Source organism: Callorhinchus milii, unplaced genomic scaffold (genome assembly GCF_018977255.1).
Source record: "Callorhinchus milii isolate IMCB2004 unplaced genomic scaffold, IMCB_Cmil_1.0 Scaffold2, whole genome shotgun sequence".
In the NCBI taxonomy this organism is placed as follows: Eukaryota; Metazoa; Chordata; class Chondrichthyes; order Chimaeriformes; family Callorhinchidae; genus Callorhinchus; species Callorhinchus milii.
In genome coordinates, this window is record NW_024704743.1 from 116,297,055 (window position 1) to 116,431,484 (window position 134,430).

The following is a 134,430-nucleotide window of genomic DNA, read 5'->3' on the forward strand; positions in this document are numbered from 1 at the left end:
CCTTACCTGATAATAATCCCTCAAGAAAAAAAACAATAATAAATTGGTCACTTCATTCTATGACTGTTTGTGGGACACTGCTGTGCACTATTGGCTGCCGCATTTCACCCACAAATATAGTCAATTCACATTACAGTCTATTCTGTGAAGAGCTTTGAGACGTCTAGAAGACGTGAAAAGTGCTATATCAAATGCAAGAATTATTATTATTATAATCAAGTAACTGAGTTCATGATCACTTTGAGAAATGTATTATTCGTTGTAGCGAATAAATAGATGTAATAGCAACTTACATTTGTATAGCACCCTTCACTGGTGATGGTGATAGGAGGTAGGAACGATGGCTGTGGAAAGCGTACATTGGTGGTGGTGGTGTGGGGTTGATTATTATTATTATGGGGTCTACATTGAGGGGAGGTGGTGTCAGAGGGTATGTAGACTGGTTGTCCTCCAGCCATCCTCCCCTTCTGACCCCCAACACCCAGCTCAGGTCCAAAATGCCCGATTGTCCAGCTCCCTGAGAGATCTTTCCGATATGAAGGGTCCTATACAAGTGTAATTTGATGTTGTTGTCCTCTCCCGCACCAGGCTCCGTGACCCTGTCAACCCCATCATCGCCCGACTCCACTGGCTTCCCATCACACAGAGAATATAGTTCAAGATTCGGGTCTTCACCTTCAAAGCCCTCCATGGTCTTGTTCCCCCCTTACCTCTGTGACCCCCTAAGCCCCTACCATCCTGCCCGCTCCCTCTGCTCAGCGGGCTCCGGCCTGCTTCACGTCCCCCCCACCCTCACCCAACTTCCCTACCTCCACCCTCTGGAACTCCACCCCGCAGTCCCTCCGCCTCACCCCCTCCCTCGCCTCCTTCAAAACCCATCTCAAGACCTTCCTCCTCAACCGTGCTTTCAATCTCCCTGCTTCCCCTCCCCCCAACCCCCCCCCCCCACTCCCCTGCCCTCCACCCTCCCCGACGCCGACCCCCAGCTCGGGTCCCCAAGCTGTCGGTCCAGCGCCTCGGGATGTCCCCCCCCCCGACGTGAAAGGCGATAACACAGCGGTAATTTTGTCGTCGCTGCCGCTGTCGTGGGCACTTGGAACTGAATCCGATTGCGAGCGCTTCTCAATGGCACTGTCGGCGCTCCTTCCACCTGTCCGAAACACAATAATTTGGTGACTTCCGCCCGCGGCCGTTGGTTTGTGGGGCCGTCGCTGTGCGCCATCGGCTGCCGCGGTCCTCCCCACGGAAACACAGTCACTGCGCCTCGCGGCGTATCCCGTGAAGCGCTCCGAGGCGTCTCCGAAGACGTGATACGGCGCTGCATCGAACGCAAGGATTATTATTACGATTATTACTCTCGTTATGTTTCTGTTTGTGGGTCAGTGCACTGCGGGTGGAGGCGGGAAACGCACACGTGGGGGGAGTAACAGGACTTTGTGGACACCCTTCACAAAGTGGGTGGGGGAGGGGAGGGAGGGAGGGAGGGTACGCTGGGGCCGCGGTGCAGTGTGGGCTGCTGGAGGACTAGCTGGGAGGACTGGCTGCCCAGTGCTGCCCAGTGGCGGAGCTGAGATTGCGGACAGTGCGATCAGATTCCCACCGATGGATCCCGCGGCCATGTCGAGGGGCAGAAGCGGCGGCGGCCTGAGGGCCCCGAGCGGCGGCTCCAGGGCCTCCCAGACCCCGAGTCCCGCCAACTCCCGGCGCCGGAGGCAACCGCCGCGACCGGCCGACTACAAGCTGCAGGTCATCATCATCGGCAGCCGCGGCGTCGGCAAGACCAGCCTCATGGAGCGCTTCACGGACGACACGTTCAGCGAGGCCTGCAAGTCCACGGTCGGTAAGTCAGGGGGAGCCCCGGGATGGGTGGGTGGGTGTGTGTGTGGGGGGAGGGGGCTGGAGGGTGGGGGGGGGAATGGAGGTTCGGGCCCCTCCCTGTCAGGGTCGGGTGGGTTGTACAACAACCACAACAACAACAACAACCTGCATTTAAATAGTGCCTCTCACGCGGGGGAGGGGGGAGGGGGGGGGTGGGCGACCCGGAGCGCTTGACGGTGGCGGAGTCTGACCCCCGGGCCGGAGGGCGGGGGAGAGGGAGGTGACCGTACGCGCGATCGGAAGGGGGGAGGTCCTCAGGCGGGATTTGAAAGTGGGGAGGGGGGGGGCAAGGCAGAGGGATCGAGGGGGAGGGGTCCCAGAGCTTCAGGGCGTAGTGACTGAAGGTGCGGTCGCTGTCGTGGGCGGGGTTGCCGATGATGTCGCGCTTCTCGCCTTTTACGTCAGAGGGTTGTGGGTACGAGCACCCGCCCCCCCCCCCCCCACACACACTTCGGACCCGAGACCCTCGTCCACTCCTTCGTCACCTCCCACCTCGAACTACTCCAGCGCAATCCTCGCCGGTCTCCCCAGCTCCACAATCCACAAAATCCAGTTAATCGAGAACTCAGCGGCTCGTATCCCCCCCCCCCCCCCCCCCCTCTAAACCCCATCACACCAGTCCTCATGGACTCCACTGACTCCCTATCGCAGAACGGACCAACTTCAAGATCTTCACACTCGTCTACAAATCACTTTATGCCCTGGCACCTCGCTACCACTCTGACCTGCTTACCTCTCCACCACCTGCCCACGGCCTCTGCTCGACTGGCTTGTCCCCCGGCCCCTCCGCTCCACTACCGGCGGCCGTGCTTTCAGCGGTTACGCCCTGAATCTTTGGACCTCTTTCCCTCAATCCCTCCTCCTTGCCCCTTTTTCAAATCGCGCCTTCCTCTTCGACAGTGGTTACGGTCACCTCCTCCCTCCCCTCGGCTCGGCGGCAGACTCCGCCACTGTTAAGTGCTCCAAGACACTATGTAAATTGAAGATGTTGTTGTGCAATTCACAGTTTAGGCTGATACTGCAATGCTGCATTGTCAGAGGTGCCGTCCTTTACATTAGATCATTAGATGTTAAACCGAGGTCCCGTCTGTCTGTTCAGGTGGACATTAAAGATCGCATGGCACTATTTGAAAAGAGAAGGGAGTTTCTCATGGGGCCCAACCCAACAATCCATCAAATAAAAAAATTGGCCATTCACTTTATGACTAATTATAGAGCATTGCTATTTGCAAATTGGCTGCTGCGTATGCCTACAAAATACAGTCACTTGACAGCAACTTTTATAAAATGCTTTCCAATGTTCTTGATGTAGATGCTATATCAGTTGATCTATAATTGACTGTTCTATTTGAGGGGTGGGGCTGTGGAAGGTACCTTGGAGTTGAGCCTGGAATCGAGTCAACCCTCTATGGCGGTCATCATAATCCGAAGTTTGTTCCTGAGACGGGCAGATCTACAGCGCTCCAAGGCTGATAACAAACCAGTCAGCCTGGCTCATTGGTAGAACTTGGAGGTGCAGACCAGTCGTGGGAGTAGGAATTCTTCCCACTGGGAGGACAGGAAAGTCACAAAGTTTGAGAGGTCAGAACTAGTTTGAGTGTAACGTCAGAGATTTTATTATTATTTTAGCAATTAATGATGGGGGTGGGGGTGTAATGTTTTTACTGTGACCTGTAGGTGAAAGTTTGTTTATCTGCAGATGTAAATAAAATAAGACTGATGATTGACAGGACAGCTGACTGTTCGGGAGTTGACCCTCTTCATAATAACGAACAGAAGGAGGAGTGAGTTGCAATGAGTTGGCACGTAAGCTGATAGAGACAGCCGGGTGTTTGAAACAGCTGGGAGAGTTACTGCGCTGTACACTGGGTACCGGAAGCTACGGTGCAGCAACTGTTTATTCCACACAAGTGCTTGTGCATTCATAAGCTAAATGCAGGATAGAAGATTGCTGTGGGATACCACAGCACTAGATTTGTGGGAATCGTTCTTGGCAATGTCAGTTTGAGAATAACACTTTTTTAATATACTTTTTATGTAAATACATCTTAAAACAATACCTTTCTCTCATTGGGTCCTTTTTAAAAAGGGACATTCTGCATGTAGTTTGTGTGTTTTCTTAATTCAAAAAATAAAAACACTTTTTCGTAGAATTGTAGAGCCCATCGTGCCCATGCCGGCTCTTTGACAGAGCTACCCAAATTAATCCCACTCCCCCGCTCGCTCCCCATAGCATTGCAAATTTGTGCTCCCTAAATATTTATCCAATATCTTTGTGGAGTATATTTTCTTAAATTTGGAAGCCACGTACAGTCCTATACATAATAAACAATTTCTGTATTTTATTGTAGATAATAACAACAACAAAATTACACATATATAGCACCTTTCACGTCTGGAGGATGTTCCAAGGCACTGGACAATCCGTATTTCGGACCCGAGCTGGGGGTCGGGATCAGGGAGGGTGGAGGGCAGGGGGAAAGAAGGGTGACCAAAGGCACAGTAGAAGAGGAGCGTCTTGAGATGGGTCTTGAAGGAGCAAGGGAGGCGGCAAAGCAGAAGGACTGCAGGATGGAGTTTCAGAGGGTGGAGGCAGCGTGGCTGAAGGCCCGCCCGCCAATGGTGGGGCGGGCGAGGCCGGGGACGTTAAGCAGGCTGGAGCCCAATGAGCGGAGGGAGCGGGCAGGTTGGTAAGGAGTTAGGAGGTCTCAAAAGTGGGGGGGTGGGAGCAAGTCCATGGAGGACTTTGAAAGTGAGGACCAGTATCTTGAACACTGTGTAATGGGAAGCCAGTGGAGTGGGCCAAGGATGGGGGTGATGGGTTACGGAGCCTGGTGCGGGAGAGGACACAGGCTGCAGAGGGTTGAAATAAAAATAATTCAGATGATCCTCAGAGTTGTACAGAGGAAAGTTGAGGTTGATATCAGCCTGTACATAGCTTCCAAAGTAGAGATAACTGCTGATATCTCCACCCTTGTCATGTTTGGAATTGTGTTTTAAGTGGGTGGTACAGTTGAGTGACACATGGGAGCGAGAAATTTATAACCTTGGTCTGTCTGAGTGAGGGATTTTCTAACCTTGGGTCTGCCTCGCTTGTGGAGATATTATCGCTCGTGGTTGTTGACGGTGTCACTGATATTTGCCAGTGTTTTGGACTGAGTGTCTGGGTTTGGGGCAGCCGTGGGCTGGAGAGGATCAAGTCAAACAAGAAAGCAGAAACCATTGGAGGTGGCTGCAGCTGCAAAGCCGTGACGTTTAAGGGATGTGCCTGGAAAATGAATAGTTGTGTTCTGGGTGTTAACGTTTCTTCAGAGGGATGCAGGAATGTTGGACATAATGTGCACCATTTTGTACTCGGAAATGAATGCTTGACCAGGGTTACAAAAGAGTGGTGCAATAATCAATCATTTGTAGTGACCTGGTGTTGACTGTATTTTCACAAATCGCTCACCTGTCTGGTCCGGTTGTACTCATTTGTCCTGTTGGTATAGTTTCAAATGCTCCGTGGTTTTAGCTGGTTAAACTCTAGCAGTACCCTAGTGCACACTCTGGGGTCCCCCAAGCTTTGACTCTATCCAACCTACGCTTAATAGTTTTTGGAATTGGATAAACAGGATACAACCTCTGAGAAGAGACTGCACATTCTATTTCCATGCTTACACGGCGTGTGTACGTGGAACTCTTGTCTAGTTCAGATACCCTTAACCTTGGTCATGGGTTTCCGCTTGTGTCAAAAAACCTGGCTAACCAAAAAAAAAAGACCTCGTAGTTTCAAACCAATCACCGCGGGGCAGAAAGGTCAAGAGGCTTGAAGGAGACACTGGTGCTGATGGCAGAAGTGCAGTGAAGATGGTCAGTTCAGTACTGAGCTTCACACGCCACTGATGTGCAGTTTTGCTTGTTCCAAAGCTGATCCTGTCTGGGTGAGCTGCCAGCATGACTTGTCTGTACTTTACTGTGTTGGCATTTTCACTAATTGTAATATAATTGTAACGTTTCCAAGGTTAGGGTTAGGTTTTGGGCAAAGCACCCTCCCTGTGAGGGACTTTGTTCTGTTTGCCTTGTACTTTTCCTTTTCGCAGTTTAATTTCCTGCCCGCTTTGTTTTTTTTTGGTTCATTTCTTCTCAGCATTTTTCTTGATTTTTTTTTGTAAATTAGCAAATAAAATCCATTACTTCCATTACCTCTGCAGATTGATGCAAAAAAACAATCCATTCCCAACCAATAAACAGAGAGTGCTTCCCAGAGAGATACTGCTCTCTAAGCTGCAGAGTGATTTGAACTCTTGTTGAAAATAACACAGATGATCTTTGCCAACATTCACATGAAACTGAATCTCAATCAGTGGTGATTCCTGGAGTTATGTGTGGTTGCTCATAACATATCCGGCTCAGTCTGTATAATGGTTCTAATGAGAGCTGTGCTGATTATAATAACCGCTGAGGGAACATGCAGTCGTACATGAAAAATGTTACAAAGAGATGTTAAACCAAGGTCCCGGACATTAATGTTCAACATTCCTCCAGATCACTTGCTCATTCACCTCGTGACTGTGATATTGAGCTGCCATTTTTGCATCTAGAATTGGCTGCCACAATGGACTGTAATTAACAGAGAGCTCTCTGAGATGTTTTATCATGATGAGGCATTATTAAACATAACGCAACTTCTTCATTCTTGCAATATTGTATTGCAACAGCTTAAAATACATAAGTCAGATTTATCAGTGCTTTGTTCACAAAAACAGAGAGTACTACAGGCAAGCAAGCACACAGTATACATGGAAATGATGATACATTTTTCTTAAACTGTTGGGTGGCCAGTCTGTTTTCTCCCTTCCGCTCTGCTGAGCAAGCACCCAGAGATGGGTGTGGTCCCTTTTAAATGGTATGTTTCCCTTTTTTGTTGCTTCTTGTTTTTATTCCACCTTGGTTTTGCTTTTGCTTCTTATTCCTCCTTTTTCTTTTACTGTATTTTGTTTATAGGTGTTGATTTTAAAATCAAAACAGTAGAGCTAAGAGGAAAGAAAATTAGATTACAAATCTGGTAAGTAATGTACACGTTTTCGGCTCTCAGCTTCCACTTAACACTCGCCTGTGTCGTTCGTCACTTCTGACTGATGAAAAGCTCCCTTTGCAATCTAACTCTTGGCACGGACTGATTTTACTCTGCACCTGTGCTACTGTACTGTGTGATAGTATATATTCAGCAGAAAACTAAAGCAGTTTGCAAATAAGTTGAGGTATTGAGCTGCCCAAATCCTGAACTAAGTGGGTTCAGTTTGGAAATCGTTCCACTGATCATTTCTTACCAATTGTGCTCACCATCTCTCCTAAAGGAGTTTGCTTCTACTGGAGTGCAGTTCAGCAGTTTAGTTCTCAAAGATGGTAATTTACTGGGTGTCATTGCAAAATCCAATCCTGGCCTAGCAGGACCTCATATGGATAATATTTAGGGGTCGAAACACTTTCCCCCCAACCTTTCCGCTCCACCTCAAGCACTGGGCTATTGCAGCACCCCAGTTGAGATCAGCCAGCTCAGTGTAGACTGGATACTCAATACACTGGACGCTCAGTATGGCTGGTCTATTCATTGCATAAACTTACAGAGTGATGGATCTCATTTTAATGCATTAGTTTGTATGGACTTTACACTAATTTTAGACATGGTGCAATTTTTTTCAAAATTTGTATGCATTTTTTATGGTGTTCCCTCCCACCCCCCACCAGATTGAGAGTGCATTTTAATCACAAATTAAAAGGAAGAAGAAAATGTAGGGTATGTTTTCTTGATTACACATCTGTTAGGAGAGATTCCATACATGTACATATATGCATTTGAATGCCACTTGTACCCAAATATGGTATGTGTTCATTCTGTGATCCTGATATGTAATTTCCTAACTTCCACTTGATGTATTTAAAAGGAAGAATTTTCATACCAATTGACCCCCAAAAATTGGTTACTCAATCCACAACTGTTTGATGGACACTGCTGTGCACAATTGCTGCCACATTTTGCCCACAACATACAAAGTCAGTCCACTTTACAGTAAGTTAAGTGCTTTGAGACGTCTCAACGACGTGATAAGGTGCTATGTCAACTGCAAAGATTATTATCATTATACCACAGGAGAGGGGGTATGTACATTGTTCAACTCAGCAGAGCATAAACCACCAGTGCCAATGCTTATTGCATCCGTGAGCTTTTCTGGGCCTTATTTTAAAACGATTTACTTTTAACAGCCTGTATGTAGTGCTGCTGCTGTGTATACTAATATATGTGGCACATAGGATTCTAGTATTTCTTGCTATTAGCTGTCTGTACTTGGTGTGATAGAGTTGTGAAACACATGGTCTTGTTTTCATACACCAGAGTGTATACAGTTATAAGAACCTGACTAACAATTTCCTCCCCTCCTTTCCTCCACACTTCCCAGCAGGGATATTGGCTTCAGTTTGCTGCACCAAATTAGGATTCCTTACTCATCCATAGTCTCCAGTTAACGATAGTCTAATCTCTAACTGTCTTGTGTATTCTCATCCCTCATCTGTGTGACTCTTAAGATATGGCTGCAAGAGGCTGGCAAATAATAGCACTGTACCTGCAGGAGCTGATTAAGGTAACAATGTACTTCTGCATTCCAGCTGTGTTGCATGTTAAGTGATCACTAATGTTAACCCTTTCCTCCCGCAGAGGACCAAATAAAGTTACTCGACACGGCAGATGGTGGTGTTTTTACCTGCCTGATTCAAGCTGATAATTGCAGATATGTTAGTCCTTTCTGTTGTTGCTGGGTGTTGTGTTGTCCAAAGGAAGTTTCTAATATTCTCCGGCAACATTTAGCCAAGATTATTTTACTATCAAACGTGGGGTGGGGTGGGGAAGGGAGGGTTTTTCTGCAGCGATATCTGGGCTGGTATTGGATTGATGACAGGGCCACCGAATCCCACTTGAGGGAGGGAAGGTGGAGAATAAACCTGGATAAGAAGGGTTGAACTTTGCGGGCGTAGTTCAGACAGTAGTCTTGTAGTCCCAGCTCAGTGTGTCACTGGTGAAGTGAGCTTTTGTACCTAATTGTTCCTCAGGGATACTGCAGGGCAGGAGAGATTCAACAGCATTACTTCAGCTTACTACAGGAGTGCCAAGGGAATCGTCCTGGTCTACGATATCACCAAACAAGAAACATTTGAAGATGTCCCCAAGTGGATGAAAATGATCGACAAGGCAAGTTTCCATTTAAGTCCCCTAGTGGAGTCCTGTAGCATAGTAGATTGCACCCTCGCCTTGCAAGCGAGACGACCGGGTTCGATTCCCTGGCAGGGCAAAACCTTAGGCAAATTTCCTTACTCCACACGTCTGTTTACCTAGCAGTCAGTAGGAGCCCGTTTGATAGTTGATTGGCGGGGGTAATAATCCCTTCAAAAAAAATAATTTGGTGACTCAATCCGCGATTGTTTGTGGGACACAGTTGTGCACAATTGGCTGCCAAATTTCGCCCACAAAAATAGTCAATCCACTTTATAATATATTCTGTGAAGCACTTTGAGATGTGTCAACAATGCGATAAGGCGCTCTATCAAATGCAAGGATTATTATTATTAGGTCAACACTGTTGATTCCTCTTTGAAAATATTGAGGACAATTTTGGGGTATTGCTTAACAGATTTCTTATTTAAGCCTGAGTGGTGTGTGACTTCAGATTCCCACTCAGATGTTTTAATTTAATTCACTTCTTTATTACTACCATAAATTGATCCTGTAATTTTTTCAAGGTGCCTGATTAAAAAGCCTTTCGACATTGTAAAAAAGATTTATAGGGCCGATGTGTTTTATTGTGTGAATAGAGTAAAAAAAAAACTAGGTCACGGATTTATCGCCAGTCAAAATAGCACTGACCCAAGACAGAAAATGTTCCTTGTGTCTGGGGGCTTAACACTGTAGAATCCAGCGCTTAGGATACGCCATCAAGCAGTTCTGTCTGACCTACAGAGGTCACTTCTACACTGCTTTATAAATGCAGGTTGCTGTTGTAAATAACCTTGCCTTTGTCCCCTATTAAATGTCTTCCTTTGGGTTGTTTTCTGATGTGCAGTATGCGTCAGAAGATGCAGAGCTTCTGTTAGTGGGAAATAAACTGGACTGTGAAACCGACCGAGCTGTCTCTCGTCAGAAAGGGGAAAAGGTGAGAGCTGGCCCTATAGTACATTTCACACCTTAGCCTCATGGCGGTCCAGGGTCAGTCAGTGCAGGAATTCTTCTGGGATTGTTAGCAGGAATTTTAAGGGAATGTTTAGAAGGAATGTCTTCACACTTGGCCTCCGCCTGCGACTGTAGTCCCATACTTGATCACACAATGAAGTCTTGCAGGTGCAGGATCTCGTAGAGCAAAGTCACACGTAACTTGTCAAACTCCTTAGAACTCCTTCAATGAAACAGTTACATTCTGATTCCCACAACAAGCATTCTTGATTTTGACCTCCACCTCGAAATTTGGATTTATCTTTGTAAAATACATTAGAATACATTAGCATATACAGCACAGAAACAGGCCATTCTGCCCAACTGGTCAGTGTTTATACTCCACATGAGCCTTCTGCCCTTCCTCAACTAAGCCTTCAAGCATAACCTTCTATTTCTTTCTCCCTCATGTACTTATCCCTAGCTTCCCCTTAATTACATCTATGCTACTTGCCTCAACAACGCCTTGTGGTAGCATGTTCCACATTCCCACTACTCTCTGTATGAAGAAATTTCTTCTAACTCCCCTATTTGATTCATTTGTGACTATTTTATATTGATGGCCCCTGGTTTTGGTCTCCCTCACAAGTGGAAACACCCCTCAGTATGTCTACCCTATCAAATCATTTCATAATTTTAAAGACCTCTATCAGGTCACCCCTTACCCTCTTTTCAAGAGAAAAAGAGTCCAAGCATGTTCAGCCTGTTCATACAATTAAAACTATCAAACATTTTGCTCCCTCCCTTGATGGTTGAATTGGTAAAGCTAGTAAAAATTCTGCTATTTAGGTGTCAGCCTGGCGCAGTTGGTAGTACTCTCACCTCTGGCTCAGAAGATTGTGGGTTCAGGCATCACATTCGGTTTTTGAGCTCACAGCCTAGGCTGACACTCAGTGCAGTGCTGGGGAGTGCTGCAGTGTCAGAGGTGCCATCTTTCGAATGAAATGTTAAGCTAAGGTCCCTTCTGCCTGTTCAAGTGGATGTTAAAGATCCCATGGCATTATTAAAAAGAGAAAGGAGTTTCTCCCAGTGTCCTGGCCAATAATCCTCAGATAAAATTGATCATTTTGTCTTCAAATTGGCATAGGAATTTACAGAAACTTTTAAGTTCTCTCAATCTTATAGGTTATTGCAATATTTATTTTATAAGTTGAGTGTAGATAAGTTCATTCTGCCTCTTCTGTTTTCTCTTCCTCTTTGTTGTATTTTGTTCTTTTTTAAAAAAAAGCAAACTGCTGCAGGTACAGTATTCTGTTTTCACTAAACAATATATTTTAATCTTTTATTCAGTTTGCTATGCAGATAGCTGGCATGCGTTTCTGTGAAGCCAGTGCGAAGGACAACTATAACGTGAATGAGATATTTTTGAAGCTTGTGGATGACATCTTAAATAAGGTGTGGTCTTGTATATCATCAATACTGTTATTCAAACGCCATCACGCATGATATTTTGCAGCACACCATGATATAGATTTGCTCCATCTGCCGATAGGTTCAAGATATTGTCATTGCACTTTGGCAGTAGTCTGTATACGCGAGTATCTTCAAACTATTTCTCTTCCCTATGTGAGGAAATCAGAAATTCTTCGAGATCCAGTGTCGAGGGTCTCCTGTTTACTTAAAGGATAAGTTATTAGTTTAGAAGTAGATGTTTTTGAGATTTATGTGTTTGTGAGTTGAATGTCATGTGATATTTGGAGAGATGTCAATTAAGTATCAGTTATGACCATGGTCACTGTCTTGCAGTACAATGGTCTGATAAGATTCAAGGTTAGAACTTGCTCCACTGAGAGTTTGGATTTATTGGTTTGATGATGAATCAGGTGACCTGGTCAACTATTAAAACATTTGTTGCCTGGCTTCATTAGGTACCTCTCAGAGCCAGGTCAACTGCAGGGAGACGCTGTTTATCTCAAAAGGATGAAAGACTAATGAACCATGCAAGTGTATAGGACATGGCAATTTAGCGATAATGGCATTGGACCAGCAAACCTGGGTTTGAACTTGATATGAAAGCGGTATAATTTACATTCACTAGAGGGCTCACATTTCGTACAAGAGAGCAGTCTATGATATCAGCTCCACCCAAAGTGGAAAAATCAGAACTTTGAAATCTGAGCTTGGTTGCCCTCAAGACTAACTTGGATCTTCTCGTTCATTGATTATTATTGCCTAGTTATGCAAATGCTTCAATGGGATTCATGGCCAATGTTACTTAGTTTTTTTGAGAAAGACCTGCTCAAGCCTGGTCGCTCTCCCTGTTGGGATATTCCACTTGTATCGCTGCCTGGTTTGAACCACGGGATTCCAGGCAACTCAGCTCCCTGCTGGGAGTGGCTATCTTATAGGATCTCAATCGACCTTCCAGCAATTCATTGATACCACAGCAACGGTCAAGCATTGAGGAAGATACGATTCTAGGGTCTATGCTGGTTTTTACAAAGGCCTCCAGCATAATTCTGCTCAGACTAATATTTTTGTTACAAATTTGTCAGCAGGAGTACTTTGAGCAATTCAAACCATTACGAGTCCAGGGGACCGGGTTTGACCCACTGAGCTAGTTGGCACTGCAGTTTTGTGTTTGAATTGTGCTTTGAGTCTTTGGAATGTAGAGTCCTATAGCATATCGGTTGGAGCACTCACCTCTCAAGCTGGAGGACCTGGTTTTGATTCCCGGGCAGGATGAAGCGTTAGGCAAGTTTTCTTTGGTCAGTCAATCCACAACTGTTTGTGGGGCTGCCGTGTTTCGCCCACAAAATATACGGTCAATTCACTTTACAGTACATTCTGCGAAGCGCTTTAAAACGTTTATATATATACATGTACATATATTATATATATACATGTATATATATTAGTTATATATTTGATATAAGCTGCTATATCAAATGCAAGGATTATTATTATTGGAACAGATATAGTTGCAATCAAAGTTGTGTTTGATTTTGAAACTGCGCTAAAGAATTTCTTGTTTCTTTCCCCTTGTGTGTGTGTGTGTGTGTGTGTGTGTGTGTGCGTCCTTTCTTCCCCCACATGTTTCACAGATGCCGGATATCCACAGACACGAACTATCAAACAGTATCCTGTCCTTGCAGCCGGAGCCTGAGATCCCACCAGAGCTCCCGCCTCCTCGACCCAACCTGCGCTGTTGCTGACCAGCCAGCGTGCTGCGCTGGCCTGTGTGGGGGTTTGTACACTGCTGCACTACAATCAGCCGACCGTCGGCGTTGCACTTTGTAGAAACGATCAAACAAAGGAGTTCAGACCAGCTTTGTATACGTGTGAGATTTTAAAATGGTTTCCGACCGAATCACCAACCGTTGCTCGGGAATAACTGCACACGTTTTATTTTTAAATATCCTTTTCTGATCTCCATCTCTGAACTCTCTCTTTGGTAGCAAAGTGGTATTTTCTACTCCAGTACTGTATTTATTGTTAACTCGCAGTACCGTTTGGTGGTGTGGATCTCATAACTTTTTAAAGGGAAAAGAATCGAACAAGAAATCTCAGTGCTCACTGGCAGGTAAATAGGCCAACTGGGGTTTGGGAGGGAGGGAGAGGGGTGCGGGGACGTGGGGCGTCTGAAAATTAGTGCAGCAATGCGATTGTCAGGAATGTCATCGAGCAGATATCTTGGGCATTGTTTTCCACAAATGGGTAAATATGGGTTTGTACGATTTTATTTTCCCCCTTCCCCTCACCCCCAGTATAATGGTGCATTATTTTGAAGTCCCAGTGATTATCTCAACCTTGTTACTCAGCCTAAATTGTGCGAGTATAGGATTAGCTACAAACTGAGGGGAAAACTGAGACGTCTGAAAAGTCCAACTAGTGTAAGAATACACTCTCGATGTTTTTGTTTTATTCCTCCGAAGGATTTGGCCGTGAGGGTTAGAAACTTTGAGTAATGGGGCATTGTTGCGGCTAATGTAACGGGACTGGGCTCTTTCTTCCTCGCTTGTTTTTGAATGCTAGCTTGTTCGTGAAGCTCTTCGGTGATAATTCCGCACACCTTGGAAAGCTCCCGGGAAAATGAGGGCAGTCTCAAAACGTCCATCAGCTGGGTTTAGTCCCAAGCCCTCGCACGTATGTTGCTGTGGCTGCTGAAGTTGCTCATCCTTTGCATTTTGGTCAGGAGGGAGCAGGAGGAATATAACCATGGAATTTTGAGAACTGAAAGACAACACTGAATGTCCAGCATCAGTTGGGAATATGTATGGGTCAGAGCTGTCAGAGGAGCCCTAATACGCAGGATTCAGAGCACACAAACTTAAGCTGCATTAATTGTCCATACATCGTGCTGGTAAGCATCTTTATCAGCCACCCAGTATAGAAAGGGTAAATTTCAATGCAACTTTTTTTTTAACGACAGTACTTTAAAATGATAACGCTGTTAGAGGAAAAAACAAATCCCATTTCTGCTTCAGTAATTTTTGAAAATGGAATGCATTTTTTTTGGAGGTGCGGAGAAGGAAATGGATTAAGATGCATTTCAAGTGGTATTTTATCAATGGTGCCTTGTAAGATAGATAAAACAGTTGTTACGATGGGGCTACAGCCGTTACAGATCACGTTGTGATGGGAACGTGCGGTGGGCATTTGGACAGTGAGCTGCTCTCACTTGGAGCACTGGGTTGAGTTTCAGATGCGGGTTGATTTACAGCAATGATGACTCCACCACAACCCTGTCAGCCTTGTCCCAGAACCTGAGCAGAGAGGAATATACGGATACTGTAGAAATCTATGAAATAAGAGTATCTGATCACGTGTTTATATTAATGATAAAGGAAGTAATTTTGATAAGTTAAAAGAACATTGTGTGTTCGGAAACCCTCACGATGGGCCATACATTCAGTGTGTCTCTGGACAACTTTTTTTATTTCAGACAGTGAGGGAAGGCATTGTGTGTATAGAGTGAAGAGCTTTAGATCGCAAAACCCATTAATGCATGTGACGTTATTTAAAACGTGGGGTGGGTCACTGCCAGTGTAACTGAATTTTTTTGGGGTAGTTTTAAATGTTAAGCATATTATGTAAAGAGAAGTGTATTAAAAGTATACATAAACTATATATCCATAATCACTGGGCTGTGCTTTTTGATCGAAAGTTTTAAAATGTAATGTTATAAATGATTCAATACAGATAAATATTTACTCCTGACCAGGTGGAAAGCTCCCTGACTGACGAGAGTATTTTTTGACATAGTAATTTTTCAAAAAAATAAATAAATAAATGTCAGTATCTGTCAAAACTGACAACCGAATGGATGGAGAAATGAGATTCAAAGATATGCCAGAGTGTAATAAAATAGCATCTTCCTGTTCCCATGTTACAAAATATACACAAGAGTCAAGAATTTCATTACCATTCGACGGTATTTATTGATTCAATCATTGCATTGTAAGAGGAATGACTTGTTCTGTGCAGGGGGTGGGGGGGGCGGTGTGCAAAATGAAGAGGAATCACCCACACAAACTGATGGGGAGAGTTCGCTAACAAAGGGAGAGTGTAGTTCACATGGGGTCTGCACGTACATGGTCAGAGGCCGGAGGAAAGTTTTGAAGGAATTGAGGCTCGGAACAAGACACCAATGTTCCGTATAAGGCTCTGATTTAAAAGGAAAACCCAAGAGGGCAAAACAATCAGGAAGCCCTCCCTTGTGGGAGCTGAAAGGATAGCTCAGTTCCATCGGCATTGAGCAATATATGGCTCGTCGAGGACTTGATGTCTGTCAGAAGAGCATTTGTCTTGGAGTGGAGTGCAAAGGCAGAAAGGTAGGTTAAATGTAACCTTGGGGAAGTGGACCCTATGCCTCAGCAATGATATAATAATAATAATCCTTGCATTTGATATAACGCCTTATCACGTCTTTGAGACGTCTCAAAGTGCTTCACAGAATATACTGTAAAGTAAATTGCCTGTATATTTTGTGGGAGATAATAATAATAATAATAATCCTTGCATTTGATATAGCGCTTTTCACGTTGGGAGGACGTCCCAAAGCGCTTCACAGAATAGACTGTAAAGTGAATTGACTGTATATTTGTGGGCGAACGCGGCAGCCAATTGCGCACAGCAATGTCCCACAAACAGTCGTAGATTGAAAATGACCAATTTTTATTATTGTTTTTGTTTTTTTGGAGGGATTATTATTAGGCGTGTGGAGTAAGGAAACTTGCCCAAGGTTTCGCCCTGCCTGGAATTGAACTCAGGTCTCTCACTTGCAAAGCGAGTGCTCTAACCACTGAGCTACAGGACTCCACACCAAAGAGATGTCACCAAAGCAGAACATGTGGATAATGAAAAGGAGAGGGCTGAGGGTAGAGCCCTGCGGAATTTAGTACGTGAGCACGTGCCGATAAGAAACAAGTGGAAAATGTGGCTTGTGATGAGTTACAAACTAGGAACTCATGATGAAATGCCCCAAACTTTACCGCTAGGATTCCTTGGGACGTTCTCCCAACGTGAAAGGCGCTACACAAATGTAATCTCGTGGTGGTTGTAGGATTCAAACCAAAATATGAATTGCTTGCACAGACAAGGAAATGTTACCATTGAGCTGGAAAGACAGCATGGCCTCAGGGTGGCACTATGGGACCTATAACACATCTCTGCTGATTGACTGACGGGCAGCAGAAACCGTTTGGAAAATGTGACTTGCGATCATCACACAAGACACAAAAAAATACAGAGGGAATCCATAGTTATCTCTGGCTGTGGGGTTAACAGCCCCAATCCACACGCGCACACAACTTCGGGACAATGATTGGGTCCTTTGCTGACTCCCTGGAACATCTCCGATCTCCCCAGTCCACCACCCAACGCCTTCACTCGACTGACACTGGCCTGCTATCCCCTCACGCCCTCCACTCCACCAATAGAGGTTACACATTCAGCCACCACGCCCCAAAACTCCGGAACACTCCCTCAATCCCTCCACCTTGTCTCCTCGCCCCTTTTTCAAGTCCCGCCTGAAAACCTTTCAACCATGCTCACGGTCACCTGAGCAACCACTCCCCACGCCCCAGGAGTCAGGCTCCATCACTGTTGATGCTACCCTGCATGGATGGCGTTATATGAGTGCAAGTTGTTGTTGATGTGTTCTAACAAGGGCAACTCTGTGCACACTGTATATCTGGCTCAGTTGGAAATGCCCAACTCTTGAGTCGGAAGGTTGTGGGTTCAAGTTCCACACAGTTTAGGCTGACGCCAAACCTACAAAAAATGCTGAAGGGAAACTACAATTGCCAAAGAAACCCAGAAGAGGGCAATGTCATTCACATTGGAATCAGAGCTGCAGGGTTTCAGCTGAGGGAGGGAGCAGCAGGTGAGATATTTGGAAGTGATTTTTAATCTAGTCGATATTGTATTTATGGTTGGTGGAGCAATAATTAATTTTATAATGTGATCCTCAAGATATGCAGTGAAATTGAACATGTTTCCAAAAAGCACCTTAAGTGTCATTCGATTCTGGGTATGCTTCCACCACAACCGCACTCGAAAGGCAAATTACAAACCAATTATCCCCATTAGGTTTTGTTTCATCATTAATTTTGTTTCTTCCTCCTCTGCCCAAACCCACAACGAGGAGATTACATTGCTGTGCGCAATTGGCTGCCGCGTTCACCCACAAATATACAGTCAATTCACTTTACAGTGTGTTCTGTGAAGCGCTTTGGGATGTCCTCCCGACGTGAAAAGCACTATATCAAATGCAAGGGTTATTATTATTATTGTTCTTGCATTTGATCGAGCGCCTTATAATATCAGAAAGTGCTTTACAGGGAATTTCTGGCAAATGTAGTGACTGCATATTTGTTAACAGCAAACAACAAATTTACAGTATATCTTGTGAAGTGGTGACATCCTCTTGATGTGAAAGGTGCTATACCAAATCCATTATTATAATAATATTGTAACTGCTGGTCAGTACTGGATTATCTAATTTCAGCCAGTGACAAAAGTCCTTGATCACCATTCAGTACCGTGCATAGATGTCAGAGTCCTGTTATCTCCTGGTTTTAGCCTCAAGACCCTTTGTATTAAAGCTTAAAGTTATGCTGAAATTTAGAAATCCTTAAATTTGGTCTTTATTTGGGAGGTGTATTTTTACACAAAGAAAATAAACACTGAATTCCAGAATTTTACAAAAATTCTGCATGATCTACCCACAGTCGATCCACTTTACAATATATTCTGTAAAGCACTTTGAGACGTCTCAACAGAATGATAAGGTGCTACATCCAATGTAAGGATCATTATACACTATATCGTTAATATTATTAATTGATGGAATTTCTAAATGCAAGTTGTTGTATTATATCTGCAAAATTATCGCTAACTGCAAAAGCAAATAAATATCAGGAGTGCAGGATCAGGCTCCCATTCAACTAACCTCAAGCAATCTGATTCTACATTATGTGAAGGGCACTATATAAATGCAAATTGTTATTGTTTCACGCAGTGACAAATAGCCACTGGTGCAAGGTGCCAGATGCGAGTAAACACCAACTTTACTCCAACATCATCTTGGAAGCTAAACACAACCCTAAAATCCTTTTTTCCACCACCCACTACCTCCTCCATGCCCCCCTTCAGGCCTCCTCAATCTTCATATCAAATGCCAATTGCGAGGAGGTCATGGACTTCTTTTGATCTGAAATACATAACATCCGCCAGGCAGCCTCATCCATCAGCTTCTTGTCACCCAACACCATGCTCTCTCTGTCCCCCTCACCCTCCCCATCACCTGCTCCTACCACCACCGCCATCCTACATTCCTTCCTCCCCATCTCTCCCTCTCACCTACCATCACCTCCATGAAAGCCACCACCTGCTGCCTCGACCCACTCCCACCAACTTACTGTCACCCAGCTCCCCCTCCTCTGCCCACTACTGGCTGACGTCATCAACCAGTCTCACTCCTCTGGATCAGTCCCTGCCTCCCTCAAAACTGCTGCCATCACCCCCCTCCTGAAAAAACCCTCCCTAGATCCCTCAAACCCCAGCCACTATCATCCTATATCTAACCTACCCTTCCTCGCAAAAGTCCTAGAACGCGTTGTTGTCAATCAACTTCCCCACACCTCTCCTCCCACTCCCTCTTCGAACCCCTCCAGTCCGGTACAGAGACTGCGGTTGTGAAAGTCACAAACGACATCCTCTCTATCTGTGACCAGGGCTCCCTCTGCCTCCTTGTCCTCCTGGACTCTCCGCGGTGTTCGACACAGTCGATCAGGCCAATCTCCTCCACCGCCTTTCCTCCGTCATCCACCTCAGTGGGTCCGCACTCGCCTGGTTCGAGTCCTACCTCACAAACTGCCAGCAGTACATCTGCACAAACGGCTTCTCCTCCCGCTCTCACCCGGTCACCTGCGGGTACCCCAAGGATCCATCCTTGGCCCCCTCCTCTTTCTGATCTACATGCTCCCTCTTGGGGATGTCATCCGCAAACATGAGGTACATTTCCACACGTACGCGGATGACACCCAACTCTATTTTCCCACCTCTCTTTGCGACCCCCAGTCCCCTGATGTTCTGTCAACCTGCCTGTCAGACCTCAGGGGCTGGATGAGCGCAAATTTCCTTCAGCTGAACGTTGACAAAACGGACGCCATACTCTTTGGCTCTCATCAACGTCTAATTTCTCTCAGCTCTCACCTCCTCCACCTACCCGACCTCCCCTTAAAACTCTCCGAATCCGTACGCATCCTAGGCATCAAGTTCCTCCCCCACATCTGGTCTCTCACCAGCACTGCTTTCTTCCACCTCCAACGCATCGCCCCTCACTGCCAATACCTCTCTCTGAAAGCCACTGATACCCTGGTCCATGCGTTTGTCACCTCTCGGCTGGAGAACTTTAACGCCCTCCTCGCCGGTCTCCTCTCCACTACCATCCATAAAATCCAGATTATGCAAAACTCTGCCGCCCACATTCTCACCCACACCAAACTCCGCTCTCCGATTACCCCAGTCCTTGCCAGACTGCACTGGCTGCCTGTCCCAGAGAGGATCGACTTCAAGATCCTCAACCTTGTCTTCAAATCCCTCCACTCCTCTGCACCCCCCTACCTCTCTGACCTCTCTCCTCCAAACAATGCCTGTTGCCTTCATTCCTCCGGGTCTGGCCTCCTCCTTGTCCCCCGAGTCCTCTGCTCCACCCTCGGCGGTCGTGCCTTCAGCTACTACACCCCGAGGCTCTTGAACTCCCTTCCTCACTCCCTTCGCCTCGCTCCCTCCTTTCCCATTTTCAGGTCTCTGCTTTCTTTTCGACCGCATCTTTGGTCACCTTCCTCCCCCTCCCCCTGGCTCGGCCCCAGGATCCGTTACTGTAAAGCGCTCTGAGACACCATCCGGTGCGGAGGGCGCTATATAAATCCGAGTTGAGAGGAGGGAAGAAAACTGGAGAGAGGGCACTAATCGTAATAATAATTTCATTTGATATAGTGCCTTGTTGAGATATCTCAAAAAGCTTCACAGGGTTTTACTGTAAACGCAAACCTGGCAGCTGATTTTGCACAGCTTTTTACGTGCACAATGGCACATCCGCACATAATATAGCAGGGTCACTAATAACACCGATCAGATTGATCTTTCAATGCATCCTAGCAATCAGATCAGCTCCTGCATGTAAGTAATGGAGCCATAATATATTGTAAGTATCGATGAAAAGTCAACAACTAACCAGCCTGCATCTGGAAACATTACCACCATGAGAATGTGAGAATGGACTGCAGATGTGTCGGTCATTATCAGCCCATCAAATTCTGCATCTGGAATTTGCAGATCTATTTTAGTAAATTGGAGATTTGCAGCACAGTACAGCAATGCTACTGGAAACAAAAGGCCACCAAACTGAAGGGCTGACATCACTGTACCTTCATCCCGCACTCCACTGTGTAGATTACAAACTGGACTCTCCAATGGGGGGTAGGCTTTCAGGGAACATTGTATTCTCCGCTGCTTTGGATGCAGGCCGCACAACCTTTCCTGCTACATCTTTAATCCATCGAGGGTTGTAAATTCACTGGCTTAAGAGTATCCAAACCAAAGTGAGAGTTCAACAAAGGTGTGCAAATTCCCCTAATGTCTAGAATGGAATGCGCTGTCTCTACCCGGATGGACGCACCCTACACATATAATCCTGGAAAGTGTTAGGTTCAGGTTAGGCAAGAGCCAAGGTTTGGAGTTACGAAGGGGTGCAATATTGAACAGGAAGCCATGGGATTGTCAATTGCAGTCTCTCTGACCGAGACAGCCTCCCTGTTGCTGACTGTTCCTCTGTACTGTTGTAAAGAACGGCTCCAGTTGACAGCACATATACCCACAAGGACAACTGTTTTATTTTCAATTATTAGGCAAACACTTTATCCTGAAGGAATGGTGAAAACGATTAAGCCATTTTTATTGAGTCAATGTTTCGGGTCCACGACCTTTCAGTAGAACTGGGGCATATTGGGAGGGGGCCGAAAGGTCATGGACCCGAAACTTTTCCTTTCTCCATAGATGCTGCCTGACCTGCTGAGTGTTTCCAGTGACTTCTGTTTGTGTTTCAGATTTCCAGCATCTACTGCATTTTGTGTTTTTAAGCCATTTTTATTGTTGGTTCCGACTGAAAAAAAGCTCTGCTGTGAATTGGACTCCATCAATTTATTAATGACTTCCACAGAATCCTTTATTCTTCAATCTCTCACTTTATCACTTCCAATCAATAGGGCTTTGTATGGACCATGGAGAGAGATGTAGAGCTATGAGGAAATCGATGGCTTGCATTCCACAGTAGATCATCTAGACGGCTGCAAGAAAGCACCATTTATTCTTTCAACCTTCATGTTCTCAACTGGGATAAAGTCAACCCCTTTCTTTTCCAGTGAGTGTGAGTGAAGAATCGGTTTATTGTAGCCTATTGTCAATGGCGTCTATGGATACTATGACAATATGCAAAAGATTATTAACAACAACAACTTGGACTTATATAGCGTCCTCCATGCCTGACGGCATCTCAGGTTATAGACTTAGTTTATAGATTAGTTTATAGCCTATTTGAAAAGAGAGGGGAGCAACAACTACTGTTGTGTTTGTCGCGTTCCTCATGGCTCTGTCCTTAGCCCCCTCCTCTTCAATATCTATATGCTTCCTCTTGGTGATATCATCCGCAGGCATGGGGTCAATTTCCACATGTATGCGGATGACACTCAACTCTACCTCGATTCCCCACCACTGTCCTGGATGAAAGCTAACTTTCCACAGTTGAATATCAGCAAGACTGAGGCCCTCCTGATTGGCTCCCATCAGCTCTTCCACACCTCAGGCACTGGCAGCATCAGGATCCACGGATGCACACTCTACCTTGTTAAGTAAGTCCGGAATCTTGGCATCTTGTTTGACCCTCAACTATCCTTTCTACCCCACATCTGCGCCTTGACCGCTCTGCCTTCCCCCACCTCCACAACATCACCCAACTCCGCCACTGCCTCACTCCTCAGGCTGCCGAATCCTTAATATATACCTTCATTACATCCAGGCTTGACTATGCAAACTCTCTGCTTGTCGACCTCCCCAGCTCCTCCCTCCACAGGCTGCAGATCATCCAGAACTCTGCAGCCCGTGCCCTCTCCCACTCCAGGCTCCATGACCCTATCAGCCCCATCCTTGCTTGACTCCGTTGGCTTCCCATCACACAGAGGATACAGTTCAAGATCCTGGTCCTCACTTTCAAAGCCCTCTATGGCCTTGCTCCCCTCTACCTCTGGAACCTCCCAACCCACTACCAACCTGCCCGCTCGCTCCGCTCAGCGGGATCTGGCCTGCTCCATGTCCCCCGCCTCACCCGCCCCACCATTGGTGGGCGAGCCTTCAGCCACTCTGCCCTAACCCTCTGGAACTCAATCCCACAGTCCCTCTGCCTCGCTCCTCCCTTGCCTCCTTTAAGACCCGTCTCAAGACCCTCTTCTTCAGCCATGCCTTCGACCGCCCTCCTTCCCCCGCTGCCCTCTACACTCCACTATCACGACCCCCAACTCAGGTCCGAAATATTGATTGTCCAGCGCCTTGGGATGTCCTCCAGATGTGAAAGGGACTATACAAATATTGTTTTGTTGTTGCCTTCATTATACTTTATAATAAATCCTACAAAGTGCTGTCAAATTATATTTGTTGACTGCATTGCGCTGCTTTGGGACAAATAAATTGACAACAGGGTCCAGTTTATTTCTCCTGGAATAACTCCTATAAAGGAAGGCAACTACTGTTGTGTTTGTCATCTAATTTCCATCTGCTGTCTGAAAATCATAGCACTTGCTGGGAATATAAAAGAGAAATTGGTAAGTGTGTCGGGAAGAATAAAATGATCAGGCACAGTGAATGCAAGATTCATAAAGGACAATTTGTGTTTGCCTAATTTAATTTAATATTTTTTAGCGCATAGATGCATTATATGCTTCACTTTGAGATTAACATTAAACCTTTTTAAAAGCAGATTCAAAACTCTGTTTTGTCCACCAATTTACAAATACTTTTGCAAATAAATGTTGCAAGTTAGAGCCAAAGGTACAGATGAGTGAGGTATGTATGATAGAAAACAGGTTCATCAGCTTTCCATCACATGTTGTGCAATTGAATCAGGAAACTGGGTGGGACGTCCTCCCGACGTGAAAGGCGCTCTATAAATGCAATCTTGTTGTTGTTGTTGTTGAAAAGAGAGTGGCTGCATTGCTGCCTTGGGTGGTTCCAAGATCCAAAACAAGAGGTAGTGTTCTCAGTATCTCCAGAGACAGCAACATACTGTGGTAATAATAATCCTTAATAATCCTTGCATTTGATGCAGTATGCTTTTTTGCTCAAAGGAAATCTCAAAGTGCTTTGCAGGATATACTGCACAGTGTTGTGAGCGCGTATTTTGGATGTGAACGCTCCTTCCAATCTGCTCCCAGCAATAACCTACAAACAACAAGATTACATTTGTATAGCGCCTTTCACGTCGGGAGGACATCCCAAGGGGGTGGTCGATGGCATAGTCGAAGAGGAGGGTCTTGAGTCTTGAAGGAGGCTAAGGAGTAGGCGAGGCAGAATAATTTGGGGATGGAATTCCAGAGGTTGGGGGTAGAGTGGCTGAAGGCTCTCCCGCCAATGGTGGGGTGGGTGGGTCGAGGGATGTGGAACAGGCCGGAGCCGGCTGAGCGGAGGGAGCGGGTGGGTTGGTAGGGGGTTAGGAGGTCGCAGAAATAGGGTGCAGCGAGGCCATGGAGGGCTTTGTAGGTGAGGACCAGGATCTTGAACTGGATCCTCTGAAGGATAATGGAGTCGGGCGAGAGTGGGGGAGATGGGGTCACAGAGTTTGGTGCGGGAGAGGACACGGGCTGCAGAGTTCTGGATTATCTGCAGCCTGTGGAGGGAGGAGTTGAGAAGGTCGACAAGCAGGGCGTTTGCATAGTCGAGCCTGGAGGTGATGAAGGCATGAACAAGAGTTTCAGCGGCCTGAGGAGTGAGGTAGTGGCGGAGTCAGGCGATATTACGGAGGTGAGGGAAGACAGAGCGGGTCACGGCTTGGATGTGGGGAAGAAAATACAGTTGAGGGTCGAACAAGACACCTAGGTTCCTGACTGGCTGGTGAGTTGTAGTGAGCAACCATGGAGGTTGATGCTGCCAGAGCCTGAGGTGCTGAGGCGATGGCGTGAGCCAATCAGGAGGGCCTCAGTCTTGTTCACATTCAACTTTAGGAAATTTGCCCTCATCCAGGACTTGATGTCCGACAGGCAGTCTGTCAGGACAGCAGTTTGGAGTTGTCCTGGAGTTGAGGGTGGAGGCAGAAAGATAGAGTTGGGTGTCATCCGCATACATATGGAAGTTGACCCCATGTCTGCGGATGATGTCACCAAGGGGGAGCGTGTAGATATTAAAGAGGAGAGGGCCAAGGACAGAGCCCTGGGTACCACCAGATGTGACAGTGCGGGGGCTGGAGGAGAAAGCATTAGAGGCAACGAAGTGGAGACGGTGAGAGAGATAAGAATCAAACCGGGCAAGGGCAGATCCATGAAGATTGAGTAAAGCAGAGAGGCGGTGTATGAGGATGGAGTGGTCGACAGGGTCGAAGGCAGCAGAGAGGTCGAGGAGGACAAGGAGGCAGAGGGAGCCCTGATCACAGATGTTCAGAATGTCATTAGTGACTTTGACCAGGGCTGTTTCCGTGATGTGGGCAGCGCAGAAGCCAGATTGGTGGGGTTCAAAGAGGGAATGGCGAGAAAGAAAGGAGCGGAGCTGGGACACGATGACTCGTTCCAGGACCTTGGAGAGGAATGGGAGGTTAGAGATGGGGCGGTAGCTGGAGAGGAGGGATGGGTCCAGGGAAGGTTTTTTTTTCAAGATGTGGGTGATGACGGCTGTTTTTAGGGGGTTTGGAACTGAACCGGTGGACAAGGAGAGGTTGATGACGTCGGACAGGAATGGGCCAAAAGGTAGAGCTGGGAGATGAGGAGAAAGGTGGGGATGGGATCGAGGGAGCAGGTGGTGGGTTTGGGTTTGTGGCTGTGAAGTGAATGGTCAGGAGGTGCTGGATGTTGACACAAGGTGACAGAGATGCAAACAGTCTCAGGACTGCCTATCACCCACTAGAAAGTGCAAAATCTACTAAAAAAAATTGTTTCGAATAAAACTCACAGAGCAATGGCAAAGAACAGCCGAGTGTCATTATGAATCATACGATTTCTGTCACCTGGCTTTCCTGGAATTCAACCACAAACTACATAGTGCCTCAGTGTTAAAAGATAGCCAACACTACTGCTTTTTCAGCCAAAGATGGGCAATACACACTGGCCTTGCCAGCCTCGCCCACAACCTGAAACAGAGTGGGAAAAAAATACACAATGTACATTGTACTGTACACTTAAAGCATGTGTACGTACAAAAGAGTTTCTGGACACACTTAGCATTGCTGCTTCCAATATTGTCACCTACCATCCTTTAAGGGACAACCAGCATCCAATGATAATGATCCTGCCATTTGATATTTGTGTATGTAATAATATAATTTGTCCACAAATCAACCAGTCACTCCATTTTACAGTAAATCCTGTCAAGCGCTTTGCGATGTCCTCTTCCTGAGACCAAGACGCAGGTACGAGCGTTCCTTGGAACGACTGACTATTACAGGAATTATATTCTCAATTATAGCCAGATAGCCACTCTATTGACCGACCGATCACACCAGCCTCAAGCTTTCGGACCGGGGTTAAATGGACTGACGCATGCAAGGAGGCCTTCAGGCGCTTGAAGCAGGCGCTGCAGAACTAGTGTTGGCCAATCCTGATTATATGCGGGAATTTATAGTTCAGACCGACGTGTCTGACGGAGGATTTGGTACAGTGCTGAGTCAGGTGAATGATGCAGGGGTGGAGCAACCTGTCCTTTACCTCAACACACAAGCTATTACCCCAAGAAATGCTCCTATTCTGTAACAGAAATAATGTGTGGCTGTCATATTGCCCTTACATTGTTTGTAAGTACAGTATACTTGTTTGGAGCTAAATTGACAGCAATGACAAGCCACAATCCCTCGTAATGGTTGGATCAAATGCATGAGAAAGATCCAAGTTTACTGAGATTATCAACAACAACAATTTATTTAGCGCCCTTCACACGGGATAGTGTCCCCGAGCGCTTCACAGTGACGGAGTCTGACAACGAGCCAAGGGGAGAGGGAGTTGGGAGGTGACCCTAAACATGATCAAAAAGGAAGTTCTTTAGGCAGGATATGAAGGTGGAGAGGGATGGGGCAACTCAGAGGGATTGAGGGAGAGAGTTCCAGAGATTCGGAGCACAGTGGCTGAAGGCACGGCCACCGATGGACACGAGGAGGACAAGGAGGACACGAGGAGGACAAGGAGGGCACGAGAGATAATTAGGAGGCCGGAGCCAACCGAACGGAAGCAGCGAGTGGTGGGTACGCAGGTCGGCTAAGTAGGGAGGTGTGAGGGAATTAAGTGATTTGAAAACGAGTGAGAGAATCTTGAAGTCAATCCGTTCGGTGATTGAGAGCCAGTGGAGCCTGGCAAGGATTGGTGTGATGAAAATCACAGTATTAGTTTCAGTGGCAAAACAGCCCCCAATTAATAGCTCTAACTGAGCTTCCTCACAGACCAGACGCCTCTCTGCCTAACAAAGAGGAAAGCAGCAGAAACCACCTTTGTTATCTCTGACCCAAAGTCCTAGTCCCAGGTGCTGCTCTCCAGTAATCAACATTAAATCCTTATCAATGTCCTGTCTTTATTGTGTTATTCACACTCCTGGTTAGTGTCAGTGGGGGGTAGTGTCTGATAGGGGAGAGTTCTCAAAATAAAGGAGTATGCGGACTGGAACTGCTTAGTGAGTCTGCTCTGGGAACTAAGAGAGGCTCCAAACCTTTCAAAGTGTAACAGTGAACAAAGAACTAAAGTAATAATGATAATAATAATCCTTGCATTTGATATAGCGCCCTATGATGCTGTTGAGATGTCTCAAAGTGCTTCACAGGATATATTGTACTCGATTGACTGTGTTTTTGTGGGCAAAATAACACCTCTGCCTGTAACAGTTATTCTTTTTCATTCAAGCAGTTATATCAAGACGCTCTGAAATCTATCATCTTTGTGGGCTCTGTTAATTCAAATTCAGTGGAAAACCACTGACCGATTCAGTCTACATAATTACAACAGCCTCAGAATTAAACTGGAACTGAGACCTCTGTGTGAGATGGTACTCAATCCTGTTGCGTTGATATCATCCACACAGGGGCCCGAACTGAGCAAGACAATCGGGTAGAGCTCGTCCACACTCAGGGGTCTGAGTTTGAACATATTTGTGATAAACCTTTTAAGGTTGTGATATTTCGACAGTGATAATACATTTGGTACATTTGGTACAGCACCTTTCCATCAGGAGGATGTCTCGAAGCGCTTCACAGGGTTTGCTGTAAAGGACAGTGGCTATATTTTGTAGAAGAACACGACAGAACAAGAAAAACTATTTTAGGGGGGCGCGGCAGCAATGAAACAGGAATCTGACACACCAAGGGAGAGACCCATCACCATACTTAAAGCCTTCAAACCAAACTAATAATATTAGCCCCCGGAAAGCAATCCACTAATCGACTAGCAGTCGGGGTTCCTACTTATTAATGGGCAAACAGAGGCGTGCGGAGTGAAGAAATTTGCCCAAGATTTCGCCCCGTAAGCTACTGAGAACTCTGCACAACAGTGTGGAGGGGAAAGTTAAGCTCGTCCGACAAGAAGCAAAGGCAGGTGTTTTTCCTTAAACTCCCTCTACACTCTCTCTCTCTCTCTCACACACATTTACTACACAGCTCACTTGACTGGACTGTCTTCACACAAGGGCTGAGCCCCAGTGCACACGCATGCGTTGCAAAGAGAGAGGCAGATTTATTTCTCTGTGTGGCAGTCAGTTCAGGGGAGAAGGAGGAGATGGAGTGAGAGAAGGGAATTACAGCAGAGCAGAGCAGAGCAAACACAGACAGACACACACACAGACACACAGACAGACAGACAGCGAGAGAGAGAGAGATAGAGAGAAAGCAATGGGACTGGAGTAAAATACACCCCTTTCCAAAGGGGGTGACACAAAATTCCGCATCGTCCTGAGGATCATTGCAATCAGTAACACACACACACACACACACACAGAGAGAGAGAGAGAGGGAGAGAAAAGACTGGAGGATTGAAATAACCAGACGTTATTTTTTTTTGTGTGTGTGGTCCTTAAGCACATACACTGTGTGTGTGTGTGTGTGTGTGTGTTGCATCTTAAATCTGCCTCAGACCTTTTCTCTGTGAGAGAGGGAGGGGGTGTGTGTTGCATTGGAAATTCTGAGTTGCATCTGCAGATTTTTTTGGGGGGGGAGAGGGTTTGGTGGTGCGATTGGGGTAAGAGATTTGAATTTATAGCCTCTACATATCACTCACACACACACACACGAGAGAGAGAGAGAAGAAAAAAACACAGACAGAGGGATAGAGAGAGAGAGAGAGAGAGAAAGAAAAGCCATAGCAAAGCAGAAGTGATGCACAGAAGAAAAAGAAAGGGGTAAAGCAGAGACTGGGAGCCAGTGATGGTGCTGTCGATCATTTAAATTCTGAATTATTTTTTTGTTGGTGTTTGGGGTGAGAGGTTTTGAATTTATAACATCTACTACACGTATACACACACACACACACACACACAAAGAAGAGAAGAAGCCACAGGGAGAGAGAGAGAGAGAGAGAGGAGGAGAGGGGGGGGAGAGAGGGAGGGGAGGGGGGGGAGAAGAGAGAGAGAGGGAGGGGGGGCAGAAGAGAGGGAGGGAGGGGGGGGAGAAGAGAGAGAGGAGGGAGGGAGGGGAGAAGAGAGAGAGGGAGGAGAAGAGAGAGGGAGAGAAGGAGAAGACGAGAGAGGGAAGAAGAGAGAGAGGGGGGAGAAGAGAGAGGGGGAGAAGAGAGAGGGAGGGAGGGAGGGGGAGGGGGAGAAGAGAGGGAGGGGGTGAGGGGGGAGAAGAGAGAGGGAGGGGGGGAGAAGAGAGGGAGGGGGAGAAGAGAGGAGGGAGGGAGGGGGGGGGGAGAAGAGAGAGAGGGGGGGAGGGGGGGAGAAGAGAGAGGGAGGGAGGGAGGAAGAGAAGAGAGAGAGAGAGAGGGAGGGAGGGGGAGAGAAGAGAGAAGAGAGGGGGAGAGGGAGAGCAGAAGTGATGCACAGAGAAAAGGTGAAGCAGATCCCGGGAGCGAGTGCGGGTGTGAGTTGTGGGGTCGCGGTTGGGGACTGCGGACCGGTGGCGAGAGGAGGAGAGAGAGAGAGAGAGAGGAGAGAGGAGGGGGACCGGAGAGGTCGGGGGGATGGAGACAGTGAACGGGGGCTGTGAGGCGCCGCCGCCGCCCCCACAACAACAACAACAACAGCAACAGCCGCCGCCGCAACAACAACAACAACAACCGCCGCCGCCGCCGCCGCAATACCCCGAGAAGAAGCGCGTGCACCGAGCGCCCTCCCCCGCCAGACCCCTGAGGGAGCTGCACGGTCGGGGGGTCGCGATCGGGGGCAAAGCCTCGCTCTGTGGCAAACCGGGCGGCCTCTCCCCCTCCTCCCCGTCCCCCTCCTCCCCGTCCCCGGTCACCGGGGCGGCGGCTCCGAGCCGACAGCCTCCGCCGCTGCTGTCGCCGCAGAGCCGCGCGTCCCGGCGGTCGGCGGCCGCTCTGAGCCCCCGGGAGCGGGAGCGGGAGCGGGAGAAGCCCGGGGCGGCCGGTACCCGGGGCGGGGCGGCGCCCGGCGGCAGGTCCTCGCTCGGCGGCGGCGGCGGCGGCTCCTCGCACTTCAGCCGCCGGGTGTCCAGCGCCGGGAAAGGGCCGGAGAGAGGCGGCGGCGGCGGCGGCAGACGGACTGCACCCGGACCCGGACTCGGACTCGGCTCCGGACTCGGCTCCGACCGTAAGAGGAAAGGGAAGAAGCGATGCGCGGCGGCGGCGCCGGTGTCGGTGTCGGTACCCGCGGCCAAGGGCACCGCCGGCACCGACAGCAGCTCCGAGCTGTCAGACTGCGGCTCCGAGCCCCCGGGGGAGGGGGAGGGGGCGGGGGAGGGGGGGGAAGGGGCTCCCGGTACCGGCATCACCGGCAAGAAGACCGGGAGCTTCATCCGCCTGAGCCCGGCCGGGGATGGGGAGAGCGGCCCCGGGGTGTCCGGGAAGGACCGGGAGGAGGTGGCGATGCTGATGATGAGAGGGGGCGGCGGCTGCTGTGCCCCCGGGGCTGAGGTGCCTCACAGCGGCAGAGCCCCCGCACCGGACCGGTCACCGCCTCTGCAGCAGCAGCAACAACAACAACAGCAGCAACAACAACAACAACAACAACAGCAACTGCTGGACGAGGAGGAGGAGGAGGAGGAGGTGATGATGAGGGAGATGGAGGAGCTGAGATCAGAGAACGACTATCTGAAGGTACAGAGAGAGAGAGTCTGCAACTCAACCCCTGGTCCACACATACGTGTGTGTGTGTGTATATGCAACATGCCACACGCGAGCGCGTGCACACGCACGGGACCTACACGCACACCCATACAGCGTGCGCACACGGTACACGCGCGCGCGCGCACGCACGCACACCCCCGTCACAGAAATACGCACAGATATCCGTGCGCGCGTGCGTGCAACCTACATACAGAACATACTACGTGCACGCACGATGCACGCACGCCACAGACGTCGCATGCACGCGGGCAACGCACCCGGCCGCCACGCGCACACGTTAGAACACCGCGAACCACACGATCACATGCAGAGGCTACGCGAAACGTACTTCACGACATGTATGCAACACACAAACATGCCACGCTCACAGCAACGTACACTCCTCCCCCCCCCCCCCGCCCCCACACACACGCACAGAACATGCATCACTACGTGCATACAATGCCACAAAACACGCACTGACACATGTGCAGAAAACACAACATACAAACACACGTGCAGTACATGGATGCTTGGGTACGTACATACACTCACAGTAAACAACACGCAACACACAAAAGCGTTTAAGGTATTTAGCTCCAGATTTCCTCTGATGTAGTACCTTTAGAGCACCAGAATTTGGCAAATTGTTGCTTTCAGTTCTTAATATCAAAGCCTCTTTCCTGCCCTTAGCTCCTGAAAGAGTTTACATTTAAAAAAAAGGATCAAAATCAAGGCTGCAATTAAGAATTTGCCAATTTCCTAACACTCTGAAACGCTATGTAAAAGCCCGTTTTGACCGCGACGATATTTCACCCGTCGGGAGTGGGTGGGGGTTGAGGGAGATAGAATGGCAGCGGCTCCACCTGACTCAGGTTGACTCCATTGATGTGGCATTTCAGAGCAACCGGAGAATTTGGTAAATTCTTAAACACAGTCGCAACATTGAAGTTGAATGTCCTGCAATACGAGAAAAAAATTCCAGGTCAAATCTGAATTCAACAAGATGCCAAGTTCTGCACGTCAAAAAAATGGAGCAAATCTCGACCCAGGTTGAACGTCTCTCCAACAAGTCGTGGAGTCCTGTAGCTCAGTGGTTAGAGCACTCGCTTTGCAAGCGAGAGACCTGAGTTCAATTCCAGGCAGAGGGCAAAACCTTGGGCAAGTTTCCTTACTCCACACAGAGCCTAATAATAATCCCTCCAAAACCAAAAACAATAATAAATTGGTCATTTTCAATCCACGACTGTTTGTGGGACATTGCTGTGCGCAATTGGCTGCCGCGTTCGCCCACAAATATACAGTCAATTCACTTTACAGTGTGTTCTGTGAAGCGCTTTGGGACGTCCTCCCGACGTGAAAAGCGCTATAGCAAATGCAAGGATTATTATTATTATTATTATTTTATAACTGATTGCACCCAATGTATTGGAATTCTCAGTTTGGTTTGGATACTCTTAAGCATCGTGATGGGTTTCCGCTTTAACTGTATAGAAACTGATGGAGTAACTTCTCTCCCCAGTAAGTAAGTAAGTGGGTGGGTGTCAGATTAATATTTTTATCTTTATTTTTAAATAAAAGACTCTTCCTGGCGTGCGAGCTGGATTGTGCGTTGCACAGGATGCTCTCTCTGTCCGGAACTAAATAACCCAGGAGGAGAAGAAGCGAGATTCATTTCAATCAAACTGTTTGGTAGTACAGTATTATGGAATGTGTGTCCCGGGCCAAGCAAAGTCTGTGTCCGGGACTTGTCCAGGTGTCAGCCAGGCTCAGTTGGTAGCACTATCACTTCTGAGTCAGAAGATCGTGGGTTCAAGCCGGGACATTGAGCTCACATTGCCTTGGCTGATGTTCCCATGCAGTGCGAGGGGAGCTCCGCTGTATTGTCAGAGGTGCCGTCCTTTGGGGATGAAGCGTTAAACTGAGGTCTCGTCTGCCTGATCAGGTGGACGTTAAAGATCCCGTGACACGATTCGAAAAGCAAAGAGAGTTTCTCCCGGTGTCCTGGCCAACAGTCCCAACTTCACGGTTGTTGGTGGGACATTTCTGTGCATAAATTGGTTGCTGTGATCGCCGGTAAATACAGTCACTACACTTTACAGTGAATCCTGTTATGTGCTTTTTCAGCAACATGATAAGGCCTTATATCAAGTGTAAGGATTATTATTATTACAGTTTATTTTTAAGGATGGATCCTATTTCAAACAGATTCAAATTCAAAAATCAGCCAACAGGAGATGCCTTAAGCAAGAGGGGGAGGAGGAGGAGGAGGAGGAGGGGGCGGCGATTTTGGGACAGACGTCAGCGAGTGCTGGTTGGATAATTGGACTTTGTTTTAAATCTAAGCAGCTGTAATTGGGAGGTTTGCTTTACACATCAGAGTTTTTATATTTTAAAAAAATCCCGTTTAGTTTTGTGCCACGAGCATTTTTTGAATTTTGGAATAATTTCTGTGGACAACCAAACAAGTACTTGCCCTCACCCCGCACCACCCCCCACTCTCCCTCCACATGCACAAAAACACACATGAAGATAAACGCACAGACAAATTTACAGACACACAGATGAACCAACCTGCACCTGAACAAACGAGCACACACAAGCAAAGACATGTACAGTGTCTTGCATGTACTTGTGAATGTACTTGCACAAGTACATGCAAAGATACACCATCAGAGGTCGGACCTTTAGTCTTTCTTCCCCCACCCTCAGGAACTCCATCTTGGAGCCCCTAACCCCCTTCTCTTGCCGTCTTCAAGGTTCATCTCAAGAGTTTCCTCTTCGACCGAGCATTCAGCCATCCTCCTAACTCTGCCCTCCACCCCTCCTGCTTGGGTGCAAACATTTGACTGTCCAGAGTCTTGGGATGTCCTCCCGACGTGAAAGACTCTATATAATTTGTTGTTGTTGCACAGACACATTTAAATTTTCCTGCACAATAACCTTGGTCTGCACACAGGAGCAACAAGGAACAATTAAAATGGAGAAGGGGAAGAGAATGGGGGTTTTAGGAAAATGCATGTCACTGTGGACAGAAGTGACAGCCCTTCAGTTTTTAATTACAAGTCAGTTACCGTCCATGATCCAGGGACTCATTAGCCAGCTGGGCCGTGGTAATAGCATTGCCATTGCCAGATAATGAACGACAATGGTTTATTTGTATATATTGCCATACAATACACTGAGTCGGGCCGGGGAGAGGTGGGGTGGGGTGGCTTTCAGACTATTCTAATAGATCTGACCAGATGACTGATCCACTCACTTACAACAAAAGCGTGTTCACATTTTCCCTGGGATCATTTGCATACTCTTTGTCGCACATAAACTGGGGACAGAATTGCTCCCCATTTTATTTATCGGATCAGAAGCATTAAGCATTTGTTTACAATCCGCGCGGGATAGACGCAATTTTTCTCCCCTCCCCCCCCCCCCCCCCACACACCCAGTGCAACAAAGCATGTGTGTGGTTGTCCACAGTGATTATTCCAAAATTCAAAAAATGCTCATTGCACAAAAGGTTTCGGGCTTGCAATCCGCTTGTCGAGCTCCGAATTACTTGTCGGGTCACACACAAAAAAGCTGAGTTCAAAAAGATTGAGCAGTTTTTTTAAAAAAAAATTGCACCCCGACTGTTTTTGTTCTGTAGTGTGGATGTGGATTCATAGTACTGTAGTACAATGTTAAGCAGACTGTGACACAGTAACAACATCAGACAGGAGAAGACCATTGATCCCTCTGGCCGTTCATTCAGTAATCGAAGTGTAACTTAATTAGAGACGACCAATATTTCAAAAGCTAATTTTAAAATGAAACCTTTTTTTTAAAACTGGCATCTGCTTCACTGGCCCCTTTCCAGGTATTGCTGGAGTGGATCCCAGGAAATATAGTTCTCTAGTGTGTTCTCCAGTGTATGTGGGTCTTGTGCCTCGTGTTCAGCAGTGCTGCAGACAGACACCCATGTGTCTCCACTGTACATGTACAAAAAAAGTCTGTATAATAATGCTTACGTTTGACATAGCGCCTTAGTACATCGAAATATCTCAAAACGCGTCACAGAGGTTTACTGTAAAGTGTTGAGACTGCGTATTTCTGGGTGAACATGGCAGCCAATTTGAGCACGACAATGTCCGACAAACAGCACAAAGTGAATGATCAATTTTATCCAGGGGATTGTTGGCCAGGACGTCAGGAGAAACTCCCTTCTCTTTTTGAATTGTGCCATGGGATCTTTAACATCACCTGAACAGGGTTTCATGTCTCATTTGAAGGACAGCACCTCCGACAGCGCAGTGCTCTCCCAGTACTGCGTTGGAGTGTCAGCCTATGAGCTCAAAGGCCCAAAGAGGGGCTTGAACCCACAACCTTCTGACTTGTTGGTGAGAGTAATCTTCGTGTCTATATTTAATAAGTAGGCGTCAGCTTAGCTCAAGTGATAGCACTCCTGCCGCTGCAGTGGAAGTTTTTTGGTTCAAGACCCACTTTGAGACTTGAGCTCACACACCAAGCTGATGTTCCAATATAGTATAGGGGAAGTACTGCACTGTTATACATGCCAGCCTTGATGGATGAGACATTAAACTGAGGTGCTATCCCATGACTCCATTTCAAAAGAAAAGGAAGCTTAATTTCCGGTGTCCTGGCCAACAAACCTTCATATTAATCAATCATTCACCTCTTGGCTATTTGTAGGTCATTGCTATACTTAAAATGTCTTGACAATAATTATTTTGAAGTATTATGAGATGTTTCAACACTAATAATACTTCCGATACTATAAAATTTCAAGTTCTTTCTTCATTTAATATGCATACACCTACCAGTTTACATTACAATTTAGTATCCATACAATATCAATTTACATTATATAGGGCCTTTCCCATCGGGAGGACGTCCCAAAGCATTGGCTTGGCACCTGAGTTAGGGATGGGAATCAAGGAGGATGGGGAGGGAAAAGATGGTTGAAGGCACCGTCAAAGAGGTCTTGAGATGGGCCTTGGTGAGGGAGGGAGTAGGTTGGAGGGACTCCAGGATGGAGTGCAAAGATTGGGGGCTGAAAGCCTGAGCACCTATGGTGGATCCTGTATATATACCAATTTAATATCCATCTACACACTGGATATATAATCATTTAATATCCGTACACATTACAGTTTAATTTGAAGTGATCCCCTATCCTTACTGCGACAGGAACCATTAAAAAGTTTCAATTATGAGAATTGGGGAAGTTCTTGAAAATATTTAGTATTCAAGACTGTGAGATGGTGCGATTGATGTGCTGAAGAATTTTTTGTGGGGGTGGGGGGGACTTGGAGCAATTTGTCCGTTCCTGCCGGAAATTGCCCCAACATCTGAACAGGGCACAACACTTAGTCCATTTACTTTGATTATTTTTCCATTTGTCTGAAACAGTAAACATTGGGGTAGACCTTGTGGTATTATTAAAGCATTCTTTGTGTCAAATAAGAGTTCAATAACTGCCAATATGGGGAGCACTCCAATCTTAAGCGTTCTAGGACGTCTTTCAAACGTGAAGGTTGCCACACAGGTGTAATTTGTTGTTGTTGTTCAGTGAATTCCCGAGGCCTTGTCTGACTGTTCAGGTGGACGTTAAAAGATCCCACAGCATTATTTGAAAAGAGAAGGGAGTTTCTCCCGGTGTTCTGGCCAACAGTCCTCCAGATAGAATTAAACATTCACCTCGTGACTGCGTGTAGGACTGTGCTGTGTGCTAAATGACTGCCTCTCCTGCCCACAAAATTACCCCAGTTGCCACAGTTGAAGGTAATTACCCGTGAAGCACTTTGAGATGTTTTGACATTGAAAACACTATAATATGCAAATGTTTATCAAATCCAAGCATCACAAACTGCTTCATAGCAATTACTGTGCACAGGAAACTCCCCCAACCCCCCCCCCCCCCACCCCAAAAGAAACGACTATGAAGCCACGAATGAGCAATTTTATCAGGCCAATTATTCTCCCAGGACCCTGGGAGGAACTCCCTTTTCTTTTCGAAAAGTGGCACAGCATTTATAACATCCACCTGAAGAACAGGCAGAGAGGACCTCAGTTTAACGTCTCATCCAAAAGACAGCACCTCTGGCAATGCAAATCCCCCAACCCCATGTACTGCACCGGACTGCCAGCCTAGAGTGTGAGTGTGAGTCCCAATGTGGGGCTTGAACTCACCACCTTTTGACCCAGAGGCAAGAAAGCTCTCACACCAGAGCTAGGTTGAGTTTGTGAGGTAAACTCCCTGGTCACTCCTCCCTGGTCTATCACTAACCATCAGGATGAGCTGGAGGAGTTGCGAGCAGAGATGGAGGAGTTGCGGGACAGCTACCTGGAAGAAGACGTGTACCAGGTGCAGGAGCTGCGGAGAGAGCTGGACCGCGCCAACAAAAATTGCCGCATCCTGCAGTACCGGCTCAGGAAGACTGAGCAGAAGAGCCTGAAGGTCGCCCAGACCGGGCAGGTGGACGGGGAGCTGATCCGTAACCTCGAACAAGATCTGAAGGTAAGGAAACTTTCACAGCATCATTGATTGGAGCCTCGTTGCTCAGGGTCTCGTTGCTCAGGGTCTCGTTGCTCAGCCTCTTGTTGCTCTTCAGTCTCACATTACTCAGTGTCTCCTTGCTCAGGGTCCCATTATTTAGGCTCTCAATGCCTCAGTGTTCCGTGTGACCTTGTCCCGGATACTGTCGAACAAAACCAGGCCACTACGTGCCATCAGATCCCTACTGCAACTAAATATCCAGGGAAAAGCAACCCGTCACCTAAATATAAGTCTCCTCATGTCCATATGGTATCTGTTCAACATCGCAACTAGTGGCACAAACCGGGACAGATTAATTTCTAGTCACCGCTCCATTCCTCAGGTTTACTAACAACCACTCTCAATGGTTCCCGCAGAGTCACACAGTCTCATTCATTGATGTATGACTCATTCACAAAGAGTACAATATTTATTCCCATAAATATGGGTGCTCGTCTCTGCACCCGAATATTCAGATGCAGTATATGTGGGTTTCAAACTCTGCATTGAAACATTCACCCCAAGTGATCACTTGGTTTCACACCATTGAGTAAAACATTATGGATAGGGATGTGTGTGGGTGGGTGGGTATTTGGGGGTGAAGGAGAGAGGGAGGGAGGGAATTTCTACCTAGGTCTGGACCCACGCTGTTTTCTTAGCATTTCTGGAGCACACAGAATTTGGCAAATTCTTAAACGTAGCCTTAATGTTGAAGCCGATTTCCCGTAGTTGTCAAAAGAATGTCACGCTGCAAACGAATGTTGTGTCGATTGAAGGAAGTCACCTTGTCTGGCCTCCCATCTCTGCGAGGATTGTGAGCTGGTGACCTGTTTTCATTCGGTCTTTACAGCGGGAAACAAATAACAAACTGATTGCTCGTGTTAGCGATTGGTGTGTGACACCCAGTTGTGCAATGTGCTTCAAGACGTTTTGGTGGAAGGCACCAGATTTAATGTTAATGATCATTGCAATTACGATTATTGATTTATTATTGAATATGATCAATAGATTGAGCGTTATTTTTTATGATTTTTGTATCATTGATTATTATCCAATACGATCATTATTTGATATGAATTATTATTTCAAAATCTTTTATTACGATCATTTATTTCATTATTCATTATTTAGAATGGTACATTAATGTGATTTTAATCCAATTATTAACGTGCATGCGATTTATAACTTAGTACAATTACTCTGACTATTATTTCAATGATTTTTTTTAGAGATTATTTGGTATTATGTTTGGATTGATTATGATTATGACCCGTAGTATTATAATTATTGATTATTGGCCCACTGAGGGATGGATTTTGAAAGGAAAGTAGTGTTTGGCACATTGCCAGCGATGGTGAGTGCGGTGCGGGTGGGGGTGGGATTGATGGACAGTCTGAAGCAGTCCGTTTTGATCTGTCTGCCACTGTTTGCAGGTTGCCAAAGATGTATCTGTCCGGCTGCACCACGAGCTGGAGAGTGTGGAGGAGAAGCGGGTGAGCGCGGAGGACGAGAACGAATCCCTGCGACAGAGGCTGATCGAAGTGGAGATCTCGAAGCAGACACTGCAGAACGAGCTCGACAGGATCCGAGAGGTAAGCCCTCTTCCCACCGACACTGCCTGGGGCTCAGCTGCGGTGTTCCCGGTGCAGCGGAACTCCCTGGTACAGGTAATGTGCATTCCAACCATCCATTCCCGGCAGATCATCGACGCTGGCAATCCTGTCATGCATGAGTGTAGGTCATGGTTGTTTGTGAATTCCATAGTGATTATTTAATACATGCGTTGCAAGTTATGCTCTACAGCAGTGGCAGAGAGCGAGGGTCGAGGTTGCTCACGACCCCCTTCCCCCCTCCACCCATACTTTTGAGCTCAGCCAAGGTCAGGCCAAACTGTCTCACTTACCTGTACTGAGTAGAGCCAGGGTGGGATTTGTTTGCCTCCGTCAAACAACTGGGACAAAATCCAAGAAAGTTTTTACAAAGCTCCCACGCAGCGAAGCTGTGGGGCGGACCATTTACCTTAACATTCAGGCCCCACAAATTAAAACGGAGACTAGGAAGAATTCCTAATCATCGAGAGAGTGATAGGAATTCTGGATCAAATCAGAGAGCAAGAGATGAAGAATGAGTTGAGGGAGAGAGATGGATCGACACTTGGGAAACAAACAGGACCGGATGCAATCGGGTTTAGGTTTGAGGGGCCTTCCTTACTAACACTTAATGTCCTTGTTGTAGAGATAAATTTGGTTTAGTTCATTTGTAGTTTGAGTTTGGTTATTGAATTGGTTTGGTCATGGTTTGCATTGTTGAATTTGTTTGGTTGTAGCATTGTTTGCTGGTTGACTTGGTTGTAGTATTGATTTGGTTGTTCAAGTAGCTGTCATGTTGCTATGGATTTGGTTTGGTTGCAGTTTTGGTTTGGTTCAAGTGCTCTGAGACGCCGTCCGGTGTGAAGGGCGCTATTTAAATGCAAGTTGGTTGTAGTATGGGTCTGCCTGTGCAAGTGGATGAATCAGTCATTCACATTATAGCTGTTTGTGGGACATTGCTGTGCACAAATTGTAGTGTTGGGGTAGTATGACAGATGGCGCAGGGTGGGGCAGTGAGGGAATAAGATCCACAAGCCCATCATTCTCTGTGGGTAGTTACTGTGCTCTGTACATACTGGAGTCCAGTTGTCCAAAATCCACACTCTGCCAAGTGTCAGGCGTGCTTAGGGTTACAGGCTGCTCAATGGGCCAGTGACTGTGCCACAGGGATCCAACAGAGCTGGAGATGGGTCAAATTATTGTGAGTTACATTCATACACTTTCCTTGATCTCTTTATCTAACTCAAAGCAAACCGCGATTGCTCCCGTATATTAGTGGGCCAGAGCCGTCACTGGGAGCAGGAATTCTCCACACTCAGTTCCTGTTAACCCAGCAAGCCACAGCTCCGACACATAGCGTGGTCCACACAGGACAAGGCTGCAGGATGTTTGCTAGAAATAGCAAGCTGTGTGGCTTTAGCTGGGTAAACCCCAGCAGTTATCCCAATACACACTCTGGGGACACTAAGCTTTGTTTCTTGCATGGGTTTCCACATGTGTCTGGCTGACCAAAAGAAAGGCATGACAAGTGATGAATGAATAGTCAAGATGATTCAACATGTACTGTAATCATAATAATCCTTAGATTTGATGCAGCGCCTTTCAAATCAGGAGGATTTACTGTAAAATGTATGACCGTGTGTTTTTGGGGGTGAATGCGGCAACCAATTTGTTCACAGTCATGTGCCACAAACTGCCATGATAAAGTGACTGACTAATTTAATCTGTGGGATTGTTGGCCAGGTCACTGGGAGAAACTCTCTGCTCTTTGCAGCATCTTTAACATACACCTGAACAGGCAAATGAGACCTCTGTTTAACCTCGGTCTCGTCCAAAGGACAGCACCTCTGACAATGTGGTGATTCCCAATCCCTGCACTGGAGTGTCGGTCTGGACTGTAAGATCAAAGTCTGATTCATCCTACAGGGTGCTCACAAAGTCCTGTTACCCCCATGTTGTTTTTCTTCTATAGTCCACTGATCAACAACTGAAACACGTGGAAGAATAATGATAATTGTATTTAGATATACTTCAATTGCATTCAGTACAAGTGTTTAGCTGTATTTAGGCGTCCAGAGGATCAGTGAGCGCCACCGTTTTCACGGCGGATAATATCAGTTGCCATGATCGGTGCGACATCTTCCGTAACGTGGATGGAGTTAGGAGGAAGTAACTGGTATCAGAGATGGACAGACTCGACTCATCTGCAACCGAAAACAAACATTAATTGTAAGACAAAGAAACGGGGTAACATGACTCTGTAAACACCCTATAGATGAAAGGCACTGTATAACTGCATATTGTTGTTGATGTACCACTCCCAACACAATCGTGTTTAGGGAGTTCTGCCTGTGTCACAAGAGCGCTGTGGAGCAGGTTTTAGGAGTGAACGCTGACACACGGTGGCCCCGGATCTGCCAGAGACGCCCCTGAGCTCTTCGGTGACTGAGCACCAGGGTCTGTGTGTGTGAGTGTGTGTGTGTGTGCTGTGCGTCTCGAAGCTCTCATTCCCATGTAAACAGGATCCAGATTGAATGGAGACCTTCCTGCGATTGTGGTCCTCTCAAGTGTGTAGCCATGTCCTTCTCACATTGCACAGAAACCTGAAATCCACTCCTTGTAAGATGGGGAACTGGTTGGAGATTTCAGTGTGATAGGGTTTCTATATTGAGAATGTAAAAGTCACAATTAGTCCAAATCCTCCACTTCTTTTCTGGTTGTTGCTTTCTGCGAGGGAGGGAGAGAGGTGGGGAGATGGTGGACGGTGGAGAGATGGTTGATCACTGGCTGCCCTCCAGTGCATTACCAACTCAATTCAAGGCCCATATCAGAACTTGGACTGATGGTCCATGTTGGCTTTCCAGTGCTTTATGGGGTGAGACCGCAGCATTGTCAGAGGTGCCGTGCTTGAGATGACACGTTAAACCAAGGTCCCTTGTCTGCCTGTTCAGGTGGATGCTAAAATCCGATGGAACTATTTAAGAAGAGAAAATGTTTACTCCCAGTGTCCTGACCAACAATACCCACTAAAATTAGTCACTCACTTTGAGGATATTGCAGTGCGCAAATTGGCTGCCCCAGGTTTTGAAATGTGCAAGTCTCTGGGAACAGACTGCTCTGTGTGCACAGAACTATACTATACCAATCGACTAACAACTGGGTTCATACTGACTGCTAGGTAAACAGAGGCGTGTGGAGTAAGGAAACTTGCCGACGGTTTTGCCCGTGTTGGAGGGTTTGTTGAGACAGCAAGTTCAGTCCAGGTCGCCGAGCTTCAGGAGCTAAGCTGAAGTGTTTTTTTGTATAATTTCAATAAAAGAAAACCGTTGTGATATACGGTCAGGAGAGGGGCTGAGGTTACCTTGTCTGCAGACTTAGACAGGGCCAAGTAATATGATTCAGTTTCACACATGGGAGTAAAGAGGGGATTATTCAACCTTTACAAAGGAAAATTGCTGTGGTTATTGAGAGCAGTACTAAGTTTTTCCCATTTCTCTGCTAACTCCACATGTGTCTTTCTCTCCTCCTACCGCCTACCCCCTTCCTCCCTTCCCCCCAGCCCCGGCTCTCTATTGCAGCCCGGAATTCCACTTAGTCTTAACATGTAAAACCACTTTGCCTTCAGTCAGCAATCTTGCAGATAAACTGATCAGTCACTTCATGTGGGAAGTCGCTGTGCACAAATTGGCTGCTATATTTGCCCACGAAATACACAATCACTGCAGTTCACAATAATTACAGTAAAATACAAATTTATATAAAGTCTTTCATGTCAGGATGACATCCCAAGATGCTGGACAGTCTAAGGTTTGCACCTGAGCTGGGAGTGGGGGCCAAAGAAGTGGGAGGCAAAGGTGCGGGTTGGGGGAGAAAGATGCTGAAAGCGCAGTCCAAGAGGAAAGTCTTGAGACAGAATTTGAAGGAGGCGAGGGAAGAGGTACGAAGAAGGGACTTGAGGATAGAGATTCAGAGAGTGGGGTGGTGCTGCTGAAATCCTGACTGTGTATGGTGGTGGTGGTGGGAGTGTAATTACCTGTGAAGCACTTTGACATGTTTCATTTTTACAAATTCTCCAATTGTTACAAAACACAACAAATACTAACGATCCTTGTATTTGATATAACACCTTTCACATCGGGAGGATGTCTTAATGTACTTCACAATATTTACTGTAAATGTAGTGAGGGTGTGCTTTGTAGGCGAGCATGGCAGCCAATTTGCACACAGCAATGTCCCGCAAGCAGCCATGCCGTGAATGCCCAATTTTATTTGGGGGATTGTTGGCCTGGATGCCGAGTGCAACTCATCTTTTCAAATATGGCCATGGGATTTTTAACGTCCACCTGAACAGGCAGACGGACCTTGGTTTAACATCCCATCCGAATGACGGTACTTCTAACAGGGCATCACATCTCCAGCAACTACACTGAAGTGTTATCCTAGAGTATGTGAGCTCAAAGTGTTGATGTGGATACAGTGCCTGAGGTTATAACAATGATTCAGCCTCAGTACTGAGGTAACAATAAACCATTCATGGTTTTGATCCGGTGGTTTATGACCCCATCCCCCATCTGGCATCTGAAGTGCTTGATTGTATCACAGTCTAGTAATTTGCAGAGTGCCATCCAGTATGCTTGATATTGAACGAAGCTGATTTATTGTTTAATAAATAGTGTTATGGATTGGGCCCTGGTGGACCCTCAAGCTGCCTTGAGGAGGAATAGGGCTGGAATTAGAAGCAGTTTGAGATGAAGTCCCGTCTGCCTGGAGACATCAGGAGAAACTCTTCTCTTTTCGAATAGTGCCATGGGATCTATAATGTCCACTTGAACAGGCAGACGGCACCTCAGTTTAACATCACATCCAAAGGACAGCACCTCCAACAATGCAACATATCTCCAGCACTGCATTGGAGTGTCAGCTTAAACTAAGTGAGTTAGAGTCCTGGTGTGGGGCTTGAACATTCAGAGATGAGAGTGTTGTTACTGATACACATAAGTGTACGTCTCTAATCCCGAAACTTCCCTCCGAGTTATCTTCCAAAATGAAATAGTATTGGGCCACGTATCAGGATGTAGACTTACCATTACCATTGCCAGAACAGAGAGATTCATACTCACTCAGAAAGTACCCCAGCAACTAAAAGACTGACTTTGACTGAGATGGGGAAAGTCTCAAATAACTGGGAATCCAAACAACCATCCAATTGAATGTTTTTTAATAAGAAGAAATGTTCATGCTCAGTCCGAACAACTGTTTTTTTGATCAGCCTGGTGTCTGACGCTTTCATTATCAAGCACATAACTTGATCCACTATCTCCCCCCTCCCACTGCACACCATCATCACCACCACTACCAAGGAGGATGGGCCAATCCCCAGAGTGATCAATAATCCTTTGTGTTAAACAGAGAGCGTTAGAGGCTGGCAGATACCTATGTGACCCGCAGTGACTCTACCACTGTTAAGCGCTCCGGGACGCTACCCGGCATGAAAGGCGCAAAATAAATGCAAGTTGTTGTTGATGTGACCCACAGTTATAAGCAAATGCGAGGGCCCTTTAAACAGATTTGTATGTTGCTTTTTTCCTCTGAAAGCTTGCCAAGCCTCAATGTTATTCTTGAAGGGAAGAAATGAGCCAGGGTTTTCCAACTTTAAATAAACAGCACTTACGACCCCTCAGTGTTTATCTCTGAGACTCAGTGCAAATAGCTGATGATAGTGTGGACTGGACACACGACAAGCACCACCTGCCCTGTGTCTTGTGGGAACGGATGTTGGACGAGATAGCCCACACCTCTGATCAGTTCCTCATCAGGAAATGTCCACACTTCACCTGTACCCCAACCCACATTAACACAATCTGAGGACTCGATTCATTTGATTTTGGCTAATGGGTGTCTAATACAGACTGAGACCATCACCGTGCTTAGGTATCTTGGCTCAGTATTCTTGCCTCTTAGTCAAAAGGTTGTGAGTTCGAGCCCATCGTCTGAACTTGAGCTTGTCGTCTAAGCTGACTCCAATAAAGTTGCTGGGGTGTGTGCTGCATTCGTAGGAGCCATTTTTCGGAAGAGACATGAAACCTGAAGTCCCGTTTGCCTTTCAGGTGGATAGACCATAAGACGTAGGAGCAGGAGTAGACCATTCGGCCCCTCGAGCCTGCTCCGCCATTTCATAAAATCATGGCCGATCTTCTAACCTAATTCCATTTACCCACCCTATTTCCATATCCCTTAATCCCTCCATCCTTTAGAAATCCTTTAGAAAGGATGTTAAAGATCCCACAACACTAATCGAAAGGAGAAGGGAATTTCTCCCAGTGTACTGGCTAACAATCCACTAGATAAAATCGTTCATTCACTCGTTCACTTCATGGCTATTTGTGGGACATTGTGATCCTACACTTTACAGTAAAATCTCATGACTTGTTTTGTGATGTCCTCCCGACCTGAAAAGCTGTAGTAAGGATCTGAAAATCAGATGTAAGGATGGTCATTTATTGTTTTTGATATTGGTTTTAGCGTCTTATTTAGCTGTGAGGTGAATTTCAGCCCTCACACAATTATGTCTGGCTTGGAAAAAAAACGTGCCCAGAAATACAATCCAATTCATACTCCAATTTGAAACCAAGTATTTTGAGAACGCTCAAACACTTTAATCCTTGAGTTTGAAAGGCACAGTGATTGATGGTCCTCGTACTGTGGGCTTTGTTGCCCATATTAAGGCACAGAGAATGACTATAGCTCTGACTGTTTACAATAATTCTGATTTATGCATGGAACGTTTGCCAAGAAAGCTCCACATAAATTTGCAATTTCATTTATTTTGCATGGAATCATAGTTTTCAAAAAAGAACACCCACTACAGAACAAGGTCTGAGCGGTCATGTTTTTGAAGCCACCGTATTACATCCCAGGATCACAGGATACAATCAGATCAAATGTTCCTTTGGTCCAGTTGATCTCATTATTCCACAAGGTTGTTGTCTTCCCATCTACCATCCAACGCTTCCTCTGCAAATGTTTATCTAATTCCCTTTCGCGAGAACTTTAATATTCTTCATATTCTTCTGCTTGTTCTAATACTACAATTACACCATTCTCCTCCAATGTCTGTCCACCATCATCCACCTCAGTGGGACCGCACTCGCTTTGTTTGAATCCTACCTTACAAACCACCAGTACTACATTTCTGCAAATGGCTTTTCTTCGCGCTTCCACCCGGTCATCTGCGGGGTACCACAAGGATCCATCCTTGACCCCTTTCTCTTCCTCATCTTATATGCGGCCTCTTGGTGATGTCATTCGCAGACACGGGGTTAACTTCCACATGTATGTGGATGACACTCAACTCTACTTTTCCACCTCCAGCTGCGACTCCCAGTCCCCTGATGTTCTATCAGCTTGTCTGTTGGGCATCAGGAGCTGGATGAGTGCAAATTTCCTGCAGTTAAACATCAACAAGACGGAAGTCATACTCCTTGGCTCCCGCCAATGTCTTCTGTCCCACAGATCTGACCTCCTCAACCTATCTGATCTGTTCTTAAAACTCTCTGAACCCGTGCGCAACTTAGGCATCAGGTTTGATCCCCAGTTATCCTTCCTCCCCCACATCCGGAGACCCTGCCCGGAGTGGAGGGCGCTATAAAAGTGCAAGTTGTTGTTACAGCTTGCAAGTCTAGACACTATGGTGCGTGTGTTATGGTATGCATCAGTGTGTGTGTGCTTGTCTTTTGACTATCTGTGTGTGTGTGTGCAATGTCAGTTGTGTATGTGAACATGTCTGTGTTATAGTATGTGTCAGTGTGTGTGCAATGTCAGTTGTGAATGTAGGTCTGTGTGTCGTAGTGTGTGTGTCCGTGTCTCAATGAGTGTTAGTGTGTGAGTTTTTTTTGGTGAGGTAGATGAGTGCCGCAAGAGCAGCCCCGTTCAGGTGAAGATCAGAGAATGGTGACACTTTAGCAATACGGCAAACATCGCCATGTTCCCGACTGAGTCTAATTTGCGCTGTTTCTCAAACATCAACTCCTCCCCGACCCAGTCATTGTTTTAGAAATTCCATAATTACACGTTTCCTGTGAAGACAATCTGGTACAGAACGTCTCAGACCAGAGGCTGTGTGGTTTAGACCTGAGGGGCTGTTATCAGTGCCCAGGCAGGGGTCCGGCAAGCAGTTGAACCCGTACTGAGGTTCACTTGAAGGAGCCTCGACAGGGGGTGGGAGGGGAGGAGGAGGGAATTCCTTACATGGGAGCTGCCTCTGCTTTGTGAACACTGCGCTGTTTTTCGCAGCAGTTTTCGGCTTCTTAAAACAAGCCGTGGCCTCCCTGGTTCTGTCCAGAGTCCAGCTATTGCTGCTAATAAATCTGCAGAACTGTAAATGTCTACAGTGGAATTTCCTAACCAGGAAAAAGTGCCCCCGAAAGGCATCCCCTCTCCCCTTCCCTCCTTGGGTCAGAGTTTTGTTGTGAAGGGAGTGAGATACCCCAAGTGATCAGGATTAGCCTTGTGCATTGAAACACACAGCCTTTTTCCTGTTCTCACTGTTCATGTGACTGAAGGTCTGTTTTACTGGGTGTGGACCTACTGTTAAGAACAGAAATTGGTGATTGATACTTTGAGCTGTAAATCTGATGTGAATTGTGCACAGGGTTAACTGAATAGATTTCCCGTTTTAATTACCATTGCTGATTCTGTTTACTACACTGTAGAAGAAATTCGATAACAACAATTTACAGTGCCTTTCAAGTCGGGGTAGATATCTCAAAGCCCTTCACACAAGTAATTAGGAGCCCCAGTTGACGGGGGGAGGGGGCGATTGAAGTGACAGAACCTAGAATGTGCGCTTCACAGGAACCTGGAGCTTCACTGGAAATTGTTGTGGAGTGACTTTATATTTTTAACAAACGATGCAGCCATTTCGCACACAGCAGTGTTCCACGACCAGCCAGGAAGCGAATGATTCATTTCAATTTGGGGGATTTTCAGCCAGGACAACCCTAAACTTCTGTTTTCAGATAGCACCATGAGATCTTCAGTGTCCATCTGAACAGACAGACGGGACCTCGGGTTTAACATATCTTGTGAAGGATGATACCTCCTGACAATACGGCACTTTTCCTAGTGAGCCTGGACTAAGAAATTATTTTGCGCTGATGGTTTAAGGAATATGGAGCTGAAAGGAAAGAATGAAATGTTAATAGGGTGGTGTGGGGGTGGGAGAGAGAGACAAGGGGATCAAAGGTTTGGAGGTTGGGGAGAGGGCAATAAGGGGCATGGAGGCTCACAAGGAGTATAAACACCAGAGTGAATTAGTTATAATAATAATAATCCTTGCATTTGATACAGCACCTTATCACATCTTCGAGATGTCTCAAAGCGCTTGTTGTGTTGAGTGGATTGTGTAATTCTGCTGTGATTTCTGAGTATTTGAAGGGCAGTGTCGTCCAGCTGTCACGTGACTGCTCGGCCTCGTCACCAAGGCTGCAGTGTAAAGATCCTGAGCTCATCCATCCTGTTCTCTTGTTTAATTGCACCCAATCTTGCGCTGCGCTCTAATACTGCCTCATTAACCGAGCAGGATCAAAGTGGACGTGGCCGTCTGCTCCACAGAGAGAACGTGTTCCGCTCCAATTTACCTCTCTTCAACTTAACAGCATGTTGTGCATCAGCTTGGCTCGGTTGGGGGCACTCTCACCTCTGGGTCAAAAGGTTGTGAGTTCAAGTACCACGTCAGGACTTTGAACTCACAGCATAGGCTGTGACTCCCAGTGCAGCGCTGGAGGTGTGCTGCATTGTTGGGGGTGTCGTTCTTTGGATGAGACTTTAAACCGAGGTCACATCTGCCTGTTTGGGTGGACATTAAAGATCCCACAACTCTTTGGAAAGAGAAGGAAGTTTCTCCTGGTGTCCTAGCCAAGAATCCCCCAAATGAAATTGGTCATTCGCTTCACGGATATTTGTGGGATATTGGCTGTGTGCAAATTAGCTGCTGCATTCGCCTATAAAATACATCACACCATGGTAAATCCTGAGAAGCGCTTTGAGCCTTTTGGACAATGATATTTTAAAAAATCCTTGCATTTGATATATTTTGTTTCATCCACAAAATATAGTCAATTCACTTTACAGTATATTCTGTGAAGCACTATGAGACGTCTCGAAGACGTGATAAGGCGCTATATCAAATGCAAGGATTATTATTACTATATAGCAACATCAAAGGATTTGCAGTGATTTATCGACAAATTACTATTATTAGGATGTACATTGAGACATTGCAATGTGTTGATGCCCTTTATAAAAGCTAGTTCTCTTCTTCCACGTGCCCCTCCATTTTCCATTCCCACCTAGTAAGTGTGACTGGTCTCCTCTGTTCCTAGTCTCCCAGCAAAGGGGAGGGAGACTCCCATCAAGGGACAATGGATAGTGTGTGGAAGCTTGTGATGTCCGGTTTGGGATCCAGGCAGACGACAGAAGCTTCGCTCTGACCTGTCAAAGAAAGAGATTTATTCTTCGTCCAATAAATGACCCCTGGCAGTTGATAGACAGATACATTGCACAGCATGGCAGGTAATTGTGTCTGTTCCTGACATGAGATTAAATTGAGGCCAGATTGGCATCCCCCTCAGGGACCCCTCCCAAACACACACACATCGTCTGCCGCCTTGCCCTTGCCCTTGGCCTCTCACTGCAGGCTGTCTGGCCGTCCCAGAGAAGTTAAACATTTGTGAGTGAGTTAACATCATTAACATCCATACAACCGTAGAAACGTACACAGAACAAAAGGCCGTTCGGCCAAAACTCTGGAACACTCTCCCTCAATCATTGCCTCGCCCCCTCTCTCCCCTCTTTCAAGTCCCACCTGAAAACTTTCCTCTTCGACCGTGCTGATGGCCATCTCCCCACTCTCCCCTCCCCGGGCTCGGCGTCAGGCTCCACCACTGTTAAGCACTCTGAGATGCTTCCCTGCGAGGAGGGCGCTATATAAGTGCAAGTTGTTGTTGTAGTTTCCTTGCTGCTGCATTTTGCGCACAAAATATAGTCAATCCACTTTACGGTATCCTGTGAAGCCCTTTGAGACGTCTGAAGGACGTGGTAAGGCGCTATATGAAATGCAAAGATTATTATTATATTCCCTGGAGTGCAGATTGTGAAGAAAATTCGCCTCAGTGGTGCACTGGAACTCTCCCGAAATCCCTCATACCCAACCCCGCCATTCTGGTTTTGAAACCCATCTAACAAATTCATACCTTCAGTGAACTCCCTCCTCACTCCACTTCTATTTCCCACCTTGCCTGGCTTTCCACTCTACTCTGTCTATGACGTGAGCTCTAAGACATCACCCTGTGAGAAGGGAGCTTGTGTAAGTGCCAGCTGTTGTTCTTGAAAGGGAGATTGGAATGACACTGATGCTTATTTTCCCAGCCTTTGTCCCTCCAGACTCCAAACGTGCTGAGACTGACTGAGGCTGAGGCAGTAGGAACGAAGAGAGACAGCGACAGAGGCTGAAGCGTTGAGGCAACAACAACCGATGTGCTTGACTGAGGCATTAGTTGTACGAGTGTTAACCATAGGTGACCTAAGCGTTGGCTGCTTTGAAACACAGTCAAGGCTGGTGGGTCAACAGGGCTTTTGTAGATTTTGTTATTTGAGACATCGCGCACTCACTCTCCCGGTGGCCTGCCCTTTGTTCCACTGGACTATAGCTGCAGAGTTTCAGAAATAAGACTTCGAAACCCCGAATTCCAACTAGTCTTAGCCCGCCAAACCGTTTTGTCTTGAAGCTTAATTAAGATTGCTCAGATCAGTGGAAAATTCAGACTTTTAATAAAAACGAACCCCTCAGCCTTAATTTGGAAACAGGATCTGCGGGAAACCCGCTTCTAATTTAGTACGAATTCAATGAATCTTTTAATAATCTAAGAGAAAATAGCCTGACAGGCTAAGACAAAGTGGAAATTTGGGCTATTTTGGCTTAAAGTGGAAGATGGCCTGAATTGTGCTAAATTCTTAAATTCAGCTTCAATTTGGAAGCGTTTTCGCCGTAGCTCTTAAGTAAGGGGCCAGCTTCCAAATTGAGACTGGATTTATTGTGTTTCCCACAGTCGGGCCCCATTCTCAAATTGTAAAGGAAAATCCACGAGGATTTTCGGGCCTCAGGTCTCTTGTTATGACCCATTTGCATCGGATGGCTGGAGGAGCAGAGTTCATCTCGGCTGATCGAACAAGAGCCAGAACAGAGCAACCTGGAATGTGTGGTGCTTCCATATCACTCCTGTGTCCGTGTTAAAATGTTCTTTTCTGTCCCACATTCTTTTTGGGGGCTAGGGGTGAAGTAAGTGGATTCTTTTTGGGGCTGAAATGGTTCCAAGGTGATGCACCTGGAAATGGGATATCGGAATCAAGCCAACCCTCTGTGGCGGTGGCAGTAGTCTCGTTCCTGAGCCAGGCAGGACCACAGTACTCTGTTTCTCACAGGCTGGGGAACTGGGGGACAAGGCAGAGGGGTTGAGGGAGAGATTTCCAAAGTTTCAGGTCGTAGTGGCTGAAAGCATAGACGCTGATGGTGGAGCGCAGGGCACGAGGGACAAGAGGAGGGTGGAGCCAGTCAAGTGGAGGCAGCAGGTGGTGGAATGGGGAATAAGCAGGTCAGAGAGGTAGGGAGGTGCTAGGGCGTGAAGGGATTTGTAGACAAGAATGAGGATCTTGAAATCAAGATTACAGTGGCCTCTGTAGAGCCTGCCTTGATATACTGCAACTTTGGATGTGGGCAGAGATAAGTTGCCTCCTTCCCTCTGCTATAGTCTTGATGAATTGTACAGTATCTCCTGCAAGTGCCATTGTTTATGGCTCTCACTGTCAGACGAAGTTAATGACACAGCAAACCCCTCCATCACTCACTGATAAGCCAGACGTGAAGCAATGCAATGACTCAATGTATCTATAAATTACAGATGGGCCTAACACATGCTAGAATACAACGACTCCCGTGTTGAGCTCCTGGCTTTCATTCGATGAAATGAGTGTTTATGGTAGATAACTTGATTGAGATGAAGGCCGCTTCAGGGAGTGCCCTGGGATTTACCGGGGAGTTGTGATAATTCCGCTTTCCAGGAACATAATGGTTTAATAATAATAATAATAATAATAATCCTTGCATTTGATATAGCGCTTTTCACGTCGGGAGGACGTCCCAAAGCGCTTCACAGAACACACTGTAAAGTGAATTGACTGTATATTTGTGGGCGAATCTGGTGGTGAGCTTCATGCTGGGATGTGATCATAGAACCTGGGCTGATGCTTCAGCCCGGTGCCTTGTTGAAAATCCCATCCAGACATTTATGGTTCACATAAATGCCAGTTGTTGTTATTGTCAGGAGTTACGATGAAGCACTTCGAGACCTATGTTCTTGATAAGCGTGCTAGAAAAACACGCTTTCTTCACCATCCGTCCAAAAGTAACCACAAGTTGGGAGAGTTTCTGTAGCAAACGGGAGAGGGAGGAATGAGATGGGCTTACTATAATAATAATAATAATCCTTGCATTTGATATAGCGCCTTATCACATCGTTCAGACGTCACAAAGCGCTTCACAGAATATATTGTAAAGTGGATTGGCTGTGTAATTTGTGGGCAAAACTACATAGACTATAGAGAGGCTGATGGAGGGAGTGGGCGTTTTTCTGAAATGAAGCACTGTGAAGATCTAATGAAAAGAATGAGTGGGGGGGTGCGGGGTGAGTGGAATTGACTGTGCTGGGTAAGGTTGCCTCCTACGCTCATTAACGATCACACAGCCGCGAGGAATGTGGCCTTACTTCTCCCAGCTCAGGCTAACAGTGCTTAGCTCCCACACTCTCTCTGGCAACGTGAGCGCCTAGCATCATTCCGGGCTGTGACCTTGACCTCCTCCCTGCGGAATTATGGCCTCCATCTGTGAGGATGAAACTTCTCATGATGACTGTTTTGACTTTTAATATATTTAACCGTTTATATATAACCTTCAAAAAAACACTCAATCCACAACTGTTTGTGGGACACTGCTGTGCTGCAGATCATCCAGAACTCTGCAGCCTGTGTCCTCTCCTGAACCAGGCTCAGTGACCCGATCATCCTCATCTTTGCCCGACCCCATTGGCTTCCCATCACTCAGAGGATACAGTTCAAGATCCTGGTCCTCACCTTCAAAGCCTTCCATGGCCTTATTCCCCCCTACCTCTGGAACCTCCTAACCCCCCTACCATCCTGCCTGCTTCCTCCGCTCAGCGGGCTCCAGCCTGCTTCATGTCCCCCACCTTGCCCACCCCACTATTGGCAGGCGGACCTACTGCCACTCTGCCCCTACCCTCTGGAATTCCATCCCTCAGTCCCTCCGCCTCGCCCCCCCTCCCTTGCCTCCTTCAAGACCCATCTCAAGTCCTTCCTCTTCAACCATGCTTTCGATCACCGTGCTCCCCCCCCGCCCTCCACCCTCCTCAATCCCGACCCCCAGCTCGGGTCCAAAACACTGACTAACAGGGCCCGTAAAGAGTTCTGCTTAAAAAAAATCAAGAGCCCTAAATATTTACTTCCAATCTATACCTATCTATTTCGATTCGTCACGACAAGCTGTACAAGTCTAAACATTTCAGAGTTTGCTGGCGTCATTGTCTCTGTGTGGCACGCTGAGGAAAGCCTTGCACCCAGTAACCGTTAACTCCTGCTATCCTACCTTTTGATCCCTCAGAAAAACATTGGTCTTTCGCCTCGTGGCTGTTTTGGGACGTTGCTGGCCGCAAATGGGCTGTCGCATTCACTTACAAAATACAGTCACTGCAAATCATAGTAAATGCAGTGAAGCACTTTGAGACATCCTCCTGGCGTGAAAGGCACTATAGTAAAACTCGCATAAGTCTTATCTTTGTAAATAAAGATCCCATTGTATAAATAACATTTATTTATTTTATTTATTTATAAATAAAGATCCCATCACCTAAGTCATACATTTACCCGAGTCGTATTCAGTTTCCTATCAAAACCACTTAGATTTCTTCACACTAATCTTATTAATCACCTCCTAACTTGCAGCTCCCCTACCTTCCATTACTCTCACAATTACCGGCTGCATTGAATCACGGAAATTACGTACTCACCCATCCACGTACGCACACTGACTGATATGATTTATGTGAGTTTTACTGCATATCAAAATATAGGGATTATTGTTGTTGTTATAGTGTGATGAGTATTAAAGTATTATTATTGTTGTTGTTCACTCCTTCAAAGAAAGGAAGCAGCTGAGCAAGGACCTTTGTTGGTTTTGATGCTTCTGGGGCCCGGGGAGAGAGAAAACCCTGACCGCGAATGGAAAGAGGTCAAGGATCCTTGGAGGATCCTAAATCATTGTGATCAGACAGAGCACTGCTGGAGCTCGCTGTGGAGAGGGAAGCAGTATTCCTGTTAACTGAGAAACTGTGGAAAGTCGAGATCTCATTTCCAGCACAGGATAATGAAGACAATTGAACGTAGCCTATTTAAGCCTCAGTGAAGGGTGGGTATCTCCTTGGTCATCTAGGTGTCTGATACATATGGAAACCCGTGAAAATTGGCAGGCTGCAATCTGCATGCCACCCATCACATGGAAATTTCCACGTCTGGAATGGAATTCCCACGCTTTCCCCGGAGGTACGCGCCCTGCTTAACTAATTCCGGAGAGCATCAGGCCAGATTGGCAAGGACCAAGACTTGGGGGGACCCAGAATGTGCTTTGGGTACTCATAGCGGGGTACTCCCAGAGTTTAACTAGCGGAAACCGCAGAGCACTTTCTGGCAAGCTTCCCTTCTTTTTTCAAACAGTACAGTGGGATCTTTAACATCCATCTGAATAGGCAGACGTCAGTTTATTATCTCATTCGAAGCACGGCAATGCAACACACCCCCAGCACTGCGTTGGAGTCTGAGCCTACACTATATGAGTTGCTTGAACCCACATCCTTCTCACTCAGAGGCGTGAGCACTTCCAAGTAAGCCAGGCTGAAACGCAATTACTAGCACATGCAGTGACTTGCTTAAGGTAAACACAAAGGTTATTTGCACAGTAAATCCTGTGCTTTCAGACATTTCAAAATGTCACTAAAGCACTATATCAAATCCAAGGATCATTATTATTATTTTCCCACAAACATCCATGAGGTGAATGACAGGAGGATTGTTGGCCAGGATAGTGGAAGAAACTGCCTTCTCTTTTCACATTTTTTTCTTTTTCTCACAGAGCGTTTATCCAAACATTGAATGCTTTGCTGCACATGCCAATTGAATTATAACATTTAACAGGGAATTGGGTAAATGTTTAAACAGGAACAACATAAAATGCCGCAGAGTATTGGGATTTGAGTTCATTGCTCCAGTCAAGCAGAGACTTGATAGAATGAATGAGCGCTATCTGTGCTGTAATTTCTAACAAAGCTATGACCCGATCCAAGAAATATTCCTTGTTAGAATGATTAAAAGTTCTGAAAGAGAGAAAGAAAAAAGGAGGGTGAAAAAGAAACACAGAGAGCAACACAGAGTGAAAAAGACAGAGAAGGAAAAAAGGGAGAGTGAAATGAATTCAGGGCAAGAGAAAGCAGTGAGAGGAGAAAGACAGACATAGTAGTGGCTGGCACAGGAGAGGCTGCCTGGTGAAGAATGAGTGGACTCGACACAAAGGTCGTCTGAGCATTGTGGCCTTATTATTGGCCTCTCCGCAGCCAGACTGAAGAAGCACTCCAGACTGTTCAAACCGCAGCATTGAGCTCAAAACCTTTTGACAGACGTGTCACGGGCAGAGCTGTGAAGGGCTCCTTGTGCTCAGAGAGTTTCCCGGCGTGAATATCATTCTTGATATGTGGCTAAAAGGCTGCGGTAATGTGGTGAGGATTAACCCGCCATTGTTGGGTGATGGAATCCGGTCCTATTCATGAACAAAAGCGCCCAGCACTGGACACAGCGGAGCTAATGGATTGCGAGTTTGGTTTACTTGGCGTCAAAGGCTGACGTAATCTGTTGAGGGTTTTTTTTTGTTTTAAGTGATGCTCTTTGGTTTTTCTGTGGTCTTTCAGAGCTCTTTGAAGAGAAGAGGGAGCCGAGAACTTCACAAAGACAAGAAGAGTGCTACTCAGGTAAGGAGAGCCCTGCTCTCTGGAGTTACTTTAATAGGGGAGGGGCGAAGGGAGCACAGACAAGTGGATGCCAACACTCTAGGTATGATGCCAGCTTCATCCAGCCACAGGGCATGCAGTCTTGGGTTGAAAGAGCGCCCATCAGTAACTAAAGAAAGGCTTGAGGCGCTGGAAGTTTTTATCAGTGGGGACACATTGTTTTGTTACTAATCTGCTCTGGGTGGTGTTTGGAAGGCTTATGCTATCCGCACAGCTAAGTGTGCAGTTTGCTGTGGCTTAACAAAAGGAGGGAGAGACACAGTGTAATGTAAGGATAATGTAAAACTGAAGATTGGACTGTGTGAGGGCAGCGAAGTGTGACCACAGCCCGGCCTTTTGCAAACTCCTGCCAGGAAGTGTCAGCAGTTCAGAGAGAAGATTGCTATGTGTGTGTCTCTCTCCGTCTGTGTCATCGCTGGGCTTACTCATTTGGTGGGAGCCATCAGGTTAGACACGGTAGATTACTTCTCAGAATGAAGTAAAAAGACATTATTTAAACTAAAAAAAATCTCTAAAAAGAAAGCAACAAAGGAACTCAAAGACACTTGTCTGAGAGTGTGGGGGAAGAGAGTGGGGTAATTGAAAAGAATACTGATCTCTCCATCTATCGATGCATTCAAGGGGAAGCTAGATGAGGCAGTGGGAAATAGAAAGGTTTGGAGGGAGTAAAGGTAAATGCCTCATATGGATTATAAGCACCAACACGGACCGGTTGGGCCGAGTGGCCCATTTCCGTGCTGTACATTGTTTGAAAATCTTTAATAGTGAGCTTCCAGCTTTGAACCTCAGTCTGTGCTACTTTACCAGGGCTAAAATTGGCCTCTGTGTCTCCCGTCCCACATACCCACACAAACACACACGATCAACGAGAGGTTCAATCGGTTAAAGCTGTGAAGCACTTTGAGATGTCTCAATGGCCTGATAAGGAGCTATATCAAATACAAGGATTATTATTACTAAATGTCTCTCCGTTGCATGGCAGGAAGACAACGCTGACCTCAAATGCCAGCTGCAGTTTGCAAAGGAGGAAGGGTCCCTGATGCGGAAGAAAATGGCCAAGTTGGGGAGGGAGAAAGACGATCTGGATCACGAGCTGCAGAAGTACAGGTCCATCTACGGCGACGTGGACAGCCCCCTGCCCACCGGCGAGGCGGGGGGCCCCCCCAGCACACGAGAGGCCGAGCTCAAGCTGCGTCTCAAGCTGGTGGAGGAGGAAGCCAACATCCTGGGCCGTAAGATCGTGGAGCTGGAGGTGGAGAACAGGGGGCTGAAGGCGGAGATGGAGGACGTGAGGTGCCAGTACGAGAGGGACCTGCAGAGCCGGGAACTGCCCTCCAGCCTGCCCGCCTCGCCCTACGCCGAGTCCCTGGAGTCCTGCGGGGAGCTGCGGCGACACCTGCAGTTCGTGGAGGAGGAGGCCGAGCTGCTACGGCGGTCGATCGGGGAGGTCGAGGAGCACAACAAGCAGCTGTCCAGCGAGCTGGACCGCTTCAAGTGCGGAGAGGGTGGGGGTCCTGAGGTGGGCTGGCGGGAAGATGGGGGAGGGGGGCTCAAGGCCAACGGGTCGCTACAGGAGGAGTTGAAGGCGGCCAGGCTGCAGGTTAACGAGCTGAGTGGCAAAGTCATGAAGCTACAGTACGAAAACAGGGTCCTCATCTCCAACGTGCAGCGCTACGACCTGGCCTCAAACCTGGGGCCACGCGGGGCTGGAGGCCGGGACACCGGGGAGGCCGAGAGCCCCGAGGGCAGGAAGGAGAGCGAGGGTGGGGGAGGCGGGTGTGGCGGAGAGGTGGGAGTGGGGGAGGAGGAGGAGGGGTTGGAGGAGGGTGTGGAGTCAGGCCACCTCCACACCCCACACACTCCCCCATCCCCTCCCCCTCCGCCACCACCTCACCCGAAACGAGAGGGTCCGGTGGGAGGAGAGAGCGACTCGGAGGAGATATTCGAGAAGACGTCGGGCCTGGGGAGCAGCGGGAAGCCTTCGGACTCCAGCGACACGTGCTCGGCCGAGCTGTTGCGCAAACGGGAGGACTCGGAGTCTCTGGTGAGCATCAAGCGGGAGGCGGAGCGGTTGGGTCGCACCGTGGAAAGGCTGATCACAGACACCGACAGCCTGATCTACGATGCCCGGCTGCTGGCCCTGCAGAGGGCCCTGGAGCAGGACAGCGTCGGGAGCGACAACGAGCCTGAGCTCCTGGACTCCATCAACAGCAGGATGAAGGCTTTCCGCTCGGAGCTGCGCTGCTTCATGGAGAAGGTGGACCACCTGGGGGAGGGGCTGCGGGAACAAATAGACGATCTGTCGCCCATGCCCAACCTGACCGAGTCGCCCAGCTTCCTCTCCTCCGTCACCTCCATGTCCCGAGACTCACCCATAGGCACTCTGGGGAAGGAGCTCATCACTGACTTCCAGGTAAGCAGCCGGTAATCTGCTTAGAGACCACCAGCTGCTGCCGCTGTTGCTGTTGCTGTTACTGTTGCTGCTGTCGCAACTATTGCTGCTGCTGCTATTTGCTGCTCTTGCTGCTATTTGCCACTATTGCTGTCGCCACTATTGCTGCTCCTGCTGCTGCTGCTCTGAAGCTAATTAACACTGAAACTCGAGGCTTCTTATGCATAAACCAAACCGCACTTAAAATAAAACAAAAACGGCCATTTACTTTACTAAATTGCCCGGGCTTCGACTTGAAGCTTCGAGCTTTAAAATATTCGTCTTTTCAAAAGTTCTCCCCTTCCCTCCCTCCCTCCCTCCCTCCATCCCTCACCACACACATTTACGCATACCCATATGCCAGGGTCTATCACCAGTGAAACTTTCACTCGCTCACACACACACACAGATACATTCACTCATACATACATACAAACACTCACTCTCTCACACACACGCGCATACATACATACACTCACTCACATACACATACGCACACCTACATACATACACTCACATACACTCACTCACACCCTCATACATACACTCACAAACACACACATGCACATGAGAAAAGCTGAGAAAGTAGATTTGTTTGGGAACAACCGGACACAGGGTTCAGGATAAAGGATCTGGAATTTGAGGTTATTTGAATTTTAAAAAAAATCCTACTAGCAGAAGGAATCGTAGTAAAACATTGTGGTTTGGAGGAGGGGAGGGTTGTGGTGATGGTGGGGGTGGTGGGGCAGAGGGAAGAAAGGGTGAACCTATGCAGGTCAGCTTGACTCATTTGGAAGATTTCTTCCTGTTGGTCTCTCAGGAACATTGTTCATGAGCGGTTAATGTTGACCCCATGGCTGAAAACAAAATTAGTTCTCTGATGGCTCAGTGTTCAAATGGTCCGTGTTTGAGAACCAAGACTTGCAGACTCACGGGCAGACATTCCACCAGGGTCTATCACCAGTGAAACTTTCACTATTTCCTTAGCTTGCAGTATTTGCAGAAGGTGTCAGCCTGGCTCAGTTGGTAGCACTCTCTCCTCTGAGGCAAGCCCCACAGTCGGGACTTTGAACTCGTACAGTCTAGGCTGACACTTTAGTCCATTGCTAGGGGAACACGGCATTGTCAGAGATGCCATCCTGCAGATGTGACGTTAAACCGAGGTCTTGTCCTCTTCAGGTGGAGGTTAAAGAACCCTGTGGCACGATTCGAAAAGAGAAGGGGTTTCTCCCTGTGCTCTAATCATCAAGCCTCCAAATAAAATTCATTCAGCCCCTTGAGCCTGTTTCACCAGTCTATAAAATCATAGCTGATCTGTACCTCAAGTCATTTACCCCCCTTGACCCGTATCCCTTAATATCCTGATCTAATAAATAACTATCCACCTCAGTCTTGAAGATGTGAATGGATCCAGCATTCACAGCCTTTTTGGGGAGAGAGTTCCAGATTTCCACTATCCTTTGGGTGGAAAAACTGCCTCCTGATTTTGCTCCTAAATAGCCTAGCTCGAATTTTAAGATTATGCCCCCTGTTCTGGATTCCCACACCAGAGGAAATATTGATTTTCCAAATTTTCCACGCTCTTAAAAAAAGCTCAAGTAAAATAGTGGAATCCTAAAGGCAGATGGAATTTCTCTCCCTTTCCCTCACTCCCACTCGCCTTGTCTTGGAAGATCCCAGATTGGATGATCGTTCCGTGCAGTGGCAGGAGTGTTGGGAGAGGATGAAGGGAGTGGATGTAAGACTGAGGGGGGAGGATGGGTAAAGCAGCGATGATGCCTCCCCTAAGACAACTAACCATTAACCCTCCCTCCCTTGGCGGCAAAATGTTTGAACGTGGAGATCCAGTGAGGTCACAGTCAGGTGCTCGAGCCCACGTTCAATTTGACCTGGTGACCTCACTGGCCATCCTCGTGTGTGGAGCCTCATCACTTGAGGCCAGTAGGGTCATGAGCCCTGAGTGCCAGAAGCCAGCACCTTGAGTGAAGGCTGGGACAGCGAGAGGTGTTCTGTCATCAGCTGAGCAGTAGTTGGTGATGTGAGCCCTCGGGCTCTGCTGGGGCCAGCATAAAACTACCTCAACCACAAGATCAGTGGCCCGTCTTATAAAGGGGAGGAAAGGATTCTGTAACAAAGGATCTGAGCTACTCTAATGGGAAATCCCTCCAGTAGACAGAGCTCTTCTCTGACGGGACCCACTTTCGGAGCAGAATTCCTGTAGGATTCCTCATTTGGGAGTGTTCTAGGCCAGGGTTCCAGTGGTACACCGCGGAATCTCACGGAGAAATCCCGAGAATGTGCGAGTAAACCCATTGGCTGTGATCTATGCGGTCCCACTGGGGAGGGGAGGAGGCAGGGAACCCATGAGCTGACATGGACAGATGGCTCTCTAGCTCCTTTACACAAGTCTTCAGGAAGAACAGGAAGTGCGTGGGTCGACAATGAAAGCGTTGTCACCTCCACCAGCTCCAACTTCCTCTCTCTTCCCCCCCACCCCACCCACACACAGTTTACAAATGGTGCTGGACCTTGACCAACAAAACAGCATAAGCCACACTGCCCGGCACAGTCCATCAGCCCGGGAGGGGAGTAGTGGTGGAGGGTGGGGGTTCTTCTCCGCAACCAAACCCTCCCATGACCCGACCGCTTGACTGTTGGCTTGGTTCACGCATCCTCCATTGCATGCGCCCTCATAACCAGTGTTTGCATTCTTTTTCCCCTTCTCTTTCTCTTTTTTCTTTTCAGATGTTTCAGCCCATCATTTTGCTCATTCTCATTTTGGTTCTGTTTTCATCACTTTCTTATGCCACTGTGTTTAAGTTGGTTTTTCTTTTCACGCTTTTCTTTGTCTTGTAGTTTTTTAGTCGTCTGCCTATACCCATTTTTTTGTTTTCTTTATTTCCCTCCCCCCTTGTCCTTTTGTTGTTTTCGTTCAAACCGCCCATGCACTCAACAGTCTAAACTGAGGGATCAGCCCGACTGGCAGCCCATCCCCGAGGATGGGCACGACCGGGAAGCCCATCAAACCGGAAGCTCAACAGACCCCAGCCGGAAAGCCGATGGAGGCTACAAAGGCTACAGGCCGGAAAACCAGGACTGTTTCGGTACAGAGGTAAAACTGGAGTCCATCGCCTTAACAGAATGCAGACGTTCGCCTGCATCCCATCTTTCGGATGAGACAACAACAACAATCCACAAACTACATTCATATAGTGCCTTTCACAATGGAAGGACTTCCCAAGGCGCTAGACAGTTAAGGGTTTGCACCCGAGCTGGGGATTCGGAATCAAGAGGGGTGGAGGGGAGTGCAGGTGCGGTTGAAGGTACGGTCAAAGAGGAAGGTCTTGAGATGGGCATTGAAGGAGGCGAGGGAGAGGGTGAGGCGGAGGGGCTCTGTGATGGGGTTTCAGAGGGTTAGGGCAGAATAGCTGAAAACCTGATGGGCAATGGGCGTGGGGAGGCTGGGAGGTGGACATAGAGCAAGCCAGTACCCGCTGAATGGAGGGTGCAGACAGATTGGAATAGTGTTAGAGGTCGCAGAGTCTCGGAGGGCATTAAAAGTGAGGACGAGGATCTTAAAGTTGATCCTCTGAGGAATGGGGAGCCAACGGAGCCGGGTGAGGATACAATACAATGCAAAATTACATTTGTATAGCGCCTTTCAAGTCAAGAGAATGTCCCAAGGCACTGAATGGGGTTGATAGGTTCACAGAGCTTGGTACAGAAGAGGAGATGAACTGTAGAGTGCTGGATAATCTGCAACTTGCAGAAGGAAGAGCTGGGGAGTCCGGTGAGCAGGGAGTTTGCGTAGACAAGCCTGCACAAAGAGACGTTAGACCAAGGCCCCGTCTGCCTGTTCAGATCAACTATTCGAAAAGAGAAGGGAGGTTTCTCCTGGTATCCTGACCAATAATCCCCTGGTTAAAATTGGTTGTTCACTCTATGGCTATCTGTGGAAATTGCTGTGCGCAACTGGCTGCCACGTTACACCCACAAAATCCGCAGTGTATCGTCTGATGTGCTTTGAGACGTCTGAACAATGTGAAGGGCACTATATCATAGAATCATAGAATGTTACGCCACAGAAGGAGGCCATTCGGCCCATCGAGTCTGTGCCTGCTCTTTGACAGAGCAACTGATTTTTATTAACCCCACTCACCAGCTTTCTCTGCATAACCCTGCAAACCTGTCTTCTCCAGATACCTATCCAGTTCCCTCTCAAAAAATGCATCCAATGTAAGGATTGGTATTATTCAAAAGTATGCAGCCATTACACTTCACAGACGTAAACTACAAGGGTGTGGGGGAAAGGGCACTGAGCCGGCATAGACCACAATGGGTCGAAAAACCTCCTTCTGTGTTGTGCATTTCTTTGGTTCTATAGTATATCTTGTGACGTACTTTGAGATGCCCTCCCGGCATGAAAAATGCTGCATCAAACACAAGGATTATCATTATTGTTGTAATTATAAATGGTTCATTGTTAGCGGCCTGGCCTTAGCTTTATATTTTAACTCGTCTCAGCATGTGGGTGGGTGGGCCTTATAACAGCGGTCTTGTTATCAGTCGCTAGCACTGTCGCCTCCAGGTCAGAAGACAAACCTCTCTGACTCCACTCAGGTCATTCTCTGTTGGAGACACATTGTGCCAAAATTGGGTCACCGTGCTCGCCTACAAGACACACAGTCACCACACTTAACAGCAATTTCAACATGATTAGTGTTTGATCAAACAAGATGATTTATCACTACTGTTGATAATACTCTTATCAGGATTGTAAATGCTTGGCATGTAACCCAGGGATTGGGGTGATTGTATTGAACACCTCTGACTAAACCCTGCCCCTCTGCCTCGAACACAGCTCAGGGAATCCCATCTTTTACCAGAATCGAGCAGCACATCAGTTCATGAACTTCAACTCTGCCTGAAACAAGAAAGGCGGCTTCGGGAGGAGGAGAAGGAGAAATTCACCACCAAGCTTATCGAGGTGGGTGGGCGCTGGCAATTTTGTCAAGCAACTTTGACGAAGAAGATCTGTGCAGGAGGAGGAGGAGGAGGTCAGAACTCAACCAACAGAGCCAGGCTGATACACAACACAAATACACAGACACAACACAAATACACAGACACATGCATACCACATATACAGTCACACACATAACACATATACACGCGAAGACGCAAATACACATGCGCACAAGGACACACGCAGACGGAAGCATACACACATGGATACACGTAGATGCGCCGCACACATCCAAACAGGCGCAAGCGCAAACAGCCGAATGCACACATAGGCAGATGCACACGCGTAGATAGAAGTGTACATACACACACGCACATACATGTACTGTATAGTCTTCAACAGTTTTTGGAGCTGGTAATTGTAGGGTGTGTTGTGTGGTTTTGATCACAGATGGAAGAGGAGAGCCAGAAGAGGTTGCTAAGGAAGGACTTTGAGGTACAGAGCCTGAACCTGCAGAATCGCCTGGAGCAGAAGTCATGGAGTCACGAGAGGAGCCTTCTGGCTCAGGAGGTGAAGATGTTCGAGCACAACTCCATCCTACTCTATGTCAAGCTGCAGTGGCTACTCACACGCTGGAAGCAAGGCAAGGAACTAGACTGCGGTGGGGAGGATAGACTGGAGGTAGGCCAAACTTTTAATACCACCTTAACCTTCCCGCAAACTGCTGTAGCCATCAGATAAATAAAGAACAAATAATAATAATAATCCTTGCATTTGATATAGCGCTTTTCACGTCTTCTAGACGTCCCAAAGCGCTTTACAGAATATACTGTAAAGTGAATTGACTGTATATTTGTGGGCGAACGCAGCAGCCAATTGCACACAGCAATGTCCCACAAACAGTCGTGGATTGAAAATGACCAATTTATTATTGTTTTGTTTTTTTGAGGGATTATTACTAGGCGTGTGAAGTAAGGAAACTTGCCCAAGGTTTCGCCCTGTCTGGAATTGAACTCAGGTCTCTAACCCTTACCTTCGGGATAGCACCTGTCACATCAAGAAGACGTCTCAAAACGCTTTGCAGGATTTACTGTAGAGTTACTGTGAATGACAGACAATACCATGAGTATTTTTTGGGTGAAGGTGTGGTTGGAATGAAAGAAAATTTGAGACAAAAGAAAGACAGTTCCCTCCACATGTGTCTTGCCTGTTCCAAGCTCCCATTGGCACAGAGACGGCGCTTCTTCACTTTCAGCGCCTTGGGACGTTCTCCCGATGTGAAAGGCGCTATACAAATGTTGTTGTTCTTGCGGCTGATCTGAGTCTCTGAGCCGCGCAGTGTAGGGCTGTTCGAGTGGCAATGATGATGATGTTAATGATGCCCAGCAGCAGTCGATGTATCAGATTACCTGAAGGTGTGCTGCCAGAGCCACAGCGAGTCCACCCTGGGTGGGTGGTTTGTGCCAGCACGTTCAGGAGGGTATGGATGCAGCATTTGGTGAAGACACCACAGAGGATGGAGTGTAGCACTAACACTCAGCTCAGATAGTGCCCAATGGCACTGTCTACCGCCATGCACTTATACTGGGCTCACACTATATATGCACGCTTGTGAACTTTAGACCACCAACAACAACAACTTGCATTTATATAGCGTCCTTCACCCCAGTAGCATCCTGGAGGGCTTTACACCAACACTAAGCATCCATTTGTTACGATATTGCAGAATTGTTGGTGATTGTTGCTGAACAATTGCAGAATTGTTGGTGAAATCCGCATGCGCTTTACGAGGGATGTGTATATTATGCAGGCAGCGTGTATAAAGCATGCTGTGTGTTTTACTTGGGTGTTCTACATGGGCTGGTGTTCTACACGGACTGTGTGTTTTACACGAGCTGTGAATTTAACGTGGTCTTCGTGTTTTGCACTGGCTGTGTGTTTTGCCTGGGTTGTTCTCTTGGGGGAAGCGTTACACAGGGGGTTATTGTTTGTTTAATATAGGCAGGGAGGGAGCGGCATTTGTTTCTTGTACACATGAGGTGGCATTTGTTGAACTCAGGAGGGGAGGGGTTTGTTTATTGTATGCGGGGGTGTTTGTTTTACGTGGGGGACTACGTTTCTTGTACACGGGAGGCCGTGTTTGTTGCATTTGGGGGTTTGTGTCTGTCGTATGGGGAGGGGTCTTGTGTTTGTTTTACGGGGGGAGCATGTTACATGGGAGGTGTTTTTAGTTTGAACAGATCGACAGCCTGCCCGAGCTGAGTCTGCTGCTCAAACAGAAGGAGCTGGTGGCTGGCGAGGCCGAGGCGGGGGGCTGTGAGCTGTCAGAATGCTCCCAGTTCTCTCCCGAGAGCCCTGGACATGGACCACAGCTGCAGACCGAGGAGCTGCTTCAGCAACAGAAACAGGTGGGGGCTCAACCCCGCTTTGTGGAGTGAATTTGACCTTGTTTAAACAATATAATGGATACGATTGTGGTATTGAGGGTTGTGTGAGTGAATGTGTCTGTGTGTGGAAGAGTGAGAGTGAGTGTGAGTATGTGTGTGTATACCTGTGTGTGTGTGTGTGTATGTATGTGTGTCTATGTGTGTGTGTCTGTCTGTATATCTATGTCTGTGTGTGTCTGTACATTTATGTGTGTGTCTGTGTATATCTATGTGTGTTTCTGTGTATGTATATCTGTGTGTGTCTGTGTATACCGGTGGGGGTGGGGGTGTCCGTCTTTGTAAGTAGCCAGGTATAAATCTAGTCCAGGAGGAACGTTTTTACTGCTGATCTCAGTGTGGAGGGAAAGAGAAAGAGACTGAGGTGTCTCAGTTATTGAGCAGTGAAAGTATAACTAACTTCTTATTGTGAGATGGCGCTCAAACTCTGGATCTGCCCCTCCCAAACCAGCAGCGATAGCATTCTGCTGGAGTCAGCCTTCAGCCATGTCTTCAGCTGTTACACTGACAGCAGCTGCAACATGGCTCAAATGAGAGACAATCTCCCTCGCTCCCTTTTTGGGGGAAAAGGAAGTTCTCTCGCTGTGTTCCCGTCTGTCAGTTCGCCAGTCAATCCATCCCTCCGTTCCGTCCTTTGATCCAACCATCCTTCTGTCTGTCCATGAGTCCATCTGTCTGTCCCTTTCCTCCATCCTTCTGTTTGTTCCACTGTTGGCTCCCAATTCCCCGCCCCCACCCCATCATGTCCTCAAACATAAGTCTGGGAGGGGATCAAAATCTCTTCTCCTCCTCGCCTCCCCTCCTACACCTCCTCCCAAGGCCCAGCTATCAGTTCAAATGCAGTCTCTTGCCAGTATAGTTTTAGCAGACAGAGCTATATCCGATAAACGGAGAGAGACTGAGTTGTGGCATTGCTCAGTCATGAACATGACTGTTTCCATTTGTGAGGCTGGGAGCACTGTGATATCGGTGTGTCTGACACACTGTCACTGTTACTGATGTGTCCGACACTGCGATCTGGGGCCTTGAACTCACAACCTTCTGACCCAGAGAAGAGAGCACTACATTCTGAGCCAGGCCAACACACACAGTGTTTCAGTTCAATGAAGACTGAATAACAAGAAATTTCTCCAGTCCTCCATCATCACAGGGCTGACTCTGTGCTGTTGGGGTCTCGGCCTCGCCTCGCTCTGCTCCCACTGTTAAGTCTAAATCAAGTCGCTCCCCGCAGGCTAGGGAGAATCGGAGGGTCTTGTCAGCTCTGCAGTCTGTCCTAGAGGAGTTTCACGTCGAGCTCAGGGATGAGGAGCAGACCCGCAGTGAGAGACCTGCCTGGGAGACACAGAGACCCCAGCAGAAATGTCTTCTCCTACAGGTAACTGAGCACATGGCGAACGAGCAGCAAACACAGCGCGTGCCAGACACAGCCAGCACCATATACACAGTGACCACAATACACACAGTGACAGCCATACACACAGTGACAGCCACACACACAGTGACAGCCATACACCAGGTGCGAGTTCCTATATCAGAGTGACAGAGTTGGTGAACTACGTGAGTGTAAAACCAAAGGGTGTAACTGTAAGACAGTCAATGGTAGAGCTTCTTGACACAGAGGGTGCTGAAACTCAATGCACATGAGGGGGAAAGGAAAGGGAAGCAGGGACTCATTGAGCTGAATGGCCTGATTCACTTTATGTAACTTTATGGAAGTATTTATTATTGATCACCTTGGTTTCTAATGATTGTGTTTGTCTTGGTCGGCAGGAATTCGAAGAGCAAACCGGGAAGCAGGACGGGAATCTGGGCTATGAGGATGGGAGCGAGGCACTGCAGAGTGAGCAGGAGGCTCAGCAGAGGCTGGCGGAGGGTTCTAGCATGGCGAGCGAGCCTCACTGGCAGCTGCAGCCCTGCCACAGGAACTGCCAGCGGCACAGGCTGGAGCTGCTGGAGAGCTTCGAGAGGGAGCGGAGAGACTGGGAGCAGCAGAAGAGGAAGCTGAGAGAAAGACTCCAGCAGGTGGGTGAGGCGAGAGAGTGACAGACACTCGTGTGTGAGAGGAGAAAGTGACACACACACGGTCAACCTCTCTTTTCTCCCCGCTTGTTGTCCAAGGCCAACATTGTGAAGCTCTCCGAGCTGCTGTTCCAGTGAGGGGTGCTGTACAAATGCAGGTAGTTGCTCCTGTTGCATTGGAAAAGAGAAAAGAGTTTCTCCGGTGTCCTGGCCAACAATGAAACCTGATTAAAATTGTCAGTGACTTCATGGCTGTTTGCGGGACCTTGCCCTGGGCAAAATGGCTGCCACGTTTGCCTACAAATTACACAATCACTACACATGAGAGCAAGCATGTCTGAGATCTTGCTAAGTTGCAGGCTCTGTATCAGATATAAGGATTATGTTACAAATCAGCACAGTCAGCTCAGGTGTCTTAGAGAGGAACGGATAGTGGAGACGAAGATGAAGAAGCAACAGATGGGACCTGAAGGTGATAGAGGAAAGCAGACGAGACATGGAGGGGGGGAATGACGGAGGAGCCAGATGGTAGCTTGAGCTCTTTGCTAACAGTGGATGGGTTGACTGCCCTCTGACACACCTGTTTCATTGGGTTACGTGCATCGCTGGGGGGGACACCAGCACTGAACGTAAACCACATTCAGTGTAAGGTGTCATTGTAAGGAGTCCACTGGACTTCTGAGAAAGCATCAATTCAACCATGATACATCGAGGATGACGAAATGTCAGAAGAATTTCCACCACACTGCGGTCGGCGAGTCAGTAACCAGAGAGCGTCAGTTTACAATTCATCGCCGAAACACACAAAGGGAGAGGTTAGGAGAATGTGGGGAGTGGGGAGGGTGGGGGGGGAGGTACACAGAGGGTTAGTAGGACATGAAATGTCCAACCAAAACACTGGTTGAAACAGAAGTAAAAGACGGTATCTCAGAGCGCTTCACAGTAACGGATCCCGGGGCCGAGCTAGGGGGAGGGGGAGGAAGGTGACCAAAGGGTCGAATAGAAATATCTTCAGCCGAGACCTGAAAATAGGAAGACGGGGCGAGGCGAAGGGATGGAGGAAGGGAGTTCAGGAGCCTCGTGGTGTAGTAGCTGAAGGCATGGCTTGCCAATGGTGGAGTGGAGGACTCAGCGGACAAGGAGGAGGCCAGACCCGGTGGAGCGAAGGCAACAGGCACTGGTGTGAGGAGAGAGGAGGTCAGAGAGGTAGGGGGGTACAGAGGAGTGGAGGGATTTGAAGCCTTTCAAAAAGCCTTTTTAAAGGAATTGGACAATTATTTGTGAAGGGAAATGTAAAAGTATGGGGGTGGTGGGGGTGGGGGCAAGGGAAGTGTCCCAAGACACAATCAAAGATGTAGGTTTTTTACCTTGTCCCGCAAATCCATCGCTCCACTATCGGAGGCCGTGCCTTCAGCCACTAAGCCCCAAAGCTATGGAACTCCCTCCCTCAATCCCTTCGTCTCTTGCCCGCTCTTTACCCATTTTCAGAGCGTGCCTGAAAACCTTCCTCTTCGACCGTGCCTATGGTCACATTCCCCCTGCCCCTGGCTTGGCATTGGGGTCCGCCATTGTTAAGTGCTCTGGAACGCCGCCCAGCATGGAGGGCGCTATATAAATGCAAGTTGTTGTTTATAGACAGGGCTTAAAAGAGAGCAAATGGGTGGGTTTGAGACGGAGGGATTTAGGAAAGGACTATCAAAACAGCAGGGGCAAAATGGCTGAAAGCTTGCCTTACAGTGGTGGGGTATATATTTAAAAAGTAGCTTGATGCTGTGAAGTGGGACTGGGAGGATGCATATTCCAGAGGGATGAGGACAAAGGAGCCAAAGGGCCTTCCTTATCCCAACCAATCTTGTGATCTTCCAGAGCAGGCGAGAGACATGAAGCAGGCCTGGATTGGCACACTGTATTTTGTTACCCAGAAGGTAGTAAATAGCTGTAAGGATGAGATCAGACGGGCTGAAGGCCCTTTCTTCACTCGAACATCTGCTGTGATCTGCCCATTGTAACTGCGGTCAGCATATCACTGCCATGAGGCAATGGGATGAATCACGTTCTTCCTCATGGCGTTTGACCACAATGCAAAACATCCAATTCTCTTCTGTAGTAAGCCTGGGTGTATCTCTGAGCCTGTCAAGCCCTTTTTCTTTCCTTGTCCGATTTATCTTGTTACTGTATTAAACATTCATAATAAATAATATTCCTTACATTTGATACAGTGCCTTTCATGTCAGGAGAGAGTCTCTAAGCACTTCACAGGATTTACTGTGAAATGTAGTGACCGTATTTTGCAAACGAAGGTGGCAGCCAATTTGCGTGCAACAATATCCGCAAACAGCTATGAAGTGAGTTCTAGTTCTAGTTATACTAGTTCTATCTAGGGTCTCGTGGCCAGGACAACGGGAGAGAAAATCGCTTCTCTTTTCAAATGCTGGTTGTGGTTTAATTCATTTGAACATTCTCAGGACAAGCATCCTGACTCCAATCAGACTGTCTTTACTGTACTGATTGACTGTTGACTCATATCCTATGTGAGTGAAAGGTCAGCTCATAACATGCAGCTCCTGGCACTGCAGGGTCAATGATCAGTGAGGCATACGAGTAGGCCACTCAACCCATCAAGCCTGTTCTGTCAGTTTATTACCTTGTGGAGTCCTGTAGCTTAGTGGTTAGAGCACTCAACTCGAAAGCGAGAGGACCTGGGTTCGATTCCCGGGTAGGGCAAAACCTTAGGCCTGTTTCCTTACTCCACACACCCCTGTTTACCTAGCAGTAAGCAGGAACCCAATTGTTAGTAGATTGGCGGATGGCTTTTCCGGAGGTAATATTCCCTTAAAATAGTCACTTCAATCCACGACTGTTCGTGGAGCACTGCTGAGCGCAATTGGCTGCCACATTTCATCCACAAATATACAGTCAATTCGTTTTACAGTATATTGTGTGAAGTGCTTGGAGACGTCTTGAAGACGTGATAAGGCGCTATATCAAATGCGAGGATTATTATTATTATAGAAACCTTCTGTTTCCCCACCGCAGCTTCAGAAGGAAGCCCAGCCCCAGAGTGGAGACAGGCCCTTCGCTGACCTCCGGGAGCCATCCCCAGACCTCTCGGAGCAAGAGTGGTTCCCCGGGGGCCATTCGCAGGGCCGCGATGCCTTTCCAGAGCGGGGATTCGGGGAGCGTCGCTCAGCAGTGCCGGCTCTGAGGGAGGGCGAGAGGTGCCGGACTGCCCCCAGCCTGTTCCTGGACGCACTGTCACTCGACTCGCTCAGTGAGGCTTCCGGCTCTGCCTCCGACTCCTGCAGCCTGGAGAGGGAGAAATTTACAACCGGCACCTACGAGGTTAGTCCATCCGTGCACCACATAAAACTGGCCATTTTAGATCATTAGAAAAGTCTGTCGTAATTTTTATGGCAACTCAAACTACCCCAATATAGGGGTGGTCCAACTGTATAATGATTCAAACTCAGCTTCTAGAGTATTAGTTCTGTGCACAACACCGGAGACCTTAAGTGTAACTTTGTTCTCACAGGCTCTGAATGAAATTTGCGTGGCCAAGGACGTTTCGAGGTTTGATAAGGAAGATGCGTGTAAGGCAAATCTTCAAAGGTACAAAATCGGGCCTTTGTCGCATGCTATTAACACCTCCTACTGCTCAGAGCAGCGCTTAACCGGGATTACTATTAGTAAAGGTATTTCTTTCTTTCGTTTGTTTCTTCGTTCGTTCGTTTGTTTGTTTGTTTGTTTGTTCTTTCTTTCTTTCTACCTTCCTTTATTCTTTCTTTCTTCAGTTCTTGGGATAAGCGGGTCCTTCTCAGATTGGCGGGATGTGACTAGTGGAGTGCCACAAGGATCAGTGCTTGGGCCTCAACTATTTACAATCTATATCAATGATCTAGACGAGGACATAGAACTTAAAATATCTAAATTCGAGGATGATACTAAGCTAGGTGGGAGAGTAAGCTCTGAGGATGACACAAAAAGATTGCAAAGGGATATAGATAGGCAAGGGGAGTGGGCAAGAAGGTGGCAAATGGAATATAATGTGGGGAAGTGTGAAGTTATTCACCAAGGTAGTAAAAACAGAAAAACAGATTATTTTCTGGAAGGGGAGAGACTAGATAGTGTTAGTGTTCAGAGGGATTTGGGTGTCCTTGCACACCAGTCACAAAAAGTTAGCATGCAGGTACAGCAAGCAACTAGGAAGGCTAATGGCATATTGGCGTTTATTGCAAAAGGGTTAGAATACAAGAGTAGGGAAGTCTTGCTGCAAGTGTATAAGGCTTTGGTGAGACCACACCTAGAATATTATGTGCAGTTTTGGTCTCCTTGTTTAAGAAAGGACATACTCGCCTTAGAGGGGGTGCAGCATAGATTCACTAGGTTAGTTCCTGGGATAAGGGGTTTGACCCATGAGGATAGGTTGAATAAACTAGGCCTATATTCTCTAGAATATAGAAGAATTAGAGGTGATCTTACAGAAACATATAAGATTCTTATGGGGCTTGACAGAGTAGACAGTGTGAGACTGTTTCCGCTGGTAGGAGAATCTATAACTAGGGGTCACAGTCTTAAGATGAAGGGACAGCTATTTTGAACCGAGTTGAGGAAACACTTCTTCACTCAAAGGGCTGTGAATTTATGGAATTCTCTACCCCAGAAGGCTGCAGATGCTCAGTTCTTGAACACATTCAAGACTGAGATTGATAGATTTCTAAAGGATAGAGGGATTAAGGGATATGGGGATAAGGTGGGCAGATGGAGTTAGGTTAGAAGATCAGCCATGATCTTATTGAATGGCCTACTCCTGCTCCTAATTCCTATGTTCTTATATTCTATGTTCTTCCGCCCAGCTCGGCTATCCAGTCACTAGGGAAGTCCTCCCGACATGAAAGCCGCAATGTAAACATGAATGTATTTGTTGTTTGTTGTTATTGTCATTCTTATTCATTTATTCCTTACTTCTTTTGTTTTCTCTGTCTCTCTCTCTCTCCCCCTCTCTCTCTGCTTGTGGCAGGGCAAAGTCAGTCTCCTCCATGTCAGATTTCCAGCGCCTGATGAACAGCTCCCCGTTCCTGCCAGAGAAGACGTCGCCGGGCGATCCCAAACCCCGGATGTGCTTCCCCAGGGAGGATCCCACTCCCCCGCTTTCTCCAGACGACCTCAAGTATATCGAAGAGTTCAGCAGGAAGAGCTGGGAGTACGCGGACCGGGAGAGGCCGGGGGAAGCCTGGGTACAGAAGAGCGAGAGCAAGAGAGTGCGAGAGGTCAGTGCGCTAACTCTGGACCCATTACAAGCTACCTCGTGGTACCTCACCACCAGCGTCACCATGACAACCAGCACCGTGACCAGCTCGGAGATCGCCGGCCCTCAGAAGCCGCAGCCGTCGCAGAGGGTGGTCCCGGTTCCAGTCCCGGACATGGCGGGGGTCCGACTTTACCACAGCCCGCCCGTCCTCCGCAGCGACAGCGGGATCAAGTCACTGGACTCGGACTTTGCCTTTGCCACGGTGGTGCCGATAGGGAACGGCGTGGAACCGAAGGGGGGGCCGGCACAGGAGGTGTTCGGCAGGTGGACTTGCGAACCGAGCAGGGAGGTGCTGGAGGGTGGGCTGCGGCCCCCAGAGCATCCCGTCTGCGCCACCGTGGGCTTCGCCTCCTCCCTGCAGGGCCTCAACATATCAGGCAACATGAGCGATGACATGAAGGAGGTGGCTCACTCCGTCATGAGCCGGATGCGCTCAAGCTCGGCCGAGCGACAGTCTAAGGACATCGGCTGTCAGACAAACGGGGTCTCCAACGCCGGCACACAGACCACCCGCTTGGTCAGCATCGGGCTGCAGACAGACACCGCCCGGTGCCTGGCCAGCAGCCCCCACAAGTGCCTGACACCCAGGGGGGGCTCCACCCCCGTCTCCTCCCCCTCCCGCAGCTTCCGCAACAAGCAGGTGGCCCCCGCTGTGGAGAAGATGCAAGCCAAGTTCGAGCGGGTCTGCTGCTCTCCCAAGTACGGCTCCCCCAAGCTGCAGAGGAAGGCATCTGCCAAGCCCGAGGGTCCCAAGGAGCGAGGCCCGCCTCCCGCCCCCGCCCTTCCGCAGAAGGGCTTCAACGAGTCGGCCTGGGCCAGGTCCACCACCACCCGCGACAGCCCGGTCCACACCACCATCAACGACGGCCTCTCCAGCCTCTTCAACATCATCGACCACACGCCAGTGGCCTGCGAAGCGGCTCAGAGACTGCCCAGACCCCCGGTCAGGCTGCCCAAGCCTCCTGAGCCACACTCCAGCTTCGGGGCGGTCCAGGAGTTCCTGAAGAGCATGCGGGGCCGATCCCCCAGCCCGGTGTGTGCCAGCACGGAGTCCGAGAGGGACTCGGACGGGGAAGTGCTCGTGGTGAAGCAGGAACTGTGCCTGTCTCCCGGGTACCACCTGGCAGGCAGTCCCGCCAGGCTCTTGAACAGGCGTCTGCTTGAGCAGGTTTACGGCGAGGACCACAAACTCCAGAGAGTGCTGACCGACCAGGACTCCGAGTCAGGAGACACAGACCAAGCTTCCCCTGCTTCCTTGGAGGTGAGCTTGCTTTCTTTGCCCCTTTTATGATCGTTCTGGGAGAGATTGCAAGTGGCGAGGCTGTGTGCAAAGCAAAGTAAAGGGTCAAGTGTTTTTTCACCTTTAAAACCCTCTATGGTTTGCTCCCTACACCCCCACCCCAAAATAAAAGCCCACCAGGAACTGAACTGCAGAGCAGAGGCTTCCAAATGAAGGAGCAATTCATGACCTTGTGACTTTTTTTGCACAACCTTAAATTTTAAAACGATTAAGACCGTGAGGAATTTTCTAAGGGGTGGGGGGGAGGAAGGGCCAGATTTGTTTGTAACTCAACGGACCAGCAAAACCTTGGTGTCCAATGAGTGCTCAGGGTTAGCTGGAGAATCCAGTCCCAATGACTGGCGGAGGAGAGGAGAAGGTCTGTCTGAGCACCATGATTGGCTACTGCAAACGCAGCTTAGCCTTGGTCAACTGTCACTGTGCCTAAGTGGGTGGGTGGGTGAGTGAGTGAGTGGGGCACATGCTGCTTGCGTGAGTGAATAAGTGGTACATGAGTGTGTGGGTGAGTGAGTGTGTGCGGGATTTGGTTTTACAGGTTGTGCCTTCTTATATATGTCCCGTTCGGACAGTGGGAGGGGGGCGTCTGCTGTATGGCATGTGTAAATGCAGTGGTATTATGCACCCATTTGTAAAAGTATGTGTAATATATAAGCATAATTGGTATTATGCGCCACGTGAAACACATGGTATTGTGTCCCGTGTGTAAATGTGTGTGTAATTTGTATCAAGTGCAAATACATTGGGTATTATGCACCATGTATAAACGTGTGTGTAAAGTGTACCATGTGCATCCATGGGTATTGGGCACCATATGTAAAGGTTCCACATCCACCTTCCACAAATTCCATATCTCACATTACCATCTGCAATGTTGCGGCAACTATGGTGGTGGGGTCACACTTGCAGGCCACGGAATACCTAGCACATCAAACGGGCTGCAGGTCATCGCGTTCTCGATTGTGACTTGAACATGTTGCTTGGCTGGGTCCTGTCATCTCTCAAACTCTCCGCTGCATTCCTGCCTGTGCTCTTTATCCACCCATCGCTCACCGTGCGCACCGCTCAAACTTTTATTCCAGTAAAGCCGGGTGGCACAGCTGATTGTAGAAGAGGACGGAACCAGCACGAGATGGAGGGGGGATGGTGCGGGGGAGATAGAGTGAACGTCAGCGAGTGTTGAGCCTGGCTGCCCATTTGTCCTGTCTGCCATATGCAGATTATCCATAGACCTTTGTAGAGAGTTTTGACACGTTTACAAGAGGGAAAATGAGATGTTGTACGCAGTGCAAGGATTATTATCATTGATTATCCTCGCATATACCTTGCTCCCTGGTGATATATCCTTTAATATAACCTAGGCAGCAAAGCTGAAGATGGCATGAGGTGTCAAGCCTCTCTGGAACCATGTCTCCTCCGCAGCTGTTAGCTCTGACCTCTGTGAGCCTGAACTCTCCACCAGCATAGACATGGAATGGGAATCCCTGCTCTCCCAATAGCCACTGGCTAAAGGTGCCACTTCCCCTAGGCTGCAGAGAGCTGTTTGCGATGGAGCATCACATTGCTCAACGCACAGTATCGTGCATGTCAACTCTGAGTAAAAGTTTAGTGGCTTTACTGGTGCTTCTGGAACCAAGTTTAATGAATCTGCAGTTAATCTGTGTAGCTGCCACCATATCACAGGAAATGAGCCCATCCTTTTCCTTAGCACAGATTACACAGATTACTTTGGACAAAAGAATCCCCCACCAACTTCCGCACACACACAAGGCATGATTAAACCCTTACTGTAACTGTATTTTAACCTCGTCAAGGCTACAATTTCCTTTATTTTATTCCTCCACTTTTCCTCATCTGCCCAAAGTGACAAAGATGTGAAAAGCTTTCAAATGTATCGCCCCATCTGTCGATGTATGCTCTCCATCTCATATCTAACCAATGCTGTCAGTTATTTCTAGTTTTATTTCTAATTTAACACATTTCCTGTTGGGTAAATTGATACAGTGCTTTGCATTCAATGCACTTGCTGGTCAAGGGGTTTGATTTCCCCTTGAGTTACCACGGGAGTTACTCACACATAGAGGTTACCATATAGGTACACAGTTAGCAGAGGCTTTAGACATCCTAAATACTTTAGCATCTTCACATCATTCATAGCTCTGTGGATCAAGCTAGGCAGTGGCCACTAGGAAACGTGTTAAAGCCAATGATGCTTCACTCAATCATAACTAACCCAACTTTAATTACCGAACCATAACCAACCATAACTAACCCAATCATAACTAACCCATTTGTATGCAATACAATTGAACCTAACATTGGCTAAACTCAATGTTTCCTGCGTCAATTGAATTGAGTCAGTGACTGCTTGGCACACACCACAATAGAATTGCAAATGGCCCACAACAAAAGCTGCTCCAGTCACAGAGTTCTGTCTCTGTGACTGACTCAATAACTGGGGTACGTTTGTTTACCTGGACACATTGCATGTTGATGTTGATATGTGACTGGTTTATCTGCAGTATTTCCTGTAATACTGCTCCCTACAGCCTGCAGGAACATGGTCCTTACAACCTGTCCCTTGGTTAAACACAACTGTTTGATGTGTACACTTAACTCTTTTCTCTTTCCAACCTGTCTTCTTTTCTCTTTCCTGTCTGTTCTGCCCAGAACCAAACTCTCTTACTAACCACCCCTTGGGGACACTAACCCTGCCTGCCTCACTGCTGTAAGTTCTTTTGTTCCTCCTTTCCAACCGAATGTTTGAACTGCTGGATCAGTTTAATGAATTGGAGGTGATTTGGGGGTTCAGTTTAAAGGTGCAATCACTCAGTCTGGATATCTGTCAGCATGAAAGACAAGCAAAGAAAGCAGGTTGTAGGATTTCATAAGAATTGTGTTTGAATGATGACCAGGGATGAAATTGGAATGAAGGAGATGGTTTGGTGGTTCACTGCGTTAAAATATTAAGAACATGACTCTGGGACCTGGAACTGAATCATCCCCAGAAAGATGCGACTCAGTCTGCCCTGGTTAAAAGGACCTGTCATTGATCTCAAATGTGCATGGCCCGTCTCCATCATGCATCTAGTGGATTTTCCCAGTATCCAGGCCAGCAATCCCCCAGATAAAATTGGTCATTCACTTCACGGCTGTTAGTGAAGCATTGCACTGTGCAAATTAGCTGCCGGGTACGCCTACAAAATACATAGTTACTGTACTTGATAGTACTTTATAGTTTAGTATATACTGTAAAGCGCTTTGAGACCTCTTCCTGATGTGAAAGGTGGGATGTCAAATGTAAGGATTATTATCAGTATTACTGTCTTAGATTTTAAAACAGTGGTGTTAAGACCAGGAGAAATTTCAGACCTTGTGTGCGGTATGTAAATTGTTCCCTCAGCAACACGTCTGTCTGTGCCTTGGACTCGAGCTTTGAAGAAGGGACCCGACTGCATTGGGATGTTTGGAGAACGCTTCCATTTCCCTCCCTATCATCCTCTGAGTGAGATTGTGCAGTGACATCCATTCACGCTGAGTCAATATGTGCATTGCTGCAGTGACCCTTGATGACAGCCACTCTTCCCACTTGTACCACAAAGAACCTTTCAGGGTATAGAATCTGTGATGAGTTGTACTGTAATTGGAAGTGAATCCTTGCACGCCTCAAGGGGTGCCTTACTGGAAAAGAAAAGGGACATGGAGAGGATCAGATGAGTTGACTCAGGCCCAGGAGACGGGTGTAGATCTAATAAGACAAGTAGACAAGCCACTGCGGAGGGAGTTCCCTGAATGCGATATCCAGCCAACGGCACTGGGGTGGGGGGGGGGGGGCGCAAATCAAAAGATAGTCAGCTCTGGAAATCTCAGCCCAGAGTGAGGCCAATTGACCGATTGTATCTGTGCCACTGCTCCCTATTTTCCCTCTTATTGTTAATCCCACTTTCCAGCTCTTTTCCCACATCTTTTAATGTTTGCACTGCTCAGGTGCTTATTCGGTTCCCTTTTGAATGTTTCTATTGATCCAGTGGTTCTGTTGATCCGGTCTCAGTTGCAATAATGGGAGCGGATACACAACGGAAGAGATTCACACTTGTCGTTGTCATTGACGGTCAGAGGAGAAGGGCAGGGATTCTCCCTACTACGCTCCTGCTAACATTACAACCCAAACTCTGAACAGGTAGGGTGGTCCTAACTGGACAGACAGTTCTCTCAATGACAAGCTATGTCGTGTTAGCTGGTTAAACCCCAGCAGTACCCCAACACTGTTATTGTACTTGAGATGCAGTTCAGAACTTATCACCCGTTCTTCCTCAGTCTGGACAAGAGAAATTGCAATGGAGCAATTTCTAGTTAGACTTTTCTCACAGGAATAGTTTTTTTTTTAAAAAAAGAACATGTTAGAAAAAAGTTAAGATCCTGGAGCGCGTTTATGTTCTTTCATAATCCTGGCAATGTATAGAACTGGAAAAAAACATTTGAGGTCCACTGAGCTGATGTGATCAAATCAAATTTAGCATAATCCTGGTGGAGTCCTGTAGCTCAGTGGCTAGAGTACTCACCTCGCAAGTGAGAGAACTGGGTTTGATTCCCGGCAGGCGAAACCTTGGGCAAGTTTCCTTATTCCACACGCCTGATAATAATCCCTCACGAAAAAAAAATAACAAATTGCTCACTTCAATCCATGACTGTTTGTGGGACACTGCTGTGTGCAATTGGCTGCCACGTTTTGCCCACAATTATATAGTCAATTCACTTTACAGTATATTCTGTGAAGCACTTTGAGCTGTCTCGAAGATCTGATAAGGCGCTATATCAAATGCAAGCATTATTATTATTAACACACACGCTGGGGTCCTCAAGCCTTGGCTCGCTCCAGACATTGGGAAATTTCCATGAATAGGTGGTGCACGTATGTGGAGCTTTCATTCTGATTTGAATACTCTTAACCATCAGTGTGGGGTTTCTGTATGTGTCAGACATCCAGCTAACCAAACAAAATGGTTTTAAAAACATTGCCATTGACATTACAAGGGGGAGCTTTGTGTTGTGGTCGTGCTCACTTGGAATCAGGTTTAATTTTATTTTTTCCTCACCATCGCACATTGAAAAAAGGCACATTTAATACCTGTCAGTGTTATACACACCGACTGATAACCACAGTCTTTTAATCCCTCATACAGCGGTTTTATCTTGCAAAAAGCGTGTGTTTGGGCACAGAGCATATGGGATTTCCTTAAAAGGGTCATTAGCTCTCAGCGAAAGCTGACAAGTGCAGCAAGAGCACAGTGAGTGTTGCGGGGGTTTGAGACAAGATGTTCTGGGAACGCTTGGGGCTTCAAAGAGGAATTTAGTAAGAGTGACTGGGAAGTGATTGCTTTCACTGGGTATCTGTGCCCAGATAGGATTACCCTCAAAGGAGGTAGGAACCTAGGTTTCTTCTAAGCCAACTATCACGGGTAAAACTTATAGCAGAATCATAGAAATTCACGACACTTATGAAGGACATTCAGCCCATCGCGTCTGTGCTGGACCTTTTTTTAAGAGCAATCCTTTAATTCCCATTTACCTATACCTTTCCCCCATACTCCTATAGCTCCAGGGCTCTGGGGCTTGAGCCTGCGTGGAAGGTGCTTTATAAGTGCAAGTTATTGTTGTAGTTTACTCCTGTTTAGATATCTCTGCTTCCCCTTTGAAACCTAACATGGATTCGGCCTCAACCCCTGCTCCCGGCAGGGAGGAATGGAGTTAGCAAGTGGTAGCAACGAAAGTTCAGCTCACGTTCCTTTTGTTCTTTGTAAAGTGATAACGGGAATTTGGAGTAAAAGTGATGATGAAAACGCTCAGTTAAGGTGCTATTGGTGGGTCGGAGGAGAGCTAGGATTTTTCCACGTGTTTTTTTTATGCTCTTCGCTTCTGTCGCCGTGTCTACGAATCGCCCTCGTTCACTGTGTGCTTTCTGTTTGCTGTTTTGAAAGGACCTCCCCTGGCCTCCGCCACTCGAACCCCGCTTCTCACGCCCAGCCAGGCCAGCCCGGCGCCCGCCATCCCGATGGGCATCACGTTCACCCTCTGCCTCACGCCCTTCATCCTCTGGGGACTTGGTTACCGTCCAACAGCCAGAAACTAATGGGTCGACAACCACAGAAGCCGACCTCGACCCTGGGCAGGAGTCTGCATGATGTACGTGGGAAGGAATTCACATCACAACACAAGGTCCCAGGAAGCCCACAGAGAGGCCAGTGTCAAGCCAGTAGGTTCCCAGTCACAGGTTTTAACAGGTCAAACACAGAGACTGCTTTGTGTTTATCAAGGGTCAAATAGATGAGTGTGAACATATTGTCAAACACTATTGAGTGAGTATGACCGCATTATGTAAACACGGTTGGATGAGTGTGAGTGCATTGTTGAACACTATCGGATGAGTGTCAGTACACTGTGCAAACACAATTGGATGACTGTGAACACAAGGTAATAAACATTTGACTTAATCTCCTACAAAAGGCTCTTCACACCTGCACCACGATAACTTCTGTGTGTCAAAACGTGTGAAACTTTGATTGTGTCTGTGTTATGGACCGAGACCACCCGTTTAATGTGCCTGTAGAAATGGAGTCTTTGCTTCTAAAACAATTATTTTGGGTCTTGTATCATATTTAGTCATACATGGAGAGTTGGCAAAGTGACATTACATTATACATGTACAGACTGTCCAGGGCCCCTGTTCAACAACAACAAGTTACATTTATAAAGCGCCTTTCATGTCAGACACCATTATGTGGCTGACAGAGATTTTACACAGAAGTAAGAGATCACATTATACTTCCTGAAATGTGTTATTCCTTCCCCACCCCCTGCCCTAAAGCCTCCTGGTGGTAACAAGCCAGGTGGTTACCCCATCACACCATTGGCTCCCTATCGCCAAACAGATCGATTTCAAGATGCTCACACTTGTTTTCAAATTCCTCATGCCCCGGCACCTCCTTACCTCTCCAACCTGCTTATCCCCCAACTCATAACATGCTGCCTCCGCTCATCTGACTCCTGCCCTCTGCTCGTGCCCTCCATTCCACCATCTGTGGCCGTATTTTCAGCCACTATGCCCCAAAACTCTGGAGCACTCTTCCTCTATCCCTCCATCTTCCTCCTTCCTTCTCCATGTTCAAGTCACACCTGAAGACCTTTCTCTTCGACCGAGCCGCGTTCACCTCCCCATCCCTTAGCTCGGTGTTGTGCTCTGCCACTGTCAAGCTCTCTGGGTCCCTATCCTGCATGAGGAGCACAATATAAGTGCAAATTGTTGTTGGTTACATCACTGAATTCCCTATAAGGTGATCACAGGATTAGGCTCCAGGGCTGTCTGTCAGTTAGTCCATCAGGTAGAGTTAGGGTGAGTCTCGCCTGTTTTGGATCAAACTGAACACCTCAAGATGGGTGAAGGTGAAAGATGGGGGGGTGTTGGGGGGATGAAAGAGATTACTTTCCTGCAAATAAAATGTTTAGCCTTATATCAATAATTTCATAAATTCCTTTTCTTGCTCGGTCGTTTCCATGCTGATAACTATTACGGATGTACACGCATATAGGCTGGTAGTGCATATTTGGCTGTAAATAACATGGGTGGGGAGGGAGCGTGGGTAAGGGAGGGGAGGATAAATTTTGTTTGGGAGTTCTGAAAGGACGGGAGTGGTCTCTCAGTAATGTTGGGCGCCCTTTTTTATATTTGGTTACATTCACGCCATCTTGTTTTTCCATGTAAAATAGTCACGATAATATTATTTTATACAACGCTGACTTTTTTTGTTCTGCCTTCAATGCCTGCGTGACTCCTTTTTGCGAAGTGCTTTCATATCAACCGAAGCGTTGCCTTTTCTTCGCTGTCACAGAGAACCCCCATGGCAGAGCCGTGCGGAAGGCAATGCGTTCTCTAGGAGGTCTGGCAGCGAGGCCATGTTGTATATTGTATAGACTCTTTCAGTTCTCTTTTGCTGAAGCGAAAGGGAAACAATGAACAGCAAAAGGGATGCGGACAGTCTTAATATGATAGCTGAATGATGGTACAATACTTGACTTGCATGCCATTGGGTCCATTAGCACTTTAGTGCATGTATATAGCTATCGTACACCCTTCACCCCAACCATCATTCATAAATGTGAGCCACAGAGCAATCCACTGTACCCAAGTTGTGTGATAAACTATGTACTGTATTTTAATTGATGTTCCTGCATTTACTAGGAAGAAGACATTTTTAACTAAATTATTGTGATAGGTCCAACTGTCTGTGTACAGTATCGATGACGATTTTTTTTGGAACATATTGAGATATTGTTCAAAGTTAATAATGTAATGGATGTCTTTAGGGTTTCAGTGTAAGAGCTGACTTACCGGTAAATAAAAAGAAAAGTCAGTATTTCCAACATGTTGACGTTGCTTCATGTTTTCCTTTACAATCAAATTGTGAAAGCGCTGGTGCTAAAATGAGAGGGAGGGAAGGAGGGAGGTTGGGAAACAAATAAATTTTATTTTTGTAATGCTTGTAACGTCAAAAACACCTCAAAGTACTTCACAGCAATTACTGTATCATACAATGACTTATTTGTAGGCAAACATAGCAGCTATTTGAATCGCCCTATTCCTCCTGAATTAATCATAGATAAATCACTAAATAATGTGTGTGGTTGTGATGGAGGTGGTGGGGGGGGGGGGGGGGTCGGGGAAGTTGTTAGCCAGGACACCGGGAGAAACTCCCTTCTGCTTTACAGTAGTGACATGAGATCTTTAACATCCACCTAAACAGACAGGTGGGACCTCAGCTTAAGGTCTTATCTGAAAGACTTCACTTCTGAGCATTACCCAGAGAAGCACAGAAATGTACAGCACAGAAGAAGGCCATTTGTCCCACATTGTGTCTGTGGTGGTTCTTTGAAAGAGCAATCCATTCAGTCTCATTTACCTGCTTTTTACCCTCCCGCACCCATGCAAATAATTCCTGTTCAGCAATACATGCTGGGTAAGCTGTTATGTTTGCCAACAAATAAAGTCACAGCACGAGACAGTAATTACCTATCAAATTTAGCATTGATTCCAAACAAATCATTATCAATCAACCTCCAAAACCAGTTGGCCAGGTCAAGTAAATGCAAGAGAGCTGAATGGACTAAAATAATGACAGAAATGGTGGTAAGCAGTAAGAAGTATTTGTCCTACTCAAGCTGATGTGTAGTACTACAGTTGTGAGAGATGTGACCACTTACATCGGTGGAGTGTTGATCTGAGTTGAGCCCAGGGTCATACAGTCCGTGGGGACTGTAACGTGGAACCTGAGGTGAAGAGTCAAGCTGAAGGCACGACTCTAAAACCTACGAAGATCCATCATCAAAGCCAAAGTGGCCCAATCGTCCAACCTTTTGACTGCTGAGAGCCAAATGCTGGATTTGAGAAATGTCCGAGGGCCACATAAACAATATTTTATCCTGATTGATCAATCCCGTTGTCAGCTCAATCCCTGAGCCCTGGTGACCGTCACCAAGGAGTGGGGGGTGGGGGGAGGGTGCAGATCGGAGAAGGGGGTGTTTGGGAAATCACAGGCAGTATGTCAGTCCAAATATGATATATCAGCATCACTTGTTTAGATTTGTATCAAACATCCCATATTTGATCAGATGGGACTAATGTAGGTCAGTCTACAAGCAGCAGAGAGCGGTCCTGTCTGTTCCAATTAAAAGAAATCCCGGCACGCGGCAATCAGGCACATTAAAAACATCAAGTGAACAAAAAAACAACACAGACTAGTAATCAGTGGGGTCAGATATGGGACAGTTCATAAAACGATTCATAGAGCGTCAAAATTGTTAGGTGCTGCCACCTCTCGATTTTTTACCCTATCCTTTTTATTAATCCCACTCTCCACCTCTTTCCCCCATATCCCTACAATGTTGAATATATTCTTACCCAGTTCCCATCTGAATGATTTATAGAGTGACATAGAGTAAAACAGGCTATTTGACCCAACTAGTCCATGCCAATGTTTAAACTATACACAAGGCCCCACTCCTTCTTTACCCTTGTAAGTTTTCTCTTAAGTACTTTGATGCTTTTTTCTTCAACCACAGCTCCCACCTTCTACATTAAGAAATTCCTTCTAAACTCTGTTAGATCTACCGCTGGCTACCTTACACAACAAGTGCTTTCCGAGGAGACTGCAGCAAAGCCAAAGTGTCTCTTACCCTCGACTATATCTACTAATGACTATCATCGGAGTGGTGGGGGAGGGGAAGGGAGGTAAGCAGGGTCTCCGAGGAACTGAACTGGCTCCACGGTGATGCTCACTGATGGAATGTCGGAATTGAATCAATCCACTGTGGCAGACTCAATATCCGGTTCCAGAGCCGGGCGGGTTAGCAGTACTGCTGATGACAGATCACGCAGCCTGGCTTGTCGGCACACTAGGAGCCGGGATTCTTCCCTCTCAGCTCCTGTTAACCCTGAAAGCCAAAGCCCTAATGAATTGGATAGTCCTGGCTGGACAAACAGCAGGATATCTTGCCAGACAGCTCTCTCAATGGCAAACCATGTGGTTTGAGCTGGTGAAAACTCCAGCAGTTACTCCAGTGCACACTCTGCGGTCTCTAAGCTTTGGCTCCTCTGCCTAATACTCTCCAGAACTAGGTAAGCAGGATGTGTCCTTCCAGAAAGACATAGGAAAAATTTCCATGTGCAGATGACCTACATATGTGAAACTGTAAGTCTGGTTTGGATAGTCTTAAGCATAATGACGGGTTTCCACATATGTCAAACACTCGATTGACCAAAAATCCTACACTTTACTTTGTTTGAGAATGTGCCCCCAGCAACTATCAGACATGAGAGCCTCAACTTGTTTAATAGTGATGTTTTTTGGTAACAGCTGTAACAATACTAATAATAATAATAATCCTTGCATTTGATATAGCGCTTTTCACGTCTTCTTGACGTCTCAAAGTGCTTCACAGAATAGACTGTAAAGTGAATTGACCATATATTTGTGGGCGAAGTGTATAGCTGCAGGTTTGTGTGTGTAACTTGTTTTTATTTTGGATTCAATGTATTAAATCACACCTTACACCGTGCTTTTCACCTTTTTTTAGCACCTGAGTAACAGACGGGGTATGACTCTTGCCCAGCAAGTCTGTTATATTTGTATATTTAACAGCATGCAGACAGTCTCAGAAAATAGCAGAACTAAATTCACTGGACGTTGTTAATAGCACTCTGCCTCAACTCCCCCCTGTACTTCCCCCGGGGCAGCCACTATATTCACAAACACCCATGAAGTAAGTGAGTGATCAATTTTATTTGGGTGATTGTCGGCCAGTGCATCAAGAGAAATTCAAAGTCCCAACATGAGGGTTTGAACCCACAACCCTCTGACTCCATAGTTTACCTACCAACGCGCCTCAGTTCTGGATCACTGCCTTGGGTGTCAGTGGGTTATAAGTGAAATAATAGCTTAGTTATTATTACAGTGTCAGATGGAGATCTTAATCATAATACAAATATACATGGCAGCTTTCACGTCAGGAGGACGTCCCAACTAACATCAATCCGCGCTGTTAATTATAATTTTGGTGACCCTCCGCACACAGCAATACATCACCTCACTCTGAGCCAAAAGATGATCCTGTAATTCCTTTTGTAACTTGTCATCTCACTTGTGATTCATCATGTTTAAATAAAAGTGTAAAAACCTCTCTGATCTGGAGGGTGATTGAGAGCATATCCTTTGAGATTACTTGCGCGATGCATTGAAATTAAGTGCTGATGATACTTGAATGCCGGTAATTTAAACAAGTAGACCGAGTGGTAGCAAAGTGCTGATGATGTGATGATGTCCTGTGTGTGGTTGGTTACCTATCACTTTGAATGTGTTTGTCTGTATGTATATTTTTTGTACTGTATGTCCATTTGTATTTGTGTGTGTATGTTTAAATTATGTGTATATACATATATAATAATAATAATCCTTGCATTTGATATAGCACCATATCACATCTTTGAACCATCTCAAAGCGCTTCAATTTGTTTATTTAGCATATACAGTATTTGCATGTGTGTGTGTATGGATAATAATAATAATAATAATAATAATAATAATCCTTGCATTTGATATAGCGCTTTTCACGTCTTCTAAATGTCCCAAAGCGCTTCACAGAATATACTGTAAAGTGAATTGACTGTATATTTGTGGGCGAACGCGGCAGCCAATTGCGCACAGCAATGTCCCACAAACAGTCATGGATTGAAAATGACCAATTTATTATTGTTTTGTTTTTTTGGAGGGATTATTACATGTTTGTAATATTAACATATTACATGTCTGTTCTGATATATACATGTTATATGTGGTTATATTATATATATACAGGATGACTAACAAGTTGTGATATCTACCCTAATATCTAAAAAAAATTCTTTAAAACTTAATTAGGCATTGATTGGATTGGTATCAAAGTTTTGGTCACCCTGTATATATAAAATATATGTATGTGGGTATGCACAGACCATGAGACAGGCAGACAAGACACAGGCAGAGAAGACACAAGTGGACACAGACATAGAGGACACAAGTGAACATGACACGGCAGGACACGGACAGAGAAGGTACACGCAGACAGGACACAGGAAGGCAGATCACAGGCATTACTCAGAGACCAGTGCAATCTTTGATAAACACAAGGTCAGGCCAATGTAAGCACCTCCCTGCTCACCCTTCCTCCGAGCTGGTTACAGCGCCCGGGCTCAATCAGTACTGTGGAGAGAAAGAGGTCAATTACAAGAACTCACTTGAATTAGGCGAGACAGCTCATTAATAATACAATCCTGCTTCAGGGGAACCCGTGATGAGAAATTCACAACCCAACTGATGGATAAATGCTCATGATGCCATGGCTGTGTTTATACTGTAATGTTTCCACAAACTAATTCTGTCTTTATCCAGGATGTGGCTCAGAGCCGGAGCTGAAACTCACTCATTTGAGAAAGGAAATCCAGGCATGTCAATCTCCAACCATTTTGATGCTCTATTTCATAATCCTTTGAAAACAACTGTCCTCGTTTAATTTTGCAACAGCACTTTGGAAAAGTCAACCGGTTTAATAAGAACAGGATCGTGGAGTTGCTAAACTTTCGACACAGCCGGAGGCAAAGAGGAGAGAGCCCGGAATTGGGCTGTCAGACCCAGTTAATGATTTAATAATTTATAGTTTATTTATCTGTGAGTGTGTGTGAGGTTGGCTCAGTTGGTAACACATTAGCATTCTTGCACATATTGACTGCCGCATTCGCTCACAAAATTCAGTGTAGGTCAGTTTCCATTCCTTTATCACAAATGTCACTCACTACACTGTTCAGGGATCAAAACATTGTAACTCATGAAAAAAAATTGCTTAAGAAAGTCTCAACCTCTTCTATTATTGTTACTGAATCCCAATGGATCCCAACACTTCCACAAGTCATGGGTGTGCGGTGTGTAGGGGAATATGTAGAACAAGCTCGTGACTAAGCTGCTCTCATCTACTTTAAATGTATCTAGAATTCACGTGGCTAAAACAGATGTGCAAAATAGCTGTCTGGTTCAGATCAGCCAAGACAGCCCATTAATAACTGGTCTAATTGGGAAATTTCTCTCTGGACAGCAATGCATTTACACCAGTAATTAAGTCCATGAAATAATTATGAGCATCCAGCGGGCAGGAACATGACTGCAGACAGGGTCATTCCATAAGACTTCTCTTCAGTGTTCTCAGTGAATACTGGCACAATCACACCATCTATGGTGATGATACAAATACAATTTACATTTAAACAGTGCCTTTCACATCGGGAGGAAGTCCCAAAGTGCTCAATAGTCCTGGCCTGGCACCCGATCTGTGGGTGGGAGCCGAGGGGGGCGAGGAGGGCAAAGATGACCGAAGGCATGGCGAAAGAGGTAGGTCTTGAGGGAGTGATGATGGTTTCACACATAGGATTATAAATGGAATATTACATCACAGAAACAAGCCACTTGGCTGGTGTTTTTGTATAATAATATATAATGTAATAATAATCCTTTTAGGTGGTTCCGTAGTATTCCAGGGCACAGCTGATGACAGCACAGCCAGCCTGGCTCATCAGCAGGATTTGGAGAGCAATGGGGCAGGGAATCCTCCCGATCAGCTCCTATTAACCCTCACACCAAGGTCCTATGGGTAGGGCTATTTTAGCTGGTTAATCTCCAGCATTACCCCAAGCTTTGACTCTTCCAGCCTGTGCCTAATACTCTCCGGAATCAGGTAAACAGGATGTGTCCCTCAGGGAGAGAGTACGAATTCCATTCCAATTAAATACAGGTAGACTTTCCACGTACTGGTGAGAAGCATGGAATTCTTAGTTTGGTTTGGATACTCTGAAGAATGGTGATGGGTTTCCGCACGTGTCAGACACCAATAAAAAAATGATGTCCTGCTTCAAAACTTCAAATGCGCTTTTGGAAGTGCTTTGATATGTCTTCCCAATATGAAAGGCACTGTATAATGTATATGGTCATCTTCCCTTCCTCCCTCTCTCTTGCTCAGCATCCGATCCCAACCATGTGAAGCACTCTGAGTCGTTACCCTATGTGAAAGGGCGCTACATACAAGCAAGTTATTATTGCTGCTCTCATCATTATAGGTGCTATATCAAAAGAAAGGATGATTATTAAGAGTCAGGCAGAACCTAACCTGGCTCCACAGTAGGAGAGACTAACGACTTTCTTTTGTAAACTAGTTCAGAAAGTGCAGTGTTCTTTCAGAACCAGGTGGTGCTGAGTGACAAAGCAGCTCGCTCAGCTCAGACCTAAATTCGGCTTTGTACTTGTGAAAGGCTAAAGTTAAAAGTAAATCACTATGATTCTCGGCATCTGTGAACGGTTTAAATTAGGCTATAAATGACAGGTAGGCATCACAGCTCCAGTGGGCCCGGTGTGAAGCAGGCTTCACCAGCTCGGTGTAAGATCTCACGGTGTGAGAGAGTGAGCAGCGCTTTGTGGAGTTCCGTTGTGTATTTTTTAGAGCGCTCGTTTCACAAGTGAGAGGACCCCGGTTTGATTCCCAACTGCACAACTGGCTGCCGGATTCTCCCACAAAATACAGTCACTCCACCTTACAGTGTATCCTGTGAAGCGCTTTCAGATGTCTCGACGATGTGATAAGGCGTTATGTCAAATGCAAGGATTATTATTATAACAACCCCTGACTCGGTGCCCATCCAGCAGTGTGAAATGCTTTGAGACGTCCTCCTGTCGTGAAAGACGCTGTATAAATGTAAATTATATTGCATTTGATGAATCTCACAGGATCACTATAACCTACAAAGGTGGTCTAGGCTGATGGCGTATAGAGTTTAAGAGGCAATTATACAAATATCTGGCGGGGGTGGGGGGGGGAGAAACATTTCTACGGCTCTAATAGCAGATGGGAAATCAGCAAGTGGAATTTCCTTTCAATCTTTGACGAATTTATGCTGAAGCTGAGCAGACGGCTGGCCTCTCACATGGAGCAGCAACACTCTGAAAGGGTTCTGATACATCGTTGAAGGTCGTATAAAAATAGACGCAGTGGGTCTCTCTCTCCAGCGGTTCAGGTTTAAGACGTGAATAATGCTCGAACACATTACTGAGAGCAGACAGCGCAGAGCGTGTGTCTCAATGTGGGGCAACCGAGGCAGCGTTGACTCACAGGGGAAGCCGAGCCCGATAGCGGGAGGAGAGGAGCATCGAGCTGAAAGCTATTGAGTTTCTTTCAGGGAAGAATACAAAGATTTGTCCTTCAGATGAGACATGAAACCAAGGTCCTATCTGCCTGTTCAGGTGGACGTTAAAGATCCCATGGCAGTATTCGAAAAGAGAAGGGAGTTTCTCTCTTCTGGTGCCCTGGCCAACAAATCCTCCCAAATAAAACTGGTCACTCACTCCAAGGCTGTTTGTTGGACACTGCCATGTGAATTGGCTGCCGCTTTTCGCCCACAAGTTATACAGTGAATCTAATTTACAGTATATACAGTGGAGTCCTGTAGCTCAGTGGTTAGAGCACTCGCTTTGCAAGCGAGAGTCCTGAGTTCAATTCCAGGCAGGACGAAACCTTGGGCAAGTTTCCTTACTCCACACAGAGCCTAATAATAATCCCTCCAAAACCCAAAACAATAATAAATTGGTCATTTTCAATCTACGACTGTTTGTGGGACATAGCTGTGCGCAATTGGCTGCCGCGTTCGCCCACAAATATACAGTCAATTCACTTTACAGTGTGTTCTGTGAAGCGCTTTGGGACGTCCTCCTGACGTGAAAAGCGCTATATCAAATGCAAGGATTATTATTATTATTCTTTGAAATGCTTTAGACGTCTCGAAGACGTGATAAGGCGCTGTATCAAATGCAAGGATCATTATTATTGTTATTATTATTTGTAACAGTGCAGGGATCAAGCAGTTGCGCAGGAACCAAGTTCAGGTTCCCTGCTTTAGAGGAATATCGTTCAAACGAAGGCCACAAGCACAAAATCAAAAATTTTCTCCAATAAATATGCTGCCTTTCACCTGGGAAGAATGGCTGAAAACGCATTCCAAAGCCTTTAATAGGAAATAGACAATTAACTGGGAAGCAATGAAAGAAGACCCGAAAGTATGAAAAGGGTTTCTGGGAATAAAACTGGTGTGGGTTTATAGTTGGGAGTATTGGTTTGTTGGGACCAGAGGATAAGGAGTTACTTGATAACTGGTGTTGTGGATTGAGAATCATCAATTAAGAATTTGCCGCGTTCGCCCACAAATATACAGTCAATTCACTTTACAGTGTGTTCTGTGAAGCGCTTTGGGACGTCCTCCCAATGTGAAAAGCGCTATACCAAATGCAAGGATTATTATTATTATTATTATTACAACTGCGTGGGACTCCAAGCTAGCTGGGGCAGGTCGGGCGGAGGGGATGGGGGGAAGGTGTGGGGAGGGTAGGTGGGGAGGATGGGGGAAGTGGCTGAAGGCACAGTCAAAGATATCGTTTTTTTTTGGCAGATTTTGAATGTACAGCAGAGAGGAAGGGGGGGAAGTTGTTAGCTTTAATTGTTCGTAGTGTTTTCTTTTGTCTTGAAGCCAGGAATTTGAGAATTCCCCTGTTCCTCTTTAGGGCCTTTTAATGCCACGATCATCAGCTGGGAGCGAAGAAGTCTTGATCCTTTCCAAGAGTGTCGTCATTGTGGGGAGGGAGCAAGCACAGAGCAAGCATTGAGGTTGTGAGCTAGGTTCAGGCTCTCATGTGGGTTGCGTGTGGCTGGAAGGTCATGTTGAAGCTTGAGTTGAGAAAGCTGCAGGATTCCCCAAGTCAGTGCACTCCAAGCTACACACACACACACATGGAACAACACTGCTCCCTAAGACTAAGGAATTCACCCACTCAGCCAAATTATTTCTTCCTTACGCTTCCTTAGTAGGTTACCACAACGCCACAATAATTTCCAGTAACCCTCCCTGATATGTTTACCGTGAAAATTGCAATAATGTAATTATGATATAATAATAATAACCATTGCATTTGATTTCATGCCTATAGCGTTGAGAATATCTCAATACTTCCTTATGTCTGTCCTGAAATTGCCCTTTCAAACCAAAATCTCTTGTTCTGCTGACTCAGTGCATTCTAAGTATTGTTCTGGGATTACTTTCTCAATTTTATTGAAATATTTATAAAGTCTCATCTACAGCAAACACTGAAGAGCTCTTCATAGCTCATTGATAATAGCTCATTGCTCTAACACTGGGGATCATCCTTGTTGCTCTACACTTAGGAGTCCTGTAGCTCAGTGGTTAGAGCACTCGCCTTGCAAGCAAGAACCTGGGTTCAATTCCAGGCAGAGGGCGAAACCTTGGGCAAGTTTCCTTACTCCACACACACGACTCATAATAATCCCTCCAAAAAACAAAAACAATAATAAATTGGTCATTTTCAATCCACGACTGTTTGTGGGACATTGCTGTGTGCAATTGGCTGCTGCGTTTCACTCACAAATAAACAAGTCAATTCACTTTACAGCATATTCTGTGAAGCGCTTTGAGACATCTAGAAGACATGAAAAGCGCTATATCAAATGCAAGGATTATTATTATTATTACACTACCCTGCTTCTAGGGTTTGGACCCCTTTAAATTATTTTGTTTTATATTGTCAGCCGGGTGTCTGACCTGTGTGGAAATTCATCGCCATGCTTAAGAGTATCCAATCCAGACTGAGGGTTCCACATATGTACACCACCTGCACACAGGAATTTTCCTGTAGCCAGCGTGCAATAACCACTCTCTCCACGGAGGGACGAGACTGTTTACCTAATTCAGGTGAGTATTGGGCGCAGGTTGACAAGAGCCAAGGCTTGGGGTCCCCAGGGTGTGTGTTGGGGTAATTGCTGGAGTCTTAACCAGCTAAAACTGCATAGTTTGCCATTGCCAGTACCGCCGGGCACGATTCCCCCGCTTGTCCAGCTAGGACCGCCCTAAACGTTAAGGCCTTTGACCAGAAGTGACCACAGCATTCTGGGTGTAGCCTGGCCAGAGGCATCACACACCCTGAAGCTGGTGGTTGAATCTTATGCCTCCATTCTGCAGTTGAAAAAAAATGCAACATGCGATGTGATAAATTGACATTGACAACCAACGTCGCATTTTTCCACCCCTATTTGTGTAGCTCACGGTTTGCTATTTAATGTGCTCAGTTGAACGTTTTGATTGTAAATATTCAGAGTGTCTGTCTGCTTGTTAAAAAAATAGAAACTTCAAACTTGATTAAGTACAGCTTCTATGAGTGGCGCTTTAAATGGCATATATTCTCTTAGGCGTCCCACTCTCAAAATAAAATTGTAATTTTTACAGCAAATTAATGCCTTTTAGTCTACGGTGTGCTGGCGGGCTGCCAAATCTGCTTCTCATGCCTGAGATCCTGTGAATGAGGAGACACAAAGGCGATGAACTCTACTGAAATGAAATGGGCCACAGTGGCTCACTGAGTAAATTGCACTCATGGGCTGAGCTTGAGACACCCAGGAGATCACTGGGATGAATTCTACAGAGACAGTGATGGTAACACTGCCATTAGCTTCAGCCATTGCCCCTATAGAAGGGAAAAATTAGACAGAGTTGCTGTTCTTTATTGCTATCCAGAGAACTGTATTGCAGTTGTGTATTTGTGTGTGTGCGCATGTGTCTGGTGTTTGCGCCTATTTCTATTAAAAGAATATTTAACTTAATTAATGATAATAATCCTTACATCTGGCATATGACACTTTAATGTTGAGAATGTCTCAAAGTGCTTCACGAAGCGTTCTACAAAGTGACTGTGCCTTTTGTAGACTAACACAGCAGCCAATTTGCACGCAGCCATGAAATGAATGACCGATTTTATCTGGGGGAATGTCAGCCGGGGCACCGAGAAAAACTCCCTTCTCTTTTCAAGTAGTGCCACGGGATTCTTAACATCCATTTGAACTGGCGGATGGGACCTCTGGTTTAACGCCTCATCTGAAGGACCGCACCTCCGACAAAGCAAAGACTTCCCCCACCACCACTGCACTGGAGCGTCAACCTAAACTGCAAGTTTAAAGTCCCGATGTGGTGTTTAGAGATGAGTGGAAGGGTATTGCTTCCTCGCATCAGCCCAGCTTGTGTTGCCACCTGTGCTGTTTAGTTATTATTCGAATGGTTCATTGTTTGCCACCTGATCTTTGTCAAGAGCGTGCAAACTTCTAAATTTCAATTATCAGTTCTTTACATTCAGGCATGCGCTCGGGTGATGTGACCACATCCTCCTCTGATCGATAAATCATACATAAAAGCTCAGCCAGTTCCTGGGTGGCAGACACTCACATTGATTTGTGGTTGGAAATGGCTTGAAGCAAATTGCAGTGAGACAGAGACCGACCCCTACCCCCTCCCCCTTCCGTCTGCCCCTTCCAACCTCCCCCTCCTCTACCCCCGGCCTCACAAGCTGGGCTGATGTGAGTAGACAGCATCCCTCCACTCTGTTTCTAATTCCTCCCCCACTCCCCCCCACACACGGTATTACGTGTGGCCAAGCAAACACACAGCTCCCTCTGAAAGGTTGGGGAGCTGAGAAAAAAATAGAAGTATTGGATTGTAAAATAAAGCACTGAAATGTCAATCCTCCTCCAAAATACCAGATCGTGGGACTTACTTTCTGTGGCAAGGAGACCTGCACATTAACACATAACCCATTGATTTATCATCACTTCTGGGCAGAGACATATTTTAACCTCAAGCTGCAGAAAGCAAAGAATATTTTTTTCCTGAATAGTTCACAATGTAGCCCAGTTTGAGTTGATTTATGTTTAAAATAGTATAGTTATAGACCCAAAGAAATTTACAGCGCAAACGAAGGCCATTTGGCACTTCAGGTCTATACTGACTCATTCCAAATATCTTGAAGTGCTTCACAGGCATTTGCCGTTAAGTGTAGTGACTGTGGAGGGGAAATTCCACTTGTGTCTAGATTTCAGAACTACAGGAAACAGACTCCAGAGTTGAGATGGAATTCAACAATTTGCAACTTCAGACAATTATTTTTTAAAAAATCAACGATTTGCCAAATTCTGGGAGCTCTGAAATGCAAAGAAAAGAGAATAAATCTGGACCCAGAAAGACTTTTTCCGCCAAAGGTATTTACAGGCGAATGTGGGGGCTGCTTTGCACACAGCAAGCGTTCCACACACAGCCACGGAGTGAACGACCAATTTTATCTGGAGGATTATTGGTCAGGACACCAGGAAAAACTCTCTTCTCTTTTCCAATCTGAATGTTTCCAATATGTATCATGGGATACATATTTATTGCAAATGTTGCATATTTGCGAAGATTCTTATAAGGTATTTCATTTGGAGAATTTCCCAGAGGGGGGCGGGGGTGAGTGGTGGTACTCCACCTCTGAGTCTAGAGTTACATCATTTCTTAGTGTTTCGAGTGTGCTGAGTCTGACAGATTCTTTACCTCAGTCTTCATTTTGCAGCTCCTTTTCCGACAGAAAAGCTCTGTTGAGAACTACAGAGAGCGGGTATCAAAATCAGACTGACGCAAGGAATTTGCTGAATTCTGCACGCTCTGAAATGCTAAGAAAATAGTGTAACTCTAGACGTAGGTGGAATGTCTCCCCGATTGTGTGTTATCCCAGAGACCCAGAGAGAGGTTCGTTCTGTAGCACCTCACAAAGTGCCAATACCCAAACGTTCAACTGAAAGCCAGGAAAGCTCCAAAATTCAACCCATTCTTAAGTGCATTCTTAGGTTACCATCACCTCAACATCTCCAGTCCTCCACCTAAGTTTTCCCTTTAGCTTTCTTTCCCCAGCCCCCTTCTCTGCTTGTCTTTATAAACTGCTCCCTTCCGACATCCCCCAGTTCTGATGAAAGATCATCGACATGAAACGTTAACTCACTTTTCTCTCTTCGTAGATGCTGCCTGACCTGCTGAGTGTTCCCAACAACTTCTGTTTTTATTGCAGATTTCTAGCGTTTGTCTTATTTTGCCTTTTGCTTAAGTGCAAGGCCATTTGCATCCTATTGACGTTTTAATCGGAAGGAAGATGAGGCTGGTTTTCTGGAAGGATGAGATTGAAATAGCCAAAGGGTCTTTTTCACCCAAATGTCTCTTGTGATCACATGGAACGACATTCCCACTGCAGTCACTTCCTGTGTGAGTGACGCAGTGCAATGTGTTGGCATGATTCACAGTCTCACATTGCACAGTGCCTGACATGTGTGAATCTCTCTGCTCTCTGGTGATCTTGAAACCACTTATCATTTACCAGGGGAATCAAGCACACCAGAGATGGTGATACCATTAACAAAGAGTAAAACAACACTTTTGAAAGGCATCCTTCCTCCCTTTCTTTAGGTGTCAATGTGGCTCAGTCAGCAGCACTCTCGCCTCCTCTGAGTCAGAAGCTTATGAGTTTGAGCCCAACACTGATGACTTTGAGCTCACAGGCTCGGCTGACACCCCAACACATTGCTGGGGGAGCGAGCACTGCATTGTTAGAGATGTCGTCCTTCGCATGAGACGTTAAACCGAGTTCCCATCTGTGCCTGTTCAGGTGGGTGTTAAAGATCCCATCCCACGGCACTATTTGAAAAGATAGGGGAGTTTACCTGCAACACAATAGATGAGCTACACAATGACTGACTGTGTGCCGTCAAGCAGAGAATAGATGTCAGTTTGTACTTATCAGAACATTTGGGCAGTGAATACATATCTCCACCGATAAATCTGAGCCACCTGCTACATGCCTGACTCCCTTCACTCTCCCGCTCGGGATTTCTCCCCGCCCCAGCCGCAAAAAATAGCCTACACATTATATCTCTTCATTGTGTGCCAGTCTGGATCAGTTGGTCGCTTTCCTATCTCTGAGTCTGAAGGCTGTGGTTCAATCCCGATGTTAGGACTTTGAGCTCGCAGTCTAGGCTGACATTCCAGCGCAATGCTGGCGATGTGCTGCATTGTCAGAGGTGCCGTTCTTCGGATGATACGTTAAAACTGAGGGCCTGTCTGCCTGTTCAGGTGGACATTAAAGATCCCACGACACGATTTGAAAAGACAAGAGAGTTTCTTGGCCCACATTCATTTCCTGGCTGTTTTGGGGGACATTGCTGTGTGCACACTGGCTCCTGGGCTTGTCCACAAGATATGTAGTCACTACGTATCTGTGAAGGCTTTTGTCGTGAAAGTCACTGTATCAAATGTAAGCATTATTATTATAATTAATGATCTTCTCGATTGGAGCAGGGGGAGTTTGCACTATGAGAGCTACCTGTCTCCTAAAGGAGATTTACAGACTGCATATCAGCTCGGTAAATCCTGGCTGCAAGTCGCTGCTGGCAGCAATGCCATTAAGTGGGCTTAGAGCAGAAAATGCTGAGTGTAAAGTCAGCCTATCCATTCAGTGTTCTTATAAGGCCTGAAATTTCACCCAGTCTTAGCCATTAAAAATGTTTAAGATGGCACAGAATTGTGAAAAACTCACATTGGCTACCACGTTCACCTGTAAAATAGTGTCACTACGTTACAATAAATCCTGTGAAATACTTTGAGACATGAAAGGTGCTTGATCAAAAACAAGGATTTATTATCCTTGATTTTTTTAGGATAAATTGTCTCACAGGCTACGATTAAGTGGAATGTCAGAGGTGCCTTTTTAATGAGCTGAACGGCATTTTCCTGCTCTTTAACATTCAGTGATTTTGTGACTCTTTCTGCTTAATCTGCTCTTTAGAAGTATCTTTGATGGGAAACTGTGCCACATCTGCCCACAATGAGCTTTCCTTCAACCACGGACTGTGGGACAGACACTCCCTAACAAACACATTCCTTTCAGCCTAGTTGAGAAGTAGGTCAGCTCATTTCCCAAGCGCATTGAGGTCCACTGAGGCCTGCTAGAAATTCCAGGACAGATACCAACAAGTGGCTGAGCCTACAGCCACGATGCCATGCTCTCCCTCCCCAAATTCAGTTGCCTTGTGCCTCCTCTCCCTGCCTTCCAAACCCTCTTGAAATCATATCTGGTTGGCCGCACCTTTAGTAAACAACCCTCCACCTCTGTGATTCCCATCACCACCCTATAGTGCTGTGATCTGCAATGATCCTGCCTGAAAGAAAGTGCAGTTTGCTGCAGAGCTTAAGTGCCCTTGTCAACGGGCAACCTTTCAGCCATTTTGCCCCCGTCCTTTGCCTTGTTCCTCATCCTCTCTGCATTCCAAACCAGTACAAACACCTATCCCTTTGACTGTGTCTCTGGCCATCTCTCCCTGTATCGTCCGTCTGTCCCTGTTCCTGCTCCCTCCCAGCTCAGGCTCCCACTCCATCTTTACAAAGCTCTTTGAGACTATCTCCCTAATGTAAAAATGCAATTGCATATTGCAACCGTCCTTTCTGATCACTGACCCGGGGAAATAATCGTTCTCTATTTTATCTTCTCAAAACCTATCAGCGTTTTGAAGACTTCTATTAGATCCCACCTTGACCTTCTCTGTTCTTGTAACAAAGAAACAGCGCCACGGTGTTTCCAGCCACCCATCTTCTGAAGGTGACCTTGTCTGTTTCCCAGATGCTGCCACTTGAAACCGACACTGTAAATATCAGGTAATTTAAGGAGAGCCAGGGATTGTTTGGAAGATTTTGCATGGCACATCAGAGAACTCACATTGCAATTTTCTGCCCACCAATCTGGGTGCACTTTGCTAGCGTTCAGTTGGAGGCTCTCAATTCACTGAGCTCCGTGTGCTACCTGCTCTCTGGTACCATGGCACAACGCAGCATCCTCTGTTACCAAGCAACGGCTGATGTGGTCTGCAGGATACGTGATCTATCCGGAGGGAAAAAACCCGGAGTATGGAGGAGAGGAGAGGGGAAGGGAGGGCAAGACACTTAACCAAAGTAAAGCCCAGAGTGTGGAAGAGGGGACAGGGGAGGAAAGATAGAATCAGCGTAACAATAATAATCCTTGCATTTGATGTAGCACCTTATCACATCGTTGAGATGTCGCAGAACGCTTCACAAAATATACTCTAAAGTGGATTAAATGTATGTTGTCGACAAAACTCACAACCAATTGCACACAATAGTGTCCTACAAATAGTCACAGATTGAGTGACTACATTTTTTTTTATAGCCCTGGAAAATGATCCATCGATTGACTAACAACCGGGTTTCTACCTACATGTGGAGTAAGAAAACTTGCCCAAGGTTTCGCCACCGCCCAGGAATTCGACCCGAGTCCTCTTGTTTGCTAGTCGAGTGCATAATGATAGGAATGTGGAATCGGGGAGAGGAGAGGGAGTTTTTCCACTAGATTAAAAAGAGGCATTTGGTCCTGAAGTAAAATGTTTGTTCAATAAATAATGACTTCTATTCGATTTGATGGGAGTTCTCCCCATTATAAGGCTATAAGGTTGAGCTCTCAAATAATGGCTAAATCAATAATACCTGTGGCACTTTCTTACAAGATCACAAGATTGGTTCAGATGAAAAAGACCTTTTAGTCCATTTGATTTGATTTGATCCTTCCAGAACACTCACCCTACAATCTTCCCATCACGGCATCAAGATGTTTTTTTTAAATGAGTCACCACCCTTCCTTGTAATCTGCTTCACATGTTAATTACCCTATCATTAAGAAATACTTCCTGGTGTTCCCATCATACCAGCCCTTGCCAGGCTCCACTGGCTCCCAATCCCCGAATGGATTGACTTCAAGATCCTCTCATTCGTTTTCAAATCATTTAATTCGCTTGCACCTCCCTTTCTATCTGACCTGCTTACCCCTCACTCCACCAGCCACTGCCTCTGCTCGGCTGGCACCAGCCTCCTATTTGTCCCTCGTGCCCTCCGTTCCACCATCAGTGGCTACGCCTTCAGCCACCATGCCCCAAAACTCTCTCCCTCAATGCCTCCGCCTTGCTCCCTCCCTCCCCACCTTCAAATCCCACCTAAAAACTTTCCTTTTTGATCGTGCTTATGGACACCTCCCACCTCCCTCTCCCCTTGGCTCGTTATCAGACTCCACCACTGTGAAGCACTTCTGGATGCTACCCCGTGTGAAGGGCGTTATATAAATACTAGTTGTTGTCTGTCCTAAAATTTCCCATTACTACTCTAAACCTCCGTCCACTTGTTCTGTCTCTCTTGGTACATCCTAAAGTATTGTTCTGGGTTCATTTTTTCCATCCAAAAAATCCCACGGCACAATTTCAAAAGAGAAGGGCATTTCTCTCCTGGTGTCCTGGCTGACAATCCCCCAAATAAATTTAACCATTCATTTCATGGCTGTTTGTGAGACTCTGCTGTGCACGAATTGGATGCTGCGTTGCCCTAAAAAAAACACAGTCACTACACTTTGCAGTAATGCCTATGAAATGCTTTGAGATATCCTTCCAATGTGAATGTCACTGCATCGGATGCAAGGAGGATTATAACAACAAGAATAACAACAACAACAAATTATATTTGTATAGCGCCTTTCACGTCAGGAGGACGTCCCAAAACCCTGGACAATCAGGGATTTGGAACGAAGCAGGGGGTTGGGGTCAAGAGGAGTGGAGAACAGGGGTGGGAGGGTGACCAAAGATGTTGTCAAAGAGGATGCTAAGTATATGGGTGGCAAAACTTCAGCTGTTAACCTCGTGAACTTTGCTCCTGTTGTTTGGCATGTGGTCCTAACGGCCCCTTGGTACGTTTGCTGCCAGCTGCTCACTGTCAATCATCCATCGTCTCAGCAAGTCTATTCATTTGAAATTCTAGTCTAAGCCTGCGAGACTGTTTTGCCTTAAAATTAAATTTCTTAAGAAGAAACCGGTTTCCAAACCACATAATTATATGGGCTGATACAGCACAAAACACACTATTCGGCTGAACTAGTCCATGTCGGTGTTTATCTTCCACCCCTTCCCCTCCCCTCTCCTCTCCTACATCCCTCTGTTCCCTTCTCCCTCATGCATGTATCAATGTTGCTCTTTAAATACATGGGTCCTTTCTGTTTCAACCACAGCTTCCGGCAGTGAGATCCACATTATCGCAGACCTCCGCGTGAAGCAGTTCCTCCTAAACTCCCTTTTAGATATTAATAATAATCCTAGCATTTGATATAGTGCCTTATTACGTTATCGAGACGTCTCAAAGTGCTTCACAGAATATATTGTAAAGTAAATTGACTGTATATTCTGTGGGTGATGTAGATTTAGATGTGCTAAATCAAATTTAAATTTTTAAAACCGGGAAAGAATTAAAGAATGTTTCCACGATTTGTGACACTTGAAGACGCAGGCTAAGACTGGGCGGAATTTCGGGCCTTTGGTACCCAGGTGTGGAACTCACTGCCGACATGTTTTAGTCGTGAAGGTGGGGGGGAAGCTATTGAACTGCTGTTCACTAAGGCCTGATAGGCATGAATCAGTGGAAATCAATGAAAGAAAATGCAAATAATAGCAGTAGCCTTTCATTGTGTGTGCGCGTGTGTGTACGTGTGCATGCGTGTATTTGTGCATGTGTGTGTCTGTGTGCGTGTGTGCATGTGTGTATTTGTGTATGTGTGCGTGTGTGTTTGAGCTCTCCATCACTGGAGACTTCTTTATTGACCTCCAGACAGTCATTGCCAACTGCTGTATGTTGCTCAAAATGGGATGTGAAATGAAGTGCGCAGTCTAAGATTTCACCTCTGGCTGAGAGGCCACCGATTCACTGGCCAGGAAAAACAGGTGAACCGTGTTGCCCGACTTACAGCTGAGTCGTTTCCCCCTCCCCCATCCCAAACATGCGCACACACACACACATCCACACCCTCCCCCCGAGACTTGCAAGTGAATCGATCGCTGCAGCAGGATCACAGAAAGGAATACATCAAGCGAGCTAGAAATAGCAGCGGTGTGTCAGGATCTCAGCATGGAGCTTTCTCCACTGCATGGAGCTGATTTCACAGCGCAACCCAGTTAATGAATCTCTCCAGTGCTCCCAGTGCCGCATCTATTGGGCCATGTCAGTTCTTCGACACAAAATACACCACAAATTAATTCACATTACAATACATTCTGTGAAACACTTTGAGATGTCTCAATGACCCGATAAGAATCTATATCAAATGCAAGGTTCATTATAATTATAATTATTATTATTATTATTTCCAATAAAATATCTTGAGATCCAGTTAGGCCACTTTGTTGAAACCCATGAGAACATTTTGTTCTAAAATTCGAGGTGGGAAAATCAACTAATTGTGTATCATCCTTTTATTCAAGACTCAATGGCACTGTTCGGAAAGAGAAGGGGGTTTCTACCCGTGCCCCAGCTGACAATCCCCCAAATAAAAAAAAAGGTCACTCACTTTAAGGCTGTTTTCAGGACACTGCCATGTGCAAATTGGCTGCTGCGTTCGACTACAACATACACAGTCACTACACTTTACAGTAGATCCCTTGAAGCTCTTTGAAGCATCATCCCGATATGAAAGATGCTATATCCAATGCACTGATGTTGATTATTATGATTACTGCTGTTACAACAACAACAACAACAACAACAAAATTACATTTGTAAAGTACCTTTCACGTCAGGAGAACGTCCCAAGGCGTTGAACAGTCGGGGATCAGGACCCAAGTGTGGGGGGCGTGCCGGGTTGGGGTGAGGGAGGGCAGAGAGGTAGGAGGGCGGCTGAAGGCAAGGTCGAAAAGGAGGGTGGGATGGAGTTCCAAAAGGGTGGGGGCAGAGAGGCTGAAAGCCCGGCCGCCGATGGAAGGGCGGGTTGGGCGGGAGACATAGAGCAGGCCAGAGCCTGCTGAACGGAGGGAGCGGACAGGTTGATAGGGGGTCAGCAGGTCAGAGATGTAGGAGGGGGCAAGACTGTGGAGGGCCTTGAAAGTGAGGACGAGGATTTTGACTATAAATTACTGTAATTTTGGAAGGTGGTTTGTTTTCCAAGAACCAAATTACGACTGCATTTTTAAAACTCTGAGATAAAAAGTGGTCTCGCAGGCTAAGACCAAGTGGAATTTCGGAGCTTGAGATCTCTTTGATCGCGGGCACATTCATTTTTTAACACGATAATGTCTCCCTGTTAAAATCTGTCCAGTGATACTGATCTTGCAACGCTGTGTGCACTGTTGTCTGTGTATTTGTTGTATTATTGTTGTATATTTAGACACTGTTATCGTTCTCCTCTCACTTCACATTAACCCAGGGTCAGAAGGCACAAACAGCTGTGTGTGTGTGTGTGTGTTTGTGTGTGACATCTGCCCCTATCGCTCGATCCATTACATCAATAGCCTAGCTTTACAATGCTGCAATCTACCTGCTCCCAATGCCTCACCACACAGCAATGTCAATGGATGCCAAGGTGGAGTCTGGAGCACATGACAGAGATAAGCATTTCAGAAAGCGAGCCAATAAAAAACAATATCAAACCAATAAAGTCAGGAACCTGGGTGTCTGTTTGACCCTGAACTGTCCTTTCTCCCCTACATCCGCGCCACGACTGGCACTGCCTACCACCACCTCTGCAACATTGCCAGACTCCGCCACTGCCTCACCCCTCAGGCTGTCCAAACCCTCACCCACGTATTCGTCACCTCAAGGCTTGATTACGGGAACTCCCTCCTCATCGGCCTTCCCAACTTTTCCCTTCACAAGCTGCAGATCATCCAAAACTCTGCAGCTCGTGTACTCTCACGCACCAGGCTCCGTGACCCCATCATTCCCACCCTCGCCCCACTCCACTGACTCCCCATCCCCCAGAGGATCGAGTTCAAGATCCTCATCCTCACCTTTAATGCCATCCATGGCCTTGACACCTCCTACCTCTCTGATCTGCTGACTCCCTACCAACCTGCCCGCTCCCTCCGTTCATCGGGCTCTGGCCTGCTCCATGTGGAGTCCTGTGGCTCAGTGGTTAGAGCACTCGCTTTGCAAGTGAGAGACCTGAGTTCAATTCCCGGCAGGGTGAAACCTTGGGCAAGTTTCCTTACTCCACACGCCTAATAATAATCCCTCCAAAAAAACGAAACAATAATAAATTGGTCATTTTGAATCCATATGACTGTTTGTGGGACATTGCTGTGCGCAATTGGCTGCCGCGTTCGCCCACAAATATACAGTCAATTCACTTTACAGTGTGTTCTGTGAAGCGCTTTGGGACGTCCTCCCGACGTGAAAAGCGCTATATCAAATGCAAGGATTATTATTATTATTATTATTATTATTATTATTATTATTATTATTATGTCTCCCGCCCGACCCGCCCTACCATCGGTGGTCGGGCTTTCAGCCTCTGTCACCACACTCTGGAACTCCATCGCATGGTCCCTTCCCCTCGCTTTCTCCCTTGTCTCTATCAAGGCCGGTCTCAAGACCCTTCTCTTTGACCGTGCCTTTGGTCTCCCTCCCACCTCTCTGCCTTCCCTCACCCCTGCACCACCCCTCCCCCATGCTCGGGCCCCGACACCTGACTGTTTAGCACTTTGGGACGTCCTCCCAACGTGAAAGGCGCTCTTGTAAATGTAATTTTGTTGTTGTTGTTGTTTGATTCCTGTTTCTCTGGGTGATGGGAGGATTGATCAGTCAGGTGTCTGAAAGACACAGAAACCCATCACCCTGTGAATCAGGCCTGAGCCCGCTGGGCGGAGCGAGCTGGCAGGTTAGTAGGGAGTTAGGAGGGTGCAGAGGTAGGAGGGAGTGAGGCCATGGAAGGATTTGAAGGTGAGGACCGGGATCTTGAACTGTACCCTCTGTGTGATGGGAAGCCAATGGAGTCGGGCGAAGATGGGGGTGATAGGGTCATGGAGCCTGGAGCGGGAGAGGACACGGACTGCAGAGTTCTGGATGATCTGTAGCCTATGGAGGGAGGAGTTAGGGCGGCCGACAAGCAAGGAATTTGCATAGTCAAGCCTGGATGTTATGAATGCATGTAAGAAGGTTTCGGAGTGAGACAGTGGCAGAGCCGGGCAATGTTGCGGAGGTGGGGGAAGGCTGAGCGGGTCATGGCACAGATGTGGGGTAGAAAGGATAGTTGAGGGTCAAACAAGACGCCAAGGTTCTGGACTGGGTTAGTAAAGTGGAGTGTGCAACCATGGATGGTGATGCTATCAGCACCTGAGGTGAGGAGGCGCTGATGGGAGTCAATGAGGAAGCTCTTAACCTTCTGACTCAGAGGCAAGTATGCTACCACTGAGCCAAGCTGACACACACGTACACTGATACTCACACACATATACACTCACACACACAGACACACACCCCTCTGATACACATATACCCCTCATTCATTGTTGCTTGCGTAAAACATTTACGCAATAGCGTAAGGCCATTCCAGCTGAAAAGACAAAAGCCTGCATTCACTTCTCCCCTCTCGACAACACACAATGTGGAGCATGTTATCCCTGTGTAACAGAGTGAAATAATTCACAGAGTCTCTGCTGTCGGCTCACGTGTGTCCGCCTTGTGAAAGCTGCATATTCATCACTCATCTCATGAGAACCAACAGCAGGAACAAGAAACTCACTGTAGATAAGATCTGTCTTCCCCCAGGAATTCCACACCTATAATAACACAGAGCGAGCATGCACTAGACAGCAGAGCACAGCACGCAGCCAACAAACTACTCAAGCTCTCCTTCACATTATTGTATAGGTTAGTGGTTAGCGCGTTCGTCTCACAAGTGAGAGAACTCAGGTTAGATTCCTGGGCAGTGCGAAACCTTGGGCAAGTTTCCTTACTCCACACAGAGCCTAATAATAATCCCTCCAAAAACAAAAAACAATAATAAATTGGTCATTTTCAATCTACGACTGTTTGTGGGACATTGCTGTGCGCAATTGGCTGCCGCGTTCGCCCACAAATATACAGTCAATTCACTTTACAGTGTGTTCTGTGAAGCGCTTTGGGACGTCCTCCCGACGTGAAAAGCGCTATATCAAATGCAAGGATTATTATTATTATTATTATTGTCGGATTGTCACTCAATCCACGACTTTTTGTGAAAAGTCTTTTTCACTTTTTCACTGCTGTACGCAATTGGCTGCCACATTTCGCCCACAAAATACACAGTCAATCCTTTTCATAATATATTGTTTGAAGCACTTTGAGATGTCTTCACGACGTGTTAAGGCGTTATATCAAACACAAGGATTATTTAGTTATTAAATTATTTATGTAATGCAATCTGCCCTATATGTTACACATATTTTATTTATTTATGCACTAAATAACCTTATCACCTCGCTTCCGGTCAGGCATTGATTGAAAATAAGATCGAATTGTTCTGTACAATCCTTTAATGCACACAGAGCAATTGGCTAAGTTCCCTTCACTGTTATTACACCACACAGTTAATGAATGAGGGAATGAACCACACTGTGTGTGAACATTACGATGTAAAGAAAGCACTGAAGGTAAATTATTAAATATCTGGAGTAATAAACCAGGAAGTTCCCTGTGCATAGAGGCTGAATTGTAACACAGAAAGCATTGTCTTTATACAAGACTTACAAAGTCTTTCATCCTGTTACAAATTAATAATGCATTGATGTCTGCTTGTACCATCGCTCTCAACCCTTTCATGACCTGCGTGAATCATATGTGGATCCTCAATTAACATGTTAACTATTAATACACTACAGGTGTTAGTGAAAGTAGCAAACAGCGCCATATGGGACTCAAGTGAGATGCATATTCAAGACACTGGATCACAAAATGAGAACAAAATAACAGACGCTGGGCTACCAACTGAGCCAGGCTGACAAACACTGTTCGATTTTCATAGGAACATACAACAACAACTTGTGCTTATGCACCCTCCTTTGCGTAAGATAACAATTTGGAGCACTGCACAGTGCCGGGGTTGGACCTGAGCAAGGGAGAAGGATGAAGAGGAGGGGTAACGGGCATGTATGGGTGTACAGAATCAGAAAGGACCACCGAGGCTAACTGGGTAGAACAAAAGAGTACGAAAAAAATTCTACACCACTGCCTCTCCTTGCCCTAAATGGTTAACTTTGCCACATACTGTAGCTCTTTAATTGAGTGTTGAATTTGCTGATACAATCTAATTCCAGCATCTCCCCGGGGTAGTGAAATCACATGCTCGTCACTCTCTACTTAAAGCGCTTAAATGTGAATTCTGTTCACCTTCCCTCCTGTGAGTTCCAGCCCATCTTTCCTTCCTACAGGTTCCTTCAGATAAAAATCCTTCATTCTTTTCACGGCTCCTTGTGACGTTCACACTTCAAAGCTTTGGAACTCTTTCCCCCAGTCCCTTTGTCTTGCCGCCTCCTTCCCCCTCTTTCAGATCACGACCTTCCTCTTCGACTGTGCTTACGGTCACCTCCCCCCGGATCGGTATCAGGCTCCTAGACGCTGCCCACGTGAAGGGCGCTACAGAAATGCAAGTTGTTGTTGTTGAGAGATTGCTCTGCGAAAATGAACTGCCTCATTCGCTCACAAAATACACGGTGGCTACACTTCACAGTAAGAATCCAGTGAAGCTCTTTGGGATATTTCAAAGATGTGATAAGGAGCTATATCAAGTGGAAGGATCATTATTACTTAATATTACTATTATTATGTTTGACCATATTAAGCAATGTTGGAGAGGTTCAGTTTGTCTAAACCTTACAAGGATATCAAGTACTTCAATAAGACGTTCCCTGACCCTTCCCTTTCTCCAGTGTGCATCTCCCCACCTTCCTTTGTCTCTCCTCATAACTCAGAGACTTGGCTATAGCTATAAATCTAGTTGCCCTTCACCGTACCCTTGCCGACAATGCTGCAGTGTGATAACCACAATCTGGAATTTCTGTTAACAAAACATTTTGTCTTAACATTTCCCCCACTCTCTGGAACTCCATCCCTGAGTCCCTCCGACTTGCCCATTTGGAGATTTTTGCTCACATGCTAATGGCTGACATAGTGCTAGGTGGGAGCACTGTGTGTTTGCGCAGTGAAAGGTGTACAGTTCAACTGCCTTGTAAGGGAATTTACGCTATAGCAAAGTGCATTACAACAAGGCTACACTGTATGTTCCTGATAAAACCCCTGATTTAGCTTTAAACATGACAGGAATTCTTACACATTCCAATGGTGCATGTGTTAAATCAATGTGACTCCGGTTCTGGGATCTCTGTTGGGTTCATGACTTATATATAAACTCTTGAGTTTGAAGTAACCGTACTTGAAGCTCTTTGAAGCGACTTGTGACAAGTCTGTGAAATGATCACGTGCTGTATTAACACATCATCCATGCGCATTCAACTCCAAGCGTCCATTTACATAACTGAAGATCAGTTTATAATTGCAGTGGTCTGGAGGGGTTATTTATAGCTGGCCTGAGGAACACTATACATGCAGCATGAGCACAAGAAAACACCAAAATAGCCTGACCTGATGTGCACTGCCTCACTTCAATATACTTTGCATCCTTGAGACTTCTACTGGATTCAGTTGTTGTATGTTGGGTTGGCAATGCTCACCCCCTACCTCCATACCAACCATAATGAGTCCTGGGGAAATAAATAATCCTTGCATTTGATGTTCCCTCTTGAACCTCAAAACGCCTCAAAGGACTTCTTTGAGTTTAACGGCTCACGTATCTATAAGCAAAACCAGAGGCCAATGTCCTACAAACAACCATGAGGTGAATGGACAATTTATGTGGAGAATTGTTGGGAAACTCCCAGTGGTTAATTAGTGTACACAGAAGCTTTAACGTCCGCTAATTGGACCTCGGTTCAATTTTTCATCAAAGGGTGGGGGAGGGGGCGTATTGCATTGTCCGAGGTGCCGTTCCTTGGATGAGACGTTAAATCAATATAACGTTTTCCTGTTCAAGTGGATGTTAAAGAATCCACAACACTGTTCCAAAAGAGAAGGGAGTGTCCTGGCCAACAATCCCCCGAATAAAAATGATCATCTACTTAAGGAGCAGTATTCAAAACAAATCTACACAAACACTATTTTAGTGAGTGAACAGTGAACTTATGGAACAGGCTCCCTAGGGAGACGGTTGAAGCAGGAAGTGTTGATTCTTTCAAACACAGATTAGATAGTTTTCTTTTAGGAAATAACATTATGGGATATAGTACATAGGTAGTTTGGAACATATGTGCATGGGACTGTCAGGAAGGTGAAAGGCAAACTAGATGGAGCTTGGTCTTTTTTTGTCTAGCATTTCTTATGTTCTTATGTTCTTACTTCAAGCTGTTTTGTGGGACATTGCTGTGTGCAAATTGGCTATCACATTCACTTTCAAAATACACAAAAGTCATTGTACTTTATAATGAATGAACTATATCAAACTTTTCAGTGGCATGATAGGGTAGGATGCAAGATTATTATTATAATAGTACCTTATCATGTTGTAGAGAAGTCTCAATGTGCTTGACAGGATTTACTGAGTGCTGTATAACATGGTCTGCAAGTGCCTTCTGTTTTAGTTCACCCGGATGTCTGACATATGTGGGAAGCCAACACCGTGCGAGTCTCCAAACAAAAGATAGAATTTCTCGTGCAGGCGGAGTAAAATTAAGATCCACATCATGGTCGCACGAGATTGAGTTGCTGGTTAAATCAATCTGCTCCCTTTGGCCTTGCCTTGTATCACATGATATGCTTTTTCTGCTATGATTTCCCTTGGTATTTAGATCCGGTGGAATATGCCCTCTGCAAGTTTGAACTCTCACCACTGGATTTTAGGAAATGGAAATATCACTTGTCAAGAAATCAAATTAACTCCGTGGGAACAGATTCCTGGAAATCCTTTTGACTCCTTCCATCACATCCCCATCAATATTTCAGGAGTGCACCTCTTTAGGAATCTGCAAATAACACAGGTCTAAATGTGCAGACAGAGACCAATAAGCATAATGTTTTATCTGCAGCAGTATTGGGTGAGGAGGTCAAATTTGAGATATAGGTGCTGTTTAGGTGTTAGCTTGGCTCAGTTGGTAGCAATCTCGCCTCTAAGTCAGAAAGTTGGGGGTGCAAGTCTCCTTCAAGACCCATCTCAAGACTCTCCTCAAGACTCTCCTCATCTGTTTCCACGGAATTAATTTGATTTCTTGACAAGTGACCTCTTCAGTCGCCCTCCTTCCCCGCCTGCCCTTCACCCTTCCTGATTCCGACACCCAGCTTGGGTCCAAAACATTGACTGCCCAGTGCCTTGGAACGTCCTCCCGATGTGAAAGGCGCTTTACAAATGTAATTTGGTTGTTTTTTTTATTATAACTGTAGTGACTGTTTATTATTACACAATAACCAGTGTGACCCCAGCGTGTGTGTTAATAATAATAATCCTTGCATTTAATATAGCGCTTTTCACGTCGTCTAGGCGTCTAAAAGCGCTTCACAGAAGAGACTGTAAAGTGAATTGACTGTATATTTGTGGGCGAAACGCAGCAGCCAATTGCTCACAGCAGTGTCCCACAAACAGTCGTGGATTGAGTGACCAAATCATTATTTTTTCTTGAAGGATTATTATTAGGCGTGTGGAGTAAGGAAACTTGCCCAAGGTTTCGCCCTGCCAGGAATCGAACCCAGGTCCCTCGCTTGCGAGGCGAGAGCTCTAACCACTGAGCTACAGGACTCTATGACTCTTCAGTTGAGAGCTAATCCTGTGAACCACTTTGAGACGCGCTGCCGATGTGAAGAGAGCTATATTAAATATAAAGATTGCCATTTTTCTCGATAATACTCAAAGGGAAAGATTTCTATTTACTGCTTTGATGCCTCTGGTCCCATCTTTCACATGTGTTTCTTTCGCGAATGGAAGAAGCACAAAATCTGAGATTGGACCCAACGCCTCAGACAAAGATGAGATCTCGTAGTGTTGTGGAGTCCCATAGCATAGTGGTTAGCGCACTCACCTCGCAAGCAAAAGGACCCTGGTTCGATTCTCAGCCAGGACGAAACCTTAGGCAGGTTTCCTTACTCCACACGGCTCTGTTTACCTAGCAGTAAGTAGGAACACAGTTGTTAGTTGATTGGCGGATCGCTTTCCGGAGGTAATAAAAAAAACTCAATCCATGCCTATTTGAGGGACATTGCTGTGCGCAATCGGCTGCCGCCTTTCACCCACAAAATGCACAATCAATCCACTTTACAATATATTCCGTGAAGCACTTTGAGACATTTTAACAATGTGATAAATTGCTATATCAAATGCACGGATTGTTATTATTGCTCAACGTTGCTGCATTGACGGCAGTGAAGCCACTTTGCACCACAAGCCAGGCACGGCTACAGCCTGTCTTCTTCCCAGGAACACTCTCAGACTATGAGAGCTGAATGAGATGCGGAAGAACCCCAGTCTAACACAGGGGAAATAAGTCAGAGGCGAAGGTTTCAGTTTCCAAACCAGAGAGTCAGGGGACTGGTGAGCTGTAAGGTAATGAGTGTCTAACAGGCAGCAGCTGTCCAGCGGCTGAAATGACTGGTAACATTAGAAGAAATGTACCCGCTTGTACACAGGAGTGCAGTCCCACTGAGGCCCAGCTCCCAAAAGCGGCGGATCACGTCCGTCCACTGCTTCCCCGGTTATGGCCGCAGGCCGTGGGAATCAGTGGGAATGGGATTTCATTCCAGCCACCTCGGTTAGAGGACTGAGACAAAGCGGCAACCTCGAACTCACCCACAAAACACACCGCCACTACACTTCACAGTCAAATCCTCTGAAGCGCTATGAGACCTCTCGCTGTTGTGTTAAGGCACTATATCAATTATTATAATTATTATTGCTCACCGCACTTCAACCTTATAATAATAATAATCCTTGCATTTTATATAGCTCCTTATCACGTCTTCTAGATGTCTCAAAGCACTTCACAGAATATTATAACGTGAATTGGCTGTATATTTTATGGGTGAAACACGGCAGCCAATTGCGCACAGCAGTGTCCCACAAACAGTCGTGGATTGAGTGACCAAATTGTTATTATTATTTTATTTATTAATAAAAAAATTTTGAGGGATTATCACTCCCGGAATAGCAATCCGACAATCGACTAACAACCGGGTTCCTACTTACTGCTAGGTAAACAGAGACTTATGAGGTAAGGAAACCTGCCCAACATTTCGCCCTGACAGGAACGAACCCAATCTTCATGACCAAGGTCATTATTTAAGTGCGAACGAGAAGGAGAAATGAGTTGTATTTTTACAGTGCCTTATTAGGTAGAAGCACTTTGAAGCAGTTCACACTAACCAGAGTCAAGTATAGGCATCGCGGGGAGTTTTGTAGGCAATAGATCTTGTGAAGCGCTTTGAGATGTCCTCCTGACGTGAAAGGCACAGTATGAAACATAAGGATTGTTATTATTATTACAGGTCGGGACTGGGTAACTACAGGAATGTGACTGTTTGCAACTGCAGTTCTGTGGGATTGGGTTTGCTCTTTTTTAGCTTAGCCGGGCACCTGACAGTTACCCAGCACCAAATATAGGAGTCTCCAAACCAACTTCTTCAGTTTGCCTGGTACGAATAACACACACTCTTATCCTCAGGAGGGATAAACTCTGCTCACCTAATCCAGAGGGATTTAGGCACAGGTTGGCAAGAGCCAAGGCTTGGGGACCCCAGTGTATGCATTGCGAGTGTTCCTCAATATTCCCGGTTTTAACCAGCTAAAACCGGGAATATTGTCTGGCAAGCTTGCAGCCATCTCCTGACATGAAAGGCACTATATAAATGTAATTTGTTGTTGTCCAGCTAGGACCACCCTCTCCTTGTAGCTTTGGCTGGGAGGGTTAGCAGGCCTCAGTGATTGGGAGGGTTATAGTAACATAATAATAATCTTTGCATTTGCTATAGCGCCTTATCATGTAGTTGAGACGTCTCAAAGAGCTTCACAGAATGTATTGTAAAGTGAATTGACTGTGTATTTTGTAGGTGAAACACAGCAGCCAATTGCGCACAGTTACCATGCCTCAGTGGCCGGGAGGGTTAACAGGCAGGATTCTTCCTGGTCAATGGACACTTATTTGGTCGAAATCTCTGCTGCATGACCTCATCCCGTGCCTGACTTTCCCACTACTGAGAGCAAGGAGTCCCCACAAAAGAGCACTTTGTCAACGCAGGATGAAAATTTCCAAATATCTGACCCTGGATTTATTTATCCCAAATACTTTGAATTCTTTGCATTGGCATGAGATTTTCAAGACATGTCCATGAATAAAAAGAAACCAAACCAAAAAGCCAGCGAGGAATGGCAGAGTGCTCTCAACCGTGAGCTCAGCTCACAAACTAGTGAAGAATAAATAGGTCAATGAATTCACAATGAAAGGCAATTTGTGTGAATTGGACAATGCCAATGCCTCAAAGGCTGGTCTGTATCTTGTCTGTGTGGGACTTTGTCATGTGTTAATTGTGTATCTGTGTGTGTATCTGTAGGTGCATCTGTAGGTGTGTTTGTGTGTTTGTGTGTGTACGTGTGTGTGTGTGTGTGTGTGCATGTGTGCGTATTTATGTGTGTGTATATTGTGCATGTATGGGGTGTGTGTGTGTATGGGGTCTGTGTGCGTGTGTGTGTGTGTATGTATGTGGATAGGTGTATGTGTCTCTCTGTGTGTGTATATTGTATGTGTGTGTGTGTCTAGGTGTGGCTTTTGCCTTGCAAAGGTTCAGTTTGGGGACTTGACATTTTACTTTTTGACTTTTACTTTCTTCCACATCCGACGCACCGCCCGTCTCCGCAATACCTCACTGCAAAAGCCGCTGAAACCCTGGTCCATGCCTTTGTCACCTCTCGGCTGGACTATTCAAATGCCCTCCTCACCGGTCTCCTCTCCATTACCATTCATAAAATCCAGGTCATACAAAACTCTGCCGCCCACATTCTCACCCGCACCAAACTCCGCTCCCCGATTACCCCAGTCCTTGCCAGACTACCTATCCCAGAGAGGATCGACTTCAAGATCCTCACCCTTGTCTTCAAATCCCTCCACTCCTCTGCACCCCTCCTACCTCTCTGACCACCTCTCTCCTCACAATAATGCCCGTTGGCTTCGTTCCTCCAGGTCTGGCTTCCTCCTCATCCCCCGAGTCCTTCGCTCCACCCTCGGTGGTCGTGCCTTCAGCCACTATGCCCCGAGGCTCTGGAACCCCCTTTCCCCACAGCCTTCGCCTCGCCCCCTTTCTTCCCACTTTCAGGTCCCTTCTGAAGACCTTTCTTTTCGACCGCGCCTTTGGTCACCTTCCTCCCCCTCCTCCTGGCTCGGCCCCGGGATCCGTTACTGTGAAGCGCTCTGAGACGCTGTCCGGGGTAGAGGGCTCTATATAAATCCAAGTTGTTGTTGTTGTTGTTGTTACTAGCCAATGGTACTAAATTCTACCTACTAAATACAATATAAATTTACATTTGTATAGCACCTTTCACGTTGGGAGGAAGTCCCAAGTCACTGAACAGTCACGGATTTGAATCCTTTAAATATCCTTTGAAGTGCTAAATACAACCTATTGCAACTCAATTGTTACAGATATCACATTCAACTAAGTCGCTACTGAAGGTGTGTCGCTAATGATGACAAAGTTAAGATTGATTTCCTTAAGACTAGGAAAATATAAAATCCTTCAACGTTTCACAGTATCCACTCAGGCCCCTGACTGGCTTGGGGCCCCATGCAGACACACGGGTTGCACGGACCTAATGCTGCATGTATGTGGGTATTTGTGCGTGCATATGTATGCATATCTAGGTACGTCTAAATGTTTATATGTGGGTGTGTACTTGGGCACATGTGTGTGTGTCTGTGTTTATACGTGTACGTATTTGTGCATATGTATATGTGTGTGTGAGTATGTGCTTCATCCTGTCACAGAAATGATTTCATTCTGAAATTAAACTCATTAATTTTTCTCACTTTCCCTCCTTGCCTCCTTTGCTCACCTCCAGGAGGACCTGGATTAAGCATCTGGTGCTGAGTAGGCCTGGTATACACAGCATTGGACTTGGATCTCAAGGACATCAAGGTGGCTACCATGTCATAAGCTGTCCTGTAAAGTTCTGCCTACCTCTCTGAAGGCAGACGCCCACCAGATAGCCTGATCAGGAAACTCTGAGGCTTGGGGCAACAGCTGCTGGAAGGCGTTAACTGGAGTCCAAGTTCGTGAACACACGTTTGCATGTCCAGCGCCTGGAATCCACCTTGATTGACTTGCAGAGAGGCCAGCAGCTACTGCTTCAACTCCGCACCTCCAATTGGTGGAACTATCGCTCAATGAGAAGAGATGTGTGCCGGAGATGCAGACTGGAAGACGGTGACAATGCTGTCACGCTCACAGGGAGTTCCTTGCCTGACTTGCCTGGAATGTCAGAATTGCGCCAGCCCTCTGTTGGGCGGTGTCAGTAGTCTGGCTCCTGTGACAGGCGGGTTTACAATATTTTAGGTCACTGCTGATGACAGCACAGCCACTCAGCTCCTATTAACCCTGCAAGCCAAAGTCCTAACCCGGGTAGGATGGTCCTAGCTGGCCAAGCTGTAGGAAAGCTTGCTGGACACCAATATCAATGGCAAGCTACGTGGTTTTAGCTGTTTAGACTCCAGTAGTTACCCCAACTCACACTCTTGGGTTCCCAAGCCTTGGCTTTTGCCAACCTGTGCCTAATACTTTCTGGAATTAGGTAATCAGGATGTATCCCTCCAGGGAAAGAGTGCGCATTTCATCCCAACAATCTATCTCTGGGATTTTCATGTGTAGGTGGGATGCATGGAAATCTCATCTTGGTTTGGATACTCTTAAGCACGGTGATGGGTTTCTGCACGTATCAGACACCTGACACTTTGCTGACATTTGGTTTGGAGCTGGGGAGGGGAGTGTGTTTAAGCATTGTGTTCTTGCGCCTGCACCCCACTCCCCAACACCTTTCCCAAAACTTAATTTTGAAGCTTTCTTTTACCCTGAAGGTGTACAACGAACCTACAGAAAACCAGCTTCAAAATGAAGTGTGAATTGGGAGCTTGCCAGCCAGTGTTCGCAGTGGCAAGGCATGTGGATGTAGCAGTGTAATCTGCACAGCCTGAAATGCTTAGAGACAAAATCTAAAGCTAGAGCCAGATGGCATTTCTCCACATACACACACGGTAAAGATCACTATGTGAAAGGGTGAAAGGGGGGGAAAGGTAATTCCTTCCAGCATACCAGCAATTCACCCCTACCCCAACCAGATTAATTGTTCAAATACCCCTACACACAGACACACATATACACAATACCAATAATAATCCTTGCATTTGATTTAGTGCCTTATCAAGTTGAGGCAATGTCTCAAAACGCTTACATACAGACACACATACCACACCTCACCTCATGGCGATTTGTGTAGCAAGCACCTCACTGTGACACAAAACAGGCTACTGTGTTTGTCTACAACAACAAAAACAGTCATTACACCTACCGCAATTACTAGGTAGCCCTTGGAGGTTATTTTCCTCATTGAGTAAAACTTTAAATTTAACAGCTTGTTGTATTTAAAACGTCTTGACGAAAATAATTCCTGCAGGCCTTCTTGGAATTATTCGGGCCAAGAACTCTAATGAGGCTAAATGGTCTCACAGGCAAAGAACAAGGTGAAATTTCAGGCCCTAATACTTTTCCCAGAAAAAAAGAATCAATAAACCCGGAGACGCCATATGCTAGATGGATTAGGCTAAAAGGCTTTAGAGCAGAAAGCAGACTTTAACTAAGCACTTTTTGTCAATTCTGTGAAACGCTTTGAGACTGCTTAACGACATGATAGAAGTGTAATGGTTAGAGCACTCATCTTGCAAGCAAAAGGACCCAGGTTCGATCCCCGGGCACAGGCAAACCTTAGACAAGTTTCCTTACTCCACACGCCTCTGTTTACCTAGCAGTAAGTAGGAACTCGGTTGTTAGTCGATTCGTGGATCGTTTTTCGGGGGTAATAATTCCTTCAAAAAAAATAACAAATTGGTCACTCAATCCACGACCGTTTGTGGGATACTGCTGTGCGCAATTGGCTGCTGTGTTTCGCCCACAAAATACACAGTCAATTCACTTTACAGTGTATCCTATGAAGACATCTTGAAGACATGATAAGGTGCTATATCAAATGTAAGGATTGTTATTATTATTTATTATTATTATCACTGTGATGAAAATTAGACCTAGCTGATTGCACTGTTCATGAGAGAGGTTTAGGTAAAGAAGCCACTTCAGCCCATTTGCTTTTGTCCTTCTCAAAAAACATGCCCCACATCATAGCATCAAGCCGTTTCCTAAATGAGTCCAACATTCTGGCCTTGACCTCCCTTCCTGGTAATCCTGGTCCAATCGTTCAAGTAATCTCTTTCCAACTTGATACATTAGTGAAAGGGCTATTCTCTGCATGTTGATAAATGTTCTGATCTTTTAGCCAACAACAACTTGCATTTATATAGCATCCATCACACAGGGTGGCTCAGAGTGCTTTACAATGGCGGAGCTTGACGTCAACGGTTAGCGGTCTTCAAAGCTCCAGGGTGAGAGGGGAGGTGACCATAAGCACGGTCAAAGAGGAATGTCTTCAAGTGCAAGGAAGTGAGGGGAGTAGGCAAGGGTTTAAGGGGTTCAGTCGGAGGTATATAAGCCTCATGTATGTATAACAGGATGATATTCCTTTTTTGACTTCACACCAGCCAATGTTCATAAAAATTGCTAACTTTGTCTTTTCCGAAGGCAGACGAGATCTTGGTTTGAGGTCTCATGTGAAGAATTATAATTATTTGGGGAGGACAAGTTTGCAGGGCTATGGGGAGAGAGCGGGGAAATCGGATTGAATTGGATAGCTCTTTTCAAAGAGCCAGCACAGACACGATGGGCCGAATGACCTCCTTCTGTGCTGTATAATTATATGATTCTATGATTCTATGAAGAAATGGCACCTCTGACAATGCAATGCATCCACAGCATTGCATTGGGGTGTCAGTCTGGACAATGGACAGTGGAGTCCTGTAGCTCAGTGGTTAGAGCACTCGTCTCACAAGCGAGAGATTTGGGTTTAATTCCAGTCAGGATGAAACCTTGGGCAAGCTTCCTTACTCCACACGCTTGATAATTCCTCAAGAAAAAAAATCAATAATAATTTGGTCACTCAATCCACGACTGTTTGTGGGACACTGCTGTGCGCAATTGGCTGCCGCATTTTGCCCACAAAATATACAGTCAATTCACTTTACAGTCCAATCTGTGAATCGCTTTGGGATGTCTAGAAGACGTGAAAAGCGATATATCAAATGCAAGGATTATTATTATTATTATTATTATTATTATGAGCTCTAAGTCCCAAGATGGAGATTGAATGCATTACACACAAAAATATACACAACACATACATACACAAACACACACCCACCGAGGGGCAGTGAGCTGTACTCCTGGAAACAGCAGAAATAATTAAGTGACAGATCCTAAACTCCACTAAGAAATTAATATGGAGCTGTGTTGCTATGTTGTCCCACCTCTCCCCCCCACTTTCACCCCCCCAAAAAAAATCAATTCTCATTATAGGAGGAGGATTGCACTCACAACTTGTGGCTGGAATTTGAGGAGCTCTGTGATGGGAACAGTTTGTTCCTGCATAACCATATCTTTTGGCATTGAGCATTTTGTAATTTTTGCACTTAAAAATAAATGCTGTTTTGTTGTGTCTCATATTGTCCAGCCTTCGCATCGCACCTGAAGACCTTCCTCCTCAACTGTGCCTACAGTTAGCTCCCCTTTCTCCCCCAGTATCAAATTAGCCACTGTGAAGCGTTCCAAGACACTAGCCATAACAGACACCCAAACAAGCAGACAAGAGATCCATTTAACAACAGCAACAACAACAAATTGAATGTATATAGTGCATTGTCACGTCGGAAGGACTTCTCAAATCATTTAATTAAAGGACAGCACCTCTGATGATGCTCCTTGCTCACCACCCCATGCCAACCTAAACCATTACCTCAAGCCGTCGAACCCAGAACCATCTGACCCTTTAAGACATTTAATCTTCACTGATGTTACAGAATTCCGCAGAAACCTCTGTAGAGCAATGTTAGCAATCCGTCAGGCCTGTGTATTATAGAACCAAACATTTGGGTCCTTATAAATCAGCTGTTGTATAAACACACAGAGATTAATACCACCCTTGGAAGCTTCCCCTGTCTCTTACAGGTTAGTTGAGGGCTAACATGCTAAACGGTACATCGTCACTGTCAAGGTCATGTATTGGTCTTGAACCCCGGCTCAAGGAATGTTTCTGTGTAATGTAAGCATATATATTCCCCGCTCCTTCTGCAACTGTCTTCACAGAGCCAAGACTTGAGACAGGCATGTCTAACCTCGAATGCTATATAGACCCGGGGAAGGATTAAATACCTACAGAGGCACGTGCCTGGCAAACCTGTTGACTGGGTTGTATCAGAATCCACATGCTCTCAATAAACCAGATCAGTCTACATAAACACACGAGAGCATCCGACAGACATATCAATCATCCTCCACTCAGTGTTCAGCCTGAAATCCCTTTGTTCAGCAACTTAGTACCATCCTCACCGAGCAGATCTCAATGTCAACACCAAAATTTATTACAATCTTTTTCAAAGAAAGTGGGGGGTGGGGGGGTGTCGGCTCAGTGTGATGGAGTTCAGTGCGACTATGAAAACAACAGGCATCGCCAAGGCTCCAGATCACAAGATCAGTCTGGACAAAGAAGGCCCTTCGGCCCATCTGATCTCAATCCTCCAAAACACCCACCCTACCATCAAGCTGCTTTTCAAATAAGTCCCTGTGTCCTGGCTTCAACCATCCATCCTGGCAACCTGTTCCCGTTCAATAATTATCCCCTGAGTAAAAAAATACTTCCTGATGTATGTCCTGAAATTGTCCTTTATAATTCTGAAGCAGTGTCCTCTTATTTTACTGCCTTGGCGAGTGAGTCCTCGGGTATTGATCTAGGTTTACTTTTTCAATCTCACTTAAAAGTTTGCACGTCTGTATGAGGTCCCCTCAGAGTTGGCTGCTCTCAAAACTGAAGAGCTCCCTAGCATCCTTCAGATGAGACATTAAACCGAGGTCCTGACTGCCTGTACAAGTGGACGTTAAAGATCCCATAGCAGTATTCGAAAAGAGAAGGGAGTTTCTCTCTCCTGGTGTCCTGGCCCACAAAGCCCCATTGGTCGCTCGCTCCATGGTTGGTTATGGGACGTTGTTGTGAGCAAAATGGCTGCCGTGTTTCACCACAAAATACAGTCAATTCAGTTTATAGTTTATTCTGTGAAGTGCTTTGAGACATCTCGATGACGTGATAAGGCACTATATCGATATTTTATATTATATTATATATAGCTGTATATCTGCTATATCAAATACAAGGATTATTTTTATTACTAATAAGCATTGGTTAACAATACTGCAATAAATCGACAAGTGTAGTGATGCTGAGGTGTGGCCAGATCCCAAATCCCATAACATTGCTCTCAGCAAGTAACAGGAAGATTTTTCACCCGGCTCCAGATTGACTCTATTTATGGAGCCTTTTCGAACAGCCAGAAGTTGGCAAATCGTTCAATTCCGTCTTAACTTTGAAGTATTTTTTTTCCGCTGGAGTCTGAAAAGAATCTTACAGGGGATAGAAACAGCTTCGAAGTTAAAACTGCATTTAAGAATTTACCAAGTTCTGGATAGGGTCAATCCAGACCAAGGTGCAATTTCTCCCTGACAGTGTTTGAGGAAACAATGGAAGAAATTAAGCCCGGGTCTCTATAGTGACTCAGAAACAGAGGAGAATATTTCTACGTATCTCTTTTGATGATATGGCACTCAGTGTCAAGGAACCAAAGAGTTGAGTGGCCTCCTTCTGTGCTGAAAATTGATACACTTCCATTTAAGAGGTATTTAAAGTGTGTCCTGGCATGTGGCGAGAGCCAGACAGAAGGTATGATGTCAGTCATGGCTTCAGCTGGAGCTGCTAACCAGCTGTATGTGAATGAGAGGCCTCACTGTCCACGATCAGGGGAGGATCTCTGAGTCCAAGTTCCCTCCGCAGTAACAGGCAGAGGCTGAAAGGAGCCCCTCCACATCATTGCAATGAGTTGTTATGACAACAGGTCTGCAATGCACAAGGCAATAATTGTTTTCTTTCTCATTTTCTCTCTCTCTCTCTCTCTGCTTGCTTTTTCTCTCTGCTCGCTTTCACTCTCTCTCTCGCTTTCACTCTCTCTCTCTCTTACTTTCTCTCTCTGCTTGCTTTCACTCTCTCTCTCTCTCTCTCTCGCTTTCTCTCTCTGATTCTCTTTCATATTTTCTCTTTCACTTTCTCTCTTACTTTCTCTCTCTTTCACTTTCTCTCTCTCTCTCGCACCCAATCCCATGCATGCGCTCTCTCGCACAATAACAGTTTTTTTATTGTCCAGAGTTATTTTGAGAGCTTCACACCGGATTGCATCTTGGAATTCCTCGCACATTCGGATTCGAAGTTGTGAAATTTCATTCCTAACGTTACAACAATTTGACAGTGTTTTCTCATGTTGAAACATCCGAAAACATCCCTTACAGTAATTACTGTCAAGTTTGGGGATTGTTTTTTGTAGGCAAATGGGGCAGCAATCTTGCACCTTGCAAGATCCTGCAAACTACCACAAGGTGAAGGATCAAAGTATGCAGAGGATTGTTGTCCAGGGAAAAACTCCCCTCCCATTCTGACGCGATCGTCTAAACAGGCAGATGAGACCTTAGGTTAAGGTTTCACTTGAGGAATGGCAAACTCCAACAATGCAGCACTCTCCTCCTCCTCCTGGAAAGTCCAAGACTTTGCACCTGAGCCAGGGGTGGAGCCGAAGGGGTGGGGGGAAAAGATGGCCGAAAGCATGGTCAAAGAGGAAGGTCTGGAGATGGACCTTGAAGGAGCTGTGGAAAGGAATGAGCCAAAGGGACTGTGGGATGGAGTTCCAAAGTAGGGGAAGATCCACTGATGGTGGGGCAGAGGTGTCAACAGTAAGTGGTAGTGACAGTACAGTGGATCCTCTCAATTTTGGATTCAAGTCATCTCGCATTTGGAATTTGAGGAGGATGGGCGAAGTCTGGGATAGTAGGCGAAGGAGGTGATTGATGGTGGAGAGAAGGAGCCTGAGGACGTCCTTGGCCTCCAAGATGATCCTATTGGGTGTTCGTGAAGTCCTGTTATCCCCATTTGTTTTTCTTCTACAGGGCACTGAGCAACAACTGAAATATGGCAGAATGATGATAATTGCACACAGAAGTACTTAATTGTTGGAAGGAATTGCTTAACAGTATTTAGTTGTCCAGAGGATCGGTGTGTGTGAGAGCCATCATTTTCGTGGCAGATAATGATCCGTTCCGTGTGACACCTTCCGTAACAACAAAACAACAACAAATTACATTTGTATAGCACCTTTCACGTCAGGAGGATGTCCTAAGGCACTGGTCTGGATGGAGTGGGTGGAGTAGATGGAGTAATAGGGATGGAGTGATGGACGAGGAAGTTACTGGTATCAAACGTTGTTACACTCGACTCATCTGCAACAGAAAATAAAAATTAATTGTAAGAAAAAAACAGGTGGGGTTAATGGGTGTAGTGGGACAGGAGCCACAAGCAGTTTGAAGGTCAGAACGAGGGTCTTAAAGTCAATCCGCTGGGATACTGGGAGCCAGTGTGGAGTGTCGGAGGACAAGGGTAATGGGTATACAATAGGGGTAATGGTAGAAGGTAAGATCTTGACCATGGCTTTCCCGAGTGGAAATCTGCACTTACTCAGACTGTCCGAGGATTATTACCAAAGAAAGGCTCTATGCCTTATTGTGTGCATGTTCCTGAAAGCAGGAGAACGAGCATTAATCGGCTAGTGCCCGGCCCCAGCTCCCTCTTCATTAAACAAACAGGAATTTGTTTGGTTGCAGACAGCTCAGTGGGGGTGAGGGAGGGGAGGGAAGGGAGGCCAGAGGAGTGGGGGAGGGGGACAGCTGTCGAGGGCTGCCCGATTCTCAGAGCAGCCACATGTCACAGGATTCCCCGGAGAACAGGGAAGATGATCATCAGAGAGTGCAGTCTTTTCCCTTTCCACATGCACAGACACACCACCAGCTGCCTGCTCAGCAGAACAGACAACTTCACAAAACCAGAGAGAGCTGGGAACGCTCAGCAGGTCAGGCAACAGCTCTGGAGAAAGGAAAGTGAGTCAACGTTTCAGGTCCACGACCCTTCATCAGAACGCGAAGATCTTGCTTAACGAGTAGACTAAGTAGAAGTGGGAAATGGTTATTTATTGTCTGTTCAAAACAGAGTCGAAGCCCATGACTTTTATAGTCAGGTTTCTTAGAATCGTGGATTGTTTACAGCGCACACTCCCAGTGCCACTCACACTGCCTCACACAGTCACACTCACACTGCCACTCGCAGTCACACTCACACTGCCACCCACAGCCACACTCACACAGCCACACTCACAGCCACACTCACACTGCCACTCACAGTCACACTCACACAGCCACTCACAGTCACACTCACACTGCCTCACACAGTCACACTCACACTGCCTCACACAGTCACACTCACACTGCCACCCACAGTGACACTCACACTGCCACCCACAGTGACACTCACACTGCCACCCACTGTCACACTCACACTGCCACCCACAGCCACAGTCACACTGCCACCCACAGCCACACTCACACTGCCACCCACAGTGACACTCACACTGCCACCCACAGTGACACTCACACTGCCACCCACTGTCACACTCACACTGCCACCCACAGCCACAGTCACACTGCCACCCACAGCCACACTCACACTGCCACTCACAGCCACACTCACACTGCCACCCACAGCCACACTCACACTGCCACCCACTGTCACACTCACACTGCCACCCACAGTCACACTCACACTGCCACCCACAGCCACACTCACACTGCCACTCACAGCCACACTCACACTGCTACTCACAGCCACACTCACACTGCCACTCACAGCCACAGTCACACTGCCACCCACAGCCACACTCACACTGCCTCACACAGTCACACTCACACTGCCACTCACAGCCACACTCACACTGCCTCACACAGTCACACTCACACTGCCACTCACAGCCACACTCACACTGCTACTCACAGCCACACTCACACTGCCACTCACAGCCACAGTCACACTGCCACCCACAGCCACACTCACACTGCCACTCACAGCCACACTCACACTGCCACTCACACTGCCACCCACAGTCACACTCACACTGCCACCCACAGTTACACTTACACTGCCACCCACAGCCACACTCACACTGCCACTCACAGCCACACTCACACTGCCACCCACAGTCACACTCACACTGCCACTCACAGCCACACTCACACTGCCACTCACAGCCACACTCACACTGCCTCACACAGTCACACTCACACAGCCACCCACAGCCACACTCACACTGCCACTCACAGCCACACTCACACTGCCACTCACAGCCACACTCACAGCCACACTCACCACTGCCACTCACAGCCACACTCACACTGCCACTCACAGCCACACTCACACTGCCACCCACAGCCACACTCACACTGCCACCCACAGCCACACTCACACTGCCACCCACAGCCACACTCACACTGCCACTCACAGTGACACTCACACTGCCACCCACTGTCACACTCACACTGCCACCCACTGTCACACTCACACTGCCACCCACAGCCACACTCACACTGCCACCCACAGCCACACTCACACTGCCACCCACTGTCACACTCACACAGCCACCCACTGTCACACTCACACAGCCACCCACAGCCACACTCACACAGCCACCCACAGTGACACTCACACTGCCACCCACTGTCACACTCACACTGCCACCCACAGCCACACTCACACTGCCACCCACAGCCACACTCACACTGCCACCCACTGTCACACTCACACAGCCACCCACTGTCACACTCACACAGCCACCCACAGCCACACTCACACTGCCACCCACAGCCACACTCACACTGCCACCCACAGCCACACTCACACTGCCACCCACAGCCACACTCACACTGCCACCCACAGCCACACTCACACTGCCACCCACAGCCACACTCACACTGCCACCCACAGTGACACTCACACTGCCACCCACTGTCACACTCACACTGCCACCCACAGCCACAGTCACACTGCCACCCACAGCCACACTCACACTGCCACTCACAGCCACACTCACACTGCCACCCACAGCCACACTCACACTGCCACCCACAGCCACACTCACACTGCCACCCACTGTCACACTCACACTGCCACCCACAGTCACACTCACACTGCCACCCACAGCCACACTCACACTGCCACTCACAGCCACACTCACACTGCTACTCACAGCCACACTCACACTGCCACTCACAGCCACAGTCACACTGCCACCCACAGCCACACTCACACTGCCTCACACAGTCACACTCACACTGCCACTCACAGCCACACTCACACTGCCACTCACAGCCACACTCACACTGCCACTCACAGCCACAGTCACACTGCCACCCACAGCCACACTCACACTGCCACTCACAGCCACACTCACACTGCCACTCACACTGCCACCCACAGTCACACTCACACTGCCACCCACAGTTACACTTACACTGCCACCCACAGCCACACTCACACTGCCACTCACAGTCACACTCACACTGCCTCACACAGTCACACTCACACTGCCACCCACAGGCACACTCACACTGCCTCACACAGTCACACTCACACTGCCACCCACAGTCACACTCACACTGCCACCCACAGTCACACTCACACTGCCACTCACAGCCACACTCACACTGCCACTCACAGTCACACTCACACTGCCACTCACAGCCACACTCACACTGCCACCCACAGCCACACTCACACTGCCACCCACAGCCACACTCACACTGCCACCCACAGCCACACTCACACTGCCACTCACAGTGACACTCACACTGCCACCCACTGTCACACTCACACTGCCACCCACTGTCACCCTCACACTGCCACTCACAGTCACACTCACACTGCCACCCACAGCCACACTCACACTGCCACCCACTGTCACACTGCCACCCACAGCCACACTCACAGCCACACTCACACTGCCACCCACTGTCACACTCACACTGCCACCCACAGCCACACTCACACTGCCACCCACAGCCACACTCACACTGCCACCCACTGTCACACTCACACAGCCACCCACAGTCACACTCACACAGCCACCCACAGCCACACTCACACTGCCACCCACAGTTACACTCACACTGCCACTCACAGCCACACTCACACTGCCACCCACAGCCACACTCACACTGCCACTCACAGCCACACTCACACTGCCACTCACAGCCACACTCACACTGCCACTCACAGCCACACTCACACAGCCACTCACAGCCACACTCACAGCCACACTCACCACTGCCACTCACACTGCCACCCACAGTCACACTCACACTGCCACCCACAGTCACACTCACACTGCCACTCACAGCCACACTCACACTGCCACTCACAGTCACACTCACACTGCCACTCACAGTCACACTCACACTGCCACTCACAGCCACACTCACACTGCCACTCACAGCCACACTCATAGCCACACTCACCACTGCCACTCACAGCCACACTCACACTGCCACTCACAGCCACACTCACACTGCCACTCACAGCCACACTCACACTGCCACCCACAGTCACACTCACACAGCCACACTCATAGCCACACTCACACTGCCACTCACAGCCACACTCACACTGCCACTCACAGCCACACTCACACTGCCACTCACAGCCACACTCACACTGCCACCCACAGCCACACTCACACTGCCACTCACAGCCACACTCATAGCCACACTCACACTGCCACTCACAGCCACACTCACACTGCCACTCACAGCCACACTCACACTGCCACTCACAGCCACACTCACACTGCACCCACAGCCACACTCACACTGCCACTCACAGCCACACTCATAGCCACACTCACACTGCCACCCACAGTCACACTCACACTGCCACTCACAGCCACACTCACACTGCCACTCACAGTCACACTCACACTGCCACTCACAGTCACACTCACACTGCCACTCACAGCCACACTCACACTGCCACTCACAGCCACACTCATAGCCACACTTACCACTGCCACTCACAGCCACACTCACACTGCCACTCACAGCCACACTCACACTGCCACTCACAGCCACACTCATAGCCACACTCACCACTGCCACTCACAGCCACACTCACACTGCCACTCACAGCCACACTCACACTGCCACTCACAGCCACACTCATAACCACACTCACCACTGCCACTCACAGTCACACTCACACAGCCATACTCACAGCCACTCTCACACACAGCCACTCACAGCCTCATTCACAGCCACACACACATAGCCACTCACAGCCTCATTCACACAGCCACTCGCAGCCACACTCACAACCACTCACACAGCCGCACTCACAATGATAGTCACACTCACACTCAGATCTGTTTAGCATCTTTTCACTGAACCCGACAGCTAATGGCAGTCTCAGACACTTGTCCTCCTTTCTGGCTGAACTGTGCGTCTGTGGACATTCTCCACCAAGAAATTCGCAGCTCTTCCCCCAAGCAGAGAACACAGCAGAGAAACAACAAATCACTGCAGTCAAATACAGGAGAACGCTTCACATCAAGAGGTGGAAGAGACACTTTGCATAAATTCATTGCCCATTGAATTTAATTGTCATTTTGCCTTGGGCAATATAGTTTTCTAGCCAGTGCTTTTCCCCATCATTTAAACAGGCATAATCTGATAGAGCAGCACCATTGTCAAATCACACGCTATGTTATTACAGTATTTACTGTAAAATAATAAAAATAATTCTACACCATCTTCAATTTTAACATGATATGGGCTTACAGTTGAATTTTGGACTGTACGTTACCGGACTGTTGTGTGTCACCAACCCCTCTGTGTCATAATCAGTAGCCGTGCCTTCAGCTCCTACACCCCTAACCTCTGAAATTCCCTGCCACGATCCCTCCACCTCACCCCCCTCTTTATCAATCTTTAAAACCTACCTTAAGACCTACCTCTATGGTCACCACGCCCCCCCCCCTTTCTCCCTTGCTTGGTGTCCAACACCCACCACCGTGCAGTTCTCGGAGATGTTGTCCTGTGTGAAGGGCGTTCTATAAGTTCAAGTTGTTGTCGTTATGGACCACTGATTTTGCATGCATCAGACATCCTGCTGACCAAAAGTAAACCAGCCCATTAAATCCAACTCTAATCTTAAGAGGCGGGCATTCCGAAACTCTGTGAAGTTTATAGTTCATGTCGGCTTTTCAATAAGCATTAAGCTGCAACCACAGGAGACTGATTCCGTTTTCCGCTTCAGAACTGAGCCCAGTCTCCAGCAGCTGACGTTCTGAGGATTGCAATGCCACTGAGAGTTTGTGACAATGTACACTCGAATCCTTCAGAGAGTAAGGTCCCATCAGTCAAAGGCCTTACACAGGGCCTGACTCGCTGAGTGCCCACAAGCACTTAGACCAGAATCCAATGCTATTCACCCAAGTGCTCGCAGTATCCATCATTCAGAGATCAGTCATGTTATCAGTAGAGCTTGAATCCATCAGTGAGGATACAGGAAGAGAAACAGAAACTAAAGCCTGTGACAGAGGCTGCCGCATTTCATTCACAAAATATACAGTCAATTCACTTTATAGTATATTCTGTGAAGCGCTTTGAGACGTCTCAAAGACATGATAATTCTGCTTCATCTTCAATTTTAACATGGTACAGACTTACAGTGGAATTTCGGTCTGTACTTTACTGGACCCCTCTGTGGCATTATCAATGGCCATGCCTTCAGCCACTACACCCCTAACCTCTGGAACTCCCTGCCACAATCCCTCCATCTCGTCCCCATCTTTATCTATCTTTGTCAAATGCAAGGATTATTGTTATACCTGATCCAGGCTTCCAGTCTTTTCTCCATGTCTCCACACACGAGACACTGTGTCTATGTAGGCGAACAAAGCAGGTAATTTGCGCACAGCAATTGTGCACGTAGTGGTCATGAAGTACACTGGGAGCAACTCCCTCCTTTCTCTGTAAATTAATCCTTGCATTTGATAAAGCGCCTACAACATCAAAATATCTCAAAGCATTTCCCAGAGAATGTGCTGCAAAGTGTTAGTGATTGTATTTTGAAGATGAAGGCTACAGCCAATTTGCACACAGCAATGTCTCACAAAGCCGTGGAGGGAATGACCAATTTACCTGGAGCGTTGTTGGCCAGCACACGGCTGCGTTAGGTTCTTCGAAGCTCCCTTCTCGAAGAAGTCTCACAGGATTTTTTCAGCCTAATGTCTTTTCTGAAGGATGGCATCTCCAACGATGTTACTCTGAACTGTTACCGTGGCTACATAAATGTAAATTGCATTATATTGAGTCTCATACAGCGCTTCCCACGATGCAGGCCTCCCCCAGCACTAATGTCAACCTTGACTGGAAGCTTCAATTCCCCAAGTGGAATTGAACCTATGATCTTTTGACCCAGAGACAAGTGTGCCACCAGCTGAGCCAGGCAGGGCCAGTACTGGGAGTCAGCTTGACAACTCTCTCATGCCTCCTAGTGGGCATTTTATAGAGTACCATTGACAAAGCATGTGGGCAGCTCAACTGCTCGGCTTCCCAAAGGGGGTTGGTGTCCAGCATTTGTGATGGGAAGGAGGGGCTAAAGAGAGACCACCAAGATATCACCAAGAAAGGTGCAGAAACAAGTGATACTGGAGGCAAACCACACCTTGATAATAGGAAATGAAGAAGACTCAACAACAACTTGAATTTATATTGTGCATAGGGTAAGGTGACATCTCAGTGTTTTATAGATTTGGGGTTGGCCGCTAAGAGGTGGGAGGGGGAGGTGGTCATAGTCGTGTTTGAAGACGTGGGATTTCTCCCACAAAATATACCATCAATTCACTTTACCGTGTATTCTGTGAAGAGCGTTGGAATGTCTCAATGACGTGATAAGGTTCTATATTCTGTGAAGCGCTTTGGGACATCTAGAAGACGTGAAAAGCACTATATCAAATGCAACGATTATTATTATTATTATACCAAATGCAAGGATTATTCTTATATAAGGCATGACTCTCCGGAATATCGCCAGATTACGGCACTACCTCACCCCTCACGCCGCTGAAACCCTGGTTCACGCCTTTGTCACCTCAAGGCTGGACTATGGGAACTCTCTCCTCGCCGGCCTTCCCGCCACCTCCCTCCACAAGCTGCAGGTCATTCAGAACTCTGCAGCTCGTGTACTGTCCCGCACCAGGCTTCGCGATCACATCACTCCCACCCTCGCTCGCCTCCACTGGCTCCCCATCCCCCAGAGGATTGATTTCAAGATCCTCATCCTCACCTACAAGGCCATTCACGGCCTTGCTCCCTCCTACCTCTCCAACCTACTATCCCCCTACCTACCTGCCCGTACCCTCCGTTCCTCTGGCTCCGGTCTGCTCCACGTCCCCCGCCCCAACCGCCCTACTATCGGTGGTCGGGCCTTCAGCCTCTCAGCCCCCAGGCTCTGGAACTCCATCCCCCAGTGCCTTCGCCTTGCTTCCTCCCTTTCCTCCTTCAAGGCCGGTCTCAAAACCTTTCTCTTTGGCCGTGCCTTCAGCTCCCCTCTCGACTCTCTTCCTCCTCCTCGCTCCCTCCCTTCCCTCCCCTCACCCTGACCATTTCCCCCCTCCTCTCTCCCTCCCTTCCCTCCCCTCACCCTGACCATTTCCCCCCTGCTCGGGTCATGACCCAACTGTGCAGCGCCTTGGGACGTCCTCCTGACGTGAAAGGCGCTCTATAAATGGAATCTTGTTGTTGTTGTTGTTAAAGTCAGAAGGAGAGCGGGCGAGACGGAGTGGCGGAAGGAGGGAGTCCCAGAAATTAGGGGTTAGGACTCCCGCAATGTTTAGCTATGGCTAAGACGTCTGATCAGCTACACCGCGAATGAACCGCTCGACACAATGCAGAGGTACTGAAAACCTGAGTATTCTTCCCTTAATGCCCACGCTATGTGGACGCGCACGGCAAGATCCCATCAGAGCAGTGTTGCTGGGTGATTGACGCTATAAGTGTGCTCAGCTCTGCGCAAGCTTTAAACTAGGATTACTGACATCATTGGCTGTCGGTGGTTCTCGAGCTGTCTGAGACTGCGCACAGCATTGGGCTCATTGCAATAATCCAATCTCTCTAATGACATAGTACTTGAATGAAGGGAATGTTTTCAGGTCATGGCTGCGTTAGGTCCTGGTGTTTATTAAGTCAGACCAGGCGCTGCCGTGCCTCGTAATGACAGGCCCGGGGTTCGCAATGGCTGCTCCCGTTCTCGGCAAAAGAAGCCATCGAGCAAGAGGCTTCTGCACAGAGGAGGGAGTCAGTGAATGGGACATGGCACATGGAGTTAGTGACTGGCACCGAGAGTTACTGACTGACATGGGGAGAGGTATTGCCTGGCATTGGGGAGACACATTGGAGCATTAAGTGTAAAAGGGATAACGTCTTTTGATGAAGATATTGTGTGGACTAAGAAGCAGAGTTGTGAAGGATTATTTATGTTTTTACTTTATCGGCTGCTTTAAGCCGTCCGAGAGGCTACATCGTGAGAAGGAGCTAGATTAATGCAATTTGTTGCCGTTGTTGTGTTTAGCATTGGGGTTGGCCAGATTGAGCATAAAAGGCCCTTTGTTTGTGTTGTTTTTCTAGCCTGTGCATCCGTGTGTCCCTGTGCTTTGCATCAGAACACAAAACAAGCCACAAAACGGCCATTAATAATTCTCAGCCCTGCTCCTCTTCAAAGATGGTCTGGGCTGGGCCGGATGAAGTGTGGATTACAAAGGCCTGTGGTAAACCAGCCAGTCAGCTGTTAAAACGGCCGCCCAGCTTCACCCAGAGTCTATACGTGCTGAGCCGAGACCAAATGTGACTGAAGCAGGTCCATTGTCTCGAGGCCAGGCTTTGCCTTGGCTTAGAGGCAGGAAATGGCCACAGCTGGCACCTCAAATGCTGGGACACATGTTCAGCGACTTAATGAAGCACAGTGAGAGTGAAGCAAAGTCGGAAGGTTCGCTCGCTCCCCCTGCTGGAAAGCAAAATAACACGCAGAGGAATAACGCGTAGTGTCTTGAAGCGGTCAACAATCATGTAGTTTGACGCCGAACCAATGAAGGACAAAAAATGGGAGGGAGAGGGAAGGTGACTGTAGGCGCGGTAGAAGAGGAAAGTCATCTGAAGACGGGCAAAAAAGGAGTGAGGCAGAGGGATTGAGGTAGGCAGGTCCAGAGGTCAGGGCATAGAAACATAGGAACAAAGCAACAGGAGTGGGCCATCCAGCCCCTGTTCTGCCATTCTGTTTGATCATGGCTGATCTGTACCTCAAGTCCAATTACCCACGCTTGCCCCATATCTCTTGATACCCTTACCTAACAAATATTTTTCTACTCAGTCTTTAAAATGTGAATGGATCCAGCATCCATACCCTTTTGGGGGAGAGAGTTCCAGATTTCCACTACCCTCTGTGTGATTTCACTCCTAAATGGCCTGTCTCTAATTTTAAGATTATGCCCCTCATAATTTTAAGATAATTAGTAGTTGAAAACCTATAATAATAATAATCATCATCATCATCCTTACATTTGATATAGCACTTCATCACGTTGTCGAGATATCTCAAAGCATTTCTCAAGAACTTCTGTAAAAAGCAGTGACTGTATTCGTGGGTGAGCAAAGCATCCAATGCCCCATAGAAACAAATGCAGAAACGAGCAGAGACAAGCAACTTCTTATTCAAAATTAATATTTTAATAAGAGACTCTGTGTAGATAAGACATGAAATTCTATTTTAATAAAACAACCCATATCTAAACATGAATATGTCAAGCACAGCCCTTATCATTACAAAGTTATCACAGTTATTTATCAGTCCAAAAAGCTGCTGGGAAAATGTGAATTTCACAGGATGAAAAATAATAATAATAATAATCATTGCATTTGATATAGCTCCTTATCACGTCTTTGAGACGTCTCAAAGCGCTTCACAGAATATATTGTACAGTGAATTGACTGTATGTTGAGGGTGAAACGCAACAGTCAATTGCGCACAGCAGTGTCCACAAACAGTTGTAGATTGTGTAACCAAATTATTATTATTAATGTCTCGTCGTTAGCGACTGCCTGCTGCATTAAAACAACGCTTTAATTCCGCATGCAACATTTCCCCACCAAAGTCAAAGCCAGTTCATACTGGTTAAGACAATAATTCCCTAAAATATAGTTCTGGTTAAAAAAAATCATAAAAATTCAATCAATTTTGTAAATAAAATAATCGTATCGTATCACGTGCAATAAGTACATTTGTGACGGTCTGTCTCACTTGGTAGCACTCTTGCTCTCCCGGAGTCAAAAGATCGTGGCTTCAAGTCCCATGTCGGGACTTGGAACTCATATAGTCTAAGCTGATGGTGATGGTGGATGTGCTGCAATATGGAAGGTCCTGTCTTTTAGATAAGACGTTAAACTGAGGTCCCGTCTGGCTGTTCAGGTGGATGCTATAGATCCCATGCTGCTATTCTAAAAGAGAAGGGAGTTTCTCCAAGTGTCCTGGCCAACAAATAAAATCAGCCACTCACTTCAAAGCAGTTTGTGGAATATTAGTAATTTACTGTGCCTTGTTTGCCTACAAAATACACAGTCACTACACTTTACAGAATATCCTGCAAAACCCTTTCAAATAATCCTCCAGGATTGAGGGAAGTGTGTATTTTAACTGATAAAGCGGTTTTATTGAACATTTATTATTTTACAAACTCTCTTTTTATTGGGGCTTTATAATAACCCTTATACTTGATAATGGTGCGTTATCATGTCGTCAAGACATCCCAAAGAGCTACACAGGATTTTGCTATGAAGTATACGTGAACACGGCAG

At 46.7% G+C, this 134,430-nt stretch overlaps 2 protein-coding genes across 2 annotated transcripts; both read left to right on the forward strand.

Annotated features, from left to right (window-relative positions):
• Window positions 1–1,517: 1,517 nt before the first annotated feature.
• rab12 (RAB12, member RAS oncogene family) lies at window positions 1,518–15,481 on the forward strand. Its single transcript, XM_007897256.2, has 6 exons — window positions 1,518–1,840; window positions 6,865–6,925; window positions 8,968–9,106; window positions 9,975–10,064; window positions 11,411–11,515; window positions 13,165–15,481. The coding sequence occupies exons 1-6, from the start codon at window positions 1,603–1,605 to the stop codon at window positions 13,273–13,275; spliced, it is 744 nt and encodes a 247-aa protein (XP_007895447.1). The 5' UTR covers window positions 1,518–1,602; the 3' UTR covers window positions 13,276–15,481.
• Window positions 15,482–30,983: 15,502 nt separating this feature from the next.
• LOC103181052 (microtubule cross-linking factor 1) lies at window positions 30,984–81,784 on the forward strand. Its single transcript, XM_007897255.2, has 16 exons — window positions 30,984–31,065; window positions 37,367–37,591; window positions 39,043–39,201; window positions 56,280–56,339; window positions 57,361–58,158; window positions 58,267–58,791; window positions 61,766–61,921; window positions 63,671–63,796; window positions 64,226–64,456; window positions 66,007–66,183; window positions 67,451–67,594; window positions 67,990–68,241; window positions 71,275–71,580; window positions 71,771–71,847; window positions 73,256–74,807; window positions 80,822–81,784. Exons 1-16 carry the CDS (start codon window positions 31,018–31,020, stop codon window positions 81,023–81,025), a joined length of 5,040 nt encoding a protein of 1,679 aa, XP_007895446.2. The 5' UTR covers window positions 30,984–31,017; the 3' UTR covers window positions 81,026–81,784.
• The last annotated feature ends 52,646 nt before the right edge of the window (window positions 81,785–134,430 follow it).

Excerpts from the sequence above, each read along its gene's own strand:
- rab12 (XM_007897256.2), top strand. The coding sequence starts at position 1,603 with ATGGATCCCGCGGCCATGTCGAGGGGCAGAAGCGGCGGCGGCCTGAGG. Across the intron at positions 1,841-6,864 it reads GGCCTGCAAGTCCACGGTCG|GTGTTGATTTTAAAATCAAA; the intron begins GTAAGTCAGGGG and ends TTTTGTTTATAG. Across the intron at positions 9,107-9,974 it reads GGATGAAAATGATCGACAAG|TATGCGTCAGAAGATGCAGA; the intron begins GCAAGTTTCCAT and ends TCTGATGTGCAG.
- LOC103181052 (XM_007897255.2), top strand. The coding sequence starts at position 31,018 with ATGATGAGGGAGATGGAGGAGCTGAGATCAGAGAACGACTATCTGAAG. Across the intron at positions 63,797-64,225 it reads TCACCACCAAGCTTATCGAG|ATGGAAGAGGAGAGCCAGAA; the intron begins GTGGGTGGGCGC and ends TTTTGATCACAG. Across the intron at positions 64,457-66,006 it reads GTGGGGAGGATAGACTGGAG|TTTGAACAGATCGACAGCCT; the intron begins GTAGGCCAAACT and ends AGGTGTTTTTAG.